Source organism: Centropristis striata, chromosome 24 (assembly GCF_030273125.1).
Source record: "Centropristis striata isolate RG_2023a ecotype Rhode Island chromosome 24, C.striata_1.0, whole genome shotgun sequence".
Taxonomy (NCBI): Eukaryota; Metazoa; Chordata; class Actinopteri; order Perciformes; family Serranidae; genus Centropristis; species Centropristis striata.
In genome coordinates this window covers 22,145,551-22,289,729 of record NC_081540.1, presented here as the reverse complement: position 1 = coordinate 22,289,729, position 144,179 = coordinate 22,145,551, and the positions used below count along the sequence as shown (strand labels likewise).

Here is a 144,179-nt window from a genome sequence, read left to right as displayed (position 1 = left end):
ATGCTCTTTAGCATCATCATAAATGACCAGAACATCTTGTCTGCCTTCATAACACATTTGTATTTGTTTTTAGATTAACATGTTCCTAACCACGAAATCAAGAAAATGCTCACTAATAAATGAACAGCGTACGGTGTGTTAGAAGGCATTTATGTGAGGATTAGTCTCACACACACACACACACACACACACCAGCAGACAGCCACACTGGGTGGCAGCACAAGGCAGAGCAGCCTTGAGAATACTAATGAACGTCACTCTGTTCCTCGGCTCGAATCTGCAGATAAAACATTCAATTAGTGACATAACTGAGCTGCCAGAGATCTGCGCTGATATGAGAGTGACATGGAAATGGGAATTCTGTCTTTGTGTCCCTGTGTGATCGGAGCTGCAGAACAATGACGCACAGCAGAAAAAAAAGGGTATTCCAAGTTATCCATTACATTTAATAAAGAAGTAATGGGAGAAGTTGACTTATAGGCTTGTAATTAAATCAAAGTGTAATGAGGCTGTTGTGTGTTATCTCACAGCAGGCAGCTGCAGATATAACGCTGCAAATTACACCAAATAATATTCACTATGTAACTATTTAGATTGTAAAGTGTGATAATTATGCATTTAAAGTAGTATTATGTATTATATCAGGAGTTTATGGACAGTGAGGTGCATGTTCTAGATCAAGAGTCTCAAACTTGCGGCCCGCGGGCTAATTGAGGCCCTCGTGACGATATTTTGTGGCCCTCACCTTGATATGGATATAATTTTGTCTCTTTTTTTTAGTAATTTTGTGTCTTTTTTTTTTAGTAATTTTGTGTCTTTTTTGGTAATTCTTTATCTTTTTTGGTCATTTTGTGTCTTTTTTAGTAATTTTTTGCCTTTTTTTAATAATTTTGTGCCTTTTTGTAATTTTGTCTTTTTGGTAATTCTGTGTCTTTTTTTGGTCATTTTGTGTCTTTTTAAATAATTATTTGTCTTTTTTTGGTAATTTGTGGGTTTTTTTTTTTTTGGTAATTTGTGGGGGTTTTTTGGTAATTTTGTGTCTTTTTTAAGTAATTTAGTTTTTTCTGTCATTTTGTGTCTTTTTTTGTGAGATCCATAACGGCTACTGTGTCCTTCTCCTTTAGAGAAGAGTTGGTGGGGCCTTTTGCATGTCAGGGACTCATTGTCTCATAAAGTTATTGTTGTGATCTTATCATAGTTTTTGCATACTTTTAATCTCTTAGATGTTTTTCTCTGTCATAACGTTCCACAAAGTATTTATGGTGTGAATGTATGGTGTCTTCTTACAGCTTTCACTACTCCAAGTGTATTTATTTCATCTCATGTTCCCATCTGCTTTGAGAGTTATGTAGCATGACTCTAAAGTTTGGAATGAAAATTATAATTATTTTTTTTTATAATTTTGTGTCTTTTTTTTTTAGTAATTTTGTGTCTTTTTCAAATAATTTTGTGTCGTTTTTGGTAATTCTGTGTATTTTTTGGGTCATTTTGTGTCTTTTTTAAGTAATGCTGTCTTTTTTTTAGTAATTTTGTGTCTTTTTAGGTAATTTAGTTTCTTTCTGTCATTTCAGCTTTCACTACTTCAAGTGTATTTATTTCATCTCATGTTCCCATCTGCTTTGAGAGTTATGTAACATGACTCTAAAGTCTGGAATGAATTATATCATTATTTAAATTCATCACTTTAATGTTGCAGATGCATTTTGCAATATGAAACTGCAAAGTAACTGACGCCTTTTGACTCAAAAATGCAGTAAAGTATACAGAAGCTAAAAATGGAAAGTTCAAATGCCTCAAAATTCAAGTACAGCACTTGAGTAAATTCCCTGAGTGTGTGTGTGTGTGTGTGTGTGTGTGTGTGTGTGTGTGTGACTTTGTTGTGTCCCCAGTGTGCAGCTCCACGCTGTAAGCAGCGGGACAAAAGGATCAGATGACACGCAGAGAGAGCTGCTATGATTAGGGCTGCGGTGAGAGAAGGAGGAAGGTCAAGGGGCTTTTACGCACAGTTGGCGCCTCCTTGTTGACCGCGCACCGCGAGCTGCGCTCTGATTATCTGTACCGTTGTGCTGCGGGGTCTGAATCTGTGGTTTTTGGCTGTGAATGCTGGCGGGAGAATGAGACAGATGACCCCCAGGGAGTGAGCGGAGTGCGTAAAACCTTCTTGGAGTTCAGCATGGCCGTGGAGAGCGCGTCGCTCCTGAGAGCGGGGCTGTTGTTGTTGTTGTTGATGGCAGGTGAGTGTTTATCTCAGTCACTTCAATTTTACTTGGTGATATGTTTCCCAAACAAAAAGTTAAGCCATTTAGAATGGGTTATGGGTAGTGTATGGTGGGAGTTTTAGGAATAAATGTGACTAAATCATTATTTTTGAATTATGTGTGTGTGTATACTTACCAACCTATCCAACAGGGGACTTTGGTGCTGAAACACATTCACCAACAGGGGACCTCATAGCCAAGTGGGGACATTTTGATAGTCCTGTTAACCCTTTATCAGGCAAAGAACTATATTTGGTAACTTCAGGTAATATTTCAAGAAAAAAGTTGCAAATTTACTCGATTAAAGTGGCAAATGTACAAGAAAAAAAAGTCGCAGATTTAAGAGATTTAAAGTGACAAATCTGTGCGAAAAAAGTCGCAGATTTACGAGAAAAAAGTGGGAAAAAAGCAACTTTTTTCTCCCAGATTCACCACTTTAAATCTCATAAATCTGCACATTTTTTTCTCGTCGATTTGCCACTTTAATCTCGTAAACTTTTTTCTCAAAATATTATTTTCGTATGTTTTTTTACACATTCCGGCAGTATGTAATATCCTCCAATATTCTCCAGGGTTGAAATTTGGAATTTGCAAGTACTTCAATGAGTGCCCTATTAAGGGTTAACTTGTATGAAATATTTGAGTATTTAAAGCAAAATGTATGGAAAGTGGTCCTGTTGACTATCATATTTTTATTAAATACATTTTTGGAGTAATTTAGATGGAGTTGATACAAATTTGACAACAACAATTTTACATTTTTCGTCTGATGCAATTTCAGATGTATGTATGTATTCAGATTGTTAACACAATATCACACTGTTAAAATATTTTTTTTACAAGTTAAGGTGTTGCATCAACTTATATTTTGGTGAACTACTTTAGTATTATGAGCAAAATGTACTTAAATATGAAAGATGAAATGTAAAAAAGTGGCTCCTTTGACTGTTATTCTTTTTTATTATTATTCTTTTATAATATTGGATTTTTTTTTTACAAAAATACATTTGGTGCATTCAGTCTTGAATAATACACAATATTTTACAAGATCATGTGTTCATGTAAAATCTTAATTTGTAGCTGGAAAGGTGCAATCAGTAGAGTGCAGGTCTCCTGCACAGCATTCGTTTGAATGATCCAAACTCTGCTCAGAAAACAAACATTTAAAAAGTTGATTGCTTGCCATGCAGAGCATGAATTCAGACTTTTTATACATTGCCATGATGATGTTGTAATTTCTGTATATTTTTGATCAGTTTATTGCAATTAAATAGTGGCAAAAATGTTTATTTTGGGTACAAACTGCTGTATAAAAGCTGTACTGGCAGTCATCCAGACACATCATGGAGAAGGTGATAAAAAATCACTGAGCTGTGTGCACCACCATAAGTTTTATCCAGACAGGATGGTGTTTGGTTTTCTGATATGTCTGGAATTTCTACAATGGGTACAAAGCAACAATAGTGGTTATTTTAGCCACAGTTGATGATGGAAAGTACTGTCAATGTCGACGTTATTTACATTTGTGCATCTTTGGGCATTTTACAGCAGCAGCTTGTTGCAATGTGGACGTTCAGCAGGTTATATTTGGCTGCCTAAAAAAGGTTTAACACAGTTGAGAATAACTCCACATAATATGTAGTACAACAGGCTCAAAGTTGAGCAGCACAGCAACTGGCTAAACATGACTCACATCTGAGCTAGATGGATCATCATATTTATGAGCATCATTTTTTAAAAATCCATAAATATTGAGTCCTAGAAAGGCGGGCGGAATCCATGATTGCTGCTTGACTGATGGGTGTTTCCTTTACCCAGAATATAGAACGATTTGTAAGTCAATAGAGTGCTATCCTCCAGCCAGCAGCAGTGCTGCATCTGTAATGGGTTGCCTTGATTCAGCTGGAAAATTGAATGTGAATGAAATGCTGGTTAAGAGCCAAGTTAGAAGGCATCTTTGAATGTCAGATTTCTCCACGTGAAGCTGCCAATAAACAGACAGGCAGGTGAAACACAACATTCCTCCAGCTCTCGGGGTGATAAACAAGCTAATAGACACTTCACTTTTGCAAAATTACCATTTTGATGTTCAGTTTACATGCATCTGATGGTTTTTCTTTGAAGCAAACCTCTAAAAAATGCGTGCTGCACCAGTGGCGGGGTCCCGACCATTTTTCACATTCTTCTTTCAGTAGCATCTCTTTCAAAATCCCCGTGTCAACACATTCACTCTTCCTTTGAGAGCCTCGAGAGCCAGCTGAGACAGAGCAAACATAATGGGCACACAGTCGGCCCTTATCAGGCCGGCGCAGACCGAGATCCACCATGTTTCCCGATCCTAACAACAACCTGTTCGTTCCACGCGGGTCTTTTTCCGCCAGCTTAAGCTCCCTCTTCTACTGTACTGCTCAGTGGTGTTACATTCAGCTCCGGGTCCTGCGGGACGGCAGCGGACTGCCTCCACGTTAAGAGCCTGTTAACACACATCTCTGAAGTAAACAAATGGGATTGGGACTCCTACTGCAAATTAAAATCTTTTCTTAGTGAAAGTAACAGCCTAATAGGGAAGAAATGGTCCAACAGGAATAACCATTGCCAAGACATGACCTTGTTTGTTGCATAAACATATTCCTAATTATCAAGAACTCAACACAGCAGATAACCTCTGTAGTGCTTTGTAAAAATGTTGTTATCCTTATAATGGTGCAAGTTAAAACACCCCACTCATTAAAATATAGTGATCATCCAGCTGCAGTCACCTCATGTCACCCAAAGCCATTCTCATTGTCATATTAATGTCCTTATTAATGCATTAAGTGTGACTCTCTTTTGTCTCTCTTCCCCTTTGTGCTTTAGCTCAAGTCCTTCCGTTAGTGTCCGGCTGCAACAGGGGCTTCTACGAGAGGATGATCAATGATCTGTGCTTAGCGAAGTTCAAGTTCGACATGGGAGGAGTGGACCGAGGCCTGTGGTGCAGCTGGCCGGACACCATGGAGTGAGTTCACCTAATAGGTTGTGCAGTGGGCAAAGAAAGAGAAAAATCACTTGTCTACTCTGTCTTGTAGAGTTTAGTTCGAGAAACTTGCTTCGAGGAATGGATTTATGCAACAAGTCCTGCCACCGCATTGTTCGCTTGTTTCAACCCTAAATTAGCACCCCTTGCTGGTGGCAGGAGATCAACACATTCTTATACACAGACATAGGTTTAGGTAACAAAACTACTTAGTTTTTGAAAAAGATCATGGTTCATTGCTGGTGAAATGCAAGAACCAAATCAAGGCCCACCTTACCCCCGGTCCAAAGCTACTGTGCCAGTGGGTCAAAACTCCTGCTGTGCTCTGAGCAGTCCTGGTAGCACGGCTTACTGAGCTAACTTAACTCAGGTAGTAGCTGTTAGCGGTTAGCTTTACTTCAGCAACAAGCTTTCTGTCCATCAGGAAACGTGTTATCATTACTTTCAGTACTCTCCATTTCTGTGTTCAGGATTTTGTGGGCGTGGCTAAGATTGTGCCCGATGATGCACTGGAGCTTCCTTATCACAACTCGGCCCCAACACTATATATGTATCTATACCAACGGCGGCTAACTTTGACACATTTAGTTGTTAAGTTTGCTGAAGCTAATGTTAACTTGCGACGAATAACAACGTCTGAAGTAATACCGCGGGGGGCTGTGGCTCATTTGGTAGAGCGGGTTGCCCACCAATCAGAGGGTTGGTGGTTCGATCCCTGACCATGGCAGCCTACATGTCGAAGTATCCTTGAGCAAGATACTGAACCCCAAATTGCTCCCGATGCTGCGTTCATCGTTGTGAGAGAATGAATTCCCAATGGTGGCAGGTGGCCCCGTTTAGGGTAGCCTCTGCCACCAGTATGAATGTGTGTGTGAACGGGTGAATGAGTCAGTCTGTAGTGTAAAGCGATTTGAGTGGTCGCAAATCGACTAGAAAAGAGCTACATAAATGCAGGTCCATTTACCATTTAATATCTTAAATACGCGCTAATTCTGGAGCAATTTATGAACCTAAAAATAAACCGTTATTGTCTATGGGTGGTCATGAAAACCATGACAGTTTTTTTTATGTGTATTTATTTTTTTAATGTGTTTATTAACACATTTTTCCACATAAGTATTCTGCTTTACCCAGACTTTAATAGTATACATGCAGCACATAGTATTGCATCAAATGCAAGTTTTTTTTTTTTATGAATTCTGGACCAGAATGAAGGATGTTCACCTTGACTTATGCTGCCCTCAATATGTTGCTCTGAATACATTCTCTGATCTCGATAAACAACACTTTTGTTGCTGTTTGCCACCGCCAACTCATGCCTGTGCTTCCTCTCATCGTCTCATCACTTGATCACGGCCTTTTACTGTATCTGTCACATATTATATCGTGTGTGTCTCTGAGCAGTCCTAGTCCAAACACTGCCAGTCAGAGGATGAGTCAGACAGGAGGGTAAAAGGAGCTCGGAGGCCCACAGGAGAAGCGACTGTCAAAACTGTGATTTCCCTCCTGACTCACTGTCCTCTCCTGGTCCGGCCCATAATTAGTGGTGCTGCTCTTTGTGTGTGTGAGCCCGGTCGTAACTCTTCATAAAAGATTTGTACATGCACATGGAGGGTCTGCAGTTGCGTCATGAAAATCCTAGCAACAGTATTTGACGCCATCGTTGAGGTGCTTTGGAGGGCTGCTGAGCAAAAAATAAATAAAGCATACAGGAAGGAAAATTAAAAATGCAAAAATAAGGCCTGTGCAATGGATGCAGACCAATTCAGGGACACCGGGCATTAGAACTGGTCCTCCTGCAAATGTAAAGCTGAATTCATCTGGAATGAAATGCACCCTTTTTCGATTTAAAGGAGACATATTATGCAAATTTTTCAGGTTCGTACTTATAGTTTGGGTTTTCCCATACTGTCTGTCTGAATATAGAGTGCTTAAAAAATGTATTAGACCAACGGTTTGTGCAACAGCTGTCTGAAATTAACAGCATCAGTAATCACGAAAATCATTTTTTATGTATCTGTAGTAATAATACACAAGTATGTAGAAGCTCTTTCACCGAAATTATACTTTTAATGCTAAAATATAAAATTATTGTTATCCATGTTTTTTTTTTTAAATGTACTGTTTTATAAAAAAAAATGTAAAAATAGTAAAGCACATTATTGTTTCTTGATTGAGATATAAAATTATAGTTATTTACTTGCATTCCTGAACAGAAAAAAAAAGAGTTTTAGTGGTTGAGTATGATGCTGATTTATTTCTGACTTCTCAGAGAAGCCCAGCGAGCCGGCTCAAATTTGGGAATTAAAAGGTGAATTCAGATTGTTATTTGTAAAATAAACAACAAGCACTATACCTGTATCCACTTTCTGTCTAAAATGCTCCGTTTTAGTGCCTGTCTCTTTAAGACCCTCTGCTGTAAAAAAAAAAAAGCCCAGTCTGCTCTGATTGGTCCTCTTCACTTTTAGGGACTGAATGTAACAACAATGTAGCACTTTTACAAACGTGCATAACCTTGCAGAAGCCATTCATTCCTATGGGAACCTGCTTATTCCAGGATGTGTTTAGGAAACTTTCACTTCCGTTTTTTGTTCTTTTTTGCTCGGGAATTTGTCTCAAGTTGTTAAAAGTTTAAAAAGTGTAACTTTTGTGGTAGATTTTGGTCGGCCGTATGCACCGCATGGAAGGAAGCTAGCATAAAATGCTAACTTCCTGTGGAATAACCAAGTTACTTAAAATGCTATTTAATTAAATTCAGTTGCTTTACTATTTTAATAGTCAAAAAGTGCAATTGTCTAACTAAAAAGAAGTTAGTTCATCACATTGTTAATTTGAGTCGTGGTATTTAGTTACAATATAGGTTAGCATAGGCTACTACTAATAAGATATGTAAATCTCACTTTCTACAATACAAGACCTTTAATACACTCAGGGGTTTTTCTGACAGTCTTTGTAAAACACAACTTAATGGTGATATTTATTCATAAAAAACTGCATGTCTGTGAAGCTAAAAACCCTCCAATCCATGAAGTGCTTTGTTTTTCTAAATATTTTCCCCTTTTATAATCGGTCCACTTGTCAGAAAATGATTCTGATATGGAGAGGCAGCCACATTGTCATTCAGGTGAGATCCAAACACAACACACAGGGATGAATGGTCCAGGTCCCATCCAGCACCACAAATCACTTCCAAGTCCATCAGAAACAACACTGTCTGCCAATGAAATGGTTCGTCCTTGATTTTGAAACTAAAAGCTTCCACAGGCCTGAATCCCAAATGGGTTCTGAGCCAATATATTGTTATGGGACAATGTTGCTTATTTTTGCTATCAGATTAACAAAATCTTAGATCATACTAGTAGAATGTATCAGTCCCCAAAACTGTTAATTTGGTAATGTGTGTTTTTTGGACATATTTGATTGCAGTCTGTGCTGCAGTGAATCACTATATGTGGGTGTAGACTAATTTTCTCTCTTAATAATTGCTTGCTTTTAAAACCTTTAATAAGAATAAATGCTGTCATCCACACGCTGTTTTGTTGAGAGCTATAAGAAATAATCCACTCTCTCTTGATTTGTGTGATATTTTTAGGCTGAAACACTTGTGCTTGTGTCACCATAATCATAAAAGTTTATAAAGTCTATTAAAGTTTAAAATTACTCTAGGATAATAAAGGAAAATGTCTTACTTACTGTATTTGTGTTCTGCTAAATATGTAGTATAATCAGGTTGGGTAAACGCAGATCTCCTGACACAACTTCTTTCCAAAACAAGATATTTCAACTTTCTTCTTCTTCTTCTTCTTCTTCTTCTTGGCAAACCAGCAAGAGTTGCATACGCCACCAACTGGACTAGAGTGTAGGACAACCAGAAAAAGTGAAAAGAATTAGCTGAGCAGGCTAACAGTTAGCACTGGTGCGATTTTATCCCTTACAGAAAATTTGTACTTGGTAACATACATCCACAATGATAAATACAACACTGAATCTCTTATTTATCTTTTTTTTCATGTTGAAAACAGCCAAGGCTTTGTTAGCCATCCATTACAATTCCCATGATGCTTTGGGTTTAGTCTTTTGACCAATCAGAGGCTCAGATCAGGACTTTGTAGCATTGTGTAGAAGCTCTTATTTTTAAATGCATATCACACTGAAATAACATGAGATTGACCCAATTAAAAAATTGCTGTGATGTCATTGATTACGTCATTATTGTGGTAACGTCATGAAGCGGAAAGTGCAGTACAATACAATGTTTTTATTAGCGATATAGTACATGTTCTTCTACTTGCAACATTTGATTAAAATGTATATGTATGTATGTTATTCTATTTTATCTCATTTATTTTTATACAGTTTGTATCTAAGATGGGTGAATATGTGGGGCCGTATAGGCCATAATTCATTCATCCCTCTCACATACACAAAAAATATCTCTCACAGTCACAATTTTACCTCTCACATTAAAAAAAGGTAAAATTGTGAATGTGAGAGGTATTCTTTGTGAATGTGAGAGGTAAAAGTGTGAATGTGAGAGGTAAAATTGTGTATGTGAGAGGTATGTGGGAGGTAAAATTGTGTATGTGAGAGGTAAAATTGTGTATGTGAGAGGTAAAATTGTGTATGTGAGAGGTATGTGAGAGGTAAAATTGTGTATGTGAGAGGTAAAATTGTGTATGTTTGAGGTATGTGGGAGGTAAAATTGTGTATTTGAGAGGTAAAATTGTGTATTTGAGAGGTATGTGAGAGGTAAAATTGTGTATGTGAGAGGTAAAATTGTGTATGTTTGAGGTATGTGGGAGGTAAAATTGTGTATGTGAGAGGTATGTGAGAGGTAAAATTGTGTAGGTGAGAGGTATGTGAGAGGTAAAACTGTGTATGTGAGAGGTAAAATTGTGTATGTTTGAGGTATGTGGGAGGTAAAATTGTGTATTTGAGAGGTAAAATTGTGTATTTGAGAGGTAAAATTGTGAATGTGAGAGGTAAAATTATGTATGTGAGATGTAAAATTGTGTATGGAAGAATGAACTACGGCCTATACGACCCCTCCTAATTTAACAACTGCCCCAGATTGAGTTCATTTGATCCACTAATTTAAGTCAACTAAAATGAAAGTGACTCCTGTATCTTTTTATTTGTGTCCGAATTCTCTCAAACTAATGAGCTTCTAATCAAATGAAATGGGGGCCCTGATGACGCATGGAAAAACAGAGGTATGTCCTTTACAGAAAAAACGACAGGTCATGTTGCACCATTGCAAACTGGAAGATTGATCATTTAACTGTCATTTGGGGTGGTGGAAGTATTTCAAAAGGGAAGTGACACACTGGACAATAACTTCCACCCATCAGAAAAAGCCATTTCCGATGACCAAAACAGTTGGGTGGACTTTTCCTTTAAGGGACTTTTCTTTCCGACCACTTGTGCACTCGGCCTCCAGCTATGCAGTTAAACACAGCGGCCATCCGGAACAGAATCTCTCCTGCTATGGTGCAATGCTGTACTGAGGGTGCTACCCTGTTGGTATGCATCTCCATTTCCCCTGCCCTCTACCACCTAGCAGTTATATTTAGCTTTGTTGAGCCCACTGGTAATTCTAGACACTCCTTTGGCTTTTTTTTTTTTTGCCACCAACAGGAGTTCCTACTCTCGTTCCACTCTGAAAGGACGTTTCAAAGACACAAGTGACATTTTGGACCTATAACTCTGATCACTCTCAGTTCATCATGGAAAAATGGCTCCATGACTAGATGTTTATCGTCACACTGTTAAAATAATCGCCCAAGTCATTTTTTTGTGAAAACAGTTGGGTTTTTTTTTTTGCCTAAATCATCTCCTCATTGCCACCTATGGTAAAATCGCCTACATCCTCAGTTGATCAGGTCATGTGATTTTACCCCTTTAAGATAATGGCCTATGGATTTATTATGCCTAAGTCAAAATAAAATGTGACTTATGCATTTTTTTTAATGCCTTTGTGACTTAAGGAAGATAACACTTTATTTTGAAGGTGTCTACATAAGAGTGACATGAGCGTGTCATAAACATGACATGGGATGTGTCATGAACATTAATGACACTTTGAAGTAACATTAATGCTCATGATACTTGTCATGTCATGTTTCTGACAGGCTTGTGTGACTCTTATGTAGACTCCTTCAAAATAAAGTGTTACCATATCTTGCTTAAGTCACAAAGGCATGTTCAAAACATTGCCTAAGTCATTTATTTCTCTTAAGTTACATAATTTACACACAGTGTTATTACTATGCCAATAACCATCCTTTGTTACATCCTTTTTGAGTGAAATGATCAATAAATGTCATATGTTACACTTTTGGTGAAGTTCACTGTAAAAAAAGATAAACAATAGCTACTCAATAAAATTGAGGCAACAGATTGCACGCAATATTATTAATTAAATCTAACTACATTACAAGTTGAGTTAATAACAACTTAACAGGAAGTGCCTGTCCTTTAAAAACGGACTAATTCTATTGTGTTGGATTCATTCAAAATTCTCTTGATTTAGAATTACAGACACATAAAGATTATATTTAATGTGATCAAAATAAGTAGATTCTATCTCAAACATTTTTATATTAAAGTTACTTAAACAACTGCCTCAAAATCAAGGACGCATTTATATTTAATACATTTTATCAAATATATTAAGTAAAATGAAATGTCTACAGAATAATTTACTACAATGTGCAAAACTTGAAAAAATGAGTGAGGCGATTATTTTAACAGGTTGACGATATGATAGTTTGTTGAATCTAGTTTCTACTTGAATCATTTGGTTGGATTTGACAGTGTGTTGTCGCCCTCTGCAGGATCTACGAGGGGCTGACAAACTGCACCTTCCAGGTGGCCTTGAGGGTGGACTGCTTCTGGCCCAATCAGATAGTCGACCGCTTCTTCATGCAGATTCACCGGATCTACTTCTACGACTGCGCTCTGACCGGCCGGCTCCTCCATGACCCGCCGACCAGCATCCTCGCCCCGTTCATCGCGGTCCCGGTCCTGGTCACCCTGCTTATGACTGCCCTTGTGGTGTGGAGGAGTAAACGCACAGAGGGGGTTCTATAGAGACTGGATTCTGCATTTTGGTCCATTCTTGTAAATACATATGGACTCTAAAAGACTGTAAAAGTTGCTGCTTCATTAAGTTTTTTTTTTTTTTTTTTAATTAATTCTTGTTTTCAAACCGAAAAAATAAACAACATAAACTACAACAGCGAAGGCTAGATGCATATACATATATACATACACATACTCACATAGGCACCATTAAACAGATGTACAAAAACATATACACACATACTATATATATAGCCCTATACATATACATACATCTGCCAAACCTAAGTAATAAGATAGATATAAGAACCAGTTAACTTAATATTCAATACGCATTTCCTGATATCATATTGGTACAAAAAAAAGGAGTAGGCTGAAGTAAAAAATACTTCTGTAGGCCTCTCCCCTGGTACTCAACACTTCAAAATAAGAGATTTTCTCTCTTTGTATAGCCACTTAATGTCAAATAAATATGTATTGTTATTATTTTTTATTTTTTTTATCAGTCAACCATAGCACATCAAACAAATTAGATCTGAGAATTTCTATTACTCACGCAAAGAAAACAAATGACAACAACAAAACAAACACTGAAGGCAGTTACAAGAACATCCTCATCCAGTTTGCGACTTATACTTTTTTAGCATATCATTTTTCATAATAAGCCTTTTTAACTTAACAATTGTTGTGCATGATTTCATTTCATAGCTGCAGTTATTCCATATTCTCACTCCATTACTTGTAATGCAGTGATACTTTGAATTGGTCCTTATCATAAGATGTAAGTTAATGCACTTGTTTTATTCCTATATTGGTATGAATATGAATGTTTAGATGATTGCATGTCTTTAATACAATTATATATGATAAATGCTCTTTTTAGTACAAAAATAGAATTCGCCCATGTGAGAGTGTCAAAGTTTGGCAGGGGAAAGTAATAAAGGTCTTTGAGATTCAAGGGATTTGGAGGCCATGCATGTTAATTACCATCTGTTCTCATAGCCCTAAACAATCTGTGAACACATAAATAACTAAAGAGACGAGGATACTCTGAGACACCAGTGACTGGGATAGATTATTGTTAGACATTTGGAAGAAAGGTGAATAAGGGAGAGTAGAAAATTGAGACTTTCAGGCATTCAAAGGGCCCAAACAGCTCATCTACATAGAAGAAAGACACTCAGACTTTACAGTTGTTTTGCCTCTTTATGTCGCCATTTTGTGTCATTTTGTGTCTTTTATAGTCATTTTTGTCTATTTGTAGTCCCATTTGTGTCTCTTTTATAGTCGTTTTGTGTTTCTTTGTCATTGTTTTGTGTCTCTGTAATCATTTTGTGTCTTTGTAGTCATTAAGTGTCTCTTTGTGGTTGTTTTGTGTCTCTTTTATAGTCGTTTTGTGTTTCTTTGTAGTTGTTTTGTGTATTTTTGTTGTTGTTTTGTGACTGTAATAATTGTTTGTGTCTTTGTAGTCATTTTGTGTTTCTTTGTAGTTGTTTTGTGTCTCTTTTATAGTCATTTTGTGTTTCTTTGTAGTTGTTTTGTGTCTCTTTGTTGTTGTTTTGACTGTAATAGGTTTGTGTCTTTGTACATAAGTGTCTGTAGTCATTTTGTGTCTCTTTTATAATCGTTTTGTGTTTCTTTGTAGTTATTTTGTGTCTCTTTGTCATTGTTTTGTGTCTCTGTAATCTTTTTGTGTCTTTGTAGTCATAAGTGTCTCTTCGTGGTTGTTTTGTGTTTGTTTTGCATCTCTTTGTAGCTACTTTGTCTCTTTAAAGTTGTTTTGTTTCTCTGTAATCATTTTGTGTCTTTGTAGTTATTAAGTGTCTCTATTTTAGAGTTGTATTGTGTTTTTTGTAGCCATTTTGCATCTTTCTGTGGTTTTGTGGTAATTTTATATGACTTTGAAGTAATTTAGCACCTAATTGTTGTCATCCCATGTCTCTTTGTAGTCATTTTGTGTCTCTTTGGTGTTTATTCAACCCCTTTCATAGCAGATCTGTGTTTCTTTGTATCTCTTTTCAACTGTTTTTATTATGTTTTTAGTCGCTTTGGTCTCTTTGTAGTCTTTTTGTCATAAGAAACCAGATTGTGTGTAGGTTTTTAGCATTAGTAGCACACTGTTTTCTCTCCAGTATCTGTTTCACTTGGTGCTGGAGCTGTATAGCTGCTAATTAGCATTTAGAATTACGTTTAACTACACCAATATGTCTGTTTGAATTGATTTGTAGTTGTTTCACGAAAGTAAGATACAATTTTAAAACTGCACATGAGGCCCAAAGTGGACACATCCATCACAGTTTGGCAGGGCTCCATCTAGTGTTCACTCTAGAAGCCTCTGTATTAACAGAGGGGAATATTTAGAAGCCTGGATGAAACCAACAGCTGTGGGTTTCCCCCTGGGAAGCGGGATCTTGTGTACAGGACTCAGCCAGTCAGATTAATATCGGTTTATATACTCATACAATACTCCACAACCACCATCAGACACCTTCATTGGCAACATCAACCTGCAATGGAAGACTAAGAAGATGCATAGTGGTTTAACCCTCTGGAGTCTCCAAAAGCGCCAAATCATGACTTCTTCAAGCTCAAATATATTTAGTATAAAATAATAGAACTGGATGTAACCCTCTTATATGTTATATTTGCAACCTTTGTTCACATTTGCAACATTTAAAATTCTTTATTGAGCATGATAGTGTTTTGAAAGTTTAAAAAAAAGATTCAAAATCACATTTTATGTTGGACTAAAGGACTAAAAAAGACACAAAATGACCAAAAGAACACACAAGAAGACACAAAATGACTAAAAAAAGACACAAAATGACCAAAATGACACAAAATGATCAGAAAGAATGACCAAAAAAAAAAACAAAAAAGGCACAAAATGACCAAAAAAGACACAAAATGACTAAAAAAAACACAAAAAATACACAAATTACCCAAAAAAAGACACGAAAAGACATGAAAAGGATTCAAAAATGGACAAAATAGCCTAAGACTCCATATAGTTAATGAGATCTAACTTGATTATTAATGGACTAATAATGAATCAAGACTTGAAACTAATTGAACTTTGCCGCCGCCCCCCCTACAAGACAAAACAACTCTAGAGACAGAGAGCAGAACTATGTGTAAATCTTCCCAAACTGTGATAGTAATTAAATACAATGTCATACTTTTTTTTTATCCATGTAAAAGTTATGGCTCAGCACTTCCCCTCCATATATTTTGCTTGCTGGGTTATTCTGTCCCGTCAGTGGCAGGGGAATTAATGGTGGCTATATTATCAAAGCAGTAAAAGCCTTCAACAGTTAAGCTTAGTCAAGCAGTGTTTGGCTTTTCTGATTAATGCCCGAGACTGTGACAGTATTCAAAGACGAATTTCAGCAGTTTTTGATAATGATAAATGAATTTAGGTGGAGATTAAGAGATCAACGTGCGGCGCCCGGGGAGTGGAGGTGGGAGAAGTTAACGATTAGACTTGTGGATGAGGTGGAGGTTAATTTCTCACTTGTTCCTGGTGTCATTAGAAAGCCTCAGTGGGGTCCTTTTATAACACATTCTGGAAGCTGTAGTATCCGCTCAGTGGACCCTTCCAGGACACTCTCCTCTCCCATGACTATATACTGAGTTGCCCCCGAGCAAGACCCTTGACCCCAAACTGATCAAGTTTAAGCTGCTCTGAGCCAGTTAACTCCCAGACATCAGAGTGCATATATGTCTGACTCACACTTTTACCCCACTACCACCATGGCCATGGTGGCCCAGGCGTGTCTAGATGAGTATAGCATAAAACTAAAATCCATTACTCACCCTGTGTTGCTTGAATACAAAATTTTAGAGTGACAACATAAACAGGCAACTTACTTTTGTCTCATGGTAGAATAGGGTGGCCATTCGTCCGGCTTTAGGCCGGACAGTCCGGCTTTTAAATGCCACTCATGACACTGATTTTCTTCCTTTTAAGGAAATAACAAAAAAGGTCCGTCTTTTGACACGTTACCTTGTTAGTTTAATACTTATTGGCTAAAACTGTGTGTCAAAAAAGCTGTGTCAAAATAAGTAATTTCATTGGTTACATTTTCCTGTGCTGACCTATCAACTAGGCTAACCCAGTTGCTACCACCAGGCTGTCAATCAAGCTCTCAAACTGGAAGTCTGAAAATGCCAAAGCGAAAGACCTCCTTTAACCTGGAATCGGCAAGAGAACACGGGTTTGTTACAAAAAGTAAGAGGGATGAGTTTCATTTTTTTGTACATTATATGGAAGCGATGTAGATGTGAGCAGCAAAGGCAAAGCAGCTATCGAGAGACATGCTAGCACTGACTAGCATCAAGCTAATCGGAGTACAACTCTGCTTAAAACCAGATCATACCAAACAAATATCTGCTTGAGTATCCCCGTGTATGTTAAGTGTCCTTCTTTTTGATGTGAAGGAAATGGCCACCATATAGTAGGATGGCCTGCTGTGGCCACTCCAAGGGCTAGTCAATGGTATACTTTCATTTTTAAGGCAATATTGGGACTGCTGCCTTCATACATTTGCACCTTAATTACTCTGAGAAATGCTGGATCTTATTGTCTTCTGTCAAAAGATCAATTGTTGCTTTCTGTCCCTTCTGCTCGTATAGAGTTGGGTAAAAGGGCATTTGTTTACTCTCCACCTCATGCTGGAATATGCTACAGAAAGACTGGAAACTAACTGACTTAATTTCTTTGAGCACTTTTAAAACCAAACTGAGAGTTATTGTGGCCAACTCCACAATAAGCACTTGTTTCTCACAACACGTTTAAGGTCTGTGTTTGCTGCCTCTTGGCCAGGGCTCCCTTGAAAAAGAGGTTCTTAATCTCAATGGGATATTTCCTGGTTAAATAAAGATTGAATAAAAGAATTAGCTGTATAATTAGATTAAAAATAATCATAATTAGAGCTCATAATTATGCTGCATTGTTGTCAAATACAAATGGTGTGAAAATCTTGACATGAATGTTCAGGAAATATGAAGTTAATTCAAGAAAAGTACAATTATAAGACTTTCAATGAGGCTCAAATTGGACTTTAATTAGACACTGATTAAGCATTGTATGACAGGGCTCCATCTAGTGCTCACACTGAGAGGTTCTGTATTTACAAATGTCAGTATTTGTGTCATAATCCAAAATCAATTAACTTATTCAAAAGAAAATGCTTGTTTTCCAAGGAATAGCACCAATAGATTACCACACTCAGGCACTTACAGAAATAATGTGATCAATTTGTACCTCCAGGGGTACAATGGCTTGGCACTGGGGCAGTACCCTCTAAGGTACAGCTGTTGTACCCTTGATAACTTGGCAACATATATTGCATGTGCCTTTTTGGACCTCAAAAAGGACACGTTGTTAGTTAAGGTCCAATAATTAGCCCTTGGGGGTACATTAATGTAGATTGTACCTTGTGGAATAGAAAGGACCTCCTACCGTTCCCTATTTCTGATAGGGCTTTTAATTGGACCTCTAGGTAATATATCTTTTATACACATGTTCTGTATGTTCCAATGCCAATGTCAAGGCTTTCAGAGTTGCACCTTAGAGGATGAAGCCCTAGTGACAAGTTGTTGTACCTCTAAAGGTGCATATTCAGCACAATATTTCTCAGTGTAGGAAAATTACAGCTATGGACTTCAACCTTGGGGTGGGGATCTGGTGTACAGGATTCAGCCAGTCAGAGTGATCAAGGTTTGTGTGCCAGCCAGTAGAAATACTTCACAACCATTGTCACTTCTGTGTCAGGGGAAGACACGTTCATGGCAGACATCAACCTGGAATGGAAAACGAGACAAGACAAGAGTGGATTCAGGATGCTAACGATAGGACCAAGAGCCCAGGAAGAGTGCTGGGCGATTGACATAGTGACCAAATGGTGGAATTATAACTTGTAAGTCCGTCTCATGATGGCATGGGGCCCAGGAAAGACTATTTTTCTCTGTAAATCAGAAGATAAGGTCACAGCCCCCCATATTTTTCATTTTATTTTCATTCAGCCTAGAAGGGTGTTTAATGATTCTAGTCGTAATTTCATGCACGGAAGCAGGGATGCCCCTGACCAAAATGGGGCCCTAAGCGAAATAATTTATTTGCCCCCCCCCCCCCCGACTGGAGGCTAGCATCTCCCCTCCTACCTCTTGAGTAGCAGCAGCAGCTGTGCTGAGCATGGAGGTTTAGTGCTTGCTTATGCCACAAAGTTTTTTTTTGTTTAGTTTTAGTTTTTTTACTAGTGCTGAGCGTTAACACCATTAACAGCATTAAAACCATTAACAGCGTTATAGCGCCATTGATACGGCCCAGCACTAACTTCAACAAATACCAACCTTTGAGAGAAGGACGAGTTTCCTTGTGTTTGCGCTGTCAGATTACAAATTCTCTCTCTCTTCTCCTGCCTCATGCTGACAGCTGATCTAGTAGCGCACCCCACAGCTGTGCATATGCGCATCCTTTGTGCAAAACGGGACCCCTATTGGATCGCGGGGCCCTATGCACTGTGCATGTTCTGCGTGTAGGCAGGGGCGGCCCTGCACGGAAGTGAAACTTTATTTGCTTCTTGCCCTACTTAGCATCTCTCATAGGAATGGACAAGGCCCCGCATCAAAGGTTGTATCCAGTTCTCTTGACACATTCATGGATTAGACTTGTGATTGAGGTGGGGGTGAATATCTCACTTGTTCCTGACGTCAGCGGAAAGACGTCCAGCCTCAGCGGGGTCCTTTCGTACCAGTCTCCGGTAGGTGGCGAAGGTTTCCACCATGCTGATGTATCGGTTCAGGGGTAAGTTCCTTTTTATCCTCAGACATTCATTCCTGGACACAAAAGAAGGAAAGATTGAGAAAATATACTCTATAGTGATTAAAAAACACTCCTTGACTGGAGGTCTCACCACTCTTTGTCCGGGTATGAGCAGGAGTCAAACATGTCTGAGTAGATCTTCACAGAACTCGTTCCGAGATAGGGGTCTCGGTACGGAAACAGGGCAGCATAAAACTAATAAATAAAAGAAAATATTATCAGCTTACTTTTCATAGGCCGATGCAATTTGCTAGCTTATAATATTACAAACATTTTGAATCTAAGGTTCTGAATCTATAAAGGATATGAGATGACAATCACTATGTCACTTCTACTGCCAGTGTAAGGGCTTTTATTACCAGTTACGCATAAGGTCATGCATCAAATGGTATTTGAAATATGAATTATTCATATGGAAAGGCTACTGGAGAACCGGTTTAACTCAGACTGCCTTCTTACACACTGAACTACTGCCACGGCTATGACTTGCAATTACAATTTCAGATTCATGATTAACCTCTTTACAGATTTCGTTGAGCGTGTTGGAGATGTCCCCATATTCCAGCTCAAAGTCCATGGTGTAGCTGAGGAGAGCCAGGCAGCCTCCAGGCCTCAGCACCCGGTCAGCTTCCAGGAGGAACTTCTTGCGGTCGAACCAGTGGGCTGCCGTCATGGCCGTCACAAGGTCCACCTCTCCAGAAGCAAATGGTAGTTCTTCTGCTGGACACTCCCTGGAGTCCAATGGATGGGGGAAAAATATTTTTGGAGGTCACATAGTTACATATGCCACTTTGCAGTCTCTATAGCTATTTTGGCCTTTGAAGCAAGTTTTCAGTGGCTCAGGCTGGGACATGCTCCTCGACCTGGCACTGAAGCAATCAGAATGATAAGGCCGCCTAATTTGCTGCCCTTTGGATTTTGATCATTTCATAAAGGAAATCGCTACCTTCTATTAAACAAACATTTATAGTTCAAAGAACAAGTGTGTACAAGTCACAAAAGTGCACAAACACAACAGCTGATAATCACCAGTAACTCTCGATGTACTCACAGTCCTAGGCTTAATACGAGAGTGGATGAAGCAACAACTAACTAGAATTGACTAATTTAGCTAGCTAGTTTGCTAATTCTACCATGCCTTTGTGCTACACAGGTAACAGTTTAAGTTCCTCTGGTGAACAGCAATGCATAGGCCAAAATGTGTCCTGCAACAGACAAAAGGCTTGTTTTTAGCTTAGCTGATTTCCTAAAATGCCTTTCCTTTGAAACAGAAGCAGATGGTTTGTGACCCCTACTGGCCGGAGGAGTAAGGAGTCAGTTAAGAGGATGGAGGAGCAGCAAATTAGGGTATAAAACAATCCCGAAAATAGGGTTTAAAAAAAATAAAATTGACGCAACCATGAGAGGTCATTGTGCATAAAGTCATAAATGTGCATAACAAATATTAGGCCAATCGGCCCAGTGGTATTCTAGATAAGCTGCAGACAGATGTAAATAAATAACAATGTTTATAGGTAACTTCCTGTTAAACTTGGGACTGCCAACCATGGTTCTTTCACCATTGGTTGTATTTTAATCTGTGCATGAAAAGGAAGTTTGTTTTGGACTAAATGAGCAGTGGAACTAGATTTCTGTCTCATGGGACAGTTTTGGCAATCATGACAGATTTTTTTTTTTTAACTCTATGGAGTCTTGGGCTATTTTGTCCATTTTTGAATCCTTTTCATTCTGCCTGTATACACCACTTAAAACATGTTTAAATGCAATGTTTTTTGCACATGTTGTGTCATTTTGTGTCTTTTTTTAGTCATTTTGTGTCCTTTTTAGTCCTTTAGTCCAACATAAAATTTGATTTTGAATCTTTTTTTTACTTTGAAAACACTATCATGCTCATTAAAAAAATTTAAATGTTGCAAATGTGAACAAAGGTTGCAAATATAAGAGGGTTCCATCCAGTTCTATCATTTCATCCAAGATATATTTGAGCTTGTCTCCAGTTTTACTTGGTATATCATCATCAAACTGAAACTGGAGACTCCTCATGGAGTTTACAGCCAGAACTTTAGAGGTAAATGTACAGTAGGGCTCCACGCTGCTTTGTTTTCTAGTCTGGATGTCATGAAGAAGTCATGCTTTGGCGCTTTTGAAGACTCCAAAACTGCTTTCACCATTTTCCCTTCATCTTACCTGTATGACACATTTGGAGGGTTCCTATTGGCCCGAGCCTGCTCCAGCTGGGCAGGGCTGATGTCTGTTCCGACAACCTTGTTGAAGTATGGCGCCAAAAGGATCGTGCCTTGTCCCGACCCGCAGCCAACATCCAGCGCAAGGTTGAACTGGTTTGGTGTCTGAAAAGAATGAAGCAACACCCTTTTTGCTTTGCATATTTTGTGAGTTTGCTACAAAATCTAGAGATGACAGATTGTGATGATACTGGTGATGGTGGTGAGTCAACCTTCAGTGCTGGTTCTGCAGCTTTTCCAGCATGATAACAACCATCTCAAGTATTTAAACATGCAGGTGCAAAGCTTGAGAAAAAGTGCTAATGAGTTAGCTTCCACATGCATTACATAAAACAGCATTTTAACACACTTACCTTTTTCTCCATGTAACTCATAATCCTGCTGATTAATTCATCAGGTGTCACTCTGTACTGCTGGTAAGCAGCTGCATGATCTTGACCCTCAAACAGACGTACAGCCATGTTTCTGTGCAAACGATCTAATCGCCGACTGATACTGTGACTCTGCACTGTGTGCTTGTCCTGACTTAAGCACAAAGTTACACATTTACTACCAGAGTTGAAAGAGCCCACCCCTCCTGGACTGCTTCCAAAAAGCATGCAATTACAAGCCTCTGTTATGTGCTTTGAATCATCTTGGATCTTGTGCAATAATAATATTTACTAAAGTACAATAATCTAATTTATTCTGCTGCAATAATTTCATTTATTTCATGCAATAATTACACTTATTCCAGTTAAACAACATTTATTGTTGTGCAAAAATTACATTTATTCCCGTGCAACAATAAAATATATTCTTGCACAATTACACTTATTCTACCGTAGCAATTGCATTTGTTAATTTAAGTGCAATTATTACACTTTTCTTACACTATTCTTGAACAATTACATTTATTGTAATGCAATAATTGCATTTATTTTGGTGCAATAATTACACTTATTCCAGTTAAACAACTACATTTATTGTTGTGAAAAAATTACATTTATTCCCATGCAAAAATAAAATCTATTCTTGCACAATGACACTTATTCTACCGTAGCAATTGCATTAATTTAAATGCAATTATTACACACTTCTTACACTATTCTTGTACAATTACATTTATCCTAATGCAATAATTGCATTTATTTTCGTGCAATAATTACACTTATTCCAGTTAAACAACTACATTTATTGTTGTGCAAAAATTACATTTATTCCCATGCACTAATAAAATATATTCTTGCACAATGACACTTATTCTACTGTAGGAACTGCATTCATTTTAGTGCAATTATTATACTTTTCTTACACTATTCTTGAACAATTACATTTATCCTAATGCAATAATTGCATTTATTTTTGTGCAATATTTACACTTATTCCAGTTAAACAACTAAATCTATTGTTGTGCAAAAATTACATTTATTCCCGTGCAACAATAAAATCTATTCTTGCACAATTACACTTATTCTACTGTAGTAAATGCAGTCATTTTAGTGCAATTATTACACTTTTCTTACACTATTCTTGAACAATTACATTTATTCTAGTGGAATAATTGCATTTATTTAGTGCAACAATAACATCTATTCTAGCATAATAATTATAATTACACCTTTTCTACTGTAGTAATCAGTTTACTTCTCATTTTAGTTCAATTAATACACTTATTTTAGTGCAACAAATAAGTGTATTCTGGTGCAATTATTACATTAATTTTAATGCTGACAATGTCAATCCTAAAAAACAAGTCTTTACACAAGACTGAAATCCCTGTGAAGAGGTTACTCACTTATTTTAGTTACAAAATGACACATGTTCTTAAAATAAACACATGAAGCTATGGTCAGTAGGTAAATTATACTCAAAACAAGATAATTAAGATACTATTGCTACATATAAGAAGAAAATACATACAAATAAATAATGTTTTTTGCAGTGCATTATTTTAAAATAAAAAAGAACTACCAAATGAAATGCTGTGATTTTCCAAATCTAAATGTTTGCACATGCACGTGCTTGCAACCAGCAGCAGATGGCAGTAAATGCACATACAGGAAAGAGCTGCTGAGTGTGGGAATGATTAGGAGTCACTGTTCGTTGCAGTTCCTCATCAATAAATATTTGCACAGAGATCATTAATTCATTCCCTCATTTAATAGCCATTGCATTGTTCCTTTAGCATACTGATATATTGGACACAGGCTAAATTATGATATTAGAGCCTCAAGAGAAGAAATGTGAGGCTAAAAATCTGATGTTTATAGAAGAATGGTGCTTATCAACCCCAAATTTCTTTGTTTGTCCAGGCAAACCTATTTACATTCAAGTATAATTAGAAATGATTTAAACCCTGAATCCACACAGTCAGTCTTGTTCTTGTGTTTTCAGCCCAATAAACAAGAATTGATCCTTCCCGTTCAGCTGATCAATATCCATTGTCAGATATGGTTTGCAATAGGCCTGGTGTTAACAAAGGGGGGAGGGTGTCCTCAGACACCTCACGGGCCCGGACCCTTAACCCCACCGTGTTGCTATGTGCAGCCCTGCCTGTGTCATCCAATCAATCAGCTTTGATCAAAACTGTCAGCTCCACTGTGTATCTGAAGCATGATGAGCACGCTTTGGAGGACAATGTTGTCCTACATGCGACCACTCAGACGTAACCGTTTTATCACCAAGTCTTTACCGGCAAGTCTTATTGCAGTGTCCTCACACACTTCCACAGAAGCCATTAAAAACACAAAGTCAATGGACTCAGACAAGCAGCCTCATGTATTGCTTTAATATCTGCAGGCATGCCGACACAGTAAAAAGAGCTATGGGAGTGCTTCCATCGACTGTGACGAGCAGTGTTGCTAATGCTGCGTGGGGAATTCTCCTGAAAGGCAATCACACAGGTAATCCACACGAGGAGAAGAAAAATATGAGAAATATTGGATTTAAACTGGTGCAGGGAAAAGTCTTCCGGACTGGTTGAAGCAGAATTTGTAGTCTAGAATTGTGGAAAAGGGGATAAAACATGCAGGGATATGTTATTTTGTGTATTTTAAAGATGCATTTCAGCCTAGAATAGACATGCAGTAAATGCCTGGGCATCATTTTCTTCTTTCCTCTGACAGGGTAGGGGGATGGATGGATGGGTATGGAGAATCAAATCCCACTTCCCTGCGGAAATCTCAGCAGGTAAAAGCAGATTGTTGGATGAAATCCACAAATTTAGAAAACCGTCTTGTTGCCATGTTGAGAGCCATGGAATTTTTTAGGGGGGGTAGGAAGAAATCTGTCATGGCTTTCCAATGGGGTTTCACAACCCAGGAGGTTTTAACAACCCATATTTTGGTTTGTACTTAGGCCATAGCTGTTATAAGGTACACAGAGTGACATTACTAAGTATAAAGAGCGACAAAGTCCACTTTTTGTGGAGGTTAATGGGTCTGGTGTTCATATCACATGTAAAAAAGAGAAGTCAACGCTGTTTTATCACAGTTATGTGATGGTTTACACATGATTGACATCACCAATGTAACAGTTGTTTTGTCCACTCATTTTACTTTTTCTACCATGTTTTTCTAACCCTAACCACGTACCGTTTCCCCAAACCTTAACACTCCTGTGGGTCCAAGAAAAAACTATGTCGTCGAATGGGTTGGAGGACTTGTGGGTAATTCAAAATGAACAGCAACTCCTAATAGTGTCTTTGAGTCCAAACAAACACTGAAAAAGACATTTTTTCAAAATATTAGAATGAACTTTGTAACAAAATGGGACAAAGTTCTAAAATGACAAAAAAGTGCACCATGGTAACAACTTGTCAATCACACGGTAGCCACACCCTGAAGCTCAGCTTTTGTTTGTCTTACTCTAAGTTGGACCACAATTTAGAACATGTATATTGTGGAGAGCTATGGTTAGCAAGCAAGACGCAGAGAGGTGAGCTCTGAACTTCTATGTCACTTTATTGTGACACATGTACATAGACTTTACACACCATATAAGATATAGAGGCAGGGGGTAACAAAATGTAAATGTAAAACAACAATAAATAACAGTGAACATAAATAACTAGACATTAATGTAACCTGTATAACAAACTTAACATGTCAATCTAACACTTAGATTGCTTCCAAACCCTTATTTACATGTAAAACACAGTGCTGCAAAGCATTCTGGGAAACACTCTCTCCAGTCCTTCCCAACACATTACAATATCATGCTGTATTGAAGAAGACATAAAACTAGTGATTGAGACCATAATGTCAATGGTAAAATGTTTACTGAGGAAATAAATCAAGTAAGAAGTAGGGTTATTTTCTCATAGACCCCAGTCGCCCAATGCTGACCATTAGAAAAAATGCAGGTTGCAGGCATTCTGCATTGACTTCACTTTTCAGACTTGGCTAATGGAGGATAAATGGTTAGTTTGAAATGAGTACATGGCAATTACTACTACTAATTACTATTATGAGCTGTACACTAGACACACATTTAGTGAAGGAATTGGCTGGTGCATCCCAATCCTGGGGTTTTTCCGTTGTAAAATCAACTCTGCAATCTTTGAAGAGAAAGGAAAAGGAAGAGGCAAATCCTCCCTGCCTTTTTATTGTGGCACTGTGCATTGTGCCAAACAGCGTTTGCAATCTCTGGTAGGATATGAAGATCTTAAATCTTTACCCATTAAAACTTCACTTGAGACACTCTCCACAGCCAGTTGTAAAGAACAAATATCGAGGAGATCTGAGTGACTCCGAGGCTGGTTTTTATAGCCGAGATGCTCGCTCTGAGATACACTCGGAGGGCTAATCCCACTCTCCAAGGGGAGAGGTAGGTATTGGCTTTGATGATAGAAATGGATTAAACAGATTACATTAAAGGCCAGTCTAATTGAACCAATCTATCCTGATTCTGCCGCTGTAAGATAAATGATGAGAAGGCCAGATAGTATATATAGGTCGTGTGCTTGTGTGTCTGGCTCGGGGTTTGTCTGTGGACATTTACAGGCTTGCTTGAAAAATAAAGCAGCCGCACTTTCTTCTTATGGAAACAGGTGGAGAACGAGCAAAGATTTTCAAGCAAAATTCATATGAATCTGATCACGTCTGTGCTTCTTTTATTTCTAGACTGTCCCCATCCAATTAATGATGTGAGTTTACCAATAATGTATTATCTGGTATTAAATATCATCCTCTTATGATATTTTTTGATGCATTCAGGTGCTTGTGGGAAACTTGAAGGGACAGTTCATCCCAAAAATCAAAAATTACATCTGTTTGCATTATAGAGACCTTGAATTGGGGCTGTCCTTATAATAAAATTATCTGAAAATAGTAGAGGCCATGGATGTTATTTTTTTGGAAAATGTTGAGTTAATATAACATATTTTTAGTCGTACAGAGTTTATCTTGAGCAAATTTTTTATATTTTTCCAATGGCTATTATGCATTAGCATTTCCTGCATTAACATTACATTGCTTGTTCGCTAGCTTGCTAAACTCTTAGCCCAGTGGCTTCTAAACATGTTGCTGTAACCAAGAAATGGCGTCCTCACAAAGTAGCCACTTGAAAGCCAAGCATACACAATTTCCAATATCGTATTTACGAGTTATGGAGTTCCATTTGAAGGCAGTCATACTTCCCATTTTGAATTTGGGGGTCATCCCTATATGTTCCTCGGGTCCTATGTTCCCCACTTGGGGAAAATAGGACCCTTTTTCAGAAAAAATGTCCAATGTTCGCCGGTTTTCCCAAAAAGGGTCCTATGTTCCCTTGCAATCTATCAATCTTTAAGGTAGACTCTCAAGCTCAAGCAGCCCAAAGCTTAAATTTGCACAGCAGCTACTTTCTGGTTACTTTGCAGTTCATTTTTTGGCTTTTTAAATAGGATTAGATTAGGATTAGGGTTAGGGTTAGGCCTATTTGCCATGGAATTTGGCAGTGATGGTGGAAAAAGTAACAGACCGGGGAACATAGGACCCTTTTTGGGAAAAGTGAGGAAAAGGGTCCTATGTTCCCCGGTCTCATAGACACGCTCTCCTTCATTTGTAGTGTCAAGATCTCATCGTGTTCCCATTCTCCCCGATTCAATTACTTCCCCACTGGTGTGGGCGGGACTTAATTCAGCCCTGTTTCTAATATTTAACAGACCAAAACCAATGTGCTGGTTGCCTTCTTTCCTCAACGCCAAATCAGCGATAATGCACGCTCATTATTTGCTTCTGTTGACAGGCTGACTGACCCTTCTGTGTCAGTAGCCCCTGACCTTCCATCCAAGCTGCCGGTTCCTCCGTATCAGATACAGGGTCTGTATTGTGTCCACTTAAAACCAATCAATTAGCATGACACAGTTTGATCCTATCAACCATGAAACCATGAAGGAAACTGTGCAACAAAGTTCTGTTGCAGACAACTCTGGTGCCCATCTCAATCAACTTTTTGCAAGTTGGATTTCACGATTCAAGTGGATTTTAAAATTTTAATGTATGCTTGGCTATGGGGAATGTAAATTTACAGTTAATGGGCTGAAACATGCAAAACCACCAGTACCCTTGAAGTGCTACTAATGCACTTAATGAAATTCATTAGTTTAAGTGAAGAATTTCAGTGTTCCATGATAGTCTATTTCAAATGGATTAACACAGAAACTTTATGGTTAAAAAAGACTGAATAGTATGTTGCTGCTCTCCCAAGAGTGAAGCTTCAAACAAATCAAATATTGAAAGCTTATGTTAGGCCAGCCAGCACAAAAGAAGTCAATTCTGCACCGGCACATTCTGATTCATCTGTCTTTCCTAATACAAAAGCTTAGTCTTTCTTTTGGGTGATTACCTCTGTGTGTGTGTGTGTGTGTGTACCTGTGCTTCCAGGCAGGCTCGTTATTGACAGTGTCCAGCTGAAGTGAGCATGATTGGGTGACCTTTCCTTCCAACCTTGTTATCAACGTGAACTCGTTAAGCAAGACTGTTTAATTAGCAGTGGAATGGCAATCAGGGAGGAGTCGGAGACCTCTGTGGTCATAGACACGGATCAATGGTCTTCTGGGAGCCTTTGCTTTCAGCAACAGGGGACCATAACACATATGTGCATCTAGAATGCTCATGCATACACACATGTAATTAAACATAATTTACGCCTTTTAATTTGGTCTAAAAATGTTGGATTTGGCTGACTGTCTTGCAGGAATTTAGATGAAGATAGAGAAACTGTACACACATGCTCAAAAATAATTCTTCTGTAAGGACTTTTCACAAGATTTGGGAACAAAGCTGCAGGAATTAATAAAAGCATTGGAGGCAATGCCCTGTTCAATCCTATGAAAGTTGGTCAATAGTGCGAATTATATTTTTTGCATTGTGCAATTCCAAATAAAGCCAATGCAAAGATGCAAATAGGTGCAGGATTCAGTTGACAATTGCATCATCTGCCATGAATGATGCAAATCCTAGGTCTACTTGCAAAAATGTGTCTCATTGGCATAAATAACATCGCAATATGAAATTTGCATGATGCTGTGCTGCAAAAGTTGAAGATTCTCCTTCATTTTAAAAGCTGTTTACTTTTTGTCTTGCAGACAGATTTGACTAAGAGCGCTTTATTACAAATCAACACCATGATGTAGTTATTTCAGCATGCTTTTGACTGTTTATTGCAAGTAAATCACAGCAAATATTTGTTTATTTTGTGTATATACCAATGTGGTACCAGCATTCATCCATGTGTAGTTCCCACACCTCCAGATAAGAAACAAGAAACCAATGTTTAATTGTTTTGTTTTTTACATATCTGGACTTCTACAACAGGTACAAAGCAACAATATTGAAAATTTTGGCAAGGAAAGAAATGGCAGAAAGAATCGTTGGTATCTACACTGGCATGTCTCGTACAAGTGGCATAAATTAACACAAATAATCCCAATATGGTCCATCAGTCGAACTCGCGTGGGAAATGCAAGCTGGGAAATTTGCTTTATGTTTGGTGTGAATAGAGCAAAAGACCCCAAACCCAAAAGAACACATGGTGTGTCCACATATTTTTGGCCTTTTAGTGCAGTTTTTATACCACCAGTGACCCCATATGATCACATCACATCCTCCTTTCCACCAATAACAGGAAGCACCACTTTGAGACTAATATCCCTTTTTTATTACAATTCGAGTGCAGTGGCAAACTGATAAAACAGGTTGACATGCACACATGCTTCAGCACATGAGCATATGCACACACTCTCGAAATTGTGTGTGCAAACACATGCGCATATAAACTCGCACACAGGTACACAAACATCCAGGCAAAGAAATGCGAGGCAGGGGCCAACAGACGCTGCACCTGGTGAGATCCAAGTGAAAGTGAGAGGCATAAAAAAAGCTGAATGCTCAGGTCTGTTGATCTATTTTTACTGCAGAGCAGGGGGCAGAGAGAGAGAGAGAGAGAGAGAGAGAGAGAGCTTCCTGCATAATGCATGGCGCTGTAGAGCAGCAGTGACTTTTACACTGTGCTCTCTCACCGGGCTTCCAGGTGTCTTTGCTGTCTGTCAAACAGGCAGCATATAGGAGAGCCAGGTGCTCTCACACGGTGCTCTGGTTGATCTTTCTCACAGCACAAGACCACCAGCCTCTCCAGCTGCTCGCTTTCTCCCCGAACACGAGATCTCAAATCTATCTCTGAAGTATAAGTGCATTCAGGAGCTGGAGGGGAAAACAAGCACAGATACATCGTCCCAGTTGGAATTGGAAACCACTTTCTTCTTTTGGATCTGTGGCAATTCATGAGTGGCAACTTGTGAGCTGAGTTAACAGTGTACTACAGCTCCAAATTAAGCACAGAAAATGTTTCTTTGAGGAGATAACAACTATGTAGTATACACAGTGGAGGGGAAGGTGCCAATCCATTTGATAAAAAGTGGCCTTCAAGCGGAGGGTTCCCTTAAATGGAGCAAATGTGATGAAGTGCCCTCTACGGTGTCCTTTAAATGGAGAAAACTTGCTGAATTGCCCTCTACAGTGCCCTTCAAATGGAGAAAACTTGCTGAATTGCCCTCTACAGTGCCCTTCAAATGGAGAAAACTTGTTGAAGTGCCCTCAACAGTGCCCTTCAAATGGAGAGAACTTGCTGAATTGCCCTCTACAGTGCCCTTCAAATGGAGAGAACTTGCTGAATTGCCCTCTAAGGTGTCCTTCAAATGGAGAAAACTTGTTGAAGTGCCCTATCAGGGGAACCCTTCAAATGGAGAAAATATGATGGTGCTGTCTTGGGTTCCCATGAAGAAAACCTGTTGAAGTACCCTCTAGGGTGTTCTTAAATGGAGAAAATGTCCTCCAGGGGGTGCCTTTGGTGGAGAAAACATGGTAACGTACCCTTTGAGGTACCCTTAAATGGTGAAAACATGGTGAACTTTTAGGGTGCCTTTTCTGGTGGAGACGGAAACTTAATAGAGTGCCCTCTAGGATGCCCTCTAATGGAGAAAATTTGATGAAATACCTGCTAGGGTGCATATAATTGGAGAAAACATAATAAAGTGCCCTATAAGGTACCCTTAAATGGAGAAAACATAATAAAGTGCCCTTTAAGGTCCCCTTAAATGGAGAAAACATTATAAAGTGGCCTATAAGGTACCCTTAAATGGAGAAAACATGGTAAAGTGACCTAGAGGATGCCCTTTCTAGTGAAGAAAACTAAATAGAGTGCCCTTGAATGTGTGGCCTTGGAGAAAACATGAAGAAGTGTACTTTAGGGTGGCAAGACACAATACAGCGTCACATAGGCTGATACATGCTAGAAAACATTTTGGCTCCTGCCCCTCAGACAGCCAGAGTGCTATTCCATTCTTGTCTTGTAAAATAACACACTTATTTATTATTAAAATCAGTCTATATGTTAATATTTGTAATATATTATGAGTCTTTTATTTGATTCTGTGTCTTCTTTCAAGATACAGAGAGATATTTTTCTTAGCTCTTCTGGGCTAACAGTGAACACAGATATTTTTCTTTTCTTTTTCCTGCTGTTGAGTTTCAAAAAACAATTTTAATAGAATACTCTTACGCCATTAAAAAACTGGATTTAGTTTGGGAACAGGCTATCTGAGCATTCCTAAAGGGGGTTGGGTTGCTGCTGGGCATCACAAGGAGGAACACTAATGAAAGCTTGATGAGGATGCTTCTCTGAATCCACCGGCATGATTAGGCTTTAATTACCGAGGGCCACCTCGACATATTCCCTATAATTGGAAATACCTAAGCACTTGGCTGCTCATGGCAGGAAACCAAAGAATCCATGGTTCACAACCCTTCATGGGACGAGCCGCATTCTCATTTCAGATGAACTGTACTTTGTGCAGACATTGCAACAGGAGATTTCAGATTGAAGCTTGTCTTTATGCAGATTAGTTGCTAAGTAGTTCTGTGTAATCTTAGTCAGGAGTTATCACCCGAGTTAGTGACGCTGACAGTCTGAGCATGGAATAAGATATTGTGAGGAAGGCTTTAAACTTGTAGCTCTGCTTCCCAGTATGCTGGCATCTCCACATTGCCAGATGTGACAATAACATCCCTATATGACTGCCAAACGCCTACAAGACACCCACAGGCATTGGCAGCTCCCTTGGTGAAATCTTCTGTTGCACAACCACATGAAAAAAGGGGTCTTATGTTCTGCCGTTTAAGTGAATCACTGCCTCGCCTGAAGAATCAGTCTTTCTTTCATTACAGTCGCTTTAATTCAGCGCCGTCACACCATTTATACCCCCCTTCAATGGCGTGAGCTACAGCTGAATCATTGTATATAAAACAAAGACAACATTTCTGAAATGTGCTCAGGTGTTTCGGCGGTGAATAGCTGAGCGGAGACAGCAACGAATTCAAGGGCAAGCTGATAAGCCTGCAGGATACCGAACAATGACACAGTATATTTGAAAACTCTGCGGGTAAAAAAATGTCCTGTGGTTTTAATTTGTGCTACCATTAAATGTCCAATTTTGCTTTTAAGTGTTTGATTTCCATTCAGAAATAGTTAGCTGTTCGGACCTTCATTTGTCACTTTTTAAATTGAGTTCCTGGCTGCAAAATTATCTTTAATTTAGCTTTCTTATACCCACAAATACCCCAAAATGAAACCATCCCCGTGCATATAAAGTGCTGTCACCCGTGCATGAAATAAATACACGTATTAAGGTCAAGTACTTTCAATAAAAAGATTAGATCTAAATGCTATACATGCATGTTTAGAATAACAAGATAATATCATGAGATGTTTTAATCCTATTGTCCTACAAGATTTACAGAGATGCTATCATTTGATGCAGATTAATGGAAACAACAGAGGAGGACAGGGTGACTGAGCACATGTAACCAAGCATTCAACAGCCGTGTTTATCAACTCAGCTTTTCTATTATTCAGATTATTCTGCTTGGGATCCCTGGTGTAATTAGCATGGATAACAAATCCACCTCTTTCCACAGTGTGTCTGTGCATTGATTCTGTCATATTCACCAGCTGTCAAGTGCTGTTAGAAAGGAGAGAATGTGTGGAACGTGTGCGGGTTTCAATTTAGTTTTTCAGTCCGAACTGTGTGGTCTGACTTGGTTTAGATATATTAAATTATATTACAGCTGCACACTAATGCTAGCATGGCTCATGCTGCTCTTACTTTGTCATGTTTAGTGAGGCGTTATCTGCATAGAAAGTTGTTTAAATCACACAAATATCCATGTGTATGCTTTTAACTATTTTAGACGTTAAGTGTTGCTCTTAAAGTGACTCAGCAAATGTCACGTTTAGTGAAATGCAATGTTATTTATGTTAATAAACCTCCACAATATAAAGAACAGACATGTATATATTAACAATATGCTGAATCAAAAGTTTTACAATTATACAGCAAGAATGAACAAACTTCTCATGGCACTACTACATTTTCTATGCTGCTTCAATGCTAGAGGTTTGGTTAGGTTTTTAAGAAAGATCGGCATCAAAGAAAAGCAAAAAGGGAAACCAAGGCTTTGAGTGTATAAAAATAGGCTACAGCATCATCCATCCATTGATCCAGACTTTTTTACACTATTAAATGGATGTTTTTCTGCGGTTGTCATCCGATAAGTATGGTCAAGTAGGTGCCTACCTACTAGTAGGTCCGGTAGGTTGTTATCAGTCCATTCAATGGCAGCTTGCTGTTTAGTTACATTTCACTTTCAGTTTTGTACAGTTTCGGCACCAAGAGGGCTGCAGTTTTCTTGGATTTAGGCTACAAAACTCAGGATAGGGAGAAAAGTTAGTAGTCCTGGTAGGTTGTTATCAGTCCATTCAATTTTAGTTCGCTTTTTTGTTATATTTCACTTTAAGTGTTGTTTGGTTTCAACACCAAGAGGGATGCAGTTTTGTTGGATTTAGGCTACAAAACTCAGGATAGGGAGAAAAGTTAATGGTTGGGTGTTATAAATGCTGATCAACAAAAGTAAAAATAAACAATAAAAAAGTGAATATGTTGCGAGGATGCCGAAAAAGTACCACAAGTGATATTGTCACATTGGTTATGTAAAAACATGATGTACTGAAGTTAAGTGACGTTACTTCAAATAAAATTGTTTATTTTTGACTTCACATGGGACACAAACCCTGGTCTACGAGTCAAACGTCCTGGGTTTGTTTCCTCAACCAACAGAACAGAACATTTTTGTGCTATAAACCCGCATTTGTTGCTTCCTCCTTTGCTTTTACTCTCCTTAACATCACTTCCACCTTGATGTCATTCATAATTACTATGGACACTAGAAGGTGTCGCCAACAACACATGTTAATATAGCAGAATATAGAATGAGCTGATAACAACCTACTGTCTCACTGTTGTCTTACTTCCAGTGGGGAACAGAGATCGCCTGCAGATATACATGCATGACACCCGTCTGTGAATGTGTGTGTTAACCTTTATGAATATGTGTTGATGTGAATGTGGTCTTTTCTCTGCTGAAACACATTAAGCCCATTTAGCTCTGCTGTGAACTCACATACAAGCTCATTTCCATCACGTGGAATAGAAATGACGATCGGAAAGCGCTCATGGGACGCGCGACCTTTATTGAAAAATGACTCCATCGTTTCTAATTTCATAATGTGTCTCTGTGATTGACATAGTAGGTGTAGTTAGGTAGATAATGTGGGGCTGTCTGTAATTACAGATAAAAGAACATTAAGTTCGACAGATACATGTAAGCTTCTTGATGAGGGTGCCCATTTCAATTAGGGAGCATTAAATGAAACAAAAAACCTTATGGGAGTTTCTCACTGCCAGACCCAAGGAGAATTAATACACTGCATAGGGCCATTTACGAGGGAGTAATTACTCCCTAATTAGCCATTAGTTATTCGATTACCCTTTTATCAGCTAGTCATGGTCAAAAGGCAGGAATAGCGGATAAGTCATCACCTTGGTTGGTAACAGATGTAATTAACATGCCGTAGCTCCCTCAGAGGGAGACAAGAGGGAGTGCATTGAGGCAAAGTGAAGGCATTCTGGCCCATTTCCTGCGTCGGATCAAAAGAAACGATAAATCAGAGGCTTTTTTTATTCATCCAGGGGTGGGTTGCTGCAAATAGCCGAAAAAGGAGGGTGCAAATTAATTTCCCTGCCCACTTTAACCCAGTTGGTTTGCAGATTTAACATTTAAAAAATGCAAACCTGAACCAGCCGGTGCTTTAAAGTGGCCTGGTCAGTGGGAATGAAAGCAAAAGGGTATGTAAATGTACTCCGGGAGCTCATTGTTAGCAAACTGAATGGCTCTTTGATTGAGACTTGATAAGAAATCAGAAAATATTCTGTGAGAAGATGGACGATTAGGTGCATATTGTTGCTGGATGAAACCACCATGAACAGACGAGCCAAGAACCATGAATACTCCATGCCAAACTGCTTCTACCATTTATTACACATAATTACATTCTTAAATAAAAACGATTCACCGAACAGTTCCTTGCATAGAGATATTACAATACCAATTTAAAAAAGGAATTATGAAACAAACCGGTAACAAAAATAAATCTTTCTCATTTTTCCATAATAAAGAACATTATCGTACCCATACATCATAATATACAAATGATAAATTTGAAACATTTTGTACAGCGAAAGAATAGGAGAAAGACAACGGAGGAAAAAGGTGGAGAAGGGGGCGAGGGAGGTGGGGGGGAAGGGGGAGTCGGACAGAGGAGAGGAGTTGAAAGGGATCATATCTGAGAAAATGGAAGAGAGAAGAGTGGAGGAGGGGGTGGGCGTTGAGGGAATGCTGGTAGAAAAAGGGGGTTCGTTTGATTTGAAATTCAGACCTGGTGGAAACAGAGGTGGTGTCACACATAGTAATGCGTGTTCCCCCCCCCTCTGCTGAGAGCGAGAGCTGCAGTCTGGATCTCTGACTCTCACAAGGTGGCATGAAAAACGGTGAAAAACACACAAGGGGAACGGAGAGAGTGTGTGTGTGTGTATTCGTGAGCACGTTCAGGTGTTTGTGTGTGATTCAGGGCATGTTTGTGCATGTATGTGTATAAATCTGTGTGTTCGGGGGAGTGTCTGCATGCATGTAGGTGCGTTTGTATGTCTGCATGAATGTATATTTGTGCTAAAAAACAGCTACTATACAGACTTTGTGATCAGTGTTTTTATCACCCGGGGTCGTCCTGTGAAAGTGTAGTGTACAAGCGGACAGAAAACATCAGATATGCAAGTGATTTTTCCAAAAATTCAGAGTGCAAATACAAACAGACGAAGAACACACAGGCACAGCAGAATTGACAATCATTCATTAAGATGACACAGAACTGAACCGCATCCTCTGAGACAACATGAAACAACCTTTCCAGAAAACACATTCACATTTGAAATCTTTGAGCATGAGAAAGTCCACTTTTTTTTCTTTTTTTTTTTTTTATAATTGTCCAGTAATTTGACTATTTCCGCGTTTTGGCGCCTTAAAGTCTCAATCGAACATGAAAAACCGACACATTCGGCGTTTCAGTCCGTAATCCTCAGCTGTCTATGATTGGTACAGAACATGAACAAAAAAAAAACAACACTTCAGAGCTGCACATTCCCACACATTCGCAACCATTCAGTTCAACAGGAGAGTTTCCTGTTGAAATACTGAAACACACAAGAAGAGCTGCCATTGATGATACAATTTTAACCCATTGGTTAAACTGCTATTCTTCATTTTATCTTCAGCGCGGAGAGTCGGGCCGAGCAGGGAAACCACAAACCTGCTAACCTCCTCTGACATTCCCATCTAAACCGGATATTTTTTTACATCTTCTACAAACCAAATCTCAATTATTCAGTCAGTATCTATGACTTTTATTAATGCCAATAATCACAAAGAATAGTAGCATTGATAGTGTTTTAGCTGCAACCTGGATAGCCAGTGAGATTTTTTGGTCTCTTTGAAAATAAACCAGTTTAAACTTGTACCAGTTGTTTTCTATTGTGATCACTCCCTCCTGTCTTTGCAAGTAGAGACCTTACAAACACACTCTCACTCCCAACTTCTTTCATCATGAGCCCTTGGCGTCACTTTTAATGTACAGGGTACCCCTTTAGTGTGGGTTGTCCAACAGACTTGTGGTTAAAGAAGATTCACACAAAACTATAGGTTTTGTGTTACTTAATGTATAGGGTTAGGAAAAGATCAGGGTTTTCTGGGGTGAAAGTCATGGGACAGGAAAAGTAATTTCTGGGGTGAAAGTCAAAGTACAAAGAAAGCAGTTTCTTGGGTGAAAGTCCTGGTACTAAACCAGCAGTTTCAGGAGTGAAAGTCCTGGTACTAAACCAGCAGTTTCAGGAGTGAAAGTCCTGGTACTAAACCAGCAGTTTCAGGAGTGAAAGTCCTGGTACTAAACCAGCAGTTTCTGGAGTGAAAGTCAGAGGACATACAAAACAGGTTTTGGGGTAAAAGTCACAGTTTCTTGGGGAAAAGTCTCGGGAAATGAAAAGCAGTGCATGGGGTGAAAGTCACAGTTTCTGGGGTGAAAGTCCTGGTACTAAACCAGCAGTGCATGGGGTGAAAGTCAGAGGACATACAAAACAGGTTTTGGGGTAAAAGTCACAGTTTCTGGGATAAAAGTCACTGTTTCTGGGGTGAAAATCAGGGGAAATGAAAAGCAGTTTCTGGGCTAAAATTCTCGGGAAATAAAAAGCAGTGCATGGGGTGAAAGTCACAGTTTCTGGTGTGAAAGTCACGGGACACAAATAGCAGTTTATGGGGTGAAAGTCATTTGTCGGACCCATCTATCAACCCTGGCCACCCCTCCTCAGACTTTTGCATTCGAGTTACTACCTAACTTCCTTCAGGCAGCCTTGCAATTTAAACAATTATGCTAAAGGGGTAACCTGTGCATAAAAAAACGGACCCCAAGGGATCCAGACAACAATATGTGATGAGCTGGGAGTGAGAACAGGTCGTCTGTCACCATGATGTTTGATATAAAAGACAGCCTGGCTTGTTTGCACATTTAGACAGAAAGAGTTCAATATTTATGCGAAGCAGGGGCTTCTACTTCCAGCGCCGCAGACAGATCATGTCTAGATATGATTGAGCTGGGCTGCATTCATACCCGAAATTGAAATGCGCCTCTGGTATACAGAGTGAAATCAATTTAGTGCCTCCCTTGCCAAAAAGCAGACTGCTGTGTGCCTCACTTTGCCTCCAAGTATTAAAAGTCTTGTAAAATAAAGAATAAACACCTTGACATAGTTGTTCCCAATCACGTTCATAAGAATCCTGAAAATCTACTTTTGTCCAAGCTGCCTGTTTGATTTGTGGTTGAGCTGAGTCGATGATCATCCAAAATTCATTTCCATTTGAGGATTAAAGACTAGATACAGAGTAAAAACTAGATTTTATGCGTCTTTGTTCTGTCAGGCAAGAGTCAGATCACCAAGGACAAATGTTAATTCCAGTTTTCTAGGAGTGTATGTATGTGACTCGTGTGTGGGTTTCACTCCACTGCAGTTTCATGAGCTGATGGGGCAGTTATCATTTGCTGACTGAGCAGATCTGTTCCTCCCCGAACCCATTTCAGCCACCCACTGAAAATCTGCACTCATGACCTCCCCGCTGGTCCAGTATGACCAGTAAAATGTCAAAAGCTACCAGCCGTGACTTGCTAGTTATTCCATGTCCAACCGTTCATTTCTAATGTGAAAAAGATGATCTACCGTAAATGGTGTCCCAAGTGTTTTCAAGGGCTTATTAACATGTATAGACTTACATAACAGATACATTCAGATTGATTTGCTCTCAGGAGAGCCATCCAATTGATTAAATTTATGTTGCCCTACAGTTCCTTCCATGTCCATCAATCTGCGTTCTGTATGGTCAGGAAGTCAGCAGGAATGTTCTTGGATATGCATAGGGCCCGAATAGGAGAATTCTGCTTTTCTCTGAAATCTGCTAAATTGGAAGAGTTCTGCATGGGTGGTGTGAAAAGGTCAAAAATCCTCCTCAACCCCAGTGGCTAGTTAGGTGCCAATCACTCTCAAAGACCAAAGAGATCATTTCGGGCATCTATTGTAGACACTTTTTGGCTGCATCCATTTCCAACAAGTCTTTTCAATTGTTTTGAACAAATAGGAGAATCTTTTCTTAGAAACAATATAGCCTTTATCATACATAGTGATCTTGTATGCGTTCGGTGTGCTATCGCAGTCAGCTAGCTGCTTCGACTTGTGCATGTGGCTCTTCGCACTTCGTGTGGAAGCCAGCAGTTTGGTGAGTCCCGAATTGTCACCGAGTTCAGGACGGAGGGGCTTTTTTTTTGTACAAAAAGGTTTCCAAAGAGTCAATTGTGCAACAGTTCCTGACTTCAACTTGTAAGAGCCAAGATTCTGGAGAGGAGAAAAAAAACAACTCTGAGCAACCATCAAGGATCTCTTGAGACGCTCCGTTTCTGGATGACATTCTAGGAGATGAACAGTCTTCCCTAGAGTAGATTAGTTAGCTTCATCCAGCGGTAACCCTCAATGGATGATGTTCATAAAGCAAGCCAGTCCTCTGGATGACCTCAATCAGTCTTCACAGCACATCAGTGCAACACACTCCCATCCTCAAGTCTTTGAGAAATCCAATCTAATGCTCTGTTCAAACAAGTGCTCCAATGGCATCGAACCAGAAGGATTTATAAATGGATCCAGTTGGCAGATGTGACAGAGGCCGGATGAAAAATTGATAAATTATTATCTATCCTATATATAAGATAATAAACCCTTTGGCGATTTGTAAAGGCTGTGGCAGGTTTGAGGGAGAGAAAGCTGGCTTTCTTGCTTGCTTACCCTGTGAGATGATGCTGTTTAGCTACTGTTGGAAAATAACTGTTCTCCTCAGCCCAAGGTACGTTCTAAGAAGAGAAAATCTTGAATATACAAAGAGCAGTTCTACTGTTAGGACGTTGAAATTACTGTACAACTGGTCCAGTTTGGCGTTGGTAAGCTCGCTGGTACGTGGCGCACTGCTGCATGAACAGGGCTGACATTTCGGGAAGCGTTCCACTGAGGGACGATTGCAAAGACTGCAAGGACGACAACAACAAAGAGCTGCCAACTACAGGCACGTGGTCCACCATTCATTGCGTGACATCCCCTCTGAGACACATACGAAGGGTGGGATGGAGCGTCTGTTTCGTCCCTGCGACAACACCGGGAGACATTTGTGAGGCGACGACGTGTCACTGTGGAATCATGGACCGACAGGTTGCGCACAGATTGACAAAGCAACTTTCTGCCTGTCTGTTTCTGTCTGTAGTCAGCGTCCCTGTGTGGCGACACTCCCTCCAGTCCAGAATGCCCAAATCTGGTGGTTTTTTCAGTCCGTCCCGCTGCCTCTCTAACATCCATGGTGTTATTTTCCTGCAGATGATGCTCCCTCTCCGTCTTCCACTCCGCCTCCATCCCCTTCCCCTCTCTTCCACTCCCGCTGACCTCTCTCAAATTCCTCAGATGTGCCTCTTCATGTGTAGCGCCAAGTGATCCGACCGCGAGAAACACCTGCAACCAAAGAGAGGGGAAACAGAGAACAGCTTGTTAGGTTGTTACCAATGCAGGGGGAAAGAAGTTTGTTTTGTCGATTGAGCTAAATGTTGCTGTTAGCTAGTGAGCACTGAGCCACTAATGCACACGCAATTAGTATATGTGTAACTAATTCATAATCAGCATTTTCAGCAGCACTCCTAATGACTTCAGCTGCGCCATGAATAACTAGAGAGCCCGCAGATGGATCTGTTGGAAGTGTGTGGAGGGGGGAGAGGAAGGAAAAAAGGCAAAACATGTGCTGTAAAATGTTAGCTAAATTAGATGAATCGATGCCTCTCATCTGAAATCAGGCTTGTAGAGCATTCTACAAGCTGCATAGTGAAAAATAAAATTGCTCCGCAAGTGCACTGGCCTATTTTTTTTCACACGCTTTTAAAAAATGTTTGATTATCTCAACCTGATTGCCACAAATTGACATAATATATGCTTTCAGCTGGCGTTTTGTTTATTCCATGCATGCTTAAAGATGCAGCCATTATAGGAGACCTACTTTTCATCACTAGTACGAGATCAACAGTGTTTCAGTTGCGTGCTCGCTGAACTAATACTACAGAGCCATTCCCCAGAGGAGTGCTTTTCAAAAGTGTTGCTTTCTTTTAGGTAATTGGGAGCTGCATGTTCTGGTGATTAGTGTGAGAAGAAATATTTGAGAAGCAGACTTGTTTTAGAGTTTGCTAAAGTGGTTCAGTTTAATAATGTTTGGGAGAATAATAAGAAACAAGACACGGCAAAATTGCTCCCAAATGGCTACATTTTATGAATGCTAGGAAATGTGTTGGAACTGAAGGTAAGTGTATAAAGTGTGGTTAAATGGATAGTTTAGATTAATTGAAGTTGGGTTGTATGAGGTATCTATCTATACTCAAAGTGTTACCTACAGTAATGTACTGCTGTGGATGGGTGCAGCAGCAAAACATATTTGAGCCAAAAATGCCAATATTTGTTAAAGCGTACACTACATTTGGACTATTTTCTTTAAAATGTTCTGCCGTCAGAGAGCCCTCTTTAAGTTTACGTGGAGAAATCTGAAGCTGTTCCATGCTTGTGTCAAAGCCACCAGACTCCTTTGACAAAAATGGTAATTTTATGCTACTGCTGCCTCAATTAGTTGTTTTTACATTATTTTGTGACTTTGGTGTTTTAAAAGTTTAGCTCAGATCCATCAAAGAACCCCGGTGTTCTGAGAGGTAAAATTACTGTTTTTGCCAATGGAGTCTGGTGGCTTTGACGAGTTGTGGCATAGCCCGTTTAAACTTGAACAGGACTCCTCTGATGGCAAGGGGACCCAGTGAAAATATTCTAAATATTGCATACACCTAAACTGATGTTGGTGTGGGCCTCAACATCAGGCTTCAGCTTCACTTTTTGCTGCTGCCCCCATCCACAACAGTACATTTTGAAGCTTTGGTGCTGGAAGTGGTCCTTTAATGCCAAAAACAAAAGCACCATAAGGCGGAACAACCTGCAGAATTCATATGTCATTCCTCAAATAAAATAACATCTAAAATGGGCAAAATCCCACTTCGGTGCCAGTACTCCTGTCTGCTTCTCCAAACTGGGGGCATGCTAACCTCCATGTACTGTAGATAATACACTGACTATGGATAAGCACCGCATACAACAGCACTTTAAAACATCCAAAGTGGTCCTTTAATGCCAAAAACAAAAGCACCATAAGGCGGAACAACCTGCAGAATTCATATGTCATTCCTCAAATAAAATAACATCTAAAATGGGCAAAACCCTGCCAAAAAAGCATTTAAATTTCCAGCCCAGGTCCTGAAAGGACTCCCTTTCACTGCAACTGTTGATTTTTTTTTTTTTTTTTGGACATCAGTTTAAGATTGGCCCCTTCCACCGAGACAGAGGCAACTGTCTAGGATGTCTAGATGAATCAGTGTTTGGCCAAGAGGGGGAGTTACACTGTGATGAGCCACCAGTCATCTGTCTTACTGTCACACCTGCATGTGTATCAGTGTGTGCTGTCGTCTGCGTACACGAGCACAAAAGTGTGCGGCTCAAGAGACGTGCAGGGTGTTTTTGTGTGTGTGTGTGTGTGTGTGTGTGTGTGTGCTCTCGGTGAGACAGATGGTAAAGTATGAGTCACGACTCGGGGGCACGACACCAGCTGGCACACCGTGGGTCTGTCTCCTCCTCCCCTCCTCCCCCCCCCATCCTCAATCTTCCTCCCCGTCTTCTCTGTCTCCCCTGCTTCCCCTCTTTCTTCATCTCAGCAGGGTGTATGTGTGTGTATGTGTGTGTGTGTGTGTGTGTGTTGGGCTCGAGGGGTTGGGTGCCTTGTGACACATGACAGAGGTGGGCCCGAATTAGGGATGTGCCCGCGGGGGGGGGGGGGGGTCTGGTGGTGAGGGGGAGGTGGGAAATCAGGGATGAAGAGGGAGAGATACTGTATTTACAGTCTGTCCAGCTGAGACCTGATTATGTTGACACTGCCTGGCCCTCACACACACACACACACACAGCCACAGATGACCAAGACACACACTCTTCCATACGTGTTCAGACAAGGTACCCCAGGTGACGAGTGATCTCTTTTGTCCTTTCTTAATGAACCTATACATGATTCAAGAGGTCACATATGTAACACGCTGTATTGTGACCTATTATCAAACTATTAAAGGGGCTGTATTTTTTCCTATTTTTTTAAAAATGAATTTATATTCATTCTGGTAAATAAGTTTAATAAATGTGTTCTACAGTACAGTATCTATACCCAACAGTACCTTTTTCTCAACCATTTCTTTTTAATTAATTCATATTTTTTTGTATTTAATTTTTTTAACTCTTCAAAAATGGCATGCTTTTAAAGCTTCTAGTACTTTCCTGTATCTATATTGTTTGTATCATATATTTAACCATGGTGATATAATGTGGGGTGAGTGTTTAAAATATAAAAATGTCCAAAAAAATGTTATGTAATCTTCTTGTAATAATTAAATGTTAAAAAATGAAATTAAAAAGACAGGAATACTGTTATATGTTGTGTCCAGATACATTTGTCTTTCTAAAAAACTGACAAAACTGCATGTATGTGGCAAAAATGATAACAATAAATATGTTTTTAAAAAAGATACTGTATTTATATAGAGGACAGGAAATGAGAAAAGCTACCAAATTAAGTCTCTGTAAATTTTGTGTTTGGGTTTCGAGACATGCCAAGGTGTCTATACAGTATCTATGCCCAACCTTTAAAGGTATATTGTGCAGGATTTTCCTTAAAATAAAAACCCAACACTATATTGACTAATACAAAAATAATTCCTTTCAATTAACTATGACCCACTAGAAGTGTCTGTATCTGCAGAAAATGTGTCCTGAGCCTGTATTTTCTCTTTTATTTTAATTTAGCTTTTTTGGACGTTTCCGGGGGGACACCATTTTGGTATAAAACTAAAAAAATAAATTAAAAAAAAACACACCTAGCACTGCAAATGCACAAATATAATGACACAAACAATGCAGAAACGCATTTAAAAAATAAAAGTGAATCTGCTTTTATTTTGGTAGAGTAGAGTAGGAGGGGCCAAGTTTGAATGTTTACAAACAGTAAGCGAAAATCCCTGTGTACTGTACCTTTAAGAGAAACAGATGCTATGTTTTCTTGAGAATAACGCCAATATGATGTTTTTATTTTGTAAAAATATGCAGATGTTGCTGTATAATAGATTCAAAATGGCCCTTTTTCACCCAAATCCTTGCTCTGGGTCCTGGGGTGACTCCTGTACACAATATTGCTGAGGGATCCCAGAGGTGTCAGCGAGGGGCCTCATCACAGACAGAGGGCTGTAATTAAAAAAGGAGTAAAGATTTTTGTGTCTGAGTCGAGCTGATCTTTCCATAATGGCCACTGAATGTTTGATGATTTTGCCACCGGAGCCCGGCAAATTAACATTTTGCTGTGCTTCATAATTAAACAGGAGCCAGGGCGACTAATTAAGACGCCGGAGTCGCGGGCAAATTACATCGGATCAACTCTTCAAAGTGACAAAGCCCTGCACCTCTGCACTCCTGTTAGAGATCAGGAGGAGATTTTCTCCATTGCAGGAGGGTAAACAGGAAGCGGCATGGGTAGAGTAAGAGACCAATTTGTAAAAACACTTTGAAGAGATGAAACCATCGCAGAATCTACTGAACAATTAGATTGTTAAGGTTTTTAAATGGACGTAGTGTTTGGCTCTGCTGGTCTGTTTGCTCTGCTCAAGGACGCCCGGTGCTCAGGTCACAGGGATCAGACCAGGAATCATCCGCTTTACTGGATAGTTCCTCCAATTACTGGGCCAAGCTGAGGCTTTATTTACAGTAACACACACACAAACACACACCTGTATTTTTAGGTCATGGTGTCTTCGAAAAATCCCGAAATACATTTCCCCTCTAAAATGTCCAGCACACAAAAACTGGTGTCTTTTTCGAAAATAGTACATTTAACGCTGCAATGTGTAAAATGTGTTGTTTTTGTTGTTTTTTTACATAATTTTGATGATATATATATTGTTATATTGTTATATTGTGATATCTTAAATACAGGGTCCTTGTAGGTTTTAACAAGTCAAATTTTGAATACAATTTAAGACCCATTTGACACCCATACTGGCAAAAAAGTACAAAAGACATGACATTTTTTCATGCAGAAGGTGCAGTATGCTTCATATAAGTTTCCATCCACCGGCTTCAACCATGCATTAAATTGTTCTTTCTTGAGCCACAAATCATAGAACTTGCACTTCCCCGTCTTACGCAATTAATTTGGCTTTGCTGTGAGCTTTCGTTAAGTTTTTCCTAGGAATTCCTAGGATTGGTCAGGGTCGTGCTTAACGTCCTTGTCGCTTAACGTTAGCGTTAAAAAGTTTTGTTTTTTAAACATGGGGCTTTTAAACCCAGGACCGGGTGTTTGACTCCCAACGGAACTTGTGTTTTCTTCAACTTAGTGTGGATTGGTGGCAAAATGGTAAAAGTTATTGATTGTTTGGTTAGTTAGCAAACTAACATCAAACGGGTGAGCAAACTTTAGGATTAGGGTTAGGGTCAATTTTTTTTTTTTTGTCGTGTGAGTGTGTCCGGTCTTGAATGTGGACCAGCACTGAGATAGAGTAGTCTTGTGCATTAGGTGTTTTCATCTCTATCTGGTGCGGGGTGGGTGGGTTAATGGGTGTGGGGTGGGATAGGTGGGGGTTATGGAAGGGTAGGTTGGGTGGTCTGTATGACCAATTATTAGTATTGAGGGAAGCATTGAACGTCATAAGTCAGATGAAATTCTGAAGAAACTTTGATTTTGATGAAATACTGTGAAACTCTGATATTGATGAAATTCTGAAATTGCTATTTTTAAATTTTGTTGTTTTGATGTACTTTCTGGTACCTAACTATGACGACCCACAAAAAAATAATAAAATAAAATAATACAAAGGTTAGGGTCAACTTATAATTACCTGAAGTCTCATGTAGGTTTAATCGCGGTTAATAAACTACTTCTTATGAACTCTATGGTTGCATTTTGCTAGCTTAGCTTAGCTTCTAAAGGAGACAAGAAGATGCGGCCTAGCGTCGCAGGGTGGGACTTGTTCGGAACTGCAGTGGGATCCATAAACACACTATCATAATGCATGGAGGTGAAATACTGCCCCCTATCTGTTTGGAGTATGCTGCCAGGAATTACACATCTAACCTTTATTTACTGGTTTATAAACCATAACGTACTCTAGTTGGACTTAATAAATCATGATTGGCCGCCAATGATCAACAAATCATTTCTTACAACATGTGATGGGAAAACTATCTTAACTGTTTCAAATTTTGTTGACGTGCCAACAAATCTACCAATAAATTAACAGTACTGTGCAAAAATCTAAGGCAGGTGTGAAAAAATACCTAGAAGAATTGCTGGCAAAGGGTTATCACACCAAATATTGATTTCATTTAAATTTTTCTTCTGTTCACTCATTTGCATTGTGTTAATTAATACAATTAAACTATTAACATTTCTATTTTTGAAAGCATTCTAATTGTACAGCTTTTTTTTTTACACCTTTCTTTTGCACCGTACTGTAGATAATTAGCTTTTGAGGCAATTCAGGAATCAAAATTATTTGTACAGTTTCTGAATGAATATATGACAAAAAGGATTGCATTGTTTCTTGACAACATCACAACTTTTTTTGGTATCAGGGCCATATCATTGGAGAGACACTATTGCCTATTGCGGTCCTGAACAAGACCTGATTTTTTATAGACTTGACTGTCTTGCACTTCATTTGGACTGGATTTGTCTTGGCTACAACCCTCTAATATTCTATGCCACTGATGTGTGATAACGGGGTCTACAACCATTTTAAACCCCTGTCCCAGTGTGAAAGCAGCCTCTGAATCAAGGCCATGTAACATCATGTGAGGAGGTGCACTATTAATATGCTGCACAGAGCCTAATGTGGGTAGAGCCGAATAAGCACCCTTTGGATTCCCATTGAAAGACTGAGCAGGTTGGATCTTGCGCGTGTTGCAGTGGAGCGCACATTAGTAATCCTGCCAGCACACTTTTAAACTGGGTCAGTACCAAACACATTTGGGTGTGTTACCAGAATCTTGTAGCACTTCTTTACTAAACCAAACTGTGTACAAACACAATGGGGAAACATGGCCCGCTGTGCGAGTGGAAGTACTTCAAATAACCCTTGGAAAATGGAAGAAAAACATACAAGGGAGAGGAGAGGAGGGAGAGGTGTGTTTTGACAGACCTGTCACAGTGGTTGCACTTAAAAGGCTTGGCGCCGGTGTGTTTGCGGTAGTGCCTCGTCAGCTCGTCGCTCCGGGCGAATCGCCACTCGCAGCCCTCCCACGAGCACTTGTACGGCTTCTCACCTGGGGGATGCAAAAAAAACATGCATAAGCACCTGTTTCATCGCTCGTCTCACCAAATCTCTCATTTGTTTGCACTCTGTGGTCATGCAAGACGTGTTTGTGGTGCGGAATCCCAACGATTCTTCCAAAGGGGATGCGTCTACGTGCTGGGATTCTATTTAGAAGATTATATTTTAGTCTTATAAAGATCCCCTTTCACTTTTTTTCCCCTTTTTTAGGAGCTGGAAGGAGAGCAAGGCGAGATGGAGGAGCTCCCACTGGTCTACGATCTTGCTGAACATGCAGAAGAGGAGGTTAGAGAGAAGTGGAGCGAGAGAAAAAGTGAAGAGAGAAAGGGGGGGGGATTAGAGGCAAGGTGGATGAGAGAGTGAGAAGAGGAGGTGAGATGAGACCAGGAGTAGGAGAGAAGTGCTGCAGAAGTGGATTAAGGCAGAAGAGGCTGCAGATATGGCGGCACAGGGAAGGAGGGGGTGGGGTGGGGGGGTGGTGATAATTAGGCCAGTCGCACGGCATAATGGCAAGGAAACCAGCTGCGTCCAGCTCCGAAGATGTCACCTGCATCAGTCACATCCCATCTGGAGCGGTGGCTCGCGGTTGAATACAGACACACTGACACACTGACCAGCTCTGCTTGAGTGGCTGCGGCACAAAAACAGGCTTAATGTGTTGAATGCGATTATCAAAAGGGACACAATCAATGGCGAAGATTGAGAAGAGTGCTCGGAAGAAGACAGCAGCGGTTTGGTGCCATTATCTCCACCAGCTGTTGGCGAAATCCACCGATTGTGTGGTAAAAAATCAATAATGTATACAGTATTGTGTTCCAATTAAAAGTACATTTTGGCTTTTTTTTTTCCTCCAGTGTGAAATGCCACTAAGTGCAATTTCATGGCAACAAAAAAAAAGCTCCAGCTCTTTCTATCTTTCTGTCATGCAACAGAGCGGCCCATTAACAGGAATGATGTACTGTTTGATGGTGAGAAACAGAGGTGCGGTAGGTTACAGCCGTGATGCGGTGATAAATGAACGAGTGAGAAATAGAATAGCCTCTAGCAGGGAGTCATGAAATGGCAAAAAAAAAAATGAATAAATACAAATTGATAACACTCCAGCAGGTGTAAGCCTGGAGGGGATCCTGGGTTTGTTGGTGTGTGTATCTGTCCGTCTGTCCGCTGCTTATCTCTTATCATACTGCACCAATCAGCCCAAAACTTTGAGTGCATGTTTATTACTTTACACTGAAGGACCTCTCATGTTTGTGATTATTCACAATTTTGAAAAAAAAAAATTCTGACTGTTTTATAGTAACGAGTCGTGTTTTCATCAACAAATTTCAATGCAAATTTGAAGACTTGCATGCAAGCTTTATATTGCTTCATGAATGATTATACCAACAGTCATAAAACATTATAGATGTGACCAATAATGATGTATAGTAATAAACTTGACTGATGGGGCTTATATTATTCATTATTATTCATTTTGACTACCGATACACACCTCAACAAGTAAAAAAATATGATTATTATGCTACAATCAATGCAATATCATGCTTATTATTGTATCTGATCAGTAAAGTGAAGAACATGTTCATGCATTTACTAAAATAATGCTTTATCATATTATATATATATTTGTTGGTGCTGAGTACAGTGTCATGCATTTTTTGTCAAGAATTGATGCTGCATCATAATTATGCAAGAATGTTAAACAATGCTGCGTTCTTAAAGCAGACCCAAGATATGTAAAAATGTATCTATTTCAGATAAAAAATAACATTCATGGCAGTTAAATATTAGTTTCTGGTGCGTTTTGGTTTAGAGACCCAGGAATTAGCCATGTCCCCTGCTCTCCATCCATGCATGTCCCTGTTGTGGACTTGTATCCGTTTATACTTCCCAGAAACACCCAGAGCAGCAGGTCTGGGCCATCCCACTCTGGCCAATGAAATTCCCGGGAGGCAGGGATGCCTGAATGTGTTGCCTAGCAACGGGAGCGAGGGGGCGGGGTGTACGCATGTATGTGTGTGTGAGGGAGAAAGGAGGGGGGGGGGGTGCGCTGAAACATGAGGAGGCAGTAGTCAGTGCAGCTGGCTGGATCTGGCAACGGCACGCCGCCATGCCACCGGCCAATTACCGAGCACGCTGGCAGAGCACGGAGGCAGTTGCCTAGCGACGATAACCGTGGAGATGTACAGGGCAAGATGGGGGAGGGAGAGGGAGGGTGATGGTGGTGGTGGTAGTAGTGGTGGTGCAGGAGGAGGAGAGGGAAGGGGGGGCACTAAGAGACCAGAGCCTGCAGCAGTACATAACCACTCAGCTACCGACTCCTCCAACGATACGCTGCCCCCGTCGCCTAGCAACAGAGCCCCCCCTCCTCCACCTCCTCTCTCCACTCCCTCAAGATGCCCTCGTACAAGTGGAGCAGGTGCACACTTCTCAAACACACAAACTGAAGGTTACTTTTTAATACAATGTTGCACCCAGTCGGACTGATTGGCAGTTTAAAATGGCAATCAGTAACCTAATCCACTGGATTAGCCCCAACTCAGCTCCATAATCTGATTATGCTCTGTTACTTTTGGATTACTTTGCCCGTAAAACATATAATATAGATTACGAAGCTAAGTGGATTATTTCTTCTGATTTAAAGAATCAGGATTGTGGACAGTGCTGTTGTTGATTATTTATTCTGAATAATCCAATTATTCAAGTAGAGCCCGACCGATATGGGACTAATTTTAGAGGTGAAAATTCACCGATAATTGATATGGTGGCCAATATCGTTTTTGCGCTTGAATGGAAATAGACCTTTTTTAATGTGCGTGCACCATTTTTTTACCACTCTGCAAAGGAAGAGAGCTACTTTCCCAAACATAAAACTATATTAAATATTTATATTGCTATACATTATACAATACAACAATGAACTGCATTGTCAGCAAATTCTATGAACGATAACAGAGAAAATAAAGACTAAATACGAATAAATAGCAAAATGACTAAAATATATTTTTAAAAATCACACCATCCATTTTCTGTATCATATATTGCGTAAAAAAAGTTTTCATGATGGCACATATCGGCCGATAATATCTGTCAACCGATATATCTGTCGAGTTTTACTTTCAGGCAAAAAATGCCTTTAAAAATGTTTTTGGGTGGAATCAAATCACATATTTCACATCCGTAATCTGATAACTGGGTGTTTCCTGAGTCACTGTAATCCCATTATGGGTAATCTGTTACTTCCGAACGCTCTCACACACACACACACACACACACACACACACACACACACACACACACTCAGTCCAGCCTCTCAGGTGCCAGTGCTAAAGTTAATTGCATTCCCTCCATTAGCCAGAGCCGAAGCAGGGCATTGGGTTCTCCGAGGTCATTAGAGGGGCTCCTGGAGAACGTTTTACAGGCTCCGGCCCACAACCAGCACTGCAGGGTTGGTGATGAGTGGAAGGTAGAGGAAGAGAGTTAAGAGAGAAGGATGATGGATGGGGGAAGTGATGGAGGAATAAAGGATGTTGGAGAAAGGCAGGAGGATGATGGAACACTGGGGCTGAAAGATGAATGTTGTTATTTCATCATTATTACCATCAACTACATATCAATAAACAAAATTGCACTCATGAATGTTATGATTGACCTTCTGAACTTCACAACCCATCGACAGGTTTGAAAGCCAGGTTTCCTTTAAAAAAAAAAAAATAATGATAATAATATAATAATAATAAAAATTAAACCATCTATCAGACCAAAAAAAGGAAACAATATTAATTTAAATATTAAATATAGAGAAATCTTAGTTTAAAACACACACAAAAAAGCAAGGCAAGTTTTTCCACACAGAAAGTGTTTGTAATCTTTACTCAGGCGGTTTTGTAAGTAATATTTATTTAATAGAACCACTTTTTTAATGAAAATACACAAGTAAATTGCCAATTCACTGATGTCCCTCAATTACACTTTAGTTGGAAATATCAACTAATTAAGCCAATGAACTGGTTTAGTGAATATTACTTGGAACAAATGATTCAATTTACATACAAAACTGAGGACACATAATAATAAACAATCACTAAGTAATGCACGACATGAACTACAATAACTGCTGTTTTAAAAGTAAAAGCACTGAATTCGTTTTTCTTTGTAGAATTTATATAGATGATTAAAATAATAATTACAGGGCAATCTCTTTTTTTCAGTGCAGTGATATTTTATCATAATTCTTTTATTCTACATGTCTCATTTACAAATGTGCCAAAAATAAACCTATGCACGAACCAGATTTGGTTAAAAACATAACATTTTGTGATCCTCGGCACAACTGGAGAACCATTAATGACTCAACTGTGACCAACATTCATGTGACAAAAAAGTGTGAAACTGTGAACTGTAAGCTGTTGACACAGACCAGAGAGGAGAGGACAAGAGAGGTTGGATGTTGAGGTTGTAAAAATGTTAATAGTTTTATGTATAGCAAAAAAATCTACCTACTGAACATAAGATGGTCAGTGTTTTCGTTCGAGTCAGCTTTCAGTTGAATTCATTGGACTTGCACTTATTTGGTTGGTGTAGATAATAAATAGAGAAGGGTAACGTTTTGAATGTTTAAATTGCTATATGTAACATTAAATCATAATCTTTTCAAATGTCAAACAATTAACTGGAAAATGGGAAGAAATATGCCACAAAAGCTAACTGGAGGCAGTATCAAAATGACCAAAAAAGGACACAAAGTGACCAAAAAAAGACACAAAATGACAGAAAAAGAACTAAATCACCAAAAAAGACACAGAATTATTAAAAAAAGACACAAAATTATTTAAAAAAAAAAAGACAGAATTATTAAAAAAAGACACAAAATTATTTTAAAAAAAGACACAGAATTATTAAAAAAAGACAAAATGATTTTCAAAAAGACAAAATTCCCCAAAAAAAGACAAAATTCCCAAAAAAAGTAATTAAAAGGGACCTTCCACACACAACACGGTAAAGTGCCATTCATATAAAACTCTTGGGGGCCACAAAATATCGTCAAGAGGGCGGCAATTGGTGAGACACCTGGTTTAAATGGTGATGTATCCAGGTAGGACAGTCTATTGGGGTGTAAAGAGCAATAAAGGCCGTAAACAATTAGTCTATTAGTTGGTAAGTCAGAGAAAGTTAATCAATTAATGGTTGAAGTTATTGTTCTTTAAAAAATTGTTTTAATCATGTGAAACAAATCATCCTTGGGTAAATTATCATAACTGGCCGATTAATAGTGCAGCAAATATTCCCCCTTTCCTTAGATCCTCACATCGAACAAGGAAAAACTTCTCAAAAAGTTACTTTTATGTGTCCCTTTTCAGTTGTTTTGTGTCTCTTTGTAGTCACTGTGTGTCTCTTTGTAGTTATGTGTCCCTTTGTAGTTGTTTTGTGTCTCTTTGTAGTCACTGTGTGTCTCTTTGTAGTCACTGCGTGTCCCTTTGTTGTTGTTTTGTGTCTCTTTGTAGTCATTATGTCTTATTATCTTTGTCGTAGTTAGACATCTGTCTGTGGTTTTGAGTCTCTTTATGGTTGTTTTGTGTCTCTAAGTTGTCATTTGGAGTCACTTTGAAGTTGCTTTGTGTCTCTTTGTAGTGATTCCATGTATCTTTGTGGTTGTTTTCTCCCTTTTCTAAGTTGATAGTTGATTTTCTTTTTTGGTGTCTTTGTACCAGTATTGTTGTTCTTTGTGATCATTTTTGATTGTCTTACTGTTTGGGACGTCTCTCATTTTAATGACATTTTTTAAATGAAGACCTGCCATCCATAGTCAGACTAAATACAATATGAGGACTCAATATGAATCCAGATGGGGGACACTTGAGATGATCTCCATTTTATTTCCTGATTGATTTGTTTTCTTTCCACCCCTTGGCTTGAATGGATATTTTGGATGGATATTATCAGTGGCACTTGTCTCCCAGTGCTGGCCCACTTGGCATGAAGTTTAAGCAGTTTAAGAAAAACTTCTCAAAAAGTTACTTTTGTTGGTAGCCGAAAAAAGTCCCAGACAGACCCATATATTATTCGTTCCCAAAGATGTTGAAAATATATCTTTTTATTACTATGCAGGCCAGGCCTGAAGTTCAATTTATAGAAAACAAGTGCAATATCAGGTCAGTTCAATATTTTCCTCAAGTCATTGGTCTCAGCTCAAACACAGAAAGAGAGAGACAGTGGCAAAAGAGCAAAGCAATAAAAAGAGTGTGAGAGTAGAGGAAGACGTTACGAGAAGAGTGATATAACGCGAAATATGGAAAGAACTAGAGGGAGAGAAAGATTAGGAAGAGGGAGAGAGAGAGGAACAGAGGGGAAAGAGCGAGAGCAGGCAGAATAACCCAACAGTCCTCGTGTTTTACCCGTTCCCTCACCCTGCCCAAAATCTAATTGTACCATTCCTTATCTGCTATAAGCCTATTCACAAAAAGCTCTACAGGGCACTGTCATTTCAACTCAGCCCGTCTAATTCCAGATTAAATCGTAGCCTTTTCTCCGTCGGTAATTTATGGAAATAACAACTAAGAAAAAGAGGATTTGAGTAATGACATCTTTAAACTTGTCAGGATAATGGCTCAGTGAATGGGGGAGCCTGTGGCACTGCTGTCTTTTTCTGAAGAGGGTCGCTCTACTGTACCTCCCCCCATTCCCTGTCTTCTGTCTTCATCTACTCTTTGTTTCACTCCACGTCACTATCTCCTCTTCTGCCGATTCTTTAGCTTTTGTGTTTTCTTTGTGTCATCTTATGTCGACCCCCCCCCTCCCTCTTTTATCATTCTACTTTCCCGGGTTGAAAAACAAGACAGATGCTCTTTGAGTGGATGCTTTTATCCGAAGCACCTTAAGTGACGAGGATAAGCTCAGGGGGAGGGGTTTCTCAAGAAATGGAGCCCTCAATGCTGCTATATGTTACATTAAATCATAATCGTATCAATTTTCAAACAATTGACTGGATAGAGGACGAAATATGCAACATTTGCTTAAATTATTAACCATTTAAATGGCAGTATTTTTTCTCCAGGTAGGGCAGTCTATTGGAGTATAAAGAGTAATGAAGTCCGTAAATCCTCCTATTGTTGTTGTTTGGTGTCTCTTTGTAGTTGTTATGCATCTCTCTGTAGTTTTGTCTCTCTTTGTAGTTGTTTTGCCCTTTTTGCTGTGTCTCGTTGTAGTCATTAGGTGTTTCTTTGCAGTTGTTGTGTCTCTTTGTAGTCACTATGTATCTCTTTGTAGTTGTTTTGTGTCTCTTTGTAGTCACTATGTGTCTCTTTGTAGTTGTTATGTGTCCATTTGTTGTTGTTTTGGGCCTCTTTGTAGTCATTATGTGTATCTTTGTCGTAGTTAGACATCTGTCTGTGGTTTTGTGTCTCTTTATGGCTGTTTTGTGTCTCTAAGTTGTCATTTGGAGTCACTTTGAAGTTGCTTTGTGTCTCTTTGTAGTGATTCCATGTATCTTTTTGGCTGTTTTCTCCCTTTTCCAAGTTGATAGTTGATTTTTATTGGTTCTCTTTGTACCAGTATTGTGTTTTTTGTTTTTTTTTATCATTTTGATTGTCTTACTGTTTGGGACGTCTCTCATTTTAATGACATTTTTTAAATGAAGGCCTGCCATCCATAGTCGGACTAAATACAATATGAGGACTCAATATGAATCCAGATGGGGGACACTTGAGATGATCTCCATTTTATTTCCTGATTGATTTGTTTTCTTTGCACCCCTTGGCTTGAATAGATATTTTGACTGGACAGTATCAGTGGCCCACTTGGCATGAAGTTTAAGCACAGATGTTGTGGACACGCCACACATGGGGTGAATCAATGATCGCGTGTCTGTGCCCTTTGTTCCAGTCACGCTGATGCCTCAACCTGTGGTGTGCACCACCGAGGGTGTGATCACACATACAGCGTGTTTTCTTCATTCCTAACATATAGTCATTGACACGTTGGCCTTATTTATATTCACACACCCCCAAAACACAAGTCAGCCAGAGCTTGTAAACAAGTGGCTTCTGAATTGGACAGCTCTGGTGATCTGTCAACCATTAAGTTTAGGGATTTAGATGGAAGGGAGCAAGAAAATTTAATTATGGTGCGTGTAACTTCATTAAGCATGATGGACGCTCTTTGCTGTATCTCTGCTGCTTTAAACATGTAAAGAAACAGCCAGTCCAGACTGCAGCCCAACATATGTTGAATTTGTTATTCCAAGCAAGAAAGATGGCTGCACTGTAAACCCCAGATGTAATTTACAGTGAGTCATACTGGATATTGCAATGCAATTTGGGAAAAAAACGTGATTACAGCACTTTAAGGGAATTTACTGTAAATTTACAAAGAAAAGTTAAATATCCAGTAATTTACAAAACTGTGAATAGTATTGTGTTGTAAATTTAAAAAGAATACAGCAATATACTGCACATTTGTTTCTAATAATACACTGTATTTCTGAAATACAGTATAAAAAATATGTGAAAATGCAGTAATTTCAAGGCAAAGCTGTAAATTTACATCTTAACTCTCTTAGGATTTACTTTTTTTTAGCTATTTTTTTTCGCAAAAAATGGAAACACATTGTTCTCACCTTTCCAACCAAAACACTCAAGAGTTTAAATTAACGCTCTGTATATTTGGTGTGAGCAAGAACTGGAACCAAATGGGAACTGAGCCCCAACCCTGCTAATTTAAACCACCAAACAGCTATTTTCTATTCAGTACTGGAATGAACAAATCCCCCCATAACCTGCATCCTAATATAACAATACTTTAAATAAATAAAAAAATATTCCACATGTTTAAATGATCCTATTACTACCCCTGAAATAAGAAGGTCTCCAACCTCAGATTGAGAACCAGTGACCTAGACTTACAGTATGGAACGCATAGAGGACGGGAGGGCCTGAAATAAACCTGGGAAATGGCAGCCTATCCAGGTCAATCCATCCATCACTGTGCAGTTACTCAGACGGAGGACAGCTCCCCGACAGGGGTCTGAGTGGTTTGGGATTGAGATGGAAGAGCGAGAGAGTTATAGCTCCTGAACCCTTCCCCCCTTCCTTCTTGAGAAGAACCTTGACAAGAAGGACCCGTCCTGGTTTGGCACAGGCAAGGTAGAAAGAGCAGGATAAGAGATATAGGGGGTTCTTAAATCATCACATTTTTATCTTGCATGGTGGTTTTTTTAAGAGGACCAGGCTTTAAACCTGCTCTGTGATTACTTGGCTGTTCTTTCTTTACGTTTCTTATCAATTCAAGCGCATTCTGTACTTGTTCCAAGAATGTGACGCAGGGGGATTTTCCTCAATTATCTTGAGTCAGGTTATCTAGGAATTCATAGAGCTGGCTGGCTGGCTGCCTGGCTGGAAGGTTGAATGAATAGCATGTATAGCTAGAAAGCAACCCACATTTGTATGTCTCTTTAGAGTGTCTCCCCTTTAAAGACCAAGCAAACTCTAATTTACATGTGTGATTGAGTGGCTGGGATTTCAGGGGAACTCCACTGTGTAACCAAATTGATAGAAAGCTCTTTCAGTTTCTATGTTCAGTCCAGACAGTCATGCTGTGTCTCCTTCGGTGTGCAACAGCCATTTAGCTTCAGGATTGAGTCATTTTAGCCTGTCACCAGCAATGAGTGTCAATCAGTTTTATTACCAGCAGGTGTATCAAGTGGCTACCTCTGGAAAGAGAAGCGCCCAAAGAGCTGCCTGACTGAAAGTGTCAAAGGGTCACTTATATCTGGAAAGTGTACCAGCTAATATTCTTATATTCAAAAACTATGCCTATTTGCAACCCATAGAATACAATTTTACAGGTACTGAATCAAAAAAATTAGGCAAGAATCAGTCCTGATTGGTCCAACTTGATAGCAGCTTGACTCTCAGTCGTGTAGATTACATTCACCTGATCTAATTATTGCATAATTTAAATTGCTAGGAGCTTTTAATACAGTGTGCGTATCGTTTTGTCTGATTCTTGCCTATGTACAACTCCATCCACATACAAGCATACACCAAATAATGGATATTTAATTTGGGCTGTGAGGGCAATTCCAAATTATTATATTGAATCAATCTTGAAGCTAAATGAGGATTGCACATTGAAGAGGCCTTTCAGAAAAAAAGTTGTTTACTCCTTTGTGCTGGGCATGCAAACTGAAAAATTAGAATTATTGATTCATGTGATGAAGAAAACTCTTATTGTGCCTGGAAAACCCAGAACAGCTGCACACTATTCCATCTCTTACAAATTGCTAAAATGAGTACGGCTTCTTTTTTGTTCAGTAAAAGCACTAATAGTAAAATTGCAGAATCAAAAGTGTTGCAAGGTTGGACAAGCTCGACAAAAAGAGACAAGGTGACACAGATTCTGTTTAGCCACAGTGTAAATTAGTTTGGGAGAGCCAGGCAATATGTATATTAGTTAATCAGTTAATTTATTTATTATGGGCATCACCATAGCATTAAAATGTTTAGAATCGATGCATGTACAAAGACTAGATGCCTGGTGTATGTGTATGTAGCAAAATGCTAATTTTTTCAAGACGACTTCAAGAAGCAGCAAGGACGACAGTCCCTTTTTAAATTAGCATCAGTAATCTTGCCAAATGCTAAGTTACTAGCTAAGTAGCTAAGTAGAGGCTAATTTAAGAGCACCAGTGTCAGGCAGGTTTGCTTCCTTTTCATTTTTGTGGCAACATTAAAGAGATTTGGACCGATAGGTTTGTTGCTGACATATTTTCAAGATGACATTCATTATCGTTAGCCATGAAAGATGAAGGCTAACGCTACTTTCTTTATATTATCTCAGTAAAGCTACGTGCTGCCCCATAGTAACTTTTAGTGTTATTTATTTAGATAGATTTTGGATACACACAACATTAAGAAACTGTTGGGGTGCTAGATGTTGTGTATATTCAAATAAATAAGATTAAAAATTACTTTGGGGCAGCAAGTAGCTTTATAGAGATAATATAAACAAAAAACATTAGCTCTGATGTTTTTAGGCTAATGATAATTTGTGTAATCTTAAAATGATGTCTGCTGCGAACTTAACAGTCATGGCATTGGTGATTTGATGTCAGACTAACTCCTCTTGATGTAGCTAGCTAGAGAGCTAGCGTTTGCGTACATTAGCCAACTTAAGATGTAACTAAATAACAATGTATTGTGTAAGTGAAGGTTGTGGCAGTATCATGTTATCAAGTGTTGCTTTTACAGGTCCCCCAGCGACATCTTTTAACTATCATCAAAATTAGCACTTAGTCTAGCCCTGGGGTGCCAAACTGATCCAGGAAAGGGTCAAGTGGCTGCAGGTTTTCATTCCAACCAAGCAGGAGCACACCTGACTTCACTCATCTAATCACCTGAGCTGTCTTCACTCGGTTGATTAGTCGTATCAGGTGTGCTCTTGCTAGGTTGGAACAAAAACCTGCAGCCACTTGGCCCTTTCCTGGATCAGTTTGAGACCTCTGGTCTAGCCCATTGGATGTAATGTTAAAGGTGCAGTATGTAATTCTGTATTTGATTCATTGAAATTGGAATTGACTCATTCTCAGGTTGTCAAATAGAAAGACCTGGGAATTAGACCTGGGAATTAGACCCTGAATTGCATTAAGTGTAACAGAGAAGGGGAAAGTAGACCCAAGCTTGCTCATCTGTCATTGGAGCATGGAGTGAAAAGGGGTGGGACTTAGGAAGGGTCCTTTATGACTAATTCTCACCTGTATGTGTCCTCTGATGGGCCTTTAGGTGGGAGCTCTTGGTGTACACCTTCCTGCAGCCGTTGAATTGACAACGGTGGATCCTCTTCTTGTTCTCCGGTAGCTCCCCCACCCCGATGACACACGCCGCCCCCTCCTCTTCATCCTTCATCCTCACCGGGAGTGTGTGCGCCGCCACCAGCCGCGCCGCGCTTAGCCCCACCTTCCTCGCCACCAGCTTCAAGGTAAGCGTTCCGTCAGCTGAGGCCGTCAGTGTCTGGTTGGGTTTGACGAGGTGGCGGCCCAGTTCTGGCGACGACGGGGGCGTCAGCGAGGTGACGGCGCTCAGTTGGGCCTGGTGGACCCCTTCCATCCCTTCCATGTTTTCCAATCCTTGGCCTTTAGGTTTGATGTCTCTTTTCATTGCACCCGTGGTGGGGAAATTCTTCCTTGTTGGGCAGAGGATAACTGGAGGTGGGCTTGGTGGCTCGGGAAGGCTTGGCAGGCTGGGGAGCAGGGCGTCCGACAGCTCTTCCTCGCCGTCCTCCTTCAGGTAGGCCGGAGTAAGTATGCCATCCAAGTCTTGGTCGAAGAGCTCTGACAGACGCTTGGGCTCCGTCTGCAGATAACGCTCTAATTCTAGGCAGGTCTGTAAGACAGAAAGAGGGAAATAAGACTCAGTTTCAATTCAGGTAAGTTCATGCATTTGGGCGTCTGCACTGAAAATGCCCCTCCTCACTCACAAATCCCACTTGACAATTTCAACAGCCATCAGATTATCCGATATGCCTTTACACACTGCGGAGAGAAAATCTGCATGGTGCCATCCACTCACCCAGACAGGCAACTTAGCAGCTCTGCCAGCTGTCACATGCGCACACGCACAGATAGCCACCAAGACAGCCAGGATTACCTGGCAGCTCCGGCTTGACGGCTGATTACACACTGATTGATTGCAACCGCTGTAGCGCGGAACGAAAAGCGAGCCGAGTGGATAGCAGGAGGAGAAGTCCTAAACTGAACAGAACTCCTATCAAACAACATTTTATAGAGCTTTGACAAGCCATGTGTGCACCGGCTTCCACTGAGCCAAGATAGGAAGATTTATTCAGCTGTAGTTATGGTCTGCTTCATCCCTATTACTCCAAACACCTCTCCCCTCGGAGGGCAAATAAAAGGCTACATCCCCCATTTGTGTGAACTGGCATCCTGAGAAGTCTATTACTTTACAACAAGCTGGCAAAAGGAGACCCAGCGAGGGGAAAGAGACGCTCCATGACCAAGGATGAAGCTATTATGTTTGAATGGACGGCGCCAGTTTGATCCCAGGGATCGTTGTGTTTCACTTGTAGCCACTAACCCATTTTGACAGCTGAGATGGAGGCTAGCAGCTCCACTGGGCGCGTGTTACTTGCCACTTCATTTGTGTGTAAATAGGCACTGACAGACAGAGTAGCTAGTTCCATTATCAGGAATAAGGTTGTACAGACTGAACACATCAGAGACATTTACAATCTCACACCCCTCCTTCTGCTTTCCTTGTTTGCACCTTCTAAAAATAAAACCGCACATTTTTTTTTTTTTTTTGAAGAGGGGGGGTCTGTCTGTTGCTAAGGGAGTGTAATTTCTCCTCTAAGTCATCTTCTTCCAGGAACAAAAAGGGATTTGGAGTTGTTTTTTGACTGTTTACAGTATTTGCATACTGACATCAAATTAAAAAAAGCTGTTTGCGACCACATCTACAGCTCGAAGTGAAGATAATGCGCCTCCCTCCACTGCACGCCTACATGTTTTTATTTTTTTGTCTGTGATGGCTTTAAAAAAAATCTTTCAAGCGCTATGTGAGAGGTCTCTACTGTCTCCTTGAAGGCCAGTGAATCGTGAATTAAATGAGAAGCTTTTTCTACCCTTTATTCTTTCTTTCAGAGCGCAATTAAATATTGAAGGCGTTGAGACATGATGAAGGGAATAGCATGCGCCGGCTCGTGAGGTGTACATGTATAGAAGAAAAAAAAACATGGCCAGCACTATCTTTGAACCCTTCCACCTTCTTCTCACTTGTGCCTCACCCCCTATCGATTCCCCCAAATCACCCTTTTCTCTCCCTCCTTTTCTTCTCATTGTCGTCTCCTCCTCTCCCAAGGTGAGGACTAATTATCCGCTAAAACCAGCCAGTTAAAGGGGACTTTATTCAGCAAAACGCTGAGGACTGCAAACCAAGGTGAGTGTGTCTGTGTGTGTGTGAGAGGGAGAGATAGTTCAAGGGAGCGGAAAAGAGGATAGAAACGGATAAGTGAGAGAGGGGCTGAGTGGAAGGTGAAGACGGAGAAGGAGGAGGGAGGAGGAGAATGATGGAGGGACAAGGTGAAGGAGGCAGGAGAGGAGAAGGGAAGGTGTTGACTTTATTTTCTCCGTGGGGGGTGAATCCTTTTTCGAAGTGTGACATTTGGCATAACAGGATCCTGTCAGCGGGCAAGTTACGGCCTCGCACTCGTAGAACTGGGGTCGTGCACACTGAATGTTAGGTTACGACCCACGGCGATATGCGAGGATGCTCTTGGATGCCAGTAGTGCGCACATACAGCGTACCTCTTTCTTTCCATCCGTCTCTCCCCCTTCCTTTCACCCATCACTCCATCATGACCCCCCCACCCCTTCCCCCCTACCACCCTCCTCCCCCAGGTGGTGACATTAACATTGTACCAGAGAAGGTCATGCAGTTGATCAGCGGTTCCTGTGTGTATAACGTGGAGCAGTGTGGGTGTACGTACTGTATGTGGCTGCATGTAATTATGCCAGTTTGTGTGTGTGTGTGCACATAATTTTGCAAGTGCATGTGTGAGCTGCATAATTATGCCACTCTCTGTGCAAGTATGCAGCTCCTGTGTGTGCGCGAACACCTACGCACATGCATAAAATCGTTTTATTTGCTGATCTTGTGGCCTAAAGTGAATGTGCAACTTGTGTGTGTGTGTGTGTGTGTGTAGGCAAGGAATAAAGAGCCAAAAGCATGGTACAATAGCCAAGATAAAGGAGGAGCGCTCATGGCCCGCTTCAGCTCTGTTTTGGACAAGCGCCGATCTGGAGAGCCAACATCAATTGGCTCCGCATAAAGCCAGGGTTCATTTCCTAAAAGGCTTTCGGGATGATTCCTTCATGTGAGCCAGGATAAGCTGAGACAATCCTATGGTGGTTCCAGCAACCCCAACTCTACCCCCAAACTGGGGGAAATAGCTTTGGTGGTGCTGGATGGTGGGGTGACCTGGGACCAGATTCCATAGTCAAGCTTCTTTTATTGTTGAGCATTTCCTTGGATCGAGGCAGTCATCACCATAGACATGGGATGAGAGTGACATTCAAATCAACACAGCAGAATGGTCAGAGTGGCGGCCATTTTTATGTGTACTGTTGGCTTTACAAAGAAGCCGACACATTCTCATCACAACTCCTCAGACAGGGACAGTGTCACTTCCATTAGTTACGTGCATAATGGCTTTCCAAAATAAACTTTCATGTTTACAGGAAATGGTTAACTTGAAGCAACGTAACCACTTGGCAAAAGTTAGGATAAATGAACAGGGTTGGGCTTAAACACAACAATTCCACGCTTAACTACTGGACGTAGTTATTCAGGTTCAAAAAACAAAGTGGACTCTTGGTTTCTTGGGTCAATCTGGTTTGATTGACCCACCCATATTACACAATAGCATTATTTACGGTCTCCCCTCCACCAACCCTTCAAAAAATACAATATGTCCAAAACTCACCCACTCCCGCTCCCGAGAACGCATCACACCCATCCTTCAGCACCTTCACTGGCTCCTTATCCAGCACTGAATCAATTTCAAGATACTACTCATCACCTACAAATCCCTCAATAATCTTGCTCCCCCATCGACTACCTCAGATCTTCCGATGTCAACCTTCTGACCTCCATCACCAGGACCAAGCACCGCACCGTTGGAGACAGAGCCTTTTCCACTGCTGCCCCGACCCTCTGGAACTCCCTCCCTACATACATTCGCAACTCAGACTCACTCCACGACTTCAAAAATCAACTCAAAACCAACCTTTTCAAGATAGCTTACAAGACAAACTTGAACTCATGAACTCTCATTTCTGTTTTGATCTCTGTATTTTGTTTTTGTTACAATGTGTTGTGTAAAGCGACTTTGAGTACCTGCCATAAAAAAGATCTATTAAGACCAATCAAGAAGAGTTGTTTGAACCATATTGCGACCATATTTAGTAAATTATGAGTAACTCTCATGTAGGGCTTGTCACCTGATACCTTTAAATGTATACAATGCAGCATTTTCCTTAACAACATATAGAGTCAAAGAAAGACTAACCCTCTCGATCACCAACTTGACCCACTGGAAGTCTGTATCTGCAGAGACCCTGCATCCTACCTGTATTTTTTTTACGTTTCTAGGTGCACGAAGCTATGCAAAAACAATGTGCAGAAAAAAGAAAATAAAGCGAGGCAAAAACCAAGCTCATTTCAGAGGAATTCTGGTGTTCGCTTTCACTTTCCTTGAGCAGAGAAGGAGGGGCCAAGTTTGAATGCTGTGTTTACAAACAGTAAGCGACACTTCCTGCATGGTATGCCTTTAAGGTATCAACCGAAATAACACGATTCTTTTTGTATCCTGATCTACGAAAAGACAGCAAATCACCACAAGGGTTCTTTGATTTAATTTGACATTTGATTGGCCCTCTACAGCTACAACTACAAGACATACAGTCCTTGGTGTGCTGGACGGATTCTATACTATCCCACATGCCTGTGGCGTCAAATAAAAATATATGTAGTAGTCATGGTATTTTTGCAACTCTATGCTTTCATTCACATTATGGGCATTGAACGAAGTAGGAAAAAGGGAATCAAATAGTATCTATTGACATTGGTATCACTTAAGGCACAGTCATTTTTAAACTATCCCCGGCCCTCCTTTCAATGTCTCATCTAATTGGTTGAGCAGTGAAAGGTTAGAACTAAATAAGGTCACAGTTGACACTGATTGAAGTTTGAGCAGTGAGGCATCAAATCGAAGCGGTAGCATTACTGCAAGGTGATGTTGCTTTCGCCACAAGATTAAAATTAGTATGACTGAGCTTGCTGTGCACTGTCTGATAGCTTTCATCAAAATGTATTGTCACTATAAGGCAGCAAGTAATGATCTTCAATGAGGTTGATTTGTTTGTCCAAAAAAACCACCAAATGTTGACATTGATCTTAATAAATTACATTTATACCCAATTACCAATAGTTGACTACATTTCCCAACCTACATTGGCACTTTTTGTAGTTTTCTTGCCATACCCAATGTTATTTCCAAGAACGATTGACCTTGCCAGGCGTCAAGAATGTTTAAAAAATGGTCGATCTTTTATTAGGACAATGAAAATCAGTTGGTGGCAAGTATGGTCCAGGTGGAAATGAAGGTCCACTTTCAGTTTCATTTGTGATTAAATGTTTAGAAAGTGCACAGTTCAGCAGCGTTTAGTGCAAATTGTGCATGGGTACAGGACTTTTTTCCTCTACATACTGTTTATCCCCCTACTCATACATAAACATTTATCCTATTTGTGGAAGAATCAATGACAAAAGCACAAGACTCAGCAGCCACAGCAGTCTTTACTCAAATCGGGACAACATGGAGGAAGGGTTGGGGTTAGGGTCTGGTCACGGCACAGTTTTAGGTCCCCAGTTGTGCTTTTGTCATGAAAAAACCTATGAATATTTCAACAAAAAGGAATAAAAAGGAAAAATGGCAGATACAAATGCACTTCTTATTCATTTCCATGCACAACCACACATGCAGAACACACCTCAGGTTAGTGAGGCTTAAAATACAGCAGGTGTGAGATATATTCGCTGATCACAAGACACGGCTGAGAGCTGTGAACCAGTCCCGATTCACTAACTTTCATTTCATTCTCTTGACTTTTAAGTTATAAAAAGTCTCTCTCCTCTGTGTTTCGCCCTTCCTTCCCTCTTCCACAGGGCCCTTGGCCTGGCAGCTGATCCTCTCTCCTCCCTTCACATTTGGCCTGCGCCGAGCCGCCTGCCATCACCATCAAAGCACAGGCTGCCTCCCAACTGTTAGCACCCCGCTACGTCGCTAATAAAAAGCCTGGGTTATAAATATGAACAGAAGAGCATGCATAATGCCCTAAAGGAAGGCCCAAAACACCACTAAACAGATAAATGTAATGGGGTGGATACGGCTCATTAATTTTAGGATAATCGTGTTTAGTTTTTACAGATGCCGTGATAGAGACAAGGTGCTATGAATAATATTCAGCGCTGATGCTAGCAGGGTTGAAAAGGGCAGGACTATGAGGGGGCCCTGAGCTGGAGGGGGTGATGCAGCACTATTGTTAAATGCACTGACTTTAGTGGGGGTGCTGTCACATCTTTTCAAAGATGACCCATGATTCCCTGCAGCAGCTTCCTTGCAGGGATGCATCATTCAGGATTATGTCAATTTTTTTATAATCTTTTGTGTGTGCTTTTAATTGAGATCTTATAATACTGTCATTATACAGCCAGACGAGGTATCCCCCTTTTATACTCTTTATGCTAAGCTAAGCTAACGGCTGCTGGCTCCAGCTTCATATTTCCTATGCAGACATGTGAGTGTTTGCTCTTCTAAAACAATTCAAGAAAATACAAATATTAGCAGTTCCTTTTTGTCTCTTTGAAGCTGATTTGTGTCCCTTCGAAGCTGTTTTTGTTGTTTTTTGTAGTCGTGTCGTGTGTCTTTGTTGTTTTGTCCCTTTTCATAGTTGTTGTGCGTCTTTCTCTGTCTCTTTGCAACTGTTTTAAATCTCTGAGTTGCTTTGTAGTCTTTTTGTTGTTACACAGTCAGACGTGTATTCCCCATTTACACTTTATGCTAAGCTAAGCTAATGGCTTCATATTTCCTATGTATAGGTGTGAGTGTGTGCTGTTTTAAATCTCTGCAAGAAAGTAATTAACTTCTCTAATATTAGTAGTTTCTTTGTGATCTTTGTAGTCACGTATGCAATTTGTGTCCCTGTGAAGCTGTTTAGCATCTTTTTGTAGTTGTAGCTTCTTTTTAGTCATGCTGTGTCTCTTTGTAGTTGTTTTGGCCCTTTCATGGTTGTTGTGAGTCTCTCTGTCTCTTTGCAGCTGTTTTTTTATCTCTTTGAAGTTGTTTTGTTTGTAGTCTTTCTGTCATTATACAGCAAGACGAGGTTTACACTCTTTATGCTAAGCTAAGCTAATGGCTGCTGGCTCTGGCCTCATATTTCTCATGCAGATATCTGAGTGTTTGCTATTTTAAATCTCTGCCAGAAAGTAAATAAGCTTTCTAATATTGTATCTCTTTGTGATGTTGATTTTTGATGCTCTCACCACAGCAAAACAGTATTTGCGAACAATGTGTTTTTGATTGTTACCATCATTTTCCACAAATTGTAAAAAGATTCTTTTTCAGCACCAACATGACATTTTGATTACTTGGTTCGGCCATGTTTATATCTAGCAGGGGGCTCGATTCTTCATTTCAAGAGTGAATAACATTAACGTCATGGATGAATTAACATTCGCATCTCTAGCTGCTCTTCCTTTTGTTGTTTGACATTCAATACTTCGACAGTGTGTTTATCGCTTGTTGCATGCTTTTATTTAAAATCGCACAATGTCAGTGGTCACGGAAAATAATAGAGGCTTGGTTTGATTCACAGGGTGTGAATGCATGGGTGGATTATGAGACAATGGGCCCCTGGGCACAGACATGAAAAAGGCCCTAGCATCCCTCCTACATCGGAGCAAGACACAGGGATGTTACAGTTGTTTCAGCTCCTTCTGTTGTTTTGTGTGTTTGAAGTAGTTATTCATCTCTATGGTTTTCTGCCATTTTATGGTCTTTTTGTGGCATTTTTTTCAGTTGATTTATGTCTCTTTGCAGTTATGCCTCTTTGTAGTAATTTGGGCTTTTGACGTTCCTTTGTGTATCTTTGTAGTCATTTTGTGTCTCTTTGTGGTTGATTTGCCCCATTTGATAGTTGTTTTGAGTCTCTTTGCAGCTGTTTTGTATCTCTTTGAAGTTATTTTGTGTCTCTTTGTATATCTTTGTAGTCACTTTGTAATTGCTTTGGTCTTTCTTTGTTATTTTTTGGGCTTTTTAATCATCTCTGTAGCTGATTTGTGTCCCTTTGAAGCTGTTTTGCATCTTTTTGTAGTTGTTTTGGTCTCTGTAGCCATGTCATGTCTCTTTGGTGTTGTTTTGTCTCTTTTCATAGTTGTTGTCAGTCTTTCTTTGTTTCTCTGCAGGTGTTTCATATCTATTTGAAGTTGTTTTGGTTTCTTTGTAGTCTTTTTGGGTCCCTTTGAAGTTGTTTTGGTTTCTTTGTAGTCTTTTTGTGTCCCTTTGAAATTGTTTTGGTTTCTTTGTAGTCTTTTTATGTCCCTTTGAAGTTGTTTTGTGTTTCTTTGTGGTTAATTTGAGTCTCTTCCTTGTTGGTATGTGTTTCTTTGAGTGGGGCCCCCTGACACTTTGGGCCTCTAGGCCTGTACCCAGTCAGCCCATTAAGTAATCCATCCATATGTGAATGCAATGCCACTACTATAAGAAATGAATCCTAGTCTTACCCTTTAGGTAAAAATGCATTACAATCACATCAACAGGAACGCACTGAACCATATAACGAAATTGTCTTTTTTCTTATCTTTGATTTCATTTTCATGACTCACTGTTAAACTTTACCGACTGTTTACAGCCATCTTTGTTATTGCTGTTTGTAATTCAGCACCACACTTGGCACTTTTATCGAAGCAAAACTTTGGGTTTAATTCAGAGAGTGTGTACATGCTGGTGTGTCTCTGCATGTGTGTGTGTTATCCTGCCATAGTGTGGTATAGAGCCTATGTCTCCCATTGATCTGGTGAGCCAGGCCAAGCCATCACTTTGAGGTGACAGCTAAATGACCAGTAGCCCCAGGCACTGGCCATCTCGCCAACAGCCTTGTGTGCCTAATCGATACGAAATGATACCGTGCAGGAGCTCATCAGCGGTGGCCGTCGCAGCTGACAGAGACGGTAATCTATAGCTTCACTGAGCAATACTTACACAGCACCCCCCCCATACACACACACACAAAATCTCAGAAAACCACCCCCTCCCCTTTAAGCTGCCCGTTGGGGTTTTTTCGCTCCTTCCCGTGTACTCACTAAGAGCTCGGGCCCCCAGATTTCAGACTCCTTGGAGAGCGGCATGGCGTCATCGGTGGATCCCAGTTGAGCGGGGGGAACCTGCCTACAGGGCTAGGAGGGGTGGGGAAGATAACGCTTCATTTTCCTCGATCTGAATAGCACAGCGCCCTCGCTTCACCCTGTTATTCTCAGCGGAGAGAGCGGCAGGGGGTGCGGTGTTTGGCCGGAGGGATCTCGAGAGCTCCTGATGCCCCGACGGGGGCTCCGGAGCAACGACGCAAAGGAGACGGAGGGAGCAGAGACACAAAGGGAAAGAGCTAGAGGGGAGAGACTGAGCTAATTTATCTGCTTTCCCTGAGAGAAGCAAGAGACAGACAGGTGATAGATGAAGAAGCAAGCTATGCAAAGAATTATGTTTCTCATTTGGAGAGGAAAGTTTGCAGAAAGTGTACGGGGTGGCGTCTTCTTTAAGTGCATAAGCAAAAATTACCCTGCAGATTAGAAGAGAAGAAGAGGGAGAAGCAGGAGACAGGAGTCCTCCTCCTCTCCACTGACTAACAGCTCCATCTCTCCAGGCAGCCAAGCCTCACCTAGCTTCAGATAACAACGCCACAGAAACAGCTTAATTACACACACGGCCTTATCAGACGACATTAGCCTCACAGTAATAATCAGGGCCGCCGTCAGCCTCTCCGTCAAAGCCTGGCAACGCAGCACCTTGAGGAGGTTTTTACACAGCGCGGGCTTCGGGCTGATAACAGACACTGCCAGTTGTTAAATCACAATTTGCTGACGGAGTTTGAGGGAATAATGCACATATGGTTGTAAACCTGACACCTCCTTTGCACACAGTCAATTTTTGTTTGGATTGATGCGCTAATAGACACTTGAAACGGTTTTCAGGGAGCGGACTTAATTGTGTTTAGTTGGATTAAATGCTTTGATTTACATTTTATGCACTTCAGCTGACACTTTAATTCAAGTCTTTAGTTTGTTTTTCTCGGACACGGGAATTGAACCTGTGATTGTTTCTGCTGCCGAATAGCTTGAAGAGCATTTTGAGGTAAGACGTCTCCCCACTAAGCCATCAGTTACTGGTGGTTTACGCGACATGTGTATGTGTGTTTGTGTGTGATGGGGAATCTTCAAAGCACCTTTCATCTAGCGGGAAAGCTACAATGATGGAGCACTCAGAGCGCAAAAACCTGTGACCTCTGCTTAATGGAGCGGAAAGACATTTCCCATTGCCTTCTCCGAGCAGACACAACAGAAAACCACACAGCCGCATCATCCCCGACACTGGGGACCTCCTCTCTGACTTCCCATAGCACAACATGGACGTAAATATGAAGAACCTATCCGTAAAATGATATGTTGGAGCTCAAGTTGTGGATGGATTACTGAACAGGCTCAGGGGCCCAAAGTGTCAGGGCCAACCCAGGACTTCAAATAAAAACTGTCATATTAAAGATCACTGTACCAACCAGGAACAAAACATAAACCAAGTGCAAAGCGGCACAACAACCACAGAAAAGAGACCTGGACCAAAGAATTACAAGGTGTCACAAAAACAATTACAAAGAGATACAAAACGACTATAAAGAGACACAAAAGAACAACGATGTATGGAGGAAAAAACCACCACAGACAAAAAATAACAGCATGAAGGCCAAAACAATTACAAAGTGACACAAAACAACAACAAGGAGACATAAAAATGACTTGAAAGAGTTATAAAATCACTACAAAGAGACATAGAACAACTACAAAAGCAGGCAAAATAACTACAGAAAAATAAATAACTAGACCATTATGTTACAAGGTGACACAAAACAACATAAAATGACCACATAGAGACAGAACTATGTAACTATGTAAGGGGGCAAAACAACCACAGACAGATAATAACTGCAAGAAGACCAAAACAACTGCAAAGTGACACAAAACAACAACAAGGAGACACAAAGTTACTTCAAAGAGATATAAAATGACTACAAAGAGACACAGAACAACTACAAAAAGGGGCAAAACAACCACAGATGTAAAGTAACTAGACCAAATCAATTACAGAGTGACAAGACACGACAACAAAGTCAGGCTGGAGAAATCAAATATCACAACATTTTGATCAAATACCTATGATTTTGTAGGGTTGACTATTGACAAAACATTACTCTCACTGTCAATGGGGGTACATCTGAAGAAATTAAAAAAAAAACGTCTGAGTGGCACCATTAGAGAATTGACTCAGAAATGACAGAGAAACAGCACACTTAGAAAATCATCTGTGTGGGCGCCGACAGGGATTTCATGGTGCATTCGTTTGCACTTTGTAAACGAAGAAAGAAGAAATTCAAGCTGTTGTTTATAAATAGGCCTACCCTTTTGCCCTAACCACCTACTATAATGCAGAAGACAACACATTTTACCCTTATTATGATATTAGAATATCCAAAATTGAAGAAGACATTTAGTCTCATATCACAATATCAATGTACTGCCAAGGCCTACAACAAAGACATGAACAACATGAACTAAACATCTATAACATGTGAATCTACTCCTTTACAAGAGATTTGTTGGGCCTTTGGGTGTCTGAGCCCAGGGGCCGATTGTCTTATAATCTACCCAAGGTTCACTCAATGGAAGTCTATACATCTACAGTTCCATGACCGAAGGAACTGACCGAAAGATGCATAAATCCTGGTTCCAGCTTCCCAAATGATGCTGCTTCTCTTCTCCTTCAGTATTTTGTACGAAAATACAAAAAAAACTGCCGTCACATTTGAATAATCCATCTCTCCACCCAGACAAAGCCACACATGTATCCTCTAAACGCCAAAAGTAGCTCGGCAAGTAAACAGATTGAAGTCGCGAAGATCTGCCGACCTTGAGCGTGATACAGACATTATTAAGAGGTCTTAAACTCGGGATACAACAAGTGCACCGCGTATAAAGACCTTTGCTGCTCCATCTAAATAGCTTGTGACAAAGTGTGGAAAATGTCTTTGTTCTGGTATTAAGTGGAGGATCGGAGAGGTGAGGGTGAAATAGGATAGAGGAGAGGAAGAGAAGGAGCATCTCGAGACTGGGTGATGGAGAGGAGGATGAGATTGGAGGGAAGAGGAGAATAGCAGGGCATGGAGGATGGAGGAGGGGTATAATCCCGACGAGTGGAGCCGTGTTGCACTCGCTGGGGAGGGGAACTCTGTCTCTCTTTAACTGGATTTGGGTGAGCTGCTGTTTATCGGCGTATGAGTCGCCAAGCCCTCCCTCTCAGCTGTCAAAACCATCCTAATCTAATCAGGAGACATTTCAGCCATTTGCTTTCAACACGGGAGGGAGCAGAGTGCACATTGGACATGTTTGTGTGTGCGGGTACACCAGTATATATATGTGTGTGGGTGGAGGGGGGTCGGCGACAACAGTGGTTTTACACCGGGGTTAGCAGCTTGCAGCAGGATTTGGGGAGTCTGCGCTCCGGATGTGGGGACCCCATTGTGTGCGGCAGGCTGGCTAATCTTCATTACCGCACACAATGACGGGGCAAGAGAATGGGGCCTTGGCTGGAAAAAGGCACGGAGAAACAAAAGAGCGGCGAGCAGCGAAAAGAGAGAGAGGGGAGGAGGGCCGAAAATAACAGAGGGGGAGAGATAAAGGGAACAGTGAAGCGGAAAAACTCCGCTTCCTCCTCATACAGTGGCAGTCAGAGCGGGCCGCTCGGCACCCCAATCACGTCCACAAACCGTGAAGTGGGACTGTGGCGCCGTGCCCGCGCTGATAAGAACCAAAATGGTTCATTCTTACATGCTTCTGTATGGCTAAATAAGAAGCCGTGGCTGTTTTTTTGCCTGTCAGGTCTGTGTTTTTGCCATGCAGGTGTTGTGTAACACAGTTTCAGGGTTTGTCAGTCACCAAACCTCGGGGTTAGCGAGGGAGAAAAGAGGGGGAGCAAGAAAACAAGCAGGGAAAGCAGGTCAGTGGCACAGTCTCGCAAGGCCAAGGTGGATTAGCTCGGGGTCGTGCCAGAAAAGTGTGTTTGCGGGGGAATCTGAGCGGTTACGCAAGAGCGTGTACATCCCGGTGACTTTATGTGTATCCGAGAGCGTGCAAACAGGAGGTGGGGCGCTGTCGTTTCCGTCTTTATTCCCACGGCAGTGCTTTCAAAACAAACCTGAGCGACAAAGATTAGCCCAAGCCGCTTAAAATATTGAAAGACGTCTCCTTCGCCACAGCTACCGTCGCGGGCTCTCCTCCGAGAGATAGGGTGGAGAGAAAGGGAGTTGAGGTTGGACGAGGATGGGGCGGAGGCGGCGCTGAACCTGCTCACCCCTCCGTGCTGGAGGAAGCGTAAGCGGAGTGCGAGGACTTTTCACCCCAATTTCATTCTGACAATGTACAGCTGCTGGGTGGATGGGAGAAGAGATGCGCTGAGAAAGGTGTTAGGCACTCATTGACTTTGGCCTTTAGCTTTATGTGTTGTGTGTGCGCACTCTGACTGCTGTCCCACATTCAGTTTGAGAAAGCGGGTGATTACAGGGCAAAGGGTAACACCCAGAATAAAAGCAACGTTAAGATTCGGGGTTAAAGTTTAAAGGCTGGCAAATTACTGTGTTTTAAATTAATGGGAGGTCGTGACAGTTACAGTAAAACATATGCAACATAAGAGTGCACACACACATACAGTATACACACCAGCTGCTCTGCTGAATATTCAAGAGACTGCCACTTTACTTTTCTGATGCACACACAGGTATAAACACACACACACACATAAACCCAATAAACTCTTTCTGTGAAGCTCTCTCTGTCTCTTTCTCGCTTATACACACATACACACACCAATGAAAATTATTGATGTGCTCTCTTATAAAACAGTGGCTGCTCCCTAAAGTATTCCTGGCAACATCACAGGCTGAAAATAGCTGCCGACCCAAATAACTTTCCCCGCCGGAACGAAGACGGAGCCAGACCACAGCCACCGGCGACTGGCTTTACTAATTGGCATCATTTTACAATGAAATGATATCTGGGGCAAAAGAGTGAATAACACATAGCAGTAAACTGGAGAGCAGGAGGATGTGCTGTCTAGCCACGCAAATGCTTGCGAGCGGGGAGTGATTTGAGGGAGGGAGGGTCGGAGGACGGGGATGCCTTCGTTCTTGTTAGCATAAGTTATCAAATTCTCTTCCCTGAAAATACGCAAGGGGGAATTGGGTCGTGAAACATTTATGTGACACCATCAGTTTAGTTAAAAGATGGGAAAAACATCTACAGCAGGGGTTCTTAAATGTTTTTAAGTCATAAACTGGTATTTGTATCACAGATCCCCATATGGGTAGTTTGTTTTTTATTGATTTTACCATTGCATGATGGAATTCATTGCACTTGACATTGTCAGAAACCCCTCAAGGGCTCCGCTTTGAGGTAGCTGCCACGATCACATTGGCTCAGTCTGAAGGGTGAAAACACACACATGCAAAAAATACAAATCATATGAATATTTGCAGTCAAATGCCGATGCAATATTTCAACTGATTTACAATGCAAATCTTGGCATCTTCTAACGATCAAGTTTAGATTTGAATAGCAACCTGCTATTCTGCCTCAAAACAAGCTTATTTATATGGGAAGTTAAAATATCTGGCCTTAACTGGCATTGCAAATACTCTTTTTATAAGCTCAATCAAAAAAGACTGCATCAGAGATTTTATGAACAGATGACAAGACTTTACCTCCTGAAAATTCACGTTTTAAGTGGAGGTCCTAGACAATTTTTTTAGATAACTATCATGCAATGCAAGCACGCATTTTCGATATATAAAATGTATATACAATAACTTATTTCACCAAACAGACTGTTAAACAACAAAAAAGGTCCACTACATGGCAAAAGGGTAGGCCTTTATAAACAACAGCTTGAATTTCTTCGCGTTTACGAAGTGCAACTGAATGCACCATGAAGTCCCTGTCGGCACCCACACAGAGGATTTTCTAAGTGTGTTGTTTCTCTGTCAACTGGCAACAGGTAAACCACCCAGACTTTTTATTTTATTTCTTCACCCACAATGACAGCACATTATGGTGAAAATCGGGACAATTTGCAAGTGAATGTTAAAAATATTTTCAAGTTTTACAGATATCGGTTACAATAGCTACAATTGAATATCCAGAATTCTTTTAAATGGCCCAATTCTTTGTCTTTGCCTAAGGCCCTGCACTTATGTTAGCCCACAATATTGCACCAAATCTCCCAGTTTAGACTGAAAATCACCAACACATCCTGTGAACTGCCCACACTCACATGCAAGTACTGTACATACAGGGAGAAATAGAGGGAGGAATAAACACAGATGTCTTTTGGCAGCCCAAATCTTAATTAGCACCAGGAGATTCATCTAATCAAAGGGTTGCCAGCCCATCATTAAGGCTAAAACACACACTAGTCTCTTCACATACCAGAACAGAACAATGGGAAACAGAGGTAGGCTGTCACGCTGATGAATGGCTCTTCCCACAGGTCTCATTAAATCACAGAAGGGCACTTCCCAGGCCGTTCGAGGAGTTAAGCTGGGTGCAAAATTGTTTCACCCTCCCTGTCGGTCTACTATGACACTTATACAACCTTTTTTTCAAGGCTGCATGTCAAAATAATATTTTTTCTTAGTGAAACATTGTGCTTTCAGGCTTTGACATATAGGCTAATCCCAATTCAAGCTGAATCTGCCTGGTTTTGAGGATACAAGTCATATCTTATTCAGACAACTTAGCCCTGCAGGGGTTTGGAATGACTGAAACTACATGACACACCCAGTTGGCTGGAGATACCAGTGTCTTTAGGGTAATTTGGGACCCAGTTTAATCTTCCAGTGAATTTAGCATCCGCTGCTGACAATGGTAAACATCCTTTATCTGTCTCTGAGCACCCAGCTGGGTCTTCAAATACAGTACATGTACTATGGGATGAAGATTAAAGCTCGATCTCCTATTAAACAGAAACTCAGAAAGGGAATGTAGTAAAGGGGGATAATAAAAAGAAAATTAGTGTGAGGAATCTTTGGATGGATGGACAACTCGATCGCACTCCCTGGGTCACGAGCCTCATTAACGCACAGGGTAGCATGAGTCCATAGAGGTCAGAGGTCAGGGTGAATGGATGGATCACACAAACAAAGGACTTTCTGCATGAAAACCACTGTCCGTATCTCCCGTGTTTAAACCTTTACAAACTTAGATTTTCATGATCGTTTCCTAACCCTAACCAATCTTTTTTGTTGCCTAAACATAACCAAGTAGTTTATTGTGAATGCTCAATGTCAACCACGTGTCTATGGGACTACCCTGCAAACCTAGTGGTAAATGCACCTGCACTTATATAGCTTTTATGGTAAATGCACCTGCACTTATATAGCTTTTATGGTAAATGCACCTGCACTTATATAGCTTTTTTTCTAGTTGCTTTGCGACCACTCAAAGTGTTTGACACTACAGACTGCGCTCATTCACACATACATTCATACAGGGATACAGAGGTTACCCTAAACTGTGCCACCGGCCACCATTGGGAATTCATTCACACACCGATGAACGCAGCATCGGGAGAAATTTGGAGTTCAGTATCTTGCTCAAGGATACTTCGACATGTAGGCTGCCATGGTCAGGGATCGAACCACCAACCCTCTGAACACTGGGCGAACGCTCTACCAACTGAGCCACAGCCGCCCCTGAATGTCCAAAACTCATGCTGAAAGGCTAAAGTCATGGATGGAGACACTGAAATAGGAAAAAGGTTTTCACACACTGGCCAACTCGGCGGATGCTGAGGAGCAGCGAGCCACAACAGGTGAAAAAACACCACTGGCTTTGCATGAGTGTTGAGTCTGGCATGCAAAGCGTGCACACACGTGACTGCACTTACAAAGACACACACATTTGTTGTCGCATACATAATATATATGAAACTCACACCTCTTCCCAAAGCTGAAAAATACCATTGTTGTGTCTTTGCTGGACTCTGTGACACTAAGAATAGAACCTCGAGCCAATCTTTTTAAAAGACTTCTGACTCCTGAAAAGTCAACAAGACCTGCGTTTGTGACTCAGCTGTGATCTTCACCAATGACTGTCTCGCTTTATAAACTATCCAACCGGTTTCAGAGCGCGGCGCGTCCTTGCGGCTGTCACCACCAAGAGCTTAGGGCCGTGATTGATGACTGGCTTCAGATGACAACAACAAGCAGTGGTGTTTACTCAGGGCAAATTGCCCTTGTCTCCCTCCACCTTCCATCTCTTTCTCCCCCTTTCTCTCACTCAGTCTTTGGAGAGGGATGGTCCACATGGCTGGATCTCTGGTTTCTGGATGGCTACGAGTCCCTCAGGGTGGGATTAGCCTCCCAGAATGACAGCTAAACAAACAAATAGGCCAAAGCTGGTCTTCCTGCTTGCCAAGGCTGCCTAGCAACAGGTAGGCAGTAATGGGATGTAACGCTCGGTATGTCACAGCCAGTCATGGCTACAAAATGCCTGGACATGGTACGGATGTGTGTCCATTAATAAAGCCAATGGACTTTCAAATATGTGAGCAGGCTGGAAGATCAAACAGACTGTGGTCAAAGCAGGAAGACGGGGAGGAAGTAACCACGGCAACCGACCATCACTACAGGCCTTTATATACTTAAGGCGGTGATTCATTGCAATTATTTGAAATAAATATCAGTGAAGTGTCACTCTGATGAGATTCAGCCATTACAAAGAGCAATGTAAAACGAGCCAACAGCTACATGGCAACGATGATTCATCTTATTGTTTACCACAAAAAGCAGCTGCCGCTCTGATAAACCTCATAAAAAAACACCGTAAGATACTTTATTGGCACTTGAGGCCCAGTAAAATCAGAACACATGTTCTCACAGAACTAGAACCGTTCCGACAGACTGTTTGGCTTTTTATGTATAATGCAATTCACTTTTTTTTGCAGCCTAGAAGGTTTGAACCTTCGCCCGCCATCACAGTCATATAGACTACAGTTTCTATATCATAAATTATTCAAATATAAGGTAATTTTTCCAGTTTTTCTGGTCAATATGCCCTGGGCGCATGCCTTGCAATATCATCCAAATGTGTTATGGAAAATGTATACATTATGTATGATCATAAGACCACTGTGTTGTACTACGTTGTATTATTTTGGGCGCTGCTCTAGAAATATAGATCGGAGGTGCTCCTAGCTGGAAATGTTTACCTTTGGACAGAACCAGGCTAGCTGTTTTCCACTTCTTCCAGTCTTCATGCTAAGCTAAGCTAACTGTCACATGGATTTAAAGGTGTAGTGGGTAATTTAGTGGCATCTAATGGATGGTAAATGGACTGCACTTATATAGCGCTTTTATACAAAGCGCTTTACACTACACACTGCGCTTATTCACCCGTTCACACAAACATTCATACTGGTGGCAGAGGCTACCCTAAACGCTGCCACCTGCCACCATTGGGAATTCATTCACACACCGATGAACACAGCATCTGGAGCCATTTGGGGTTCAGTATCTTGCCCAAGGATACTTGTACATGTAAGCTGCCATGGTCAGGGATTGAACCACCCACCTTCAGTGGGCGACCGATCTACCAACTGAAAATTTCTCCACCCACCCCTCCCTTTTCAAGCAGGTTGTAAAACCAATGGTGGCCTTTAAGGTTATGTAAATATTAAAAAAATAAATAAAAAAAAAACAACCTAAAGACTGAAGCGCGATTAAAAATTGTACTTCCCTTAAATGGCCACTTGAGGCTAATGTAAAACTGAGTCAATTCCCATAGACCCCCATGTTAAAATACCCAACTTTACAGCAAACATAAACATGTTTACAGAGTCATACAAAAAGGGTTTTGGTGCTGTATCTAATGACCGTTCATGACAACTTTTTAAATAACCTATGGGTTGACTCTATGGAGATACAAAGAAGTCAGTTTAAGATGTTTATAAATGAATGAAAGCATAGTAATAAATATTACATTCCATTGGAATATCATCACTTTCCTAAAATAATGGCCAAAGTAATTTGTGTTTTCTGAAAAACCTGGAAAAAATGACTTTGGCCATTATTTTAGGAGGGTGTCAATATGGAACCTTTAAATCTTACACACTGATCTTTCAACACCATGTTTAATAGACACGTAAATGAGCATAGTTTTTTCTCAAAAGTGAGGCTTGAAATTCCGTCTGTTGTGACAAATGCAAATACTTTTTAAGCACAGCTTCTGCCAGCAGCTTGGTGCTGTTTATTTGTGACACGCTCTGTGTAAAGGAGCCTTTATTCAGCATTGTGCCAAATTTTGATTGCATAACTCTCCTGAGTTATGCTTTTTTTGCAGAGAGGCTGACTTTAAATAGGGGTTAGAGCAGGGCAAATCAAACAAGGCAGCTGAGACTCCGTCTTCTCTGAATTTAAGAAAGAGAGACAGAGCGAGAGAGAGAGAGAGAGAAAGTCATGAGATAAAGAGAAAGAGAGGGAGAGAGAGAGAGTCGGTGGTGATTCCAAAGCATAAAACGAGTGCCTTCTCTTCCTTTCTCTTTTCTCCCTGCGGTTGCCAAGCCGGATGGCAGCAGCGAAGCATGTCGGATCACTGTAAGGTGCTGTAACGGCTTCCCGATTTCGCCTCAAATGATGTGAAAGTCATTGCCAAGCCATGTGTGCTGGTGTGAGGCGAAAAAAATGACTGGCTCCTCTTCTCACTGTTAATCAAACCTGGGGTGGCAGAGCGTTTTGCAGACGGAAGCCATACATAAAGATGTGCTTGTTCACCTCCCTCCCTCCCTCCCTCCCTCCCCCCTTTGCTGCCTTTTTTCTTTTCCACCTCCTCCTCTCCCTCTCTCCTCTCTCTCTCTCTCCGACAGGCCAGTCACCAAAGCATCAGACAAATGAATGCTTCCTCCGCGTCCTCTCTTTCATCAGCGCTTCCAACCTTTTCATCAACGCCCATAAAGCAGTAGAAGGCACCTATCACTGGCAATCGCCTCTCAGCCTGCCTGAGTGATGAGACAGAGGTGGCAGAGTTCAGTAAGCGCTCTTATGGCAGAATGGATGTTACTGGGTCAGGGGGTCGCTCGCACATCTCATTACACAACATACACAAACCTGTGCGCATGCATGCGGCGCGCGCTTGCACGGAAAATAATGGAATTCTGCAGACAAATCTGTGCATGTGAGGATGCACGGGTGAAAAAAGCTGCTCTAAAGGTGAAATAAACTGCAAAAAGCGAGATCCCGAGCACTGTCTTGTTAACGTAACTGCAGCTGCTCCAAATTGGGTTTTTTGCCGTTCCAGCTCATTTATCTGTTTCTACTAATTAGATGAACTCCTTTATTACAGTCTCCTTTGCAGACGTGCATCTTTAAAATCGATGCATTCAGCAACTGAGAACACTTAAAGCGTCCAGCAGAGATGCAGTATGGTGCACAAAGGCTGTCTTTCATGCCCGGGCCGCGCCGTGTCAAATAGATTCAACGTGGCATCCATCTGCAAGATCTTCTGAGCGCTATCGGGGGGTTAGAGGCGAGCAAAACAACGCGGCGAGAAATCAATTTCGTATCCGACATCTGATCGTCATGAGGAAGCACGGGCTCGTCTTCCTGTTTGACTCTCATGTCCAGTTTTGGGCCGCAACGTCCACCTTCTGCACATTCTTAGAGGCCTAGAAAATTGTGCCAAATGGACCGTATGTCTACATTTCTCTTTGGCGAGCGTCCAAACTTGATCTCATCCTTACAGTTGATGTGACATTTTAATAAAGCCACGGGCGCCGAATGAAGACACCACCAGGAGCTCTTTTGAGACAAATAAGATTAAGTCCCGGTTGTCCTTCCTCCTCCTGCTTGCAGAATATTGAACTGTGCCCGTTACAGGATTGATTTAATTTTAATTTGCATAAAATTACATCAAATAGCAGCGAGTAAAAGGTCACGGAGAAGGGTTTTTTTTTTTTTTACTGGTTGGTTTATTTTAGCTTTCTACCTGGACTTTTTTTCTTAATGCTGGTGCTCTGCAAAGCTACCTGGCTGTGTTGTAGCAGAATTGTGCGGCACGGAAGGGGAAAAGTCCTGAGCTTACACAACAGCCCTGCAGAGATCAAAAATCCATACTGTGCTAATTCTATAAGAGGAAAACGAGGAAAAAAGAGAGAGAATGGGGGAACGAGGGATGGAGGAAGACGTAGACAGGAAGGAGGGGGCCGGTTGGCTGCGCTCCCCAGCCTGTGTGTGAGAAAGCAGCTGTGGCCTACTGAGGATTACATAACATACTGAGACACATACGCACAAGCGTGCACGTACGCAGACACAGCAACCTATAGATGCATATGGAGATTCAGTGTCGCTGCAGATTCTAGAAAGCAGGGTCACCATTATCTCAAACTCAAAATCCGTGGAATAGCTACGGATTCACTCAAATTTCCGTGAAACTGACACGGATTTGGCTACAATGCAAGTTAATGACAGTCATATCCCGTGGCTATTCCAACATACAAAGTGATTATGTACATTCACTGAGTGAATATTTAGAAAATAAAACATATATTTCTCGCTAGAAATGTGATCAAAATCCATTTTTATGCAGAAACTAAGTCAAAATATTGATTTTTTTCACTAAAAATGAGAGAACTGTCCGCCATGTTTTTTGTTCTGACCGCCGGGACCTTGAAAGTCACATGACTTGGAACAAACCAATAGGAACAAATATCCATATCCAAATATACAACTTGCATTGTAGCGAAATCTGTGTCAGTTTCACAGAAATTTGAGTGATTCCGTGGCTATTCCACGGATTTTGAGTTAAGCGAATCCGTGGCTATTTCACGGATTTCTGTGAGACCAGGTTGCATTATCTCTCTGACTCTGACTACAGCTTTCATACAACTCCATCTATCTGCATCCCTACTTCTCCACCCTGGACCATGCATGTACACTTCTCTCACTATCTTTCCGAGTGTATTCCTCGCTCCTGGGGGGGGGTTTCGAGCCCACCGGACTGTGAAATGTGAAACCCTGCAGCGGGGAGAATGTGCGTGCTCTGCAACTTCCTCCACCTCTACATTCGCCCCCCCCAACCACCACCACCACCTCCAGACAGTGCTGCTGCTGCTGCTGCTGCTGCTGCCTGGCAAGTGTGCGTGTTATCAAGTCGCGAGTTGATGTAAGTGGATGCATCCGAGCACGCCGGCTTACATATGGAGGTCGCATCGGAGCGCCCTGCTGCTCATTCCACATTTAGAAACACTGAAGCCATGTGCAATCTGTGCACAGCCACATATAGAAGCCCATAATGCACCGTGCAGCAACATACAGACATTTCGCTTGGCTTGGCATCAGGCACTCAGTCTACATGTGTGTGTGCGTCGAGCCCCTCAGGGATAATATATGTGTTGGGAGAGTATGGAGTGTGTCCTAAGGTCAATGACAGACAGTCATTTGCGGTGTCCTGTTACGTCCTACCCATCAGGGTCAAGTGCTGTGGATGGGAACACGTCATCAATGGAGGCTCAAAGTGGTTAAAAAATCCATCAGAGGTACAGGCCTTTTTTTGGGGGGAGACGCCCATAAAACGTCACATGAAAACAGGGAATTCGCTACCATGCCGAAGAGTTGTAAGAGATAAAATCCAGCTTTTAAATATTACCAAATCAAGAGACAAAACCGAGTAGAGTAGCCGGAAAACACAGATGGTGTTGAGTAGATACTGTCTCAGTGTGTGCATCAAATTCAGTAAAACATGCTTGTCTATTGCATCATAATTGCCGTAGGCTACTGATATTATGGTATGTTTGATTAAATCTATGGTAATTGGCAGGATGTGACTGGAAATTAAAGTGAGTTTTTACATCAAATTAGAGCTGACATCCAGCGACTCAAAATTAACTAAAAAGTTGGAACAGCACCACTCAGCGAATGTGCCCAAGCGGGGCCACTGTGGGAAGGTGTGGGTTTACTGTGGGCAGTGTTGGTTAAGGGCAAACCTACTGTAACCCCCTGTGGGTTTGCCCAAGTGGGGCCCACAGCTGTATTGCCCCAATTGCCCCTTTTCGACCAACGCAAACCTAGTTCTAGTGATGGTGCTGGTTCACCTTTGGTTCAACTTGCCAACCTTCTCAGAAACGAATTGCTTTTCCACAGGATCCAGAGCCACGTCATTATGTCACTGTATATGTCTCCGCTCTCCACAAATATAATAACAATAATGGCGGACTACATTGTCTTTTCACAAATGTTCTGGCACTGGTTCGAATTAGGCACCGGCTCCTGGAATTGCCTTGGTCAAAAAGGGGTATAAGGGTTTGTTTTTTTTTACTGTGGGCCACCCACATGATGCTGGCATGAAATGTGTGGTATGTTTGGGACCAAGTGGGAACCTGGTGTGTTGGCCCTCTCTGCCCAACTGCGGCATCATCTTGCGACAAGGGGTACAATTGCTGTTTTTAACTGTGGGCTGCCCACGTGATGCTGGCGTGAAATGTGGGGCACCTTTGGGACCAGGTGGGCCCCCGGTGCGTTGGCCCACTCTGCCCAAGTGGGGCCTCATCTTGCTGACATTAGCATGTGAATGAATGAGAAAAAATCACTTGTTCCTAGCATTTCAAAACCGCCTGTCTGTACATCAGCCTGAAATTCTATCCAGATGTTTTCTTTTATATTTTGCATGAATGCTCAGAAAATGCAGATTCTGGTTTGACAGTGAAGCCAAATGAGGCTTTATCACAGCGATGCCAGTTTACAAAAGACACAACAAGCAGGGAAAATTGCAGCCAAGATAAACAGCAATTGCTGTTGGTGGCAAGATGCAAAATAACACGTGTACACTTTGCTTTGAGCGAAACTGGGTTCCACGTATAATGAGTAAGTTATGACCAGCTATGCTTGTTCCAAATCCAGCTCAGCCCTGCTGTTTGTTCCAACTCTGAACAACCAACTGTACTGGGATTTGGAAGCGAGACAGCACAGTTCAGTTTGGCACTATTTAGTTCAATAATGGAACAAATAGCAGCCTCAAATGTACCATCTGCAGACCTCCAAAACACTTTCCTGCTTTTCTGCTCCCCATCCCCCCATAACCGCCTGAATCATGCCTCACAGACACCAACAGGGGACACAGTCATCATTCTTGCCATCGCATCTCAGGGAGCCATTTAGGGTCCGACTACAACGGCCTCCTATCTCACCATCAGACCCCATAAAAGCATCAAATTCTAAATTGTGCCTGGAATACAGAGGGGATTGCTCACACCGCGGGTCTCGGCTGGAGGCAGAGCTTTTAGGGCGAGCCACAACTCATAATTCGTGTATTCAGGAGGGTTCAGTGGCATCTTCATGTTGCTACAATGAGGATCGCTTTGCCAAAAACATCTCTGTGCTGTGTAGAGAGAGGGGGGATTCAGAGTGTGGGTTCTAATCCTCGTGCTCACAAGGACACAATGCAATCTTCTTATTCCAAAAAAGGGTTGTTCTCCAAAAAAAAACTTTGATCCAATGATTCATTATGGGAAACAAGACTCCAGAAAGACTATGAATGATACATTTCACCCATCTTTGTGCTATAAAATGAAGCAAATCCTATACTGGTTGGCAGTTAAGGAATGAAGGAACTTATATTATAAATTTTGTGATTTTTTAAACTAAAAAGGGCAGAAATTGCTGTTTTCAGTCTCTTAAATAAGGAGATTTAATTGTTTTCTCATTTTTAAATGATATTATCTGAACATTTTTGGTTTTTTTGGAACAGGCTGTTCTTGAATGGCTTGTATGATTTCCTATGAACAACATTAATGTTAAAAGTCACCTGGCAAAACAACACCAGTCGCCACGTGTCAGCAATGTGTTGAACATTTTTTGACATTTAAAGGCCTAATGATAATTTAAAAAGTAGGTGTTCGATTAATCGATGATAAAAATAATCGTTAGTTGCAGCCTCATTAGTTTATCCCATTCTGAAGCCAGGTCCAATAGAGTTTATCTCTAAAATCTCACATGTAATAACTGGGTTTTCCCCTACAAAATAAAGCAGAATGCACACTATAAAGCTTCAAAATAAGAGCTGATTCTTTACATTCATCTGTTAAACTTAATTTTCTTAACTGCATTTTCTCCTACAAAATAAAGGCAGAACACACTATGACGCTTCAAAATAAGAGCTGATTCTTTGCATTCATCTGTCATCAAACTTGATTTTCTTAACTGCATTTTCTCCTACAAAATAAAAGCAGAATACACACCATGAAGCTCCAAAATAAGAGCTGATTCTTTACATTCATCTATTAAACTTGATTTTCTTAACTGCAAAATAAATCTCCTACAAAATAAAAGCAGAATACACACCATGGAGCTCCAAAAATCTGTTCAACTTGATTTTCTTAACTGCATTTTCTCCTACAAAATAAAAGCAGAATACACACTATGGAGCTTTGAAATAAGAGCTGATTCTTTACATTCATCTGTTCAACTTGATTTCCTTAACTGCAATTTCTCCTACAAAATAAAAGCAGAATACACACTATGAAGCTCCAAAAATCTGTTCAACTTGATTTTCTTAACTGCATTTTCTCCTACAAAATAAAAGCAGAATACACACCATGAAGCTCCAAAATAAGAGCTGTTTCTTTACATTCATCTATTAAACTTGATTTTCTCAACTGCAAAATAAATCTCCTACAAAATAAAAGCAGAATACACACTATGAAGGTCCAAAAATCTGTTCAACTTGATTTTCTTAACTGCATTTTCTCCTACAAAATAAAAGCAGAATACACACCATGAAGCTCCAAAATAAGAACTGATTCTTTACATTCATCTATTAAACTTGATTTTCTTAACTGCAAAATAAATCTCCTACAAAATAAAAGCAGAATACACACTATGAAGCTCCAAAAATCTGTTCAACTTGATTTTCTTAACTGCATTTTCTCCTACAAAATAAAAGCAGAATACACACTATGGAGCTTTGAAATAAGAGCTGATTCTTTACATTCATCTGCCATCAAACTTGCTTTTCTTTCATTCCTAAATGGACATAGCCCTGGGGATAAAAAGCCACTGAGAGACATTTCCAGTCTCCACAACACTGGGAGAGCTTTCCCAGCTTTTAGCCTACACATGCAGCTGCCTCTCTTCCATTTGCATTAGGTATCGATTTTGATATGCAGGCTGTGGGTGAGAAACAGGCAGAGACATGCAGTGCATATGGTGCACGCGGGCCCCGTGCAATTTAAAAATCCACTGACAGTGAAGCTGGGAGTTGGAGACTTGTTATGAAAAGATGCGTCGGTGGCGAACAGTAGGATGCCAATTAGGCTGCTTGGCCACAACCAATGGATCCGCGGTCACGCACCGGTTTCTCTCTCTCTCTCTCTCCTCCCCCCTCCCTCCCTCCCTCCTTTCCTCTAACGCATGGAGCAGAGAAGTGGGGAAAAGCTGGAGCTCCTATTGCATGAACAATACCGGCATCAAATTTCCATGCAATGATTTTTTCTTTTCCTTTTTTTTTGCACGGTCAGTCAAGTGCAGCATGGAAAGCATCATCACTAGCAGCAGCAGCAGCAATGCAGGTGGGCCGAAGGCTGCATTCTGACTCAAATTATAGGATGTTAAGTGGAAAAAAAAATATTATGCATGCATAAAGGTGCAACTATGTTTAAATCATGGGGAAATAATGAGAGGTTTGGCTGAGGAAAACAGATTGGCTGTGCAAAAAAGTGCAGATTTTACGCAAATTTGCAGAAGAAAATGATAAAAAAAGAGAGTTTTTCTGCAAGCATGTGGCATTTAAAGCACTCACAGGTATACTAATGCTGGAAAGAGATGTGTGAGAGTGCAGGTGCAGGTGCGTCCCCCCCCCTCCACGCATCCACCACCATGTGGCCGCGTGGATCTCTCAATATTCACCCACTGAACTTGGATGGAGGAAGTAAAAATGTGCCATATCCTAATCCCCTCCACGTTTCCAACCCCTTTGCATTTAAAGATGGTACAAAGCCAGACATGTTAGGGTATCTATTATGAATAAGTGAGGGGACTTTCTCTTCACAACTCAGTAATCTGAGGGCTTGCAGATGCATAATTCACGACCAATTCAGTCCTTATTATGGGATTCGGATCTTTCCATCTTCCCAAATCGCATTTGACAGCTTTATTACGCGCCGGCTTGCGCCCGCGTCTTATCCACTTTGCCATCTCTGGGAAAGAATTGTCACATATATGAGTGATGGGTTGCATTTCATGTGTCCCTGAACTACACACATGCACGCTTCGGGGGGGGAAAGTTGCTCTCATCCTGAGCGCACGAACTAAAAGCTGTGTTTTGAAGATGATGGAGCGGCTAAAGTTGAGACATACCTGCTGCCAGTTCTCCTCCAGTGAAGGCATGGCGGAGAAGTAGCCGGTGTCGTGAACGAGCTGAAGTTCCTGAAAGATACTGTGGTTCGCTAAGACATCCATGCTGACGCTCGGTGATGGGGGGAAAAGAAGAATGATCCACAAGAATGATGCCTCCCTTTCTTGGCTGTGTCAGACCTCCGCATCCACTTCTTTCATATTAGTCCATAAGATGAGGTTTATTTTAATGTGTGGCGGCTGGAAACGTGGCGGTTTGGGTCCCTGTACCTGCGCGCATTATCGGACTCGGTGCGTAAAAGAGACAGGGGGTGATGGAGGCTCCATGCGTATCCGTGTTGCCAAACTAGACACTGATAGGGAGCCAAAGGAGGGGAGGGGCTTGGTAAACGAAGGGGCGTCGCTTTGTTTGTCAATCAACTCCCCCTGCTTGTCCATTTAAGGCGAATGGGCGGCTGATGGGTTATTTGAGCGTGGAGAGGCGGGGTTAAGCAGATCTAGAGGAGGGGATTGGCTCCAGCGACACGTCACTCACGCCGAATATGGGCTCGATAGGTGAGCTATTTATGGATGGGTATATTAGATTTGGAAGAAGGTCTGAAAGGCTAGTCTGAGAGGAGAAGCCGTGGAGTAAACATCATGTGGAGCTGGGAACAGTATTAATAGGCAGCTATATTGCGTAAATATTAAATCATAATGACATGCAGGAGGAAAATACACCTCTGCATGGGGACTCTAGGCTTTATTAATGGCTTTATGGTAAACTTAATGATATTTTAATCCGCTATAATGCAGCTGCAGTGTTCCCATGGAGACTTTATTATTAAATATGTGTATACAAGATGTTTATTGTGTATTTTTAATGCCAAAGCAGCATTATAATCCAATAAAGACATGCTCTGATGTCATATAACATGTTTATCTCATAATGTGACAGGCATTATTACACTGACCCATATTGATACAAATCTGTGTGTAAGTAAAAGGGAAAGAAGTGCACCGTGTGTGTGTGTCTGTGTGTGTGTGTGTGTGTGTGTGTGTGTGTGATAGATAAGTAGGCAAATCTTCCTCGATATGTCTTGTTTGCTGCTGTGAGTAATGCCCTGTGTAAGCCATCGGAATTGTACACTTCCACGCAGGCTCAATAGTATTCTCTCTCTGTCTCACACACACACACACACACACACACACACACACACACACACACACACACCGAGTGCTGTAGAGGACTGTAATCTCATTACTAGGGGAAGGCTGGCCGAGGGCCCCGGCTACGAGATTTCCACATGGCAGTTTTGTGGAGGGAGCTCAGCTCAGACGCTGACATTTATCCATTTGACACAACTCACTCCGTCTCTCTTTCCCTCTCTCTCTCTTTCTATACCTCCCCCCACCTTTCTTTTATATTTTTTTCCCACCTGCCCCTTTGCTCTTTAAGTCTGCCCCCTTTTATCTCTCTGATAACATTCCTCCCCATCCACCTATTCCACGCCGTCCTGCACCACACACAGGTTATTGTTAGACAGATGTGACAGCAGGGGACACATGATGGAGACGTGGATGCAAACATCATGCAGAGGTCAGTCAGCTGACACCAAAAACAGACAGAAAACAACATCCGAGCACAGCTGTGTTCTGTTCAGCTGATCTCTTTATGAACTGTTTAATATTTAACAGATAAATAATGTCAAAGAGTAAAAAAAAATCTGTTAACCCTTAATAGGGCGCTCATTGAAATACTTGCAAATTCCAAATTTCCTAGAGAATGTTGGAGGATATTACATACTGCTAGAATGTGTAAAAAAGAAAAAAGAAACATATGGACCGGGGGAGGGGGGTGATATTTTGAGAAAAAAGTAAAAAATTTATGACAAAAAATCTCAAATTAACGGTAAAAAAATTGCAAATTTATGACAAAAGAAACTCAAATTAATGGTAAAAAAGTTACAAATTCATGACAAAAAAAAAAATCTCAAATTAACGGAAAAAAAGTTACAAATTTATGACAAAAAAATCTCAAATTTGTGACCAAAAAAATCTCAAATTAATGGTAAAAAAGTTACAAATCCATGAGAAAAAAATCTCAAATTAACGGTAAAAAGTCACAAATTAATGAGAAAAAAATCTCAAATTTGTGACCAAAACATTAAAAATTAACAGTAAAAAAAAGTTACACATTTGTGTTGTCAGATACCATTTTGCTTTGTCACGGCCCTTGGAGAGGGATTCAGAAGCATAAGGCACCAATTTGCATCAGTTTTGGCCTTGTTGGGACGCTGTGTCACTTGCTGCTTGTAACATGCGTCATGGCTTTTCAAAATAAAAGCATGATATGGTTATCAGTGGTATCTTTAGGCAATAAAACCACTTGACTAAGGTTAGGGTAAAAAAAAAACAGGGTTGGGCTTCAGAACAAATACTTCCACACTGAACTACTGGACACCTACTAGTTACCTACTCATATCTAATGAAGCTTTACTGAAACTACAGTAAAAAATAATTAAATGGTATTTTATCAGCAGTGCCTTCATCATATTATCTTGCAGTGCAACCCCGCCACCTTCCATTGAAATCTGCATTCACTGTAAGCCTCACAGTACTCCATTCAATACTCAAAAACTACAATCCCCAGTTGTGAGACCAGGGCATGCACAGGTGTGTTGCATACTGCCAGTAACAGGAATGTGATACTTATTTTTACCTATTTAAACCAATATCTTGCAATCGATTCTAGTTTCACAATCTTAAAATTGTCAACATAAAGATCTTCTTCATGATTACAGAAAAATATAACCAATTATTCTAAAAAAATGTAACCAAATAACTTGAAAATACAACTAAACAATCTAAAAAATATAACTAAATAACCTCATATAACCAAATATTCTAAAAAAATATAACCAAATAACTTGAAAATATAACCAAATAATCAAAAATATAACTAAATAACCTAAAAAATATAACCAAATAACTTGAAAATATAACTAAATAATCTAAAAAATATAACTAAATAACCTCATATAACAAATAATCTAAAAAATATAACCAAATAACTTGAAAATATAACCAAAAAATCTAAAAATATAACCAAATAACCTAAAAATATAACTAATTAACCTAAAAAACATAACTAAATAACCTCATATAACCAAATAACCTAAAATCATAACCAAATAATCTAAAAAAAACACAACCACTGTTGGGGGAAACGTATTAGACTACTCAGATTACTTTTTTTCGCATTAATAATGATTTAATGTAACACATTATGATATTTACATTTATAGCAGCTTACAAATGTCACAGTAGATTTATGCACCATCTAACTGAACAACAGTAGAAGAGATTAACTTTAAAGTATGCCTATATGACACTAAATATTATTAAGGTCACTATGAACTTTATATTAGAGTTTATATGTTCCTATGTAGCAATATAACGGGCACTTTATTTTTTCACTTTGCGCCATAATCCCGATATATAAATTAATCTTCCTTTTTATTTTATCGACCTCTGAAAGATCACATTTGATTGACATCGTGGTGCACCGGGGGAAGTTTTTTCCCACTTATTTAAAGTTGCAGGAATAGTTTGTTTTGCGGTGCCATCACCAGGAATTAGCCTGTTCCCAGCCGTGTACCCCCTCCTCCTCCACCTCCTCTTTCTCCTCCTCGTCTTCCTCGGCCCGAAGCCCATGCATATCATAGATAAAAAATAAGTGCTCACCATTATCCGTGGGCACACAGCGTTATATTGTGGATGCTGACATTGCTCTTACCTGGCAGTTGGTGCTTTTACTATATTAATAATGGAGCAGGCGCCATCCATCATGGGGATATGAGGCTGCTAATCATGTCAGTTCCCTGCATATTCACTCCTTTCATCAAAAGAGGAGGAGAGGTAGCGGGAGAGAGGCAGAGGGGGAAAAGGAGGGAACGCTAGAGAGTGACGGTGAGAAGGGGAGATAAACAAAGAGAGGGGAAATGATGGAGGAAAAGAGGGGAAGAGAGGGGGGAAAGAGGGAGATGGAAGGGGACAATATCAATGTGCTGAACACATGACAGATGCCCTTGGCCTTTTGCTGAATGGCTTCCCTGTTGGCAGGAGTTAACCAGTGTATTTAAACAGGACAAGACGAATGGGACCTCCACTCCCCCTGCTCACTGAACCAGCCCATTTCTATTCCAACTCACAGCCTTCCCCCATGTGGGAATGCTAATATGGTTAGCTGACATTGGCAGGGTTAAAACTTCATAACCGCATTTATTGTAATAATCACACTGTAAAACTTTTTACTGTAAAATTACAGTAAGTATGTTTACTGACAAACTGTCTCGTAACGAAGAAAAAAAATAGCATAACAGTTAAATGTTTAACTCTAAATTATGTTACAACTAATCCATGAAAACTCTATATTAGTATTACTGGAAAAAACAACACATTGTGATTATTTCAGCCCAGACAAAAATGAAATAAAATAAAACTTTTCTTCTTTTAGAAAATAACGGCTTTATTTTCCCGACATGCTCAGCTGAAAACAGTAAATTCCTGTAAAAAATATTATTTTGACCGTTGGAATGCCTGAGCAATCATGATAACTCCCACAATGCATTGCTTTCACAGCAATATACTGTACAATCATAATACAGCAAGTTACTGTTAGAATCTGACTGTAAATTTACAGCAAAGTCTTACAGTGTACTTGACTGTAACTTGACTATTTCCCCCAAACCTGCTCCTTGGTATTTCTTTTTTTGTGTATTTTTTTTTATTGTTTTCATAACAGAAAAATATATACAAATTGGAGATAGTTGGTGGAGTTTTTGGTAACGCTTCATATTAAGGTCCTTGTAATAACCATTAATTAATAAGTAATAAGGTCCTTGTAAGTCCTTACAAGATGCTTATTAACATTATTGTGTGTTTATAAGCTTATATAAGTTTTAATAATGGCATTATAAACACCCATGACCACCCATTATGTCTTTGCCATGCCTTTATTAATCTTATTTTGTTTGCTTATTGATATTAAAATATACTTTATTGCTCATCTATTATAAGTTAACTATAAGTTAAATATGCTTTTTGCAACTACCGGATCTAAAGCGAGAACAATGCTTTATTACTTGTTAATTAATGGTTATTAAGGACCTTATTATAAAGCGTTTTTGACAGAGGTTTTGACAAAAACATGGTATAACATAAATGGCACAGGAACAGAATAGCACTAATTCAGTTTTTAGACATTAAATCAAGAAAAGGTTGCCAGATTAAAAAAAAAAAAAAAAAAAGATATCCTCTTTAGCAGACATGATATACCTGATTTTCTCCAAGTGTAATACATTTCCCAGCTCTCTCAACCACATTTCAAATATAGGAGCCCTTTCAGATTTCCAAGACTGTAGAATTAGCTTTCTGGCTAACAATGTTGAAAGGGAGATAGCCTTAGATTCATAACTACTTTTCACACTATCTGGATTAGCCTGCTCCTTGGTATTTCTGCTTGGAATGAAGGGAGTTTTTCTGCATTTTTCAGCAAAAATTAGAATAGACCTCCGACCAAGGCCAACATGCTGCTCAGATGGTCCCATTTCCAGAGTTGTGAGGACGTCCTTCCAACTACCGAGTTTTAAGTCAATATGTGGAAAAAACATGGACGCTACAGTGAAGATTTGTCGTATTTTATTTGCTCGGAGTGTTTAGACAACACATTCATAGCTTTTTCAGAATATAAATGACAATTAAGAGCATGAGCCATACAATATAATCAGGAAAGTAATTTTTCCAATTATTTCAAACACCACATAAATGTGCCACAAATTCCCTGTCTTACAATGTTAAAAAACATGTAAATTAATATGTTTAACCTTTTATATGATTCCGATTTACACCAAAATTTAATGAGCTCTTACTTGAGCCATGCTACACCGTTCCACCAAGTTTCATGAAAATAGGCCCACCAGATTTTCTGTAATCCTGCTGACAAACAGACAAAAAGCATTGAAAAACAAAACATCCATGTTGGAGGGGATTAGAATGACACACAGAGAAGCACAAACCCATGAGGTATTCATATGTTATAATATTAATGATTAAGGGGTGTTCACATGGATTTTCCCAGTCGCAAACCTATTTTTCAGATTATTCTGACCCCACGTGAATGCAACAGAAATGCCCTCGCAATCTTGCAATGTTAACAAAAGGGGGAAATAATTGATTCATCTGCCCTGTGATGTGGATCAGCTCCAAAATGTAATGGGTTCTTTCTTGGCCCATGCTACACCCTTCCACCAAGTTCCGTGAAAATCAGCCCAGTAGTTTTTCTGTAACCCTGTTGACAAACAGACAAACAAACCACACGAAGAACATTACCAGGACACTTGGAAAGCACTGATGCTGAGGCATGCCCTATGTCTACATTATTGGACTTGAGGGGGCATTCACATGAATTTCACCAGTCTGAAACTTATTTTTCTGATACCAAATGAAGGCAGCACAAATACCCTGTCTTGCAATGTTAACAAAAGTGAAATTGAATATGTTTATCCACCCTTTTATCTGGATTTTCTCCAGAATATAAGGGGTTCTTCCTTAGCCAATGCTACACCTTCACCTCAAATTTTATGAAAATCAGTCCAGCAGTTTTTTCATAAGTCTGTAGACAAACAAACAAACTGCACTGGAAACATAAGTTCCTAGTGGAGGTAACTAGAATGACATTTGGAAATGTGTGCCCTATTGTTAATGTTATGACTTGTGGTGTTCACATGAATTTTCCCAATTGAAAGCATTTTTTCAAATAATTCTGGCACCACCCGAATGCAGCAATAATGCCCAATCTTGCAATGTTAACAGAAGTTGAAAATAATTAATGTCCTTGCCCTGTGATTAGGATTTGCTCCAAAATGTAATTGGTTCTTCCTCAGCCCATGCTACACCCTTGCCCCAAATTCTAAGAAAATTGGACCAGCAGATTTTCTGTTATCCTGCTGACAAACAAACAAACAAACAAACACACCACATTGAAAACAAAACATCTGAGGTGAGGCTGGGGTATACCCTATGTTCTAATGTTCCAACTTCATCGTTCGAATGAATTCTTCCAGTCTGAAACACATTTTTCTGGTTATTCTGACCCCAAGTCAATGCAACACAAATGCTCCATCTAGCAATGTCGATGAAAGTGAAAAATAATTGGTGCATCCTCACTGTGATTTGGATCCGCTCCAAATTGAAATGGGTTCGTCCTTGATCCATGCTACGCCCTTCCACCAAGTTTCTTGAAAATCAGACCGGTAGTTTTTCCGTTATCCTGCTGACAAACTGACAACAAACTGCATTGAAAACACATTATTATGAGTATTCTGACACCACATGAATGCAACACAAATGCCCTGTTTGTGAAAAATGATTGGTGTATCTCACCATGATTTGGGTCCACTCCAAAATTTAATGGCTTCTTCCATGGCTCATGCTTCTCCCCTCCGCCAAGTTTCATGAAAATCGATCCAGGTGTTTTTCTGTAATCCTGCTGGCAAAACAACAAACAAACGACACTGAAAACTCCTCGGCGTCTGCAAATTTCATTGGAATCAGTTCTCCGTAAAAGATTCTGTTTCTCTTGTTTTGAGCGTAAAAGAAGGTTATTCTACTATAACGTAATGTAATTGAGCTACCAAAAACAATTTAATTTGCACCTGATGTTTGCACCTCCCCAGCTCGCCTCTCTATCCATTAGTCTCCTGCAACAGAGGGACCTTGAGTGTCGGTGCTTTGCTTTGCTTCATTTTGTCTCATTTGGTGTAATATGACATCCACATGCTCTAATATGTTCTAGCAAAACATTTACACAAATATGGTGCATTTTGCTTCCCCGTCTAACTAGCTTCTGTGGAATATTATGATAACCTTTAGAGGAAATAAGAACATACACATGTTCCTCCAACATCTGTCCTCTAACATGCCTTTTGCCCGGCCATAAGGAAGGAAAAGGGGATTTGCTCGTGATTGATGGGACTGGTTAAATAAAGATAAGATTTTGAAAACGTGGCCATATGTCTGCCGTATGCACCGTCTCTTTTGGCTCCGAGCCCGGATGCAGAACATCTTCTCCATGCCCTGACGTCTTCTTCACTCTTCCATAGGGGGTAGAGCCAGGGGAGCGAGGAGAAGATGGAGGTGGAGGTGGGCGAGGAGGGGTGGATTTCAGAGCGACAGGCCGACTGAGAAAAGCGATAATGAGCGCTCGGGGCTGTCTGGGGTGCAAACTGCTTCCCGCTCAAGATAGCTGCGAGGGAAGGGAATGGAGAAGGGGGGAAAGTGAGGGAGGGGAGTAAAAGGGTGCAGGAGAAAGTGTCCTCTCAGCTGGGTGATGTTTGATGCGGCGCTGCTGCTTCCTACGCGAGCGGAAACACAGCCAGCAAGGAGGCCATGAGGGGCAGCTGTTAAGTGCCAATTAGGCGACGATGAGTGGGAGACGGAAATACCCATTTGCACACACACACTCCTGCAAGCAGGCAGGGAGGAGTAGTCAAAAAGTGAAACAAATAGGGCCTAATCCCTGTCAGTTTTTCCAGAGTCGCTCTCCTTCTCGCCCTCTATCTCCCCTCCCGCCTGTTAGGTGGCGTCACATCAGTGTCGGCTGAAAATGTGGGTTATGATTTGCCGTTCCATTTAGTTCTGTCTCTGTCTGGCCTCTTGTGAAGGCCACTAAAAGGAACGTTTTGTAAGAGCTTGTCACATTATGCCAAAGGACAATGCCCCCTTGTCAGGCGTCCAATTAGTGAGCGAATTCATGTCCATGACACCGAAAATGATAAGGTAGGATGAGCAGAATGGAGCCACTAAAATGTTTTTCTTTGGTAACTTGTTTTTAGTTATAGATAAGCTTTTAAAAAGGAAGCTTTCAATTCAGTCTTGTGCGTCATGGATGGATTACTGAACGGGCATAGGCCAAAGACCCAAAGTCTCCTGGGTATATGCCCATATCTTGTATTTTTCAAAGTTTAACTTTCACAGGTTTTAGTTGCTGTGTTTTGCACTCTGCCACCTTGAGTGAACATTAAAGTCCATTGGGGTTTTGTGACAATATGGTGTCTTCTTGGAGAACCAATGTTGCATGGACGGATTTCTGAATGAGTCTACAGGGCATCGGCTCAAGGGACCAAAGTGTCAAGAGTGCCCATGGCCTTCACTTGTAAAATGTCACTCAGACATACCTAACAACCAGGAAGAGACTCAAAGTGACCACAAAGGAACATAAAATGACAATTAAGAGACACAAAAAGATGACAAAAAGACAGAGAATGAGACTGGACCCTATAGGTCGTTTGTACAGGCAGCAAAATACAACCCATATTTACGAACGGGTCGGACAGATGTTGGACTTTCACACAGGAGAACGGGGTTTGTGTCTCATGTAGAATCAAAAGTAAATAATGTCATTTAAACCCCACTGAACTTCCGTGCATCACGTTTTATGCATCACGTTTTTACGGAACTATCTCACTTCTGGTAATCAAGTCGTCCTCGTATCTGCTTCACTTCCGGCATTACGTAATTTTTTTGTTTTTCAGTGGTTTTGTAGTCCAAATTCAACGAAACCACAGCCTCTTTTACAACCACAAACCATACATGTATGTTTTTAATGGTGGACCACAAAACATTCATATGGGTCGTTATGGGTGGTACTGACGAACGACCTGTTCTGTCGTTTAGGTTGGACATCTTGTTGTTCAAAACAGTTGAGAAGACATACAAATTAATATTTGAGGAAGACAAAGTTGCTTGCTAGAATTTAAGATATCACAGGGTGAGAAATGTATCTACAAAAAGTCATTTTGGGTGAGAAGTTTGCCTTTAAAATCAAATCACAATCTTGATAGTGGACTGCGCCAAGACAGCACACTCACACTGTACACGTATAGTACAAAAAGAACCCTTTTTTGGGGGGTTATCATCAACTCCAGTTAGCAACACTTGAGCTTTGGGTCAGTGTCAGGATCTGAACTCAGACTAGCATACTTAGGCTGATACTAGGGGTTCATTCATTGGGGCTCAGTTGGTAGATCGTCTGTCCAGTGATCGGAGGGTTGGTGGTTCGATCCCTGACCATGGCAGCCTCCATGTCGAAGTATTCTTGAGCAAGATACTGAACCCCAAATTGCTCCGATGCTGCGTTCATTGGTGTGTGAATGAATTCCCAATGGTGGCAGGTGGCACCGTTTAGGGTAGCCTCTGCCACCAGTATGAATGTGTGTGAATGGGTGAATGAGTGCAGTCTGTAGTGTAAAGCGACTAGAAAATCGCTATATAAGTGCATTAAGGTCTATTTACCATTTACCATACATAAAAAAGCTCGAGTGTGCACATCCAAAAAACATATTGGGACAAATAAAGGAAAAAAAAACCATGACGTCAACCTTTTACCCAAACACACTGGATTTAGATCCATGTTGAGGCAAAATATTTTGGATACCTGATAAATTATAAATGAGATTGCTTTACCACCATGCAAATTGGCCTCAAACTACAAAAATACATAAGAAAACACAATGCAATGCATCACCAGCAGTAGGACTACATACATTATCACATCTGACAGACTAAGAGGAACATTTAGCATTTGCATAGATTCCCTGTGAGCATTGTTTTCTAACACACCACCCTGCTCATTGAATTCAGCTTCAAACCTGTGAATCTAGTGCTCGCTAAGCCCTTACACTGATCGCTGATGCGGTGGGCGTGCTGTCAATATTGGCCCATTCGCTGTGAGTGAGCAAATCTCCCCTTGACATGGCCAGCCATGCGAGTAATAGCTAGGATTAAGATAGGAAGGTACACACATGAATATACAAAACACAGTATGGCGCTGGCGGATCTGAGGCGGCAGCCGGGGGAAATTACCGAGGCCTCAGATGTGCGGCGTGCATAGAAACAAGATTGACTGGGAGCTCGGACATGAAAAGACTCATTCATTGTCGGTGACCCTGATGACGAATGACGCTTTCACATTTGAGGCCATTATAAATCTATCAAGGTAATTTGGACTGTTGTACAGTTTCGTGTGAACAAAAGATAGAAAATCATGCAGCTGGATTATGTGTTGCTGTTACATCTTTATCCATCGGTGGTGATTTTCTGTGATATAGTGGTTGTTTTGTCTGCTTTTGATTTGTTCTATTAACCCCTTATTGTTTGGCCCCCTTTTATTGGGAATTGTGGGTTGTACGCAGTGGATTTTTAGGGGGAGATAAGAGGTCAACAATAAATGCCACATAGAGGTGGTGTACATTTTCTGTTCTGGTCATAAATCTCAAATAAAATTACATAATTAATAAATTACGTAAACCTATTAAGGTGTATAAGGGTTCAGCACCTCCATGATCAACTATCTCATAAATTGTTGCAGCAATTATTGAGTTGATACCATTTGTTACACACATTTGTTGCTTAATTAGGCAATTAAAAGAAAAATCCAGAATGGTTTAAAAATGGTCACCAGTATATTACATCAATACATCAAGACCTTGAAAAACTCCCTGCTGTAATTGATTTTCAAAAACTTCAGACATTTTGGAGATTTTTCTATTTTCTTTGTGGTTGTTATGTGTCTCTTTGTGGTTTTTACATATGTGATTTGTGGCTTTTTAGTTATTTTGTGTATCTTTGTGGCCTTTACATATGTGGTTTGTGGCTTTGCGGTCATTGTGTCTCTTTGCAGCTGTGTTGTGTCTCTTTGTAGTTGTTTTGTGTCTCTTTGAAGTTGTTATATGTGGTTTGTGGCTTTGTAGTTATTTTGTATATCTTTGTGGTCGTTACATGTGTGGTTTGCAGCTTTATGGTCATTGTGTGTCTCTTTGTTGTTGTTTTGTGTCTCTTTGTAGCCATGTCTCCTCTTGTCATCAATGATAATTTGGGGGGTAATGTATTCATATAACTAAATCTGATCTAAAAAAAACATTAGATTCCAAATTTTGTTATTTTAAATTAAAAACGTCAAGTCAAAACTTCTAAATAGGACCGGGATCATAGGGTCATGACCTCATTCAGAGATAGATCGTGACTTTATTATGTAATATTTAAGATTATGACTTCATGTCACACAATATGAATTCTATCAGGGTAAGTAATATCAGCTTCGCCAAAAAACGGGACGTAGGTGTCTTTTTAATCAAGTGGACGCTCTGATTGGTTGATAACATTTGCCTTATATCTGCAGCTCAGCACTTCATCACGTCTTAACCCCTGCACTCCAGTAAAGCCCACTTCAGATGAGAGTGGTCACATACTGACAGCTGCGAGGGTCAACCAGGGTTATGTCTTCAGATTAGGCCGTGTCAAGCCCGATAATACCTAAATTTCGAGAAGAAGATAGCAGTCAAGAGACATATATATACTTTTCTAAAGCCTTCCTGGTTGCTGCTCTGTAGTGATGAACAATTCATTGCCCTGTAAATGGATTTTTGTCCTGATGTGATTCAGTTCTGTTCGAGTTTAGTTCAGTTCATTTGAGTTCATTTTAACTCAGTTTACTTTTCCTTTTCTCCGCGCAATTCAATAAGGAAGAAGAAAACTCTCACTGTCGTTTATCAAACAGTGCAGCAGCGTCTGGAGCAGCAGCTGGCCCAAACCCCAACTGATCTCTTCCATATAGAGGTCAAAAGTTGACAAGAAGCTGACTCCCCTTTCATCCCGTAAACCGGGAGCTTCTCGCTACATTTTCCAGAGGCATGTCACCACTTCAAAGGTGTTAGAGAAATGATTTGCAGACGAAAGCGTCGCCGCTCCTCTCTCTTGGCTGGTTCACAGTTGTCGCTGTCGCACTTTGTTTTGCTTAAATGAAATGATTGAGTCCTGGCTCTGTGACGCCGTTTCAAGGAAAAACCAGCCTCACATCATTACCAGTGACATTAGCAGGTGACAGCAGCAGCCGCAGAGCCACCGATGCGCCGAGGTTCAAAGAGCCCTCGCTACGTAAACAGATGAGACGAAAAAGAAAGTCAGAGAGGGGAGGAAAGCAAAGAATAAAGTAATAGTTGGTTCAAAGACATGTGTCCAGATTTTTGCTCCGAAATAAAATGCTTGAAAATAAATGTGGCAATTTCTCTCACACTGTAAAAGTAGTGTTTGAAACCATCAATATGTGTGATTTGTGCTTGTAGTCAAAGCTTTTTAGACTTACAGGGGAGATTTTTACAGAACTTACAAAACATGGGTGGATGGATTACTGAAAGAAATACAAGATGTCACTCAAAGAGAGACATACAAACTAGGAATAGAGTCAAAATGACCATAAAGAAACATAAAACGACTATAAAGGGACACAAACAACTATAGAGGCAAAACAGCTGCAAAGAGACAAAAAAGACCCTAAAGAAACTCAAGTCAAGACACTCAAATTACTATAAAAACAACCACAAACAGACGCAAAAAACTACAAAAAAGAACCAAACAACCACAGACAGAAACTAGCTACAGAAGACCATAAAGGGAGCAAAATAATCACAAGAAGAGACTCAAAATGGCTGCAGAGACAAAAACTGGCAAAAAAAGTGCAAAAAACAGAAAGCCTTACAGCAAAAACAACAAAACGGCTACAAAGAGACACAAAATAGCGACAAAGGGATACAAATGAGACAACACGACTACAAAAAGGGACAAAACAACCACAGAAAATAATAACAAATACAAAGATACAAAACAATGACAAAGGGACAAAAAAAAGACCAAAACAACTACAAAGAGATGTGGAACAGCTGCAAAGAGACAGAAATACACTCTACAAAGACACAAAAAGGCACAAAGCAACCACAATAACTACAAAAAGTCCAAAACAAATACAAACTGACACAAAACTACTACAAAGAGACATAAAACAACTACAAAGAGACACAAAACAGCAACAAATAGATCAAAGGGAGACAACACAACTACAAAAGGGACAAATCAACCACAGAAAATAATAACAAATACAAAGATACAAAACAATGACAAAGAGACAAAAAAAGACCAAAACAACTACAAAGAGATGCAGAACAGCTGCAAAGAGACAGAAAGACACTCTACAAAGACGCAAAAAAGGGACAAAATGGCCACAATAACTGCAAAAAGTCCAAAACAAATACAAACTGACACAAAACTACTACAAAGAGACACAAAACAGCAACAAAGAGACACAAAACAACTATAAAGAGACACAAAACAGCAACAAAGAGACACAAAACAACTATAAAGAGACACAAAACAGCAACAAAGAGATCAAAGGGAGACAACACAACTTCAAATATGGGCAAAACAACCACAGAAAATAATAACAAATACAAAGATACAAAAAGGACAAAACAACCACAATAACTACAAAAAGTCCAAAACAAATACAAACTGACACAAAACAACTACAAAGAGACACAAAGCACCTGCAAAGAGACATAAAACAGCAGCTAAAAGGCTATACATTTCTCTGTCTTGCTCTTATGTGGGAGAGGTGGTGGGGCCTTTTACATTTCTGTGCCCAGGGGCTCTTCGTCTGATAATCCGGCCCTGGCAAAAGAACATCATATATCTTCCCCTGTTTTGTAATACACTAGTAACAAGCTCTGGATGCAGAGATCAATACTGTATAAAAAAACATGTAGGGTTGGATTTCCTCTGTACCTCTCCAATCCCCAAAGTGCAGAGGCCATGTAGTCAGATACTGTAAATTCCCTTAAGACTATCGATTCGAGTTGCAGGTCACAGAGTCCAGCACTTCGACAACAGAGTAAACTGACCTCTGGTCAGGCAGTAAAGTAAAGCCAATGTTGCTAAGTTGCACCATGAAGTGCTTTAAAGAGTCATATTCATAGATAAATGTGTTGTGGTAATTTGATTTGCTGCAGAAAAACAACATGAAGGAGCGGGGAGCGAGAGTAGCCATATGATAGTCATATGATAGTGATGTGGCATTCAAGTCGTAACCCTTTGGCTGTTTGAACACTGGGTCTTTTGTGTGATGTCACAAACAGTGGGTCAATGGCACATTTGGAAATGCTTGCCCATTCCCTCCTACTGCATGGACTTATTCCATTGAAGCAGCTTTAATCTTATGAGCAAACTGTTGTGATGATGAGGAAAGCATGACGCTTACACAGATGCAATGAATTCGTCAGGGGGTTTTGGGTTGATCCATCATCTCTGCACAAACAGTAAACAAACTCCTTGTTCTAAGAGCGGGGCGTCTATTTGTTTAGCAGAAAAGCGCTCCCCATTAGCGTTTAAATTGCTGTCGGAAATAGAGGCAGTCCACATTAACAACCTCGTCCTCCGTGCATAATGCCTCCAGTGTTAGCGTGCCTTGTCATTACGGCCATTTCTGCTCCATTATTTCAACACCAAATCACCAAAATCCCCCTTTTCGAGTTGCCGTGCCCCTCCCGTTTGCCTCAGTACAGTGGGGCTCGCACTTCAAACCGCTCGAAAATGAGCTTGCTTTGCCAGGCCGGCAGCTAGCCAGACCAATCATCCATCTGCAATAATAGAAATCTTCTGGCTGATGATAGACTGAGGCAATCACTGGGCAGGCTGAGTGGGCTCTTCAGTCTGGCCTCTCCACCCCTGCTGCTGGTTGATAGCAGGGGAGGGCCGGGGGAGGCTGGCATGGGTCTCTGGTAGGTAGGCCCCCAAGCACCCGGCTGGCTGGCAGACTGGACGGATACACATGGAGGTTAAAGGGTACGGAGAGAAAAAAACAAGAAATTAAAAACAAGAAAAAAAAAGACTCAGGGCTTGGGGGATGGAGCTCATTTAAATGGACAGTTTGTTTTGGGGAGAATGATTATATTTCCTCAGAGTACTCAGCTGTCTGACAATTTCATTTTTTTTTTTTTTGACCCACCATTGACCCATTTTTGTCTGTTTTTAGAGGAGGCAGGGGATATTTAGGGGGAGATAGAAGGTCAAAAGTAGATGTCACATAGAAGTGGTGTACATCATCTGAAAGCTGGGAATCTGATTGTGTTTCAGGATTTTAAAGTAATAAATCTGGAATAAACATTGTATTCTAAAGAAGGCATTTCAAATGTTGAAAGTTTAGAGTTTCAAATTTGTTGTAGAATTTGTTAGACCATTTGGGGCTAAATCTAATGAAAGCGCCAAAGCATGGCTTCTTCATCACATCCAGACGTAAAAACAAAGCAGAAAAAAAAGACACAAAAAGACACAAAATGACCAAAAAAGACACAAAACAACAAAAAAAGACACAACAACAGACATAAAATGACCAAAAAAGACACCAATGGCCAAAAAAGACACAAAATTACAAAAAAGACACAAAATAACTAAAAAAAAAGACACAACAGATACAAAATTACCAGAAAATATGCAAAAAAGTTTGTTTTTGGGAGAATGATTATATTTCCTCAGAGTACTCAGCTGTCTGACAATTTCATTTTTTCTTTTTTGACCCACCATTGACCCATTTTTGTCTGTTTTTAGAGGAGGCAGGGGATATTTAGGGGGAGATAGCAGGTCAAAAGTAGATGTCACATAGAAGTGGTGTACATCATCTGAAAGCTGGGAATCTGATTGTGTTTCAGGATTTTAAAGTAATAAATCTGGAATAAACATTGTGTTCTGAAGAAGGGGCATTTCAAATGTTGAAAGATTAGAGTTTAAAATTTGTTGTAGAATTTGTGAGACCATTTGGTGCTAAATCTAACCATTTTGACCACACAAGAAAAAAAGCAGAAAAAAAAGACACAAAAAGACACAAAATGACCAAAAAAAGACACAAGATGACAAACAAGACACAAAATAACTAAAAAAGACACAACAACAGATACAAAATTACCAAAAAAAGACACAAAAAAGACACAAATTACCAAAAAAGACACAAAAAGACATGAAAAGGATTCAAAAATGGACAAAACAGCCCAAGACTCCATAGAGTTAATCATGTAAGATATTCCTCATGAAATAATATTTTCATGCTCAGTTTTAACACAGGTTCAATGGATGCCCTTTGATGAAGTTCAAGGACTCATAAAAACCAAGGTATTGAGACTTTTAGTCCCTTCCCAGATCACTATATATATATATATATATATATATATATATATATATATATATATTACTACATAATGGCTACTATGAGGACTAACATTGATACACATGAATACAATGAGGTTCATTGAATCCACAAGAATCTCAGCTCTCAAGTACCCAATTTATGAAATGTCAAGGCTGTTTAAGGAAGCCAGTAGGCAGGAATATTGGAACATACCACTTAGGGAATAGGTCAAAATACTGCATGAGAGAAACTGAATGGAAGTTGCCCAACACATGTCTGCATGTCTGCAATAGGGAGACTCTAAAATAACCATAGAACACATTTTCTATCAGAGGTCAAGGGACCCTTTTTAAAATGGCCAAGGACAGTTTTTCCCTTACCAAAATGTTGTCTAAATTCTGAGATAATTCCAAACAAGCTAGAATGACATGGTTTGACCAATGGATGTCCCAAGAATACTAGTTTCGTATAATAGCAATTAGGGTCGGCCCTTAACAGGGAACTTAAAAATAGTTGGGGAAAATATATTTCTTAACCCTAAAAGCAATACAATACCTCCAGTCTTTAACCCTCTGGAGTCTCCAAAAGCGCCAAAGCATGGCTTCTTCATCACATCCAGACGTAAAAACAAAGCAGAAAAAAAGACACAAAATGATCAAAAAAGACACAAAATGACTAAAAGAGACACAACAACAGACACAAAATGACAAAAAAGACACAAAATAACTAAAAAAAGACACGACAACAGATACAAAATTACCAAAAAAGACGCAAGAAAGACGCAAAAAAGACACAAAAAGACATGAAAAGGATTCAAAAATGGACAAAACAGCCCAAGACTCCATAGAGTTAATCATGTAAGATATTCCTCATGAAATAATATTTTCATGCTTAGTTTTAACACAGGTCCAATGGATGCCCTTTGATGAAGTTCAAGGACTCATAAAAACCAAGGTATTGAGACTTTTAGTCCCTTCCCAGATCACTATATCCTACAATGCCCAAAATTCAGCTCAAAGGCATCTTTTGTTGTCCACATAAGAAAGTTTTTGTGCAGGCATGAAGAACCCTCCGCCCCTACAGCAACAGACACAAAATGACCAAAAAAGACGCAAGAAAGACGCAAAAAAGACACAAAAAGACATGAAAAGGATTAAAAAATGGACAAAATAGCCCAAGACTCCATAGAGTTAATCTAGAGTTAAAGATATTCCTCATAAAATAATATTTTCATGCTCAGTTTTAACATAGGTCCAATGGATGCCCTTTGATGAAGTTCAAGGACTCATAAAAACCAAGGTATTGAGACTTTTCACTATATCCTACAATGCCCAAAATTCAGCTCAAAGGCATCTTTTGTTGTTCACATAAGAAAGTTTTTGTGCAGGCATGAAGAACCCTCCGCCCCTACAAGTGTTTATTCATGACTGCTTGACTGGATGGTCGTACGGATGGATAGTCATCCAACAGCCATGGCTTCTTTAGATTCTACCCTTCTTCTCTTTCATCCCCTCATTATTTCTCTCTCAACCATCCTGCCTCCCACCACATCCCGGCTCTCTCCACGCCCCGAGCACCTCCATTCCTCAATCATCCCGCACGTCCCCAGCTCTCCACACCTCCACTTCGACCCCGCTCCATCCCTCCATCCATCCTTCTACCTCTCCATCGGCGTTCATCTGCATGGAGAGTGTCTCATTCTGCCCAGGCTAATTGGCTCTAATTAGAGTCATTCAGGAGGGGTTAATCAAGGATGACTTACGCAGATTATGACTGGTGGGGGGAGGAATCGGAGGCAACAGACAGCCTATGTGCCACGCTGGCAGGCACGTATCTCTCCTCCCAACGTGGCCTGGGGACTTGGCATAGATAAATGTGTTTAAACCTTCACCACAAAATGATGTTTTAGGACATGTGCTCCTAAAGAACATCCACCCACTACTTCTGTTAAAAAATGAGTCTGAAAAACTTTATTCTACTTGGTGAAGATGATACGTGATGCTCTACTTTTTTTCAATTACTAAAAATGAAGCAGACAATTTTATAACCACCAACGCCGTTGAGAAAATGCAATTTGCATCAATTACGTTTCACCTCCCCCTTCCTGAATGTCACCTGTTAAAGTGAAAGAATACTTTTAAATAAGCGTTGAAGGTGTTTCTACAAAGATATATACTTCTCCAAATGATGTGTGTTTGTGAAAGATGAGAAACATCTGGTGCTGCTTCATCAGTGATTGCTGGACAGCTGGTCGTTTTTTTCTGAAAATTAGTCACGCTGAATTTTGAGTGTTTGGAGGCTGAGGAAAAAAACTTTTTTTAAGACCTATAAGCAATCATTTGGTTAACTGCAGAGTCCTGCTTTGACGTTAAAACCCAGCCGATCCAATCATTGTCAGACTATTGAATGGGCGTTCATCAACGAATATGAGTGAGTAAGCTCTGCCATCTAGTAGGTAGAGCCGGTTGTTATCAGCTCATTGAATGTGCTTCTATATTAACTTGTATTGTTTGCCCTCTGGTTCAGTAGTAATTATGAATGATGTGAAGGTGGAAGTGATGTTGGGGAGAGTGAAAGTGAAGGGGGAATTAAGGGAATGTAGTATAAAGCACCAAAAGCTGCTCTAATTGTGGGTGGGAGTGGTGGGATGGGTCAAAGAAACCCAGGACTTTTACCCAGGAGACTGGATATTGCGTCCCATGTGGAACCAAAAGTCAACAATGTTATTTGATGTAACATTATTTAACTTTAGTGTGTCATGTGGAATGGTATTAACTTAACTTCTGGCATTTAAATGCATTCATTTTAGTTTTCAAACTATCTTTTATAACGCCTAACCAGGACATTTTCACCCTAACCTTAAAGACAAACCTTTTTTGGAGCCTAAACTTAAAGAAACTGGAAGTGATATGTAACGATAAACCATTAAAATGGGCTGATAACAACCTACTACAGCTACTAGAAGGTGGAGCAGGCCATTGAATGGGCTGATAACAACATACTGGACCTACTATATTTAGAATTTACACAGTTGATTTCTCACCTCAAAGGTTCTTAGTAGTGAATTTAGTGATGAAGTAGACAAAAAAACTTCTTGTTGCCGGCTTACCTCCAGCTCCTAACTTGATTTCTGCAGTGAAAGCTGGGATACTTAGTCACAAATTTCAACAGATGCAGCATCTGTTCAAGGACCATGTTAACAAAATGTCAACAAAAAATGCCAACTTGTGTATTGGGACACTTGGGCCACAAAAGATGACATTTCATAACGCAAAAACAGACAAGAACTCAGACTGAGGAAGGCCTTTATTTGTTACTGGGACATTAGAATAAAAACATTTTAGTGTTATAATGAACAGCTGTCTGACTATGACAAATCAAAATGTCTGCTTTTTTTTTGCTAGATTGATGGATTCATCTTTGACTTCATTTTTGGCGAAAATAGTCATAAAAAAGACAGACTGAGGATATGATAGTGCAGCAGCTGCACTTATTTTCACTCTGCAAAAATGTTTTTATTGCAGGTCTATGAAATTACCACCTGACATATTTCCAAGCAGTCTTCCTCACACTCTTTATATGAGTGTAGTATGCACAATGCAATATCGCAGGTCTCTTTATTGCCTTCCCCTGTTCTTATATAAAGAGACCTGTGGTAATTATTTAGAAGGGCCGTACTGTACTGAGACCCCTCTGGGAGTGGAAACATTATGGCTAGGACACACACACACACACACACACACATACACTCACACTGGCATACTGGACAGAGAGTAATGGCCCAACCCCTGGTGGTAATGGCTTCTCTTTTTGCGTGCGAGTGTGTGTGCGTGGTGGCATACATGTATTCATCTGAGCATGCTCCTACCAAGTCTATTTGATGTGACTAGTCCATTAGACTTTCAATGGGCTCCTACACCATAATCCTGAATACACTGAGTTTTTTTTTTTTTTTACGTTTGGCTCTTCATTGGAACTGCCCCACTGTACAGATTGCTCCTGTCACTGTTGAAGCAGACAAATTCCCCCTCATATCCTCTGCATATGGGATGGGATTGTCTCGTTATGGCCCTGTTACATTCCCCCATGGCAACATTAGCCGGCGGCTGTAAAAAGACTATTAGGATCCAAATCATTCTGGACCGAAGACGGGCGAGGCTAAGGGAAGTTAGCGAGGGGGGGCGATGGGAGAGAGAAAAGAAGAAGAGATAAAGTAAGAGAGCGGAGGATTAGGCGGTGAGGTTTTGGAGGGTTTCGTTGTCAGTTCGGAGACCTCCAGAGCAGCTCCACATGCACACATGAACTCTCACATATATATATACACAGCACGCTTACACACTCTGCAGCAACGTAGCCGTCCTAATCCACCGCAGCCAATCAATAAGCACTTGACAGGTACTGAAATACAATATAGAGAACAGCACGAGCTGCTGGTTCGTGTGCTCCCTTTAAACTGCAGCTTGACAGCTGAAGAGGGAACAGTGGGGAGATGCATTTGGAGATGTCTCGATTGGCCCTGACACCAGGCTCCTATAGGGGAGCAGAACATTTGGCTACACACAGGGAAAATGTTATTTTTTGCTATTATTGATTTTCCAAAAAGTCTTATTTTTAGAAAGTAAGCGTGTTACTAAAGCTGTTTCAATAGAAAACAACTTCTTTGAAGGGTTATTTTGCATATAATGTGTCATTTTGTTGTATTTCCGAGTATTAATATGTCAAATTTGGTCGTGTGTCAAAGTGGAGCTGTCAAAAATATGATATTTAATCTTCTCTGATTGAAAATGTGTTGTGTAATGCTGCGCCATCTGGATTATAAGCATTTTGTCATATAGTAGGAAAAGCATAGGTGTATTATTAATAACATTAATCACAGCTGTGTTGTATTCAAGTGTCCCAGTAAGCCATGACAGTGTGATAGTGAGCCAACAGGATCCTGATGGAATTTAATTAACTGCTTTATTTGGACTTGTGTTTTTCCTACTGTGACATGTCAAAATGTCATCCATGAAAAAGGCCTATTACACGCCCTGTTGCCCTATCAGTGAGCTATTTTTGTTCTCGTCGCTAACTCAAAAAGAAAAGAACTAGCAGGCCATTATGAATGGATAATCATGTGTCCTCATACTACTGTGTATGATAGCTTATGCAATATGAATAGTGCATTTAATGTTGTAGAATGGTTGCATGGTCGCTGTCTTAAAACACATGGTTAATGTTGTGAAACAGAACTACATGGTTAAGTTTAGGCAACAAGAAATTTAGAAATAAAATTTAAAATAAAAAATAAAATTTTGCCTAATAACTACTTCCTTATGTAACAAGGTAATGTAGTTCCTGGGTCAAACTCAGAGTGTTTGTTTGACCACTGAATCCACTATTTGAATTTGAATTTTTTGCTCTTTATACGATGTGACCTGACTTCAGTCTTTGCTTCAGTCACAATTTCTGCAGCCACGAATAACAATATTGGTTACAATCAACTGCAACTCTTGACTCATGATGCATTTGTTTTTGCACATACAAAGAGTGAATGAGAGCAAACTGAACTATAACAAAAACTGTGGAAAAAAGATCATATATTTGCTGAATAACTACCTCCTTGTGGAACTAGGTAATGTAGTTGTCTCCTGGGTCAAAGTCCAAGTGTTTGACCACTGAATCCACTCTTTGCGGACTTTTCGCTCTTTATAAGACGTGACCTGACTTCCTCCTTTGCTGCAGTCACAATTACTGCAGCCACTAGAGGGCACCCCCTAATAACAATATTGGTTATAATAAACTTCGACTCCTGACTCATGATGCATTCGTTTTTGTACATACAAAGAGTGAATGAGAGCAACCCGGTTTATGAGAAAAAAATGCATGAAACGTGATTATGAAAGCAGGTTTGCTAACTTTATAAAATGCAACTGTCTTACAGGTAAGTTAGCTTCAATATGGCTTTTTCACAGGAGATGTTTTGACTGCACATATGCAACTATGGTCTTTAACAATGGTTTCGGCTCCATCAAGTATTCCAATCATTTGCTCACCTATATAGAATAGTTTATATATTGTTTGTATATAGTTGTTTTTAATGTTATCCATTATACCCAGGCCAACCATTAGGATTTATAGACATGGGGACAATATTTTCCAAATTGGGCCCCTTATCTACACCTACTCCAACAGCACCAAAACCCACCCAAGACTGCAATTCCAAGACTGTTCAGTGAGCCCAGTATGCAGAAGTATTCAAATACACAATTTTGCTGAAAAGAAAAATGGCAATGCAACTTTTTCCCTTGCCAAGATTTGGCCTAACTATGGAGCAGAGGTGTAAAACTGAACTAAAACAAGAGCACATCCGATACAATAAATCAACTAAGTGTAGACAGTTCGCCTGAATCCCTTTTGGAACCAGTTTAACCCGCCGGCTTTGGAGCATTCTTCAGATACCAGTATCTTCACTCTCGCTTTAGAACTGAGCCATCTACCACTGCTTTTATGTACTATTCTTTTATTTGCTATTTATTTTATTCATGTAGATACATATAACTTTTATGGCATCTTATAAAAGTCAGGAAGTACATTTTTATACTTGATCGTATTTAAGGGTCCCTTTGCATGAACAGCCCCCTGGGCCTTGCTCTTGAATTTATGGAAAATTGCCAGCAATATTTCAAAGGCACTTACACTTAATTCTATAAAATGTGAGTTTATAGTGGAAATGGATTGGCCAGATTTGTTATAGTACGGACTCAGTAATAGGCACGGCACACAGAGGCTGAAATACAGCCACTACACCTGTGTAGACACCTGGTCACCACCAATTTAGTTTTTATTTTTCTTCAAAGGAAAAAAAGAAAGGAAGAAGAGAAGAAAGAAAGGAAGAAAGAAAGCATCCTTAATTGTTTTTCCACTCTTTCTTTCCCTCTGTCTTCTGTGGCAGATGAGGATCCGGTGCTAATGTCCCTCTTCCATCACGCTCCTCTCCAGCTGCAAAACACTGATTGGAGCTGGAACCGCCTCATGATTGCACTCTCTTATTGGGGGCAAAAAAAAAAACAGAAAGAAAAAAAAAGAAGAAAAAAAAACCCTCATTTAATTCTGCCTATCTCTTCCTCCCCATCTTCTAGTGTTTTTCGAAGTGGAAATTGGAAACGCCCCGCAAATGCGTCCGGGAGACATCCCAAACCGAATCGAGGTGCCATTACCCCGATGGGTGAAGCACAGTGGGGCTGAAAAATCTCCGGCTTGCTCTCTCCCGCTCAATGATTGTCTCATCAGCAGGAGTAATTTGGGTTTCTGGTTATCGCGTCATTTCTGATGCCGACGAGGGGAGAAACGGGGAGAGACGTAATTACTTCTCTCGGCAGACGGAGAACAGATGAGGAATTGGGGAGTAATTAATAACTGGCTGCTGGTACCCTACTGGAGTAGATGCTACCTCCCAGCACTGCTGCCGCCGCCTCCTCCGAGACAGACTTTACTCACGGTGAGAAACGAGTGGGAACATACTCCACTAGCAGCCTGATGGATCAGCAACAGGCATTTCAAAGAGGGAGAAAAGAAAAAGAAATGAGATAGCGAGGTAAGAGTGAAAGAGGCGGGGGGAGGGAGATGAGGGAGGAGATGAGATGGAGGAGTGATAGGAGCCGAGGAGAGAAGAAAGATGGGGGATGAAGTGGATGGATGGCGAGGGAACCGATTGGCCTCGGCTTTAGTGCACCTGAGAGGAAAGAGAAAAAGGAATGAGAGAGCGTAGTGGCTCACAGGTACGGAAAGGTAGAGGAGAAGAAGAAAATGATGCGAGTCGAGTGCACGCATTAACCAAAAGTGAAAAGTCTTTTGATAAGAGGCTGTCAAATGGGCCTTTTCTGAGCCACTTTCCAGCTCATGTGGAATAAATCAAGAATATATTACAAAAGGATACACTTCTCCTTTTCTTACTGACCGTTTTCATTTCCTCACCTATGTTTGAATAATGTTTGGCTCTTCCGCTCCCATCTCCGCCGTGCATAGATTTATCCGTGAAGCTCCCTGGCAACCGCATTCACATTGCTGCCAGGGCTTCCTATCTTATCTACTCCGTCTAGAGGCGTGTCACTTCAGCCTTGACAACACATTAGCCGGCACCTTGCTGTCGAACATGCCTCTCTTCTCTGCTTTCCTCTCTTTCTCTAAAGTGCCTTTCAGCAACCCTTAGAAACTGACCTCCCTGCAAAAGCCGGGGGACTGTTATGCTTTTTCCTTATTTTATGATCCTCTGTGAACTTTGGTACTATGGCTACATCAGTCTAAATACTGTGTATGTACCACCTGTTATCAACCGACTGAATGGCCCTTATTGGTGGCTATCAGCTCACTAGTATGGGCTAGTAAGGGCCTCCACCTGCTGGTAGGCCAGTAGGTTGTTATCACCCCATTGAATAGTAACGTAGCCTTCTATTAGCTGTAGTATTCATGAATGACTCCAAGGTGGAAGTGACATTACAGATTGTTAAAGTGAAGGTGGAAGCAAGGAAAAGGAGTATGAAGAACAAAAGTGCAGCCTTTTAACAAACCACTTTCTTTTCAGCAAGCCACCATTAACCCATTGACGCCTAAAACTTCCTGTAAAACCTCTGGGCGATTTTAAAATCAGCCCCTAAAACCTGAAGTTTTTCTGGAAATTCAACAGAAGTGTCAATGCTTCTACTAAATAATAGATATTTCAGCCTCTGTAGCAGATAGAAATGAAATTCAAAAAGTATTTGAGAGCTTATACAAATACTACAAAACGACGTATCCGCTTTCCAGGCTTCAATGGGTTAAATGGGTAGATAATGAGCTTCTCAACCTGCCAGCTGGTAGAGCAGGCCTATTCTTGCCCATTTGTAACTTTAATTTATCTTGAGTGCCTTTCAGCAACCCTAGAAACTGACCTTCCTGCAAATACGGGGAAGTATTATGCTTTTTCTTTATTTTATGATCCTCTGTGAACTTTGGTTCTATAGCTACATCAGTCTAAATACTGTGTATGTACCACCTATCAAAAGACTGAATGGCCCTTATCAGCTAACTAGTATGGGTGAGTAAGGGCCTGCTCCACCTGCTGGTAGGCCAGTAGGTTGTTATCACCCCATTGAATAGTAACGTAGCCCTCTACCAGCTGTAGAAATCAATGGCTGATAATGACCTTCTCAACCTGCCAGCAGGTGGAGCAGCACCCTACTCGCCCATTTGTAACATTCATTTCATCATCTGATAACATTTGAAATGGGTGGAGCCCTGTTTCCGTAACCGGGTACGAATACACAAACTGTTACAGCCCTATATTAATCCACCTGCCAAAGTGGCTAGTAAGTCGTATGCCACTGCATATTCTACCAACATGCTAAATGGTAAATGCACTGCACTTGTAGTCTTTTCGACCACTCAAATCGCTACAAATCACTCACCCATTCACACACAAAAGTAAAGCCTTTCCTTTACATTCCTTAAAAGTAAAGCCAAACCATCTTGATCACTCTATTGGTCGCAACCCCCCCCCCCCCCATACAAATTCAATGAGAGTGAAGATGTGAAAGAATGATATTGATCAATCATGCAGACTGGGCTTTTTTTAAGAGACAGGCACTGCAATGCCTTGAGGGTAAACAGAGGTTCAGCAGCCATGGGCAGTACAAGAAAAATATAGTGTTTCTTTAATTTAAAAGTCCCTGTGAAACCGAAGTTAGGGCTCCTTTCTTTCGGAAGTTTTATAGACTATCTCTTTCCATATTGCTCTGTTAGTTATGACCCACAAATGGTGAATTGCGTTTATTTTGACTGGTGCGTCTATTTTGATTGGATTCAGGGTGAAATTTGAATCAGTTTAGATGGTTTTAAAGGAAGAGAAAAGTCAGGGATTTCGATTTTAAATGTCTCTAAAAGTTTTTTGTCAGATAGTTGGCATATACCAAGAAATAAAGGAACAATTAACAGGAAGACAGGATTAAAAACGAGCACAGTAGGGCCCCTTTGAAAAAAATCTACTCTACCAGGCCATCTCTTTCCCTCCAGTGCTGATGTGGAAGTTTGTTCAGCTTCCCATTTTCATTCAGCACCACTTCCTCCTCTCCATCTCCCCTTCTGTTTAATAAGATCTTGGCGGCGGCAGCGTCGTTGTCTGGTGTCGGATGCCAGGAACGGAGAGAGATGATCGGCGCTTGTCAAAATACAATCTGGAGGCTTAGGTGAAGTCAACAAGATGAAAGACGCTATCTGAACGGAGAAGAAGAAGGCCCCGCCGATGATGTTTACCTGTCTGTCTGGGGGTGTAGCACACCAATACACACATGCAGAGATGGTTATCTCCGCAACGGGGGCGCAAACACTAGCCGATAGCCATCTCGCACAATCGCATGCAATAAAGTACACACAGTGGACATGCATATCCATTTACAACATATGTACACACACAAACACATGCATAATGATGGTTATCTTCCAAGCAGCAGCACAAATAGAAGCTGATAACAGGTACGCACACACACTGCAATTTTTGGAGCTGTACTTGGTGAAATACGGTGATGAATGTTGTGTTAGGACTCCATAGCTGCACTCTAATATTCAAAGACAATGCATAAAGGCTTATTGAGGATCAGCGCAGATAAAGCCGCAGTCGGACAAAGGCAGAGCCGGTGAAAGGTAAATGGGTTTGAGTGCACTGGAGAGGCTCGCATTGTTACAGGCCAGGACCAATCAATCACACTCATCAGGGTCTCTGAGAGGGTTTATTAACAATTCAGGAAGCCATTTTGACCATTAGCTGATTCCTCGCTCTATCGTTCCGAGTCTGTCTCTATCTACATCTATTTTCCCTACATTGCTGTTTTATTCTATTGCACACGCTGCAGTCTTTGGTCTCGGTTCTTTCCGCCAATCAGGGGGCTTTCCTAAATGGGAGTTGATGGAGCAAGTATGATCCTCTACTTTCTTTGGTTCCACACACATCCATTGCAATGTGATGTCATGGGAAAGCGTATAAATAGCATGCCGTTTTAAAGGGCATTTCACGTGTCATGTCTGTGCATTTTAACCCGTTCAGAACACACAAACAATATTGTAATGTTGGATTTCTACTGACAGGAACAACTGAGTATTTGTTCAAAGTACATAAGGACCTAGAAACCAAGTATATATTTAAGATGATGTGGAACAGCAGAATAGGTTAATCTTTTTGCATATTATTTAATGTCCAAGTCTGCTTCCGAACTCATTATAAAAGCATGGTCGCAGTTTTTAACATGTGGTTAATGTTGTGAATTCAAACCAAAAGAACATGGTTATGTTTAGGCAATGAACATACTTGATTTAGGTCCGTAAGAGATTATGGTTGTGGTTAAAATATGAACATTTGTTGAGAAAATTCAGCTAAGAATGTAAGTTAAAGAGCAGTTTCATTAATTTTAGGCTCTGTCTCTTCCCAGTTGTGTTTCTGACTCAAATTCAGACATTCAAATTTTGGTTGAAGTACATATAAGAAATATTTTACCCCTGAGTACTGGCATGAAAGCTAAGTCATGCACAAACAAACTAACAGATTGAGGCACTGTTGGACCAACAACTCTTGTGTTCTGCAAACTCAATGACTGTTTTTTGTCAATGGAGTCTGGTGGCTTTAAAGAGAGTGATATGCTGCTGTGGATTGGGGCTGCAGCAAAACATTGACATTTCATCCACCTTAAAAAAATATCAGCTGAATTATAGGCAGATCACCCTGCCTATAACACAAAGTACCATCATAAATCATAAGTGTGAAATTAAGAGTCGCCTGGCATCTTCTAACTATAGCCTGGTGGGTGCACACACTGGAGTTAAAGTTAGAAATAGTGGCTCATTAACACTTACACAGTTTATTTACATTTGTTTGTTTGTTATGCATTATTTTCTTACCGCCCGCAGTACTTCCTGGTTGGTGAAGGACCCAAGGAGAGTGAATGCTGCCCTTTTATTTGCCTGTGTAGAATGTGGGACATAATTGGGCCAAATCAATGTTTCTTTTATACCTCTTTGTTTCAGGGCTTATTGGTTGAAGTATTGCTGTAGAATATGTATCACCATGTTGATATAAGCCTGAAATATTTGGGTGATGATGTCCAATGTACTTATGTCAACATTTAAACATGAATTTATGATTTAATGGCCTGAAATGGTTTGTTCCAGAGGGAGGAGCTTAGATTTTATATTGGGAGTTTTTTTGCTCACTTATGGTAGTCGCTGGGGGACTGCTAAGCTGTGCTGACCCTCCCATGTAGAAAACGTATTTTTGTTTCGTCTTTAATTTTTATTTCAATGTTTTTGCTAGTTTTCTTTTGATGTAAATAGTTCTTGTGGTTGAACATAATAAAAGGGATTTTTGCACCTTCACTTTTTGACTGTGGCTTGTCATTACCTTTCTAAGGCATTTTTTTTTGTTTTTCCTTACAAATTGATTTTTGGGGGGAAATTCCAGTCTGCCAAACGGCAACCTACCCTCACTCTGAGATTATGATTATGTCATTGGCTTTTGCCAAGGCTGAGCTGGCATTTCCATTTAAAAAGCACATATGGAGTCTGCCTTTAAGTAGTCAACGTTGACTTTTGGTATCAACTTGGCCTCTTGGGTTAAAGCCCTCTGTTTGAACCATGCATCAACCCCGTTCTCCTCTCTACGTGGACTTTATCGCTCTTTATACTGTGTCACATGGCTTCCTGAGCTCTTGCCTCTTGAGTGTTTAAGATTTCAGCAGCATGACATGACATGAAAAGCAAAATTGGCATGCTATTCATATGCAATTTGGTGATACCAGGGTGTCTTTTGGCCTGTTTTGCTTCAATTGTATTTTATCTGAGAGATAGAGTTGGAAAACTATGACACTCAGACATAATTTCCGACTATCTCGCTGCAATTTCAGGTCAATCTCACCAAACAGTTTACCCACACTTGCGAAAACACTGATTTGCAAACAACAGTCTTTTTGTGGGTACGTCTCTGCTTTCATCCTGGTGGTTAAATAGCTATTTAGCCAGTGTTTGTGCGCAGCCAGTTCCCCCTATGGGTCACAGTGATGACGCTTGGTGTGGTTGCTAGGCGATTTGTGACGCAGCTGACTGCAAAGCGAGTTAAAGTAAGCAGGTAGGGGGTTCAGGAGCCGTGCTGAGAACACTCTGCATCAGGTAAGAGGAGGTCGCTCTGTGTTTGTTTCTCTGCTTCCTCCTCTTGTTTCCTCTATCTGTTGACAACACCTGTGGAAAGCAGCTGGCTGTGTCACAGGGAGCTTTGCATCGAAACACGCAGGCGGAGGGGGCTGGTTAAACCCGCCGGGGTTACAGGGACGTTTCATGCCATGACGACAGTCAGAGGCCCTGCTGCTGATGCAACTGCCCACATGGGACAGGAGGGGGGAGGGGAGGGGAAAGGTGTTTGCATGTGTTAGTAGCTGTGTATTTGTGTCTTTCTGTGTGGAAGAAGAAGTGTATGTGTGAGATACCTGCATCTGTTTAAACGGATGAAAAGATGGCTGTCCACATGCAATATAAGAACACATACAGTGTTTTTTATTAACCCTATAAAGCCAAGTGTATCATATTTGATACACAAGTTTTTGAGACCTATACATCATCAGTGTGATATTTTTTTCCTGAAAAACCTGATGTATACATGTGTTGAAGAAAAAAAAACTGAGCAACAAATTGCACAAAAATACAAGATATAGCAAAATTTATATGCAGGTTCCACTGGTGGATCAGTCATTGCTGCATGGAAACTTCATATCAGCAGATGTATGATGTTGTGTAAAGCCTTAAAAAGGTTAAAAATGTTGGGTTTTATATGTTTTTGTTAGTTCAAGAAAAACAAACTGTGAGCAACAAATTGCACAAAAAGAACTGATGTATCAAATATGATACAAATTAGAATCATATATCCCTATTGTTTTTGGATTTTAAAAAAAAATATCTGTCAGCAGGTTCAATAAACACTCCAGTTTAAAAAAAAAAAAGAAGAATTTTCTGGCAATTATTTAATGGTTCAGGCTTTATAGGGTTAAATAATAAAGAGTAAGTTCCAGTAGAGAGTAACATATTGAGATTTGGGTACATCCCTATAGAATGCTGGTGCAGCTTTGCATTCAGCCACAATACAGTACTCCCATAGGGAAGCTGCCAATTTAAGACATTTGAATTTTAAATTGTACATTTTATGTATAAAGCATTTTTGGGGTTTTTAGATTCCAGCCATATATGTATTTAGGTTGAATCTTTTTGTTTGCACGTAATTATATTTTTGTTGTTGTGTAGCATTGACTTTGCCATTAAATGCAACTTTTCCAATGAGATACATGAGAACTTGAAATGTACGACAATAAACTTAAACATAAGAAATTATGAATACTAATGACGTATGTCAGTTTTTGTATTGGTGTTCATTTGTCATTTTCTTTACTTATACTTTTTTACTTATTTACTTATCTCTTTTATTGTTTGAATATGTTGTATTATTTTTTCTTCTGTATTTCGAATATGCAATGTTCCTAAATATAGTAATAGTCGCTATATAATTTATTTATCTCTATTGTGTGCAGGGTTGCAAAATACTTGGAATTTTCAAAGTTCACTAAGCCTAACCCTAACCCTAACCCAATAAACTGTGAATTCACAAAATTGAAGGTTGGCCCTTATCAAGGAACTAAAATATAGTTTGGGGAAATATATTTTACCATAATCTTGACTAAAACAACCAGATTTCATGCAAGTACACTTGAATATCTGCTATTCTGCCATTCCTCAATCACATGTTCAATTAATTTACATGTTCAATTAAACATTTACATGTTGAATTGGGCTTTTTGGGGGATTTTGGAGGGGGAGGGGTCATTTTACTTAATTTTTGAATGGGTGGGGTTGTGGGGGCGGGGGGGTGAGTAACATTTGACTCAACATTCATGTTTTTGTTGTTCAATATAATAATTGATTGTTCAATAAAATCAAGTGAGGATCTGGGGAAGCAAATGTCACTTTTCCACTTTTTATTTTATATTGTTTTGTGTCCATTTACATTTCCAGTGATGGAAGTGTTGTTTTTACTGTGCTTTTTGGTACCTTTTTGAATGTAATGTATTGTATGGTTGTATTTTACTTTTAAGTTTAAATCGGTTGAAATGTTATGTTTTTTTTATTTGGAATATTATAATATAGGAAAACCCCTTTGCAACCCAAATAGTGTGTGGGTTTTTGACCAGTGTGACTGGTTTGGCGGTTGGGTACCCAAAATCCTAAGATGGGCCCTGGGTCCAGAAAGCTGTAAAATTAGTGTAAATTGGTTTTAATTGATCCCTTCTTTAAAATGAAAAATAAAATCATCTAGAAACTAAATATCTTGCAGCACCTGAACATAGGGCTTTAACACATACTGTGTAATTCAAATCACCCTGCTCGCTTTCGTGTCTCGACACAATAAGTACGATAAGATTTCACCCTCCACAACAAGCCTACATTATCTGATGTAATATTGCTACCTCACCAACACCATTAGACTGCAGATTTAGCAATTGATTTCAGTGGAGCCAGCTCTTACCGACAACATGAGCCCAAAGCTGGTCTCTTTGGCAGGTAAATCAAAGGCTGTGGCTTGTTATCAGGTTTCATATGCAGCTTGAGGATCAGGGGTATGTAATGTAATAAAACAGGTGCTCAGCGGGAGAGCTCTGATGGTATTACTACTGGTGCGCTGGGTCAGGCATAACGGCCTCAGAAACATAACTTACTATGCATGTAATAATATAGAAGCTGACGCGGAAAAAGACATGCTACTCCAACACATGCCACATATGGGAAATTGACATATGCTTTTGATTTTCCTATAAAAATATTCAATTCGTGATTGAGGAAACTGTGGAAACAATCATGGCTACTCTTATCACACCATCTTTCTGAAGTATTGCTCAATCCCGACTCCCCCTGGCCAGTACGACAAATCCCCCCGGCCGCAAATCCAATCCCGCCTCTGTGTGAACCAGGAGGCACCGTGACGGATGGCTTGTAAGCATCCCACCATGTTTCATCAAGCCTTCTCCTCTCTTTGTCAGGGCCGGAGACTGAAGACTTCCATGCAGCGCTTCACCTTAGGGACGCCACTGTGTTCAATAATTCAGTGGCTGTTGCTCCAGTCCTGTGGAGAGCGCTCATCAGTGACCGATGAACATCCCTAGTGGGCCCCAAGCTCCATCCCGGAAAGGTTTTTTTTTTTTTTTCTTTTTCACTAGGCCACTGTGGATAGTAAATTCAACTGCTAATTACTATAGTTCTACCATTTGTTTTAGTTCTTGGCCTTTTTACAGCCATGGTTCAAGCACATGTTGCACTTGTTAGGGTGGAACGCATCACACATTTACTGTATTTCTTCCAATATTCATTGGCAAGGTTTCTCTCTTTTTTAAATTCAGGAAACTTCTACCTTTGATTAATTCCTTGCATTACTCTACCCGAGCTCCACCTAATCAGAGGTCTAATCAGTCAAATGGAGACACCCGTGCAGGTTTTGTAATTGTGCAATTTTAATCTTAAGAACACAAATCAGATGATTCAGTCAAGGCACAGGACAAGCAAGGGAGATAAATGCAGACGTGTGACTCAAGTTACTTGGTGCAAGTCAGAAGCAAGCCCCAAGTCATTTTGTTCTGGGTAAGTCAAGTCGCAGGTTATGTCAAGTCAAGTTGAGTCTTTAGTCAAGGTATGATTCTAAGTTCTAAGTCAAGATAAAACAATTACTCAACAAATAACGACCATTTATGCAGCATTAAATGTTGTGCAAATACGATCAACATTGAAATGTAGCTTTGGTGGTATGCAACATTACAATCCAGTTATATTTAAACTGAAAGCAAGTCATTCAGGTCATCATGTCAAACGTAAGTCTTTAATTTCAGAGAGTCAGATCAGAGTCAGATTTTCCTTTATTGTCATTGCACAGAGTACTAGGACAACAAAATTAGCCCCCAACCCGTCCAAAACGTATAAAACACACATACAATACAACAGAGGTGGACAGGACAGGGAGATGGAAGAAAAGGAATACAGCACAACGTGAGGAGAGGAAAGGAGGAAAAAACAATGAAAAAAAACTCAGCAACATAAGCACAGACACAATATACTTCACAACATGAACAGACTTATGACTTATGACATGCTACAGGGGAGGGGGGGGGGGGCAAGCATCAGGCAGCCATTCGGACCCGCAGCTATCACAGCGCTAGTCACAGACATGTATGTATATCTGTATAAGTCCAAATTAAGTCTCAGGTCATTTATCTGCTGTCAAGTCAAGTTGCAAGTCATCAAAACAGGGACTTGAGTCAATTTAAGTCCAAGTGACAATGATTCAAGTCCATAATTCTGGTTAACAGAATATTAAACTGTGGAACACAAGACCTGAGGAAAATACGCTCGTTATTTATTTTATTTTTTATTTATTGGTTTTGTTTGACAGGGACCATGCATAGAATAGCTTCTATACCAGGGTTAGCTAAATAGCTAATTTTCACCTGTAGTCCCTGGGCAGGATGTTCAAGCACAGTAAAAACACAGACAAGATAAAAAGACAACAGGATTAACATTACAAGTAAAAGAAAAAAAAAAAAAACTAAGTGAAAAACAAAGATCAATGATCACAAGCTTGATTGTCTTTCAGCCATGTCTTCAAAGACTTTTTAAAACTTTTAAAACTTAAAGAGTCTCTGATATGGAGTGGGATTGAATTCCATTTTCTAGTTGCTTGATATGAAAATGCTGATTGGCCAAAAGTGGTCTTTTTAAATGTAGTGTAACAGTCACCTCTCATTGTAGCCCTAGATACCCTAACATTGTCTCTACAGAATGACACACATTGCTTAAGTGGTGGTGGTGCAAGATCATGGGTCAATTTGTACATCAGGCACATGTCAGAGAACAAAATAAAACTGTCAAATGTTAACAGGCTATGTTTTTTTATAATCGTTAACGCAAATATCTAATCAGCCAATCACATGGCAGCAACTGAATGCATTTAGGAATGTAGACATGGTGAAGACGAGCTGCTGGAGCCACATGGAGCATCAGAAAGGGGAAGAACGGTGATTTAAGTGACTTTGAACGTGACGGGCTGGTCTGAGTATTTCAGAAACTGCTGATCTAACAACCATCTCTAGGGTTTACAGAGAATGGTCCGAAAAAGAGAATCCAGTGAGCCTTGATGCCTTGTTGATGCCAGAGGTCAGAGGAGAATGACCAGACTGGATTGAGATTACAGAAAGGCAACAGTAACTCAAAAAAACACTTGTTACAACCAAGATATGCAGAAGGCCATCTCTGAACGCACAACACGTCCAACCTTGAAGCAGAAGACCACACCAACTCATTACTGGGTACTCACTTTGCCTAATAAAGTGGCCGGTGAGTGTATATCATCTCATATCTGGGCCAGTAAAGTATGGTTTTAAATGGATAGCAGCAAAGGTGCAGTTTTGATCAGACACCAAAGTCTCTCTCAGACAGTGGTCATTGATCAGCATGTCAGGTTTTATGTTGAAGAGTTGCCAATTCCAACAGTAAGCCAAAGTTCATCCCAATCGCTTATTCCCCCCGAACCCTTGGGATTTGTTTTTTTTGTGTGTGTGAAAAAATCTGTAGAGAAGCAAAGGCATCAAATCTGACAGACAGATGGAACGGAGAAGCGGCTGGGCAGACTGGCAGCGGCAGCACGACATGGAGGTTGACCAATTAATCGTCACCGTTGAGGTTTGAGTCCTCTGGGCTTTAGGAGTATTTCAAAGAGAGTTGGAGGTTAATGTGCATCCGTGGAGAACACAACAGATAAAACCTCCTCCACTGGGTACATGCTGAAAATCAATGCTTTGCTTGGCTCACCTCAGTTGGATTCTTTTTCTCAAAGCTGCTTGGCTGGCAAGGTGGTCGAATTTTCTTCAGTAATACTGCCAGAAAAGTTTGCTATACATTACACCTCACTCCCACAGCGATGATATTGAACGCACATTACATTTGGGATGGGAATTGCTCGCCACTTTGAGTTATATATATTTTATAAGTCTGGCGGGTCGTGTCTCGTTTCCCCAAGTCTTGAAAATGGCCACAGTGGGAATAATGTTAATTCTTAATGATCATGTATTTCTTCCTTGCTGCACATGGACTCATTTTGTGGTCTTAGCTATCAGGAGTCCTTCCCATTCTTGCACTGTCCTGCAGGGAATTTAGACAGCCATAACTTCTTCCTTTGCCACATTTATGTGCCATCCCTTTAACAAGGCCAGTGGCCAGGGAAACAGCCAGCAAGGGAACCTGGCAGGAGTCCTGGGTGACATGTCGGCTGCTCTGTTTCAGGCATCGTTAGCAGAGTCCAGGTGGAAAAAGGAGGGAAGGAAGATGGAAAATAAGGAAGAGGGGAGGCAAGAAGACATAAAGGAGCTGGGGGAAAAGGTGAGAAACAAGGGAAGAAGTCTCTGGAATGACCATTATTTTAAAGGTAGTAACAAACCAGGTGGAGTCCAGCATTAATCAACCTAATGAACATTGCATCATTAATATTTGGATTTAAATCATGGCTCAAGGCTATAAATGTCCACCTTAACAAGGACGAGTAGTATAAAAAAGATTAAATTGGATACCATTGGAAATATTTTACTGCCATGGAATATTTTTTTTTTTAATCTTGTTTAAGAAAATATGACTTGACCTCAATCACAGACAGAATGGCATACAGAGAGCGTCACATGGTCCCATTCCTGAGTTGGAAGGAAAGTCGGTCTTCTGACTTTGGTGCGTGTATATGATTTAAGCATTGTTAAACTGGATAAGGTGTTGGTGCTCAGCCTTGCAGACAATTTTTCCAGTGGCCACTCACAGTAAAAAATCCCACTGTGGCCCAAAAAGCATTTTCCCATAGACCACCATTATAATAAAAGAGACATCTTTTAAACTGTGACCGGACACCTCCAACTGCAAACAATGTCAAGTATGACTCCTTCTAAATAAAATGTTATTTGTGCGGAGAAATACAATTTAAAATAGTTGACATCTGTGGGCTACAAGACACTTTTTTCAGGCCTATAAGCAAGAAAAGCAATTCTGATTGGACTGATGAGCGCCATCTTCAGGTCCAGTATCAACAAAGTGTATGGACCTAGAAATGTCGGTATCGGAATGCCGTTTTTACGATTATTCCAACCACATGAATGCAGCAAGAATGCCTCCAAAAATATAATTGGATAGATATGTCCTGTGATTATAATCTGTTCCAAAATTCAGTGGTTTCTTACTCGGCCCATGGGACATCCTAAAACAATCCATCAAGTCTCATGAAAACTGGAAAGTCGTTTAACTGTTATCCTGCTGGCAAACATACAAACAAACTACTACTACATGGCGGACATAATATCTTGATGAGAAGATTTTTGCAGTGTTTTTACTTAAAAAATCTGCACTTTTTTAATTTATTTTTTCCTTATCAGAAAAGCATCTTATTTCTACCAATTAAAAACCCTGTATCTCTAAATGATGTTTCCTTTAGCTTTTGAGTTAAGTAACTTCAGTGGTCATGTTACACTTTGAGAAAATCCTCAGAAATTTGAATATTTAAATACATTCTGAAAAGCTGATGTACATTTTTTTCCACTGGACAGCACTGACGACAAGAGCCAAATAATGTGGCTGCTGCAACGCCTGAGCAGCCCAACCATCATGCTGCACTGGGAGTCAAAAGCAGGCTTTGTTTTCACATTACTGGCCAGAAAAAGGGGTTGCGACCCATGTCAGGCACTTGCACTGAACAAAGCGCGAACAACTGCACATGCATGATAACCATTTTCGCTGCTTTGTTCTTTCTCAGCTGCCAATCTCCCTCTGTAGATCTATAGGAGACACATAAATCACACAAAAAACACACATACACACTCGCGCCGGGGCTCTTTTCTCCCTGGTCCAGCAGTGTTTTCTCAGTAGAGAGCAGAGGAAACAGCATGATCTAAATAGCTCATTAACTTTTGATGACTGGGTCCTTTGGCTGTAGATCTTGAAAGCAAACGGGAGCCAGACTCCTTATGGCTATTGATTCAGCAACACCCCTCTCTGCACGTCCCAAGGAGGCTACGAGGGACTCCAAATTATTCATGCCAAGATCCATGCTTTTGTTAATGACTGATTGGGACAGTGTGTGTCCTGCTCGATTTGGAAAACCATACTCGCTACAACACCGGTAACAACTGAAGCATATCATTGCTATGATCACACTGACAGTAAAATAAGCAATTAGAGCAAACTACAACTATTACTGAAGAATATTGATCGCTACATTATTTGTAGCGGCACTAAAGACTGGTGTTCAGTCTTCAATTTGTCCACTGGGCCTCAAGTCCACTGCAAGCAATGTGTACTTCCGAAACCACGTTGCAGATTGTTTGATAAATCCGATTGGCCTGAAATGGTAAAACTGTTGTTATAAGTCTGTTAGTCTGGTAGATAAGGTTAAATAGGCAGAGATTGCAGTGTAAATCAAGTCCTACACAGGGATCTTGTTATTTTACTGATAAAACACACCTGGGGGATGCTAGAAGGGCAGTCGAGATTGAGTTGTGCAACCCAGAGATGGTCCCAAAAGGATGATTTTTTTTGTTATTTTGCTGCCTTGTTGGCTTCTAGATGCCGTCCATGTTGCTGAGCAGTGTCGTCATGGTTCAACCACTTGAACGGCAAGCGTATTGTACGGTTACGTTGTAACCTTGGTTCTCTGAGTGAAGATTGTATCTCCCCAGCGACCGCCTACATATGAAATATGTAACAGAGTGGAGAGATAGTCTCGAGATGATAAAGAACGTACAGGTATGTTGTAACCTTGGTTCTCCGAGTGAAGAGACTCTCTCTCCACTCCGTTACATATTTCATATGTACGTAATAGCTGGAGAGATATTCTCGAGACGATAGAGAACACAACTTTCCATGTCGTAACAACAAGCTCTCGAGTTCAAAGTCCCAAACTGATCTCTTGTGTTCCACTGGTGCAGTAGAAATGGAGTTGTGCCAGAGAAAATCTTGAAGATTTTTTGGACTGTGTTATAATGTCGGAGCTTTTCATCCACCTTTTACCCATAAAATAAAACCAGAACTGCTTACAAGTCAATAATGGGCTGGCCTGAAGAGGGTGAGGGGTGTTATGAGTCAAATTTGCCATGTGTAGAGTCAGAGTCTTGGGTTGTTATCGTCAACACATCATACAACCGTTTGTATTATATATTACAAAGACATATACAAAGCAGTGCATATGCTAGTCTATGAAATATGACCAGTCTATTTGAGATTGTCACGGGATAATGTTGTGAAATGGAACTACTTTGTTAGCTTTAGGCACCAAAACTACTTGGATATGTCTCAAAAAAATATGGTTCCAATTCAAATAATTACTTAACTGACATATATAATGTTGTTCCCTAAATAAATAAGAATTTGTCTTACGTACATAACTTAAAATAACAGATTTATTTCTTTGCTCCCCTCATAATTACTACAATCACTAAAGGGTCACATGTTAAAAGCAAATGTCAAACTGTGCCTCCTGCATCATGATCACATGGGTTTTATATGAATTATAGTGCACCACTTCATAAGTTAAAATATGAACAGTGACTGAGAACTGTGTGTTTAGGTGCAAGGTAGGTGAACATTTTTTAAAAGTAGCTTAGCATTTTGCAGTTTAAATTTGCCTTTGGCTTGACTATCAACCCCCTCTTGCAACCTCCAAATGGCATCAGCATAGTGCCATTTTCGAGGAGGCATACACTAGCTATGGTGTCGCTATGGCAGCTAACAGGCTGAAGCCCAATAGCAACAATGTAACTCTTTTACTACAAATACAAATGAATGGTTTCAAGTGTTTCATAAGCAAAAAGCAAGATTAGAATAAAAGGATTGTAGTTTTCTGTGCGACCCCTAACAATTACCTTGCAGCCCTTTGGAGGGGTCCCAAACCCTATGTTGAGAACCACTTAACTACTGTTGAAGCTGCACTGTTTTATTCCCTGCATCTACATCTGACTTTTAGCCATCCAGATACTTGGTCCAAACTGGCTGGCACGGAAAGCCCCACCAGTCACAGCCTGGACAATAAACCCAATGTTAGGGTTATTTGCATGGGAGAAGGAGGGGGCTAATGCTTTTGTTGGAATACCAAACGGAAGTGGTGTATGTAAATTTGGATTAAGCGGATAAGGCCCCTGTCAGCTTCAATAAGTATTGTTTCCATTGTGTGTGTGTGTGTGTATGTGTTTCTGCGTGTGTGTCGGCCAATGGCTTTAGGCTAAAGAAATGCATATAAATAAGCTCTTTACCTGCAACTACCACTCCAATTAAAGGCTGCACTTACTGTGTGTGTTTTCACAGGAAGTGATTGTGCATGTGTGTGCTCCATGAACATATGTCTGTCCGTATACGCCTCGGGGGTTTAGACCAATTCGCACTTTTAAATCACACCTTGAACTGCTTGACGACTGCAAGCCGACGGGGCTCCGTGTCCGGGGATGATAGTGCCGCTCAGTGACTCAACCTATATCTGGCGTTACGTCCCGGGCGTCACGTTCCGCGCGGCGCCAGGGGAGAAAGACGGAGGGACCGAGGAAAGCACTGATAAGGCGTGGAGCTAGTCGTGTAGAGGGTCAGTGTGGCGGAGAGATAGGGCAGCTACATGGCAAAAGGAAGCCAAGCGTGACCACTTTTCTTACTCTTTCACTCATCCGCCTTTCCTTTCCCGTCTCTCCGCCCCTCCGGTCATCCTCAATATGGTCTTGTTATCTCACGCAGCACTGATGGCTGCCGCGTGTGTCACCGTGTGTGTGTGTATCTTCGCATTTGTGTATGAATGCGTGCACGGCGGCCTGCCATTTTGTCATCCCTGTGTTCCATTCCCCTAAACATAATTTCAGCCACTATTGAGCCTTGCAACAGTGAGCAAAGAGCCGTCTTTTCAGCAGGAACAAAAAGTGAGGATGAGACGAGGTAAAGCCCCTGCATCGATTTTATACCCACTCGTCGGCTGCAGCTGTCCTTGAATATAAATGACGGTGTTTCAGCCCACTCCTCTCTGCAAGGCTCCCCAGAATTCTTTATGGCTATCATAGCGAGGATCTCCCTCATTTTCTGAGCTTACCCAAACCTGCTCCGCTCATATCCCCACAGCAACCGGAGGATAGGCCTCGACATCTGCCTCATCACTGAAACTCATTTTGACGCCCAAGAGGGAGGCAAACTAAGAGAGAATTTGATCTGCCAGAGTCTCTGGGAGCGAGTTCTCTAATCTTTTTCCCCCACCGGGGCAGGGACACTTACTGTACAACTCACTCATCTCCAGTGGCGGCTTTGATTCTCTCGCTCCTCTCTGCTGATTTCGCATAATCACACGGTAATGATGTTGGCTGCGGCGTGCTGGCGCGGCCCCGGCGCGCGGCTAGCCGGCGCTCGCATGTTAAGGGAGGTTTTAGTTAAGAGGAGGAGGAGCTGGAAGGAGAGGAGGGAGAAGAGGTCTGGAGAACCCCTACTTTGCGAGAGCATTTGTTAGAAACACAATTACACAGGCGCACAGAAGCATACCGGGCTCCACAATGATTTCTCCATTCTCCAGCCGGTGGAGCGGCTAATTTCCTTAGCAGCTAAGTACTTATAGATTGCTCTGTAACAGAGGTATGCGACAATGGAGGCGAGCCCAACGGACGAGGGGCCGTGTATCGCATGATTGTTTCTGCCTCATATCTGCCATGAAGTGGAGCTCACAGAGAGCACATTACACTCAGCAGGTAAACTCGGGCTCACGGTCGGATTTTATGGAGAACAGGTGTTTTCACTGCTACCTGAGCAGGAAAACTGGGGTCGGAGATGACCACAGAATATAATGTGACCCAATACAACAGTGGAATCCCTTGGTCAATTTTCCTTAAATTACAGAGATACAATAATTTGGAATGATCAATTTAATAGTTCAATACAGTTTTCCTCTCTGAACACATACAAGAGCAGTTTAGTGGCTCTGATTGCTCAGGTCACTAAGTAGCACACACACATACACAGATGCATGCACACACATACATTTCAACACATTTGTTTTATTTTACTTTTTAATATTATTATAATTTTACTTTATTTTTATGGTAATAATTTTTTCTATTTCATAGTTCCTTGTTTTTAACTTAACTTGTGAATTTTAATATAGGTAGAGGCCTGTAGAAGCCCTTTTGGGTTTCTTGCCTCTACCTTGCACCTTCCTTTTGTTGTTATTTCTTTATCCTTTTCTTTTTTGTCTTATTATTGTCCATCCATCCATTCTCGTCCACTTATCCGGGACCGGGTCGCGGGGGCAGCAGGTTACACAGGCGCCCCTCTCCCCAGCCACAACGTCCAGCTCCTCTTGGGGGACCCCGAGGCGTTCCCAGGCCAGGAGAGAGATATTTTACATATATATATCTTATTATTGTGCAAAATAAAAAACTTCAAATCTGAACGGTATTCTACTGTATTGTAATCATACAGTGTCAGACTGAATATTGCAATGCAATCCGGGAGAAAAAAATGTGAATGCATCACTTAAAAATGCCATTGTTTACAAAAATGTACTGTAAATTTATGAATTTTTCCCACCAGAATAAATATTTATTTTCATCTGTGTCTTAAATTAGTATGTTTAACTTATGTTAATAATATAAATCAAAATACATTGTGTACAGCAACTAAGGCTACAGAATTAACTTTACAATAGTGTTAAAAGTATTTGAAATTAGGTCAACTGGCCAGTGACATTAAAATAGGTTTAACAAGATCATGCTTCTTAAATAACCTTTATTAATAATAGCATTATGAGAGGTCTAACAGCCCTGAGTAAAGAGTTAAAGTACTAAGGTTTTGGTACTAAAGTTATCAAATTGTGTGTTGATTTTGGCAGAAATATGTTCAAACGCAGTAATGATACATGAGCTCCACCACCATGTGTTGTAAAGATCTGCAGCTGCCAGACTCCCTTTAAAAAAACCTCTCGTTTTACTGCAGCAGGGTCTGACAAATACTTTTCTGATTTTTTTTATGGCTAACTTTTTATAGCGATATTCCAAACAAATTATATGTTGGTCCACTTTTGTGTACATTTTTATGTATGTATATTTCTAGCCTTGGAATGGATAATAACCAGGTGAAATTGGATCAAAATGTATTATGAGATATAAATTTAATTAAGAAAAACAGGTTGATGAACACTAAGTTATACGACTGACATGAAATCAAGCTAAATAGAAAAATTTAGATTTTATTGAACTTTCCATAATGGTGCATTGATGCTATGTGGCAACAGCTACCCCCTTTAAAAATATATAGACATTTTATATTTAAGAGATTTTTTCCCCAATATTTCTATTATTTAAGTAATTTGGGTAACAGTAACTCATTAAACCCAGTACTTTAACTCCAGTTCACTATGTTGTATTGGTATGTATGGTAAAAACATGTTTCCCTTGAAAACCATGTTTTAGTTACAGGTCCAAAAAGCTACGTATGCATTTCAGGAAAACAGTTTCTGGCCGATTGAAGCAACAAACATCATATTACATCCCTTATTGTGTTATAGTGAGTCTCAAGGTAGCTTATATATAAGTAGTACCTCTATGTCAGCATTTATTTAGTCGCTGTCCTATTTTCCAGTTGGTTTCTCTCTTATTTCATCAACTTCGCTTCACCCAGATCAGTGGGAATAGCCACGCAGGAGTCTGCTGTTTTTGTGTGCATATCCCATAACATCACAAGTGCCAGGCGCCACGCTGGGAGTGGACACGAGGTGACGGAGCGCTGCGAGCTACTGTCAAACTCGGCGGGGGGTGTCGTTTACCCATCATGCAGTGTTGTGGAAAGCGAGGCATCACCAGTCGTGTCATTAACCCTTTCCGTGTGGCTGCGTCTCAGCATATCATTCAGAAGAGGCCACTGTGAGCGGGGCCAATTTGATGCAACGGTTTGCTGCGTTTCAGTGTGTTTGTGATTCATTTAAAGCATCAGAACTGGAACCGAGTTTTCATATTTTACGGACTTTTTCACTCTTTATCGCTGTCACAATCCGCCAAATGTTCCCGAGCATCATTACCTTCGCACAAATAAACTTTAATTGGCAATTTTAATTAAAAAATGTTGAACATCCATCTGTTTTCCTGGCTGTTTTGTGGAACATATTGCGGCGATTTCAAAATAAAATGTGCGTTTTGCAATAAAAAAATAAAAGCTTGACTAACTTGACGGCTCTAAGAGGATTTATACACACACATACGAACACACAAATAGTCCAACCTACCCCACTGACCTGTTTTCTGAACACAGCAGATGTACATGATGTTCCCGCTTTCTTTTCCTTACACACACACACACACACACACACACACACATACACCCACACATGAGGGGGTGAAGAGCGGAGAGGTCTTGTGGGTGCTCATCACACACACTTGACAGAAGCACTGCTCTTGGCAAGGAGGAGCTACATGATATATGAAGATGGCCACTTTGAGCCCATCACACACACACACGCACTCACACACACACACACACACACATCAGCTCATCAGCCCCCTGCCCTCCAACCAGCTCTTGAGACACTGATGGTGACATATATGGAACACATGCAGACTGAAGCCTCTTAAATATTCATGTCTTGTCTGTGCGCCTGTACATCGCCGTGTGCATCACAGACCGTTGTGTGTGTGTGTGTGTGTGTGTGTGTGTGTGTGTGTGTGTGTGTGTGTGTGTGTGTGGCTATACATTTGCAGACAGATGCCAGTCTGGACTCATGGGTGTTTGTGTGTGTGTGTTCTTGTCTTTATATCGTTGTGAGGGCCAACCCTTGGAAGAACACCAACATTATGAGGACATTTGTAGTTGTAAGGACATTTTTCCCGGTCCTCACAGAGAAAATGCTAGGATAGCCTCTAAAGGCCTTAATTAATCCTATTTTTATCCTTAATCCTAATTCTATGAATTTCAGGGGAGGTCCTAACAGAGATGGTAAACCCTGAAATGTATGTGTTGGGCTCGGGGAAGTGGTGGTCCTCAGAACTATATAAAGACATGTATGTGTGTGTGCGTGTGTGTGTGTGTGTGCATGTGTGCTTGTCTTTATATAGTTGTGAGGGCCAACCCTTGGCAAAACACCAACAATGTGAGGACATTTGTAGTTGTAAGGACATTTTTTCCTGGTCCTCACAAAGAAAATGCTAGGATAGCCTTTAAAGGCCTTAATTAATCATCTGTATGAATTTCAGGGGAGGTCCTAATAGAGATGGTAAACCCTGAAATGTATGTGTTGGGCTCGGGGGAAATGGTGGTCCTCACAACTATATAAGACGTCGGTGTGTGTGTGTGTGTGTGAGCGAGCGCGCGCATTGGCTGCATATTGGTACATGATTGTATACAGCTGAAAATATCTTCCATCCTACATTTCATCTGCAAGCTGCAAAATAGATAAAACAACATGTCATGTGTATCGACATCAAATCTGATTTTGCAGACATTTTTGAATAAACATCACAGGTACTAAAAAAACCCTCACAAAAGATCATACCAAATAAAATGCATATCAGCAATGTAAAAAGACAAACTGCAGCTTCAAAATAGAAGTATTAGAAACCATCTTAGGGTGCTTTTGCATGATTTATACACATCAAAGTCATGCATAATACACATACACATATACATATACTTGTTTTTACCTTGCTTTAAACCAGGCTGGTGTCTGGAAAAGCCTCTGTATACAACTGAATACTACGGTTTCAAAACAATAGCACACGTTTTCCAGACCCAGTAAAACAGTAAAAGAGTTAGTAGATAATATGTACTTTTGCAGTATTGCACACTCACTGTCTCACCTCAGTGTCCTTGTGTTAAAGCCAATATGCTACACAAATCAGCAGAAAGCAACAAAAGACACCAACACACATTTTTCATAAAGAAGCTCATGCCTTACATTAAAGTAATTGAACCTTTTCAGTCCATAGAGTGCCCCTGACTGTATGATCCTACATATATTCACTCAATTTCCAGCCCTCTTGAGGAAAACACAGAGTATTATTGTGACCCTCACCACTCTGGCAGTGACCCAGCTCTGTTTTGAGAGCAGTCTACAGTCACTGTGTAGTACTTTAACAAGCTGTTGTGTCTCTGGCTTTGGATATGAATAAAGCAGCAACCTTCAGGTCTAAAAAGGGATACACAAGTGCCTTAAACCTGTATTTTTTCTAATGGCCAGCAGGGGGCAACTCCACTGGTTGTAAAAAGATTGTATAGAGGTCTATTAGAAAATTACCCTACTTTTCACTTGATTTTTTTACGTCACAAAACAAAGTCGAACAGAATTTTTTGTTTCAAGTCGTCTTTAATACAGCATGATTTTCATTTTGTATTTTTTTCCCATTTACAGTAAAATAGACAATAATAGTCTATTGGGGTAGTCTTTTGGCCGTGGTTACCTTGTGACTACTACGGTCACCTGTCAATCGGGATAGAAGCTCAAAAATGTGTATCCAAGACCCTGTGTACATTTAAAAGACGTTAACTTGTTTTTGGGTGCTTTGACATTTTAGTGAGCTTTCAGTTCATGAGAGTTAATTGTAACATTGTATTCAGGTAAGTTATTATGCTTTAAATACATTTTTCATTATCCAAAATAAACATCCCGATTAATATCACAGTAAATGTGAATTATGGATGACCTTTGCCAACCTAGCTAGCTAGTGCTAGCAGCAGCTGGGGGTCATCTCTATGTTCTCCGGGTCCTATGTTCCTAGTTTTTCCCAAAAAGGGTCCTATGTTCCCCTGTAGCAATACATACCAGGGAGCTTAGGACCCTTCTTCTGAAAAAGGGTCCTATGCTCCCTGCAATCTATCAATCTTTACGGTAGACTCTCAGCATGGCCAGCAGGCCTACCGTCGCATGGCCCACCTAAGCTCAAGCAGCCAAAAACTTAAATTTGCACACCAGCTACTTTCTGGTTACTTTGCAGTTCATTTTTTGACTTTTTAAATACGGTTAGGGTTGGGCCTATTTGCCATGGAATTTGGCAGTAATGGTAGAAAAAGTAACAAAGAGGGGAACATAGGACCCGGGGAACATAGACACCCTCCCCAGTAGCTGATAACTTAGCACTTTGCTATGCTAAGGATACTTGGCTATCCTGGGCTGGTAACGTGCAATCTCACTACTCCTTCAAATATGTTCACTTTTGGCTCTAAAACATGAAAATGGCAACGGCTTCACAAAGGTCGTCAATGAACCAATGGGTTCCATCATGTCCACTTCTTATATACAGTCTAGTATGTAAGATGAAATCCCGCCCATTCTTCTCAAAATGACCTCTGTGTCCATCCGGGTCTTTACGAGACACCGTTTTAATGAAAGCCCTCGCCTCAAGGTCTATCTCAATGCTGTAATGTATGGTCGAGTGTCTGGGCCTATTTGCCGTTATAACACTTGAATCTAATCAGAGGATAGGCCACTTTCAGAGTGTTTGGAGAAACCACTTGTGCCCACAGGCAATCAACACCTCATCAGAGGGCCCCCTCTTATGTGGAGAGAAAGGGGCACAAGGCCCAGCAGTGAAGAGCACAATTTTACCTCCTTGTCTTTCTTTCTCTTTCTCCTTTTTCCTGCACCCTTTGTTGTGTTACTCTTCATGACATGTGTGTTTGTCAATTCATGTCTGATATCGTCTCATTTTTGTGAGATAGATGTTATTTTGGCACCTGTCGGTTGCTGAATAAAAAGATAAATCATTGTCTAGCCAATGGGTTGTGAGATTGCATTTTGGCCACTGTGTTCCACCTCTTTACTCTCTACACTGACTGTTTATCCATGCAGCCAAAGCCTACTCATTCGTGATTGGTCAATACTGCTTGGACTACAAACAGGAACCAAAACACTTCTGATACCAAAGTCTTGACCTACAGATTCTGCTTTCATATACAGATATCTGTTCTAAATATCAAGACAGATGCAAAAAAAAAAACCTTCAGTGGTGTAAAATGCATAAAACAGGTGCACATGTCCATGCAGACTATCTGGAGGTTTATTCATTGTTGCTGATTTGAAACAACATCAATTCCTGATTGAAGTTGTCATGAAGCCAGGATGAGTTGTCTGCAGCCAACAGTGGTTATCAAGACAGATACAATTCTGCAACTTATCACCATTTACTGAAAACTACTCCTGTTTGGTTTACATTCAATCACATCAGATGAAATTGGGCTTCACACAAAATCCATCTTGTCAGGCTTCAAGTATCGTGTTTGGGCCCTCACAAAGAGTGGTTTGGACCAATCAACATTACAGAAAGGTGACTGTTCAAAACAACAATGGTGGCTCCTGAAGAGGTTAGTGTAGATGCTACCATTGAATCCATTATATCACAACTGGAGAGGACTCTTCAATGGAACTGATTCGTTGATGTAATTGGTTGAAGTTCGTCGCAATGTCCTTGACTAACTAAATTTTAAGTCAAAAACTGATTTTCTCTGTGAAAGATCATGCAACAGCATCACTTTAAATCTTGTGTTTTACAGAGATGTGCTCAAACTTTGAAACATGGAAATAAGGCAGTTCCAGAGTCTGGGGGCTGCTACTGAAAAAGCCCTGCTGCCTCTTGTTTTTAATCTGGACCTGGGCACCTCCAACAGCAGTTGGTCAGCTGACCGTAGTGCTCCTGAATGCAGCATGAGAGAGAGCAGCCAGATGGTGAGATGGTTCATCCAATCACCTACTAGGTTGTATTTGGAATTTCCTGCCCTTTTTTTCGAACAGTTTCCAGCTTCTTTGAGCTAACTATTTGGCACAGCAGGTTAAGACCAAGAAAGGGTAGGATGTGCACAGTATAAATGTGCTGTTTACAGCCAGTAATTCAGGGTATGAGATGGCAACAAGAGATTTGAATGAAAACATCATAGACTGTTGGTGCAGGTGCAGCTCCCCAGTTGTGGGATGAACACTTAGTGTGAGCTCTACCAGGAGAAACACTGTACAACCTGGGCCCAGACTTCCCCATTCACTTCACGTCTGCAGAGGGAAATTATCTTCACTTTCCCCACTGTCACCCAATAGCAGTGCATATCTCCACCCCAGCACATTGATGTGCTTCTGAGACATAACAGAGGGAATGTATGATGTCTGTTCTCCGTGAACACTCTTCCACCTGTTTCCCCACGATTCCCGTCAAGAGAGACAGACAGAAAGAAAGCGGGGGAGAGGGTGAAAGAGGTAAGAGCGAGAAGAAAGGAGACGTAATACACACAGACGCAGACACACTAATGATGTTGTCAGACAGCCTTCGAGTCTTTGAACACACTCCCAGTTGTGTTTGCGGGGTGCGCCTCTGCATGCACACATGTGGACTAACACATCATTGTATTAGACAGGCACTCCATCACTGTCAAGTGGCAAATTTGGAGGGAGAGGCAGCTTCCTGCAGTTGCAACAAATCTCAAAAAGCCCTTTTGTGTCTGTCAGTCTACGAGTCTTTCATTTTGACGGCAGAGAGAACCAACAACATCAGACTTAACAGCGTTCTTTTCATCTTGCCGGGGATAAAGGAAGACAAACAAACCGGTTATGTTCTCCTCCGTCTCTGCATCACATGGTCCAATTTTTCATAGGAGCCACGTAGAGAAGCAATATTAGACCTGCTATTTGGATCAAGTGGGATTATTCGGCTGGTTTTAGCATCTTAAGTGGCATTTAGTGGTCATTGTACAATTGCGTCATACCGCCATTGCTGTTTGTTTCGATCACACATGCTACACAAAGATTTTTACCACTAGTATTTTCGAAACACCAGTATTTTTCTATGTCTCTGTGTCAGTATGCAGCAGAGTTTATTGAGCAGAACTTTGCCCCTACATACTCCCAGTAATGTTATTCATGGCCTCCCTGACTGACACATTAATCAAAAGCACAATCTACTGTTATCCGAATGATCAAGTGTATGGCTCTTTGTGTCAAATGCCCTGACCGCCTGATGGAGATTGTATAGTTTAATAGTCGCACTGAGGACAGGGACAAGTAAACACAATCGGTTACACAGCTCACCCGCTGGCAGATGTGTATCTGCTGAATGGCACGAGGAGAAGATTTAGTCTAATGGTGATGCTACTCCCGCTACTACTATTACTGCTACTGCTGCTGCTGCTACAACTATACTACTACTTCTGTTGCTCTATACTATACTACTACTCCTACACTGCTACTATGAATACTGCTCCCATCGCTGTTGCAACTACTTTCTACTTCTGCTGCTACTATTACCACCAGTGCTGCTGGTGGTGCTACTACTACTACTACTACTACTGCAACTCCTACAACTTCTGATGCTACTCTCTTTGCTGCTGCTTCTACTTTTAAAACAACTACTGCTGCAACTACTTTTTACTGCTTCGATAACTGATGCTAACGCTACTGCTATTACTACCATTGCGGCTGGTGGTGGTGCAGTTATCACTGCTATTGCACCTGCTAGTATTACTACATCTACTAATACTTATTTCATTGCTGCTGCAACTACTTTCTTCTGCTTTTACTACTGATACTACTACCACCACTACCACTGTTACTACTGCTGCTGCTGCTACTACTATACTACTAATCCCACACCATCTAGTGCTACTTATACTACTCCCATTGTTACTGCAACTACTTTTAAAAAACTGCTGCAACCAAGTTACTACTTCTACTGCTACCACTATTACCACCAGTGCTGCTGCTGGTGCTACTACTACTACTACTACTACTGCAACTCCTACAACTTCTAATGCTACTCTCTTTGCTGCTGCTTCTACTTTTAAAATAACTACTGCTGCAACTACTTTTTACTGCTTCGATAACGGATGCTAACACTACTGCTATTACTACCATTGCAGCTGGTGGTGGTGCTGTTATTACTGCTATTGCACCTGCTAGTGTTACTACACCTACATCTACTAATACTTCTGTCATTGCTGCTGCAACTACTTCCTACTGATTTTACTACTGATACTACTACCACCACTACAACTATTACTACTGCTGCTGCTACTACTACTATACTACTACTCCTACACCATCTAGTGCTACTTATACTACTCTCATTGCTACTGCAACTACTTTTAAAAAACTGCTGCAACCAAGTTACTACTTCTACTGCTACCACTATTACCACCACTGCTGCTGCTAGTGCTACTACTACTACTACTACTACTGCAACTCCTACAACTTCTAATGCTACTCTCTTTGCTGCTGCTTCTACTTTTAAAACAACTACTGCTGCAACTACTTTTTACTGCTTCAATAACTGATGCTAACGCTACTGCTATTACTATCATTGCGGCTGGTGGTGGTGCTGTTATTACTGCTATTGCACCTGCTAGTATTACTACACCTACATCTACTAATACTTCTGTCATTGCTGCTGCAACTACTTTCTACTGCTTTTACTACTGATACTACTACCACCACTACCACTATTACTACTGCTGCTGCTACTACTACTGTACTACTACTCCTACACCATCTAGTGCTACTTATACTACTCCCATTGCTACTGCAACTACTTTTAAAAAACTGCTGCAACCAAGTTACTACTTCTACTGCTACCACTATTACCACCAGTGCTGCTGCTGGTGCTACTACTTCTGCAACTCCTACAACTTCTAATGCAACTCTCTTTGCTGCTGCTTCTACTTTTAAAACAACTACTGCTGCAACTATTTTTTACTGCTTCGATAACTGATGCTAACGCTACTGCTATTACTACCATTGCAGCTGGTGTTGGTGCTGTTATTACTGCTATTGCACCTGCTAGTATTATTACACCTATATATACTTATACTTCCGTCATTGCTGCTGCAGCTTCTTCCTACTGCTTCTTTTGCTATCTGCTATTGTTTGTGTGTTTTTATACGTTTTGGACGGGTTGATTGCAAATTTCGTTGTACTACCCTGTGCAATGTCATTCAAGGCTTCTGATCCGACACCACATGAATGTAGCAACACACAACATGTACTGTGGAACATTTGAGAGAGAGGGCAAGTGGATTATTGCATGCAATGTTTCTGTAAGTTATTAATAAGGCACTCAGAATGCCGTTTTGTCTTTTTTTTTTACCTGCCCATGGGACCCCCTGGACCCACTTTAACCCTGCCAGACTTCCCACGGAGGAGGTGTCCTGTGTGGGAGTAAGACAAAAGCAAAGGCTAGATGCATAAAACATAATGGAAATTCACAGCTAAAACCATATGAATGCCGAAAGACAGTGATATGCATTTGCATTATTTTGGTCAGACTTATAAAACCGCTCTTATGCCTGATTCTGTTTTTATAAATCTAAATAATTTAAAAAGGCCCTTTAACTCAGCTGTGGCTATCCGTAGCGTCCATTCTGCTAATTAATCACGTTTCTGCAAACCATCATCTCAGTTGAATCTCAATCATGTTTATTATTAAACTTCAGAAGGATGATCAATGATTCATTCATAGAGCTCATGTTCAAACTGAAATGATCATTAACAGAGAGATGCTGGCTGAAATGTAAATAAAAGTAATGATAACTCATAATTTAAAATGAAGTTTAAAAAATGTGGCTTTGATTGACATTTTACCAAAGCCTAAAAAATAATAACACAATCAGGGAAAATTGGCAAATAATGTGAAGATAATGCTTTATTATAAGGTTACATTTCACCTGATATTTCATGTTCAGTCCTTTAAACATTGCATATGTTTTCCAAGCCTTAACTGCATGTTTTAGATCTCTCCTTGTTCCAACACAGCTGATTCAAACGATCAGCTCATTATGAACTCCTGGAGCTGCTTGATAACGCGCTGATGATTTAAATCAGCTGTGTTGGAGCAGGGGAGGGGAGAGGATCTGGAAACACATTCTCCCTTTATAAAGTAATTTCCCATTTAAAAACCCTCTTAAAATATAAATAAATAAATAAATGCAACTGCAGCATAACAATAAAATTTAAAAATGGATTCTCTCCAGCTGAAGGATATTTGATTTTATATTTCTTTACTAACCAGGAGTACCAAACATGCGGCTCAAGGGCCAGAACCAGAACCCCAAAGGGTCCAATCGGGTCCACTGGATGAATTTGCAAAAGTGTAAAAATGGTGAAGTTGAATCTGTCTATATTGTATATATTGTTCTTAATTTAATATTTCTTATTGTTTAAAGTGTTAATACTTATTAGTATATTTCTTGCTAATATTGCAGGTTTCTATTTATTGCTATTTTATTGATGCTTCTTTCTATTTTTGCTTTACACTTTTTGCTGCTGTAACACTGGAAATTTCCCCGTTGTCGGACTTATAAAGGAATATTTTACTTTAAATTGCTAAATGCTAATTTTACTATGACAGCTCTTACAAAGTAATGCTCTTATAAGCTAAAACAGACCAGGACATTAGGCCTGAGGTTACCCAGAAATTAGAAATAAATACAATCGCAGTGCTTTTATTTTGAAGGCTATGTGTATGCATGTATACACTCCTGCACAGAAATGCGTTCTGTAGTTTTTTTTTAAATGTACTGCTATATTTGACTTAATCCACACTAACATAGCTTTATCATAGCATGTTTTCTTACCAGCAGCAGCAGCTCAAAACCATAACCTCCACCTTTATCCTGATTAACAGGTACCCATGGTAGCGACCTGTCAATCACAGGCTAGCCCCGCCCTAAAGCATGCCCGGATTTATTGTCTATTTTACTCTAAATTAGACGATAATTTCATTTTTGAGGAAGACTTGAAACTTGAGGCTACTGAGACCATTAACCAATAACCCTAACCCTAACCAATAAAAAAAATTAAGTCAGAAGTAGGGTCATACACTTACTTACTTATATACAATCAGACCTTTTTTTGCAACCAGATGAGTCGCCCCCTGCTGGCCTTTCGAAAGAATGCAGGCTTAAGTCACTTCCGCATTGGTTTCACTTTAGTTTTTCTCAAGTTTGCTGCTTGATAGATACAAAGAAAGTAAGAAAAACAAACAGTCAAGCTACAAAATAAGAGCATCTGTTTAAAAAATGTCATTACTAAGCTAAAAACCTGCAGAATGCTCCTTTAAGAAATCATGGTAACAGCACATTTATTTATTGTCTATTTTCTCTATCATTTACTGCATTTTATAAAGAGATGAAATTAATATTTAGCAGAATAAAGTCTTGGTCCGGCCCTCTGCAACCTTTGCAGTATCTCATGAGCTAGAAGATGTCATTTTTTTCCCAATACCGACATATTTTTACAGTACAATTTTGAATGTAGATCACTTATAATAAAGTACTTTCTTCTTCTACTTTTAACAGAGGATATAAATACTTCCCTCACTGATAATAATAACACAACTCCTGCTTGTACAGCTACTCAGCCTACTAATTTAAGCACCGCTGCTGCTACCTCTACGACTGTGATAATGATTACTGTAGGGTAAAAGGGGAATAAAACAGGCGGCGGGTAACACATTATGTAAAAATATGCTTTAAGCAGTGATTCAGAAGTCGGCGGCACATTGTTAAATCCAGTAACGCAGCGGAGCCGTTAGCTAACCAAACGTGCCACAGACGTGAACAAAGACAACAAAATGCCAAGATTGCGATACAAATCTGTCGTGTTGTGTCTTTGTGGGTGAATTGTTTGACACCCCACACCCCTTCCTCGTCATGCTCACCATCTCCCCTTCCTCTTCATCCTCATCCAACTTGAGAGACAATTCCTCTGTTCCTTAATGATGTCTGTGTGGGAGGGGCTTTTTTTACAGCATCAAAGACAAAACACTCAAAGGCGAGTATAAGAAATGACTTAATCATTGCAGCACCACGCAATCTCTCCGTCTCTCACCCCTCTCTCTCTCTCTTTCTCCCCTTCCACTGACACACACATTCACACTCCTTCTGTGTAACTTTGCTAGAGGCAGCGGCTTGGCACCTTCTCTCTTTCTTTAGAACATTCTCGCACTAATCAGTGGAACCCTGTCCTCGCCCAACACACAGGGGGAGTGTGCGAGGCATGAATAAGGCACCAGGCTCGCAGCCACGACGTCAGCCATGCTCTCTTCTTCTATCTATCACACCCCATCCCAAAAAAAACCCCTCCCCTCTGAGCCCTGGGTGAGTTTTTCTGGAGACAGCACCCTTCTTTTTGATGTTTGAGAACTGAGAGAGAGAGAGGAGGGGTGAGGGGAGGTGGGGTGACTGCACCTTTCATCCAGCGGATGCTATCCTAAAGGGAAAGAAGGGATGTGTGTGCATGTGTGTGCTGTTTCACTTGTGTCTGTGCGGCCCAATGTCATCTAAAGAATTCAACAAATTTACACTTTTGCTCTGCGAAATGTTTTAATTCATGACTGCACACGGCTAAATTATCAAAAGGAACTGCGAGTAAGAAATTATCTGAAAGGTCATTTCATCCAAATCACAAAAAAATGATTTCCCACTCATGGTATCTATTCATGCAGAGAGGTTTTAGCGCCACGGCAGTATAATGGAGGTGAGCAATGTTGTGCATAAAGCATCCAAACATTAGTGCATTCTCGATCTTTGAATTTGATCTTTGGGTGATATCTGTGCACGGTAAAGCTTTTAACTCCATCTCAAGGTTTTCATTTGGCAAATGAAGCTGGCTCATGCGTCATCAATGACCTTAAAGGTCCCATATTGTAAGAAGTAGAATTTCTTTTTTGTCATAAAGAAGGTATAGTTGCTATATAATCACTGTGTAAGTACCAAAACGCTCAATCTATCCATCCATCCACTTATCCAGGTCCGGGTCGCGGGGAGCATAAACCCTGAGGCACTCCCAGGCCAGAAGAGATATATAATCTCTCCAGCGTGTTCTGGGTCTACCCCAGGCCTCTTACCAGTTGGACGTGCCCCGGAAAACCTCTATTGAGAGGGGCCCAGGAGGCATCCTGGTCAGGAGCCTGAACCAACTCAACTGGGCCACTCAATCCATTAAGAAATAGGTTGTAAGGTTGTGATTTCACAATTGTATTATATATAGGTAGAAAGTGCTGCTACAGTGTCGTTACAGTCATTCCCCAGCTGCAATGATGGTGCAGAGATGCTGAGAGTGCAGATGCGTAAGACCCAGAAACACTGATCAATCAAAGAAAATCTCTATAAACACATATCGGCATACGAATGCTGAATCTGAGGCAATGGGACCATATTCAGAAGCATTTGGGTTTCCGTTCATAGTCTGAGTAGTATTGACCAATCACGTTTGAGAGACTTTGGTTGACTGCAGGTTAACCGTCCATGTGGAGACAAAACACAGCAGAAAGCATTGACTGAAATGCAATCTCAGAACAAATAGGCTATCATCTAACAACAATTTACAGTAGCAAAGCCAACTTGTATTAGTCATCCCTGAACTCCAACTCCATCCTTGTGTCTGGAGTTTCTAATAGGACTTTAAACAATGCGCTGAAGAGGAAGTCTTGTCCTGGATATTCTTTATCAGGATATCAGTTGGCTACAAAGCAATCAATGCTAAGTTTTGGTCAGCAAAACCAGGCTTTCAACTAAATTTACTGCTGTCTCCACAGTCCTGAGTGCTTACAATTAACTTTTCCGAAGTCAACAGTGGAAGGGTCAAAGTTTGGAAGACAAAAACACAGACAATATAGAAGATAATTCAAATGTACATAGTGCTATGGAAACCCATTGCTACACCTTTGTCCTTAACAAGTCCCCATGGAAGCAACCTGTCAATCACAAGGTAGCCCCGCCCTAAAGCATGCCCTGATTTATTGTCTATTTTCTCTAAATAAGACGATAATTTACTTAGTCACTAGTTTCAAGTCTTCTTCAACTGAGACTATTAACCAATAAAAAAAAATAAGTTAGAAGTAGGGTCATACACTTAAAGACTTATATACAATCAGACTTCTATTTTTCACCCTGCTGGCCATTAGAAAGAATGCAGGCTTAAGGCACTTCTGCATTGGTTTCACTTTCACAGTTTTTCTTGAGTTTGCTGGTTGATAGATACGAATCAAAGCAATCAGTCAAGCTAGAAAATTAGAGTATGTGTTTAAAAAACTATGTTAAATTCTAAATCATAACTGAGCAAAAACCTGCAGAATGCTCCTTTAAGACATCATGGTGACAGCACATTTGATTATTGTCTGTTTTTCTAAATTAGATGATAATTTACTTTGTAGAGACAATCAGCTCATTAGACAAAATTAAGTCAGACGTAGGGTCATACACTAATAGACTTATATACAGACATTCAGACTTTTTGCAACCAGTGGAGTCGCCCCCTGCTGGCCGTTGGAGAGAATGCAGGCTTAAGGCACATAGATATATAGAAAGTAAGAAAAGTAATCAGTCAAGCAAGAAAATTAGTGTTTAAATGTGTTTTAAAAAAGTGTATTAAATGTATCATAACTGAGCAAAAATCTGCAAAATGCTCCTTAA

At 40.5% G+C, this 144,179-nt stretch overlaps 3 protein-coding genes across 3 annotated transcripts; 1 reads left to right on the top strand and 2 right to left on the bottom strand.

Annotated features, from left to right (window-relative positions):
- Positions 1-2,173: 2,173 nt before the first annotated feature.
- Positions 2,174-12,437, top strand: LOC131963040 (receptor activity-modifying protein 1-like). Its single transcript, XM_059328176.1, has 3 exons — positions 2,174-2,234; positions 5,115-5,253; positions 12,108-12,437. Exons 1-3 carry the CDS (start codon positions 2,174-2,176, stop codon positions 12,361-12,363), a joined length of 456 nt encoding a protein of 151 aa, XP_059184159.1. The 3' UTR covers positions 12,364-12,437.
- A 669-nt stretch (positions 12,438-13,106) lies between these two features.
- On the bottom strand, positions 13,107-21,919 carry LOC131963140 (putative methyltransferase DDB_G0268948). Its single transcript, XM_059328291.1, has 6 exons — positions 21,777-21,919; positions 21,368-21,528; positions 19,698-19,911; positions 19,272-19,375; positions 19,057-19,194; positions 13,107-18,159 (listed from the first exon to the last, which is right to left on the bottom strand). The coding sequence occupies exons 1-6, from the start codon at positions 21,882-21,884 to the stop codon at positions 18,072-18,074; spliced, it is 813 nt and encodes a 270-aa protein (XP_059184274.1). The 5' UTR covers positions 21,885-21,919; the 3' UTR covers positions 13,107-18,071.
- Positions 21,920-35,978: 14,059 nt separating this feature from the next.
- Positions 35,979-86,914, bottom strand: LOC131963043 (Krueppel-like factor 7). The gene is made up of 4 exons (XM_059328179.1): positions 86,642-86,914; positions 59,102-59,729; positions 47,221-47,344; positions 35,979-40,423 (listed from the first exon to the last, which is right to left on the bottom strand). The coding sequence occupies exons 1-4, from the start codon at positions 86,741-86,743 to the stop codon at positions 40,372-40,374; spliced, it is 906 nt and encodes a 301-aa protein (XP_059184162.1). The 5' UTR covers positions 86,744-86,914; the 3' UTR covers positions 35,979-40,371.
- Positions 86,915-144,179: the final 57,265 nt, after the last annotated feature.

What these genes read in the sequence shown, in the direction of transcription:
- LOC131963043 (XM_059328179.1), bottom strand. Translation starts at nt 86,743, where the DNA reads ATGGATGTCTTAGCGAACCACAGTATCTTTCAGGAACTTCAGCTCGTT. An exon ending in CCATCAGAGGACACATACAG is followed by an intron (nt 47,345 to 59,101) that starts GTGAGAATTAGT and finishes TGCATCCCCCAG; the next exon opens with GTGAGAAGCCGTACAAGTGC. An exon ending in AAGTGCAACCACTGTGACAG is followed by an intron (nt 40,424 to 47,220) that starts GTCTGTCAAAAC and finishes CTTTGGTTGCAG; the next exon opens with GTGTTTCTCGCGGTCGGATC.
- LOC131963140 (XM_059328291.1), bottom strand. Translation starts at nt 21,884, where the DNA reads ATGGCTGTACGTCTGTTTGAGGGTCAAGATCATGCAGCTGCTTACCAG. An exon ending in TGAGTTACATGGAGAAAAAG is followed by an intron (nt 21,529 to 21,776) that starts GTAAGTGTGTTA and finishes CATTCTTTTCAG; the next exon opens with ACACCAAACCAGTTCAACCT. An exon ending in TCAACGAAATCTGTAAAGAG is followed by an intron (nt 19,376 to 19,697) that starts GTTAATCATGAA and finishes TTTATTTATTAG; the next exon opens with TTTTATGCTGCCCTGTTTCC.
- LOC131963040 (XM_059328176.1), top strand. Translation starts at nt 2,174, where the DNA reads ATGGCCGTGGAGAGCGCGTCGCTCCTGAGAGCGGGGCTGTTGTTGTTG. An exon ending in GTTGTTGTTGTTGATGGCAG is followed by an intron (nt 2,235 to 5,114) that starts GTGAGTGTTTAT and finishes TTTGTGCTTTAG; the next exon opens with CTCAAGTCCTTCCGTTAGTG. An exon ending in AGCTGGCCGGACACCATGGA is followed by an intron (nt 5,254 to 12,107) that starts GTGAGTTCACCT and finishes CGCCCTCTGCAG; the next exon opens with GATCTACGAGGGGCTGACAA.